This window comes from Schistocerca serialis, chromosome 1 (assembly GCF_023864345.2).
Source record: "Schistocerca serialis cubense isolate TAMUIC-IGC-003099 chromosome 1, iqSchSeri2.2, whole genome shotgun sequence".
Taxonomy (NCBI): Eukaryota; Metazoa; Arthropoda; class Insecta; order Orthoptera; family Acrididae; genus Schistocerca; species Schistocerca serialis.
In genome coordinates, this window is record NC_064638.1 from 1,107,164,159 (window position 1) to 1,107,307,386 (window position 143,228).

The following is a 143,228-nucleotide window of genomic DNA, read 5'->3' on the forward strand; positions in this document are numbered from 1 at the left end:
ATTACCTTAAAACGCACAATTTTTAATATTTGAAATTACATTACATTGTGTACATTACTGGAACAAGTGTGAACTATGAGTCGTGCGTCAGCAAATTCTGCCTCCAGTTGTCCTTTTCGATCTTGCCGCGCCTTGCTGCCTCTTCGGTCTTACCGATTGTGGTCTTCAGTTTTCCCTCCAGAGGACAGCGAAATGATTTAAATGGCTCTGAGCACTATGGGACTTAACATCTGAGGTCATCAGTCCCCTAGAACTTGGAACTACTTAAACCTGACTAACCTAAGGACATCACACACATCCACGTCCGAGGCAGGATTCGAACCTGCGAAACAGCGAAAACAGAAAGGTGTGCTATTTACGTGCGTGCGACGTGACGCCCTAGATCAGCAGGGATGTATAGTCAGGTGATTAGTGCCGCGACTTTGTTGGTTCACTGATTTGGAGGAGACAAGGCGACGACAGGTTTCCAACAGTTACGACCTCAAGTTCTACAGGCGCCGGTACAGTCAGCCACCTTATGAGTGTGCGTGTGTGTTTGTGTGTGTGTGTGTGTGTGTGTGTGTGTGTGTGTGTGTCAAGTAAAGGGCTGCACCTGAGGATATCAGATGTTGTGGTAGCGCGGGCAGTCTTCACTCGGGCGAGTTTTGGGGGTAATTTGTTGGTGAACTGTCAGCGCAGTGAGGTGCAATTGTACAGAAAAGCCATCGTTCTGCAGTATACATCAGAGCTGAACTCTCGCCAGTGCTGTGGCACATTATCAGTATTGTAACAAACTAATTACACAAGTCGTTGTCGTACTTCCTAGCCCCAGTAGCCTGTCGCCATGATGTTGTTATAGTTACAGTCACAGGAAACTGTGATATTCATACAGTGTTCCGCAATATTCTGTTTCATCAAAAAGGGCCAGAAATTGTTCTATATTGATAGACGAGTTCTTAGCGCCCTAGTTAAGGAGTGTTTATTTATGTAAAAACTCAAAAATGTTCATTAAGCATTTAAGTTAACTTGCAGTGTTGTAAGTAGCGCTTAACCTGGCTACCGCTCACGTTATTTGTTGCTTTAATATAAACTGAACTGTTGTGAAAACAGAAGTACAGATAACTAAAAATACAGTTTTAAAATTGTTAAGGCTTTCGTGGCCACTTGTTGACAAACTGCCTATTGGCTTCTGTCTCGGCTTCTTCGGCCGACGTTCATCTAATGAACGTCGGCCGAAGAACCCGAGACAGAAGCCAATAGGCAGTTTGTCATACAGTTTTAAGCTTGTAAGAGTTATACCTTGTGTGTTTTTCTTTGCGCCTAGCTGCTTGCAGCAATCGTTTTATTTTACAGGAATTTGTTGCATAATTATTTCGCTCTGTTCAAAATTTTGCAAACTCAGGCTGACTCACACATTGGTGGGCATTTTGATAGAGGGTGACTCTCATACCATTAATGACTGAATACGAGCACCATCTGCGTAGGGGGATATCCTTTACTCTCTTGCGAGGTGCCTCATTTGTAATAACGTTCTGTTTCCTTCTGTTTCCTTCAAGCTTCACCCTTGACGTTATCTCTAAGCGGTAAGATTAGGTTTCGAGAAGCAGACATATACTACAGGCTGGGTATATTAATGTAGCTTCTCTCAGAATATGTTACCGAGCCTTAAGCCAAATGTGAAAATTTAAATTTGGTGTAGTTGAACAGTATGTTTTTGTGTTTTTACTAGTTGAAACTTTATCGAACACTGTAAAATCTAGAAATTTTACGTAACTGCAGTTACAGTTAAAACACTCTTTAAGGAAACAGATTTAATTTTTAAGTGAATTTAAGGTTCCACTCATGGTTCCTTAAATTTCCGTACTGTGGCCTTAAATTCCACTATTTGGTTGACCATACTATTTTTTTAAATTTGATTTCTTAAAACTAAACTCACTTCGGGAATGCAATGTCTAAAGCTATCACTTATCAGTACCCATATTTGCTTTATTGTGTACTGAAACAGAGTGTATTAAATCTTTGTCAAAATGAATAATTTAATTTCGGTCTAGCACGTTGCCACACATCGCCCGCTACCTACCAGTACAGGCGTGATAGGTGGATTGAATGAGAAGTTTAAGTCAAAAACATAACTTGAATTTCAGAGTATTTAAGAATGTATGAGTGTGAAATAACGTTGTGCTATAGTAGATTAAGCCACTTACACTGAGTGAAAAAAAGAATTTGAAAACTATTGGTGGAATGTAAGAGAAGTGTAAGCGAGATACATAGCTTGAATTTGAGAGCAATTAAGAATATCTAAGCGTGAAATGACGTTGTTCAATTCTGGATTAATTCGCGTACTCTGTGTGATAGAATAAATGAGAAAACGACGATAATTACATCGGAGAAGAAATATCTTAACGCTGACCCGTAGATGGGTAGATCAGACAAGTAATGAGGAGGTATTGAATAGAATTGGGGAGAAGAGGAGTTTGTGTCACAACTTGATTAGAAGAAGGGATCGGTTAGTAGGACATGTTCTGAGACATCGAGTGACCACCAATTTAGTATTGGAGGGCCGCGTGGAGGGTAAAAATCGAAGAGGGAGACCAAGAGATGAATACACTAAGCAGATTCAGAAGGATGTAGGTTGCAGTAGGTACTGGGAGATGAAGAAGCTTGCACAGGATAGAGTAGCATGCAGAGCTGCATCAAACCAGTCCCAGGACTGAAGACCACAACAACAACAACACTCTGAAGATCAATAGACATTTAGAAAACAATATTTTAATATATTCAATTAACATAAATAGTATTTAAGTGTCACGTTTGACAAATAGAGGATTTTATCAGTTATAAGAGAATAAGTAAAACTTATTAATAAAATATTCTCGGGTTTCAAGCCACATCAAGTGGTTTATTGCCCACGAGCTTTCAGCAGAGATCTCCTCTGCCACTGTCGAGTGACCGACTGTCGTGAGAATGCCGTTGCCAGTGACGTAACTGGTGCCCAGGCCCGCACCATACAAAGCACTTTTTTTTTTTTTTTTTGTCTCGACCGCCGTGCCCGTTTCAACTCCCCACTCCAGGCAGTACACAGCTGCAATGCACCCGATGTTTTGACATCTATTGCTTCATTTGTTACGCTATCCCAGCTGCTATTCGTCCGTTAAATAACACAAGTATCCCCTAATGCAATTCGCTGTTCCTTTTCCAGTGCATGCTCCGCTACACCTGATTTTTCGAGACAGGGTAGGCGGTAACAAATTTCATGTTCTATGCGTCTATGTTCAGTAGTGCTAACAATCTGTATACTCCAGATCTTCTGAGACCCACATCGTCTTTCATAAGCTTCGTAATTAGTCGGATTTTTTTGGAGGGGGGGGGGGCTGAAGACTGGGTCAATTTCATATTTCTTCAGGTGGTGACTAATCTTGACTTAACTCCAATAATCCTATACTTTCCTTCTCTTTCCAATCCTAGTATTCCATCGAACCTGCGCCTACACGATTTCCACATGTCTACAGGAAGTTCGGCCACCTCACCCACCCGCTTCTTAAACTCTGTCCCGATATTTACCCCTCCTACCAACGTTAAACCCTCCCCATCAGTTCCACCTAGCCAGTGTTTCCACTCCCTCCCTTCCTCATATTTTCTCCGTCCTTTCGTTCCCTAGCCCGTTTCCTCCATCAAACTGAAACCATTGGGGAAGTGATATCGAAACGACTATTCACGTTCGTGTGTAAATTGAAAGTAACTGGCAACATACCATCAGTTTTTCGAAAAAACATTATCACATAATCTCCAAGACAGCAACAGCCCACAAATGCGACAATTTACGCACAATCAGCTGTAGAAGTCATGCGTGCGAGTTTCTGACAAGAATAATACACGAATAGAAAAGAAAATTGAGAATATGTAAGAGGAAGATCAGTTTGAATGAAAGGCACCAGACACGCAGTTCTCAGATATTGTGGTTGATAATGTAAGTAACACTGAAGAAAAATCAAGACATGTTCATGGAATTTGTCCAGCTGAAAAAACGTTCTGCAATGCAAAGTGCTGCAAGATGTTCGAAATCCGAAGAAAAATAGGGATAAGCTGTAGGAAAAGAGGGGTAATACACACTGAAGAGGCAAAGAAACTAGTACTGGCATGTGTATTCAAACACAGAGATATGTAAACAGGTAGAATACGCCGCTGCGGTAGGCAACGATTACTGCTGGTACAATGGCAGGTTATCAAGATTTCAGTGAGTTTGAACGTGGTGTTACAGTCGGCGCACAAGCGATGGGGCGCAGCATCTCCGAGGCAGCGATGAAGTGGTGATGGCCGGCCGCGGTGGCCGCGCGGTTCTAGGCGCTTCAGTCCGGAATCGCGCGACTGCTACGGTCGCAGGTTCGAATCCTGCCTCGGGCATGGATGTGTGTGATGTCCTTAGGTTAGTTAGGTTAATGTAGTTATAAATTCTAGGGAACTGATGACCTCAGCTGTTAAGTCCCAAAGTGCTCAGAGCCATTTGAGCCATTTTTTGAAGTGGTGATTTTCCCGTACGACTATTTCACGAGTGTACCGTGAATATCAGGAATCCGGTAAAACATCAAATCCCCGACATCCCAGAGGCCGAAAAAAAATCCTGCAATAACGGGACCAACGAGAAATGAAGAGAATCGTTCAGCGTGACAGAAGTACGACCCTTTCTCAAGTTGCTGCAGATTTCAGTGCTGGACCGTCAAAAAGTGTCAGCGTGCGAACCATTCAACGAATCATCATCGACATGGGCTTTCGGAGGCGAAGGCCCAGTCGTGTACCCTTGATGACTGCATGACACAATGCTTTACACGTCGCTTTGGCCCGTCAACACCGACATTGGACTGTTGATGACTGGAAACATGTTGCATGGTCGGACAAGTCTCGTTTCAAATTGTATCGAGCGCAGGACGTGTACGGGTATGGAGACGACCTTATGAATCTATGGACCCTGCATGTCAGAAGGGGACTATTCAGACTGATGGGAATAGTGTGGGGCGTGTGCAGTTGGAGTGATATGGGACCTCTGACACGTCTAGATACGATCCTGACAGGTGACACGTACGTAAGCATCCTGTCTGATCACGTGCATGCACTCACGTCCGTTGTGCATTCCGACGGACTTGGCCGATTCCAGCAGGACAATGCGACACCCACAGGTCCCGTATTCCTACAGAGTGGCTCCAGGAACACTCTTCTGAGTTTAATCACTTCTGCTGCTACCATACTCCCCAGACGTGAACATTATTGAGCATATCTAGGAAGCCTTGCAACGTGCTATTCAGAAGATATGTTCACCCCTTCGTACTCTTACGGGTTTATGGACAGGCCTGCAGGATTCATGGTGTCAGTTCCCTCCAGCACTACTTCAAACATTAGTCGAGTCCATGCTACGTCGTGTTAAGGCACTTCTACGTGCTCGCGGGGGCCCTACACGATATTAGGCAGGTGTACCAGTTTCTCTGGCTCTTCAGTGTACTATATTTACAAGAACCAACAGGTAACAATAAGACTGGAAGACCAAGAACGAAGTGCCCGCCTTAAGAAGGGTGTGAGACAGGGATGTAGTCTTTTAGTCATACTGTTGACTCTATAAATCGAAGAAATAATGACGGAAATAAAAGAATGGTTCAAGAGTGGGATTAAAATCAGGTTGAAAGGATATCAGTGATAAGATTCGCTGATGACATTACTATCCTGAGTAAAAATGGAGAAGAATTGCAGGCTCTATTATACTGAATGAACAGTCTAATGAATATGGATTGAGAGTAAATCGAAGAAAGACTAATGTAATGAGAAGTAGCAGTGATGAGAACAGCGAGAATCTTATTATCAGGAGCGATGGTCACGGAGCAGATGAAGTTAAGTAATTCTGCTACGTAGACAGCAAAATAAACAAGGGAGACATAAAAAGCAGAATTACACTGTCAAGAACGGAATTTCTGACCAAGAGAAGCCTACTAGTATCAGACATAGGGTTTAGTTTGTGAAAGGAATTTCTGAGAATGTACATTTTGAGCACAACAATGAATGCAAGTGAAACATAGACTATGGGAAACCCAGAACAGAATAGAATCGAAGCATTTGAGATGTGGTGCTACAGAAGAATGTTGAAAATTAGGTGGCCTGATAAAGAAAGGTTCTCCGCAACAACCGGAGAGGAAAAGTATACTTGGAGAACACTGACAAAAAGTGGGCATGCGATGATAGGACGTCGGTCAAGACACCAAAGAATAATTCCGTGGTACCAGGGGGAGTTCTAGAGGGAAAGAACTGTAGAGCACAGGCGGTCAACCAACGGCCCACTGGCCGGATCAGGTCCGCAGCCGCTTTCAATCCGATCCATAGAGGAAATTCGTGAGAGAGCGGTGCGCTTGCTTTGTACTCCGCCCGTGACGCACTTTCAGGTATTCGACATTCTGTTATTCGTAGTTTTCCAGTTTGGCTTCACTGTAATACAGCCAATATATGCTATGTTCCAGATATTTACCTTTAAACTTTTTAATTTGTACAAAGAAATGATGGCTTAAATTGTTTAGTGTTACAGAAACAATCCAAGCGTATTCTTGCTAATTATATTTGTAGAAATAAAAACACTAAATTTCAAACACCTTAATGACTTCCCTGTGGCTAAAAACAACAGAGTTAGACCTAATCGCTTATTGACTCTTTCTTTCTCGTATGAACATCAGTAAATAATTCTTGTCCATTGTGGAAGTGTTATACACTGCAACAGTTGAAACTGGAGTTGCTTTTATAGGCGTTTGGTTTTCCATTATGAAATGTCAATACGCTTGGCACACCATTTTCAAATGTTTGCATTTATTTGCGTACCGATATAGTGAACATTGTTTCTTTACCAATTGCAACTGCAGTATTTTGACTGTAAGTTTTTAAAATAGCTACTGTAATATGTCGTAAGTAAAGAAAAATATTCGCGACAGATAAAGAAATGTACGAAACATCTGAATACGGGGTGAACATGCAATGAATGTATCCTCAAAAACGCCGGTTTTGTGGCATACTTTGTTGGCGTGGCATGTCGGGGAAGGGGTGCCATTCATATAGCCTCATTGCTCCACAAACATTAACGCCACGGACGCTGTAGTTTCGTCTTTATGTGCTAGGTGCGCTGCAGTCGCGTCCTGTGACGAGACGGCCCGCGATTTTAAGTATGGAAATCAGGCACGCGGGTCACCAAAGGTTTCCCATGCCTGCTGTACACAAAGACAGACGTCGGAATATGCAGCAAATAATTGAGGACGCAGACTGCAATTGGCCACCGGCCTCGCCGCAGAGGTACCACCGGTTCCCGTCAGATCAGCGAAACTAAGCGACGTCGGGATTGGTCAGCATTTGGATCGGTAACCGCCAGTTCTGGGCTGGAAAAACAATGTACTGACCACATGCCATTAGATATCTTCATCCAGTGACGCCTATCAGCTGAGTGTGACACCAACTACACAACTAAGCGTTGTCAGGGTGGGTTAGCGCTTGGATAGGTAACCGCCCAGTTCTGGGCTGGGAAAAAAATGTGCTGACCACATGCCCCTCGACGTCCGCATCCAGCGACAACTATCGGCTGGGTATGACACTAACTACACAACTGAGTGTTGTTGGGGTGGGTTAGCGCTTGGATAGGTAACCGCTCAGTTCTGGGCTGGGAAAACAATGTGCTGACCACATGCCCGTCGATATCCTCATCCATGGACGCCTATCGGCTGGGTATGACACGCCGGTCGGTCGATACTGCTGGGCCTTCCCAGGCGATTACTACTCTGAGGTGAAGATGTTGACACAGGATAAGAATTCCCGGCGGGACGCATCAAACCAGTCATGAGACTAATGACTCCAAACAGATGAAATACGCTTCACCAATCAAGTTCAGGGAAAACAAAGATGGTAGGCTTCATAAATAATCGATCTCCACGCAGTAACTAATTAAGGAAAATAGTAACAAAATAGTAATACGTTTGTTTTTCCTGCACTTGATTTCTGATGCCCATTTTGCGTTATGATATGCTGTAATTGTGGACAGTTAGTATACAAAAAAAAAACAGAGGTACTTTTTCCTTTATTCATATTTTATCCCACTCGCCCCATGTGTCAGTGGAAACAATTCGCCGCTTTTCAGCTACATGAGAGTAAAAATTCTAAAATATAGTTAAATATTAGACATTAGCAGTTGATTAGAATCAGTATTTCAGACAATAGAAAGACAGAACGTAAGTTGGGTGAGTTAAAACGTAAAAGGCTCATTCGTTGAAACATAAATGCAGAGAAACGGAAAACGAATGTTTCACACAAATATAAGAGATAGATGGACAGTCTTCATGAATGAAAACGCAAAAGGCCGATGGTTTGACTGATTAAAATAGATGCATAGCTGAGTGGAATGATGAGTGTATGTCAGGGATAAGTGTGTCATTCGGGGTAGGACACAGGAGGGTGCTTGTATGGTCGGATATTTGGACGAGGGATTTGGGTAAAGTGAAGAGGGATGCAGTTCCGAACCTAGTTATTTTTCTTTCTTTTCCTTCACTGTTATTTCAACACCTTCGTTCCGCATGTGCGGGGGGGGGGGGGGGGTGGACTGTCAGCGGCGTAATATTCCGCTCTTCAGCAGCCAAGGGAATTAAAGAATACACGAAGAATGTGAAAAATCGTTTGAACTGTTTTGCTGTTTAAAACTAAAAATCAAATGGACAACTAAAAAATGAAAATATATATATATTTTAGAAATACGTTGCGTAATGGTGAAATTCTTCAGAGAACTAACACTGAAGCACTGCACTTTCACGCAAAATCTGAAGGACCTGCATTGGGTGAGAAGTATTTTGGGAGGAGAGATTATGTTCCACAGGGTTGAGGGATGTGGGTAGGAAAGATAGGTCTGAGTTATGAAAATTATGGAGATGAAAGTAGGGGTTGAGGTGGATACTGGGAATACAGAAGGTGGGAAGGACAGAGGGTGAGTCTGGTGTGTACGCAGAGTAATGGTAACGGGAGGAAACGGATGGGGATGCATGGGGAGAGGAAAGTAGAGAGGACACCTGATGTGGAGTGGGTTGGTTAGGAAGAGTTATCGTTGGCAGCAGGGATAAATATAGGGGCGGATCTCATGGTCTGGAACAGGGGGTCGGTTGAAGTTTCATTGTAATAGAGGTGCATGTGTGTGTAGGGACGGTGGAATGTTTTTTGTAAACGCACAGCACATGATCAGATTGGAGACAGTGACGTTATTGTACCTTAGTTTGCGGACAGTATAGCAGATGCAGAGGTGTTCGATGTGGATGAGGTGGGTGGGAGTTTGATAAGATGGTGAGGGATCGATGTGGGAAACGTAAACAGACATGAAAATCGAAGACTGCATTGCGTTCCAGGATTTGGAGGGACTATAGAACTTTGGTGGGACGGATATCCATGCCACATTCGTATAGCGAGGATGGGTTGGACTAGGATTTGCACATTGTGTATAAAATCTTCCTCACTTTCTGTTAAAATAGTTGTATCAAAAGGTCATGACCGGTTTCTCATAAGTGGAGATGTATCTTCAAGTGAAAAGTTTCTTTATTTCTTTAAAAGTTGTGATACGGCAAAATAAATGCTAAGTACCAAACACCAGCGTAAATCGTCAGGGGTTTGTAGGTGTGGATAATAGAGGAGGGATGTAATCACAAAGTTCGGCCTGTTAATAGTTGTAGTCTGTTGCGGGCTTTCTGTAGGGTGTTAGCAGCTGCGATTTCCACGTTAGTTGCCGGTCGAGGTTTATTCCAAGATATTTTAGTGTGTTAGTGAACTGTATAGGCCAGTCGTAAATGGTAAGGTGGAAGTCATGGTGACGGAAGGTGCGGGTAATTCGTCATTTAATTATTGCCTGGGTAATGTTAAGGAGCCATAGGTTACACCAGGGGTAAACTGATGCGGTGGATTTCTACGTTCGTTTAGGTTTCTGGAATGTAGAGGAGAGGACGATGAAAGCAGTGTCATCATCATACTGAAAGAGATGCATGGTGGAGGTGCTTTGGGCATACCATCAATATTGATCAGATAAAGGAGAGAAGAGAGGACGGAGCTTTGGGGAACTCCTGCAGTGGGATGGAAGGTACGGGGATTGGCATTGGTAATAGTGACAAAGGAAGGGCGATTAGAGGGGAAGGATGCAATAACGTGGACGTAGTTAATTGGAAGTGTGTATGTTCGGGGTTTAAAGAGGGGAGCGGAATGTCAGACATGATCGTATGCTTTCTCGAAGTAGAGGGAGACAAAAATAGCTGATTTACGCCACTTTAGCTGGTGGAATAGAAGGTGGGTGGGTTGCAGGAGCTAGTCACCAGAGGAGAAATTGGAGTGGAAGCTACACTCGTTATCGGAAAGAAGATGTTGCGTCAGGTGTTGATGGATGTGACGGGATTGTTGTTGTGGAAGAGCGGGTAGTGAAGTATGGTGTTGTTTCCTATGATTCAGGAAAGGTACTACGAAGGTAAATAGGTGTAACTCCACACTTGCTTCAATCTTTTGCCCTACGATATTAAGTTAGAAACAGGACACTATACGTGTTGTTTACCAATAGTGTACCGAACATATATGACATAAATATTTGTGTTCTGTCGATGAAATATATATTGACGATTATACTAAAAGCCTCTGTACCATTTCTTATGTGTTACGCCGATTTGTATTCTTGTCTCTCACATATTTGTTAGTAGAAGACAGAGATATACTTTGAAATCGCATCGATAATACAGTAAAATCTTGAATTTTTATTCTCTGACAGACAGTAAATATTTTCCCAAGAAATCATGCACATGTGACAGGTATACATAGCGTGATTTGTAGTAGGTATTACATGGTTGGTTTGCCTTGTTCTTCTGGATAGATGTGACATTTTAATAAGGCAGCAGTGTTATTGTCATCGAAAGCACTTGGAATGTCATGTACCTTGTATTTTGGAAGGTGACCATTGATAACCGTGCTGTGCGCAGAAATGCATGGCACTCGATTTTTTAACAAACTGACAACGATGTGTTCATATACTATAAGTACATTTTGAGCTTGTTTTTACGCTCTATCTAACGTAATTATATAACTTTGTTCTCTTTTTTCTTCTTATATGGTGTGTTTTACATTTTTTTATGTATTTGAAAATGGACAGTGTTTGAAACCAGTAGATGAAACAAAGTAATTTAATACACAGCCTAGTGGGATCATGTCATTTTTCAAATTTGTTCAAGTTATTGATCCCAACCAGGAGTAAGTAAGGAAAGGGCCCGTGTAACGTCATCAGGGAGGGTGGGAGGGAGAGATGGAGGGCAAAAACTGTAGGGGAAGACGGAGATTGGAATACATGCAGCAAATAAGTGAGGACGTACGGTGTATGTTCTACTCTGAGATTAAGAGGTTGGCGCAGGAGAGAAATTCGTGGCGGGCCGCATCACACCAGTCAAAAGACCTATTAACTAAATAATGGCCAGGTGCCAGTAGGATTCGCGCACTGAGGGTTCCGTTCAGACTTAAATATGTCCAAACTAAAATATCTACATAGACAGTTCATCGATTCCAGGAATCGACAGTCTCGACCATTTTCCGCTGTTATCACCATTGATACTGGCGAGATATCGGTCCGAGGGATTCCAAGATTTTCGAAAAGGTTTCAGTTTCAATAATATAAATGTGTCATAAAGTGATGCAGGAGGCAGACTACCATTATTATAATAATCAATAGTTCTCCTTTCGGGCTGACTGGGCTGCAATGGTAAAAGTCTAACATCAGGCAAGAAATGACTGTTTTGCTCATATGATGCATTTCAGACTGTATCCATCATCAGATACCTAGGAGCCATTACTACACATAAATATGGTGTTTCAAGTTGTACGTGAAACGCCATACCTCCGTGCAGTTATCACTCCTGGATATCTTATGATGGATAAATTCTGAAATACGTCATATAAACAATAAAGTAATTACTTGTCTGATGTTTGACGTTTACCATTGCAACTCAGTCAGCCCGAATGGAGAACTACTGTTTCAATTTTGATGTCGCATAGCAAATGTCCAAAGAAATAGTTTTTGGTGTGGTATAACTACAGATTTACAGTTTTCAGATTTTTTTCGTTACTTCTACTGTGGTATCTTATGTTTATCAAATTTCATCCATTCAGATCAACGGGAAGTACTCTATGGGTTTTGATGAATGAGTTTGTGAGTATCAAAATATGTGGCATAAATAGCTGTACCTTTTGATAGCATTGACTAAGAAGCTAACGTTCATTATACCACCAAGGGACCGTAGACTTCATTATTTCAAATATTCTGTCCAGACCCTTATTTCTTATTTCATAAGAAATAAGGGTCTGGACAGACGGACGGACAGAGAATCTGATAATAAATGACAAGAAAATTATTTTCGTGTCTTTTAGTTAAAAATTTACAGTTTTCGGATTTTTTCTTTTGTTTGTGTGAACCTTGCTGCTTGCCAAATTTCATGAATCTAGGCCAACGGATAGCACCGAATGGGTTTTGGTGAGTGAGTTCGAGAGTATCAAATTTTGTGAGATATATGGCCGTATCTTTTGACTGCACTAACTTAGAAGCCTCAAATTTGTACACCACCAAGAGACCGTAGGTCTCAGTACGCGACATTAATGTTAACTTGATACGTCTACCCTTTCCTGAGAAAAATCGTTTTCAACAGTCCGTAGACAGACAGACGACCTGACAACAAAACGATCCTATAACAGTTCCGTTTTTACCGATCGTGGCACGGAGCCCTGAAAAGGATTTTAATGAGATGACATCTCGTAAAAAAGGAACTGACTCATTAATAGCGACAAGATAGGTGTTAGACTGACAAAAACAGTGTTACTGTTCGAGTGATTCATAAACTTCAGTTCCTAAAAACAGTTCTACATCCTTTATCCATTTCATTATCCCATAAAGTCACGTATCGCTCATATTATTTATTACATTTTTGATGTAATCATGCGAAATGATTTGCGTAACGACTGAAGTATAAAATGTAGGAATGACGTTGATCGTTGTATATGGAAATATTTATTTTCCTATTTATTTACACTATTGGCGATTAAAATTGCACGAAATTTAACCGATAGGAAGAAGATGCTGTGATGTGCAAATGATTAGCTTTTCACAGCATTCACATAAGGTTGGCGCCGGCGGCGACACCTACAACGTGCTGGTATGAGTAAAGTTTCCAACCGATTTCTCATGCACAAACAGCAGTTGACCGGCGTTGCCTTGTGAAACATTGTTGTGATGCCTCGTGTAAGGAGGACAAAAGCGTACCATCACGTTTCCGACTTTGATAAAGGTCGTATTGTAGCCTATCGCGATTGCGGTTTATCGTATCGCAACATTGCTGCTCGCGTTGGTCGGGATCCAATGACTGTTAGCAGAATATGGAATGGGTGGGTTCAGGAGGGTAATACGGAACGCCGTGCTGGATCTCAACGGTCTCATATCACTGGCAGTCGAGATGACAGGCATCTTGTCCGCACGGCTGTAACGGATTGTCCAGTTACGTCTCGATCCCACAGTTAACAGATGGGAGCGTTTGCAAGACAACAACCATCTGCACGAACAGTTCGACGACGTTTGCAGCAGCATGGACTATCAGCTCGGAGACCATGGCTGCGGTTACCCTTGACGCTGCATCACAGTCAAGAGCGCCTGCGATGGTGTACTCAACGACAAAGCGGGCGCACGAATGGCAAAACGTCATTTTTTCGGATGAATCCAGGTTCTGTTTACAGCATCATAATAGTCGCATCCCTGTTTGGCGACATCACGGTGAACGCAAATTGGAAGCACGTATTCGTCATTGTCATACTGGCGTATCACCCGGCTTGATGGCATGGGGTGCTGTTGGTTACACGTCTCGGTCACCTCTTGTTCGCATTGACGGTACTTTGAACAGTGGACGTTACATTTCACATGTGTTACGACCCGTGGCTCTACCCTCCATTCGATCGCTGCGAAATCCTACATTTCAGCAGGATAATGCACGACCGCATGTTGCAGGTCCTGTACGGGCCTTTCTGGATACAGAAAATGTTCGACTGCTGCCCTGGCCAGCACATTCTCCAGATCCCTCACCAACTGAAAACGTCTGGTCAACGGTGGCCGAGCAACTGGCTTGTCACAATACGCCAGTCACTACTCTTGATGAACTGTGGTATCGTGTTGAAGCTGCATGGGCAGCTGTACCTGTACACGCCATCCAAGCTCTGTTTAACTCAATGCCCAGGCGTTTCAAGCCTGTTATTACGGACAGAGGTGGTTGTTCTGGGTACTGATTTCTCAGGATCTATGCACCCAAATTGTGTGAAAATGTAATCACATGTCAGTTCTAGTATAATATATTTGTCCAATGAATACCCGTTTATTGTCTGCCTCTCTTCTTGGTGTAGCAATTTTAATGGCCAGCAGTGTAATTGTTGGCAAGTCTGGTCTTTTTTATAGATCCTAAGGAAATAGCGCACTTCCTACCCATGATTATAATGTAACCACTATATGTACTAAAAAAGTGTGGTAACTTATCTCTTACGTATCTGAAAAGAAAATGCTAAACCCGAAGCTAGTTCAGTGAACCAAGGCTGAAAAAGCATCGGAAATTTAGCCTCATAACATCAGTTGACAAATTATCTACAGAAGTGTAGTTGCCCAACAAAGCCAAGAAAACAACACGTGATAAAAAATTCACAAGAAATATCTGAAGGAATTCGTCTTGGTATCATATTCCGAAACCAGCTAGTTTTTAAAAAATGTCCGTAACACGCATAATCTACTCGGCAAACAATAAAGTTGTGTAACAAATAATACACAATACAGAACCACACGAAGACAGACACATGATAAGTGTTATTCGTAAGTCATCATTAGAATATTATTGTATATAAGAGGCCACATACAACATAAAGGGAAGAGATTCAAAACCGTCAGGAAACACATACGTAGACAAAGCATTAGTGGCTATACATAGGAACCAAAATACACCAAAACGAAATGGGACCTAACTGCTCATCACACTGCAGTTATAGGTGAAAGACTGGATTTATTTGGAGGATTCGGGAAAATATACATATGTCGTGTCGCTCACTGTCTAATGCGCGCAATTCATAAAGTACACACACACACATGCTTACGTTTATATAATCAACAATTTTTTTTTTTCGTGTTTGCACCACTTTGTGCATTAGTGTCTTACATGTCTGTGGAGAGTAAATTATCTGTTATTACCTAATGTGCAAGCTACAACTTCATGAAGTGTTGTTGAGTTCTTAATGTGTAAATCAGGTTTTTATAAACAATTTGCAAATTTTACTGAAGAAATATTTATAAAGCCAAAGAAATAAAACGAATATATTATATAGAATGAAGGGGCAAGTTTTCATTTAGTTGGGTAATAAATTTAAAAAATGAAACTACAAGTTTTTATACAAAACAAATGTATTTCGTTTAAAACAGAAATATTTATACACAACTATTGTCAAAACCTACGCGGAATTCGTAGGTAAGCGTGGTCTCCCACTTAGCTCGTGGAGCGTAGTTGATGCTGGACGTCCATAGCGTTATCGTCGACCACTGTAACACAAAGAAGAGGAATAAAAGTTATAGGTAGAAACTGAGTAAAATTTTGCGTAATTAATTGTAATTTCACTGAACAGATCACACCACTAAACCAGTTGCTACACATTCCCCGTCAGAACATGCAGTAAGCAAGTGGATACAGCCTAAATGTCAGTATCAATGACCAAAAAAGGGAAAATGAATGTCCGACTGTCGATTATTAGTGAAGTGATGAAAGATAGTTTCAATGCACTATGTAAGCAGTAGTTGTGAAGGGAGTCAGACAGGGTTGTAGCCCCTCCCCAATGTTATTCAATATGTATATTGAGTAAGCAGTAAAGGAAACAAAAGGAAAATTCGGAGTATGTTTTAAAATCCATGGAGAAGAAATAAAAACTTTGAGGTTCGCCGATGACATTGTAATTCTGTCAGAGACAGCAAAGGACTTGGAAGAGCAGTTGAACGGAATGGATAGTGTCTTGAAGGGAGGATATAAGATGAACATCAACAAAAGTAAAACGAGGATATGGAATGTAGTCGAATTATGTCGGGTGATGCTGAGGGAATTAGATTAGGAGTAAAGAAGTAGTAAAGGAGTTTTGCTATTTGGGGAGCAAAATAACTGATGATGGTCGAAGTAGAGAAGATATAAAATGTAGACTGGCAATGGCAAGGAATGCGTTTCTGAAGAAGAGAAATTTGTTAACATCGAGTGTAGATATAAGTGTCAGGAAGTCGTTTCTGAAAGTATTCGTATGGAGTGTAGCCATGTATGGAAGTGAAACATGGACGATAAATGGTTTGGACAAGAAGAGAATAGAAGCTTTCGAAATGTGGTGCTACAGAAGAATGCTGAAGATTAGATGGGTAGATCACATAACTAATGAGGAGGTATTGAATAGAATTGGGGAGAAGAGGAGTTTGTGGCACAACTTGACAAGAAGAAGGGACCGGTTGGTAGGACATGTTCTGAGGCATCACGGGATCACAAATTTAGCATTTGAGGGCAGTGTGGAGGATAAAAATTGTAGAGGGAGACCAAGAGATGAATACACTAAGCAGATTCAGAAGGATGTAGGTTGCACTAAGTACTGGGAGATGAAGAAGCTTGCACACAACAACATGTAGCGTATTACATACTCATCCTACTGAGTGTTCAAGTGGCTTTCCCGGTCTCGATGTTTTAAAAAAATCGTTTTTTTTCTTTTGTTGCGTATTTTGATTCCTTGTAGTATTAAGAATATCTGATCAAAAAGATTTTACCTGCAAATTATTGTTTACACCTGAAAATCACGTTACAATGGAAACTCGTTTACGTCTACTCTAGCCGCTCTCGACGCTTGGGGAGTTGCGACACCAATCAATATCTCTGTAAAATACTTGGTCGAAGAAAATATCAACTATTTTTCCACCATATTTCGCAATTATATGCTTTCGACAGCAGTGAGATGAAAAAGCCAGTTATGGCGATACTTTACCACAGAAGTTCAACGAATGACGATCCGCAGACCGATAACTATTGTAAAAGTTGGTGTAAATGGAAGCAAGCTGAAATTAATGGAACACTGGACACTTTTGATCATAATCCATCACTGAGTGAAGTTATTGAAGCTATTGTTTATGAGAATTTGATGGAGAAATGCATTGGAGCCAATACGCAGATCAATAATGAAGCAGAGAATTCATTAATTTGGAGTTAGGCTCCAAAACACGTTTTCGGGGGCAAATTTCGTCTAAAATGCTAAAAATCGGGCGTGTGTTGTTTTTTCCAACGGATTTAACGGAGTCTCACTTAAAATGAAATTAATGAGGGTCGTTATCGGTACCACGGCTTGCTCACCCCCCATGGTAAGAGAACAGCGTCGAGGCTACAACTGCGGCTAGAGAGACTCACTCTTTAAGAAATGAGATCTTCGAAGAATATTAAGGTTTACCGTATGGTCCAGAAATAGCAGATTAAAGGTAAGTCGAAAAACTTCAAAGTTTTGTACACAACAACCCAACTCCAAACTTTAAATGCGTATTTATCGAGATGTTTGTTAAACTGGTTCGCAAGGTAAAAAACAAACTAGTCAGTAAAATTGCATACCGTTTTGGACTTAATGAAACTGACACTTATAGCCGGCCAGTGTGGCCGAGCGGTTCTAGGCGCTTCAGTCTGTGACCGCGCGACCGCTACGGTCGCAGGTTCGAATCCTGCCTCGGGCATGGATGTTTGTGATGTCCTTAGGTTAGTTAGGTTTAAGTAGCTCTATGTTCTAGGGGACTAATGACCCCAGATGTTGAGTCATATAGTGCTCAGAGCTATTTGACACTTATAAACTGGGCGTGAATCTCAGCAAACATTTATCATAATGTATGTTATTTATTTACGCGCTGTTGTACTTTGCCATCTTATGACATTCACCTACCACTACACTTATAGAAATTTATGCCTAAAAACGCTTTGACTGCAATGAAAAGGTTGAGGTAGTCACAGGTGGCCACTTAGCAGGCCCTTAAAACTGGTATTTTCGTTGCAGTGCTTTGACTTTAAAGAGTGATACAATGACCAATTTCATTTTTTCCCCTCATAAACGCTGTTTGTGCTCACGATAAACGAATATTGGTACTCAATGTTGGTGGTATATAGAAATATTCCGCAATCCCTGCACAATGGAATGTCTCTGTAAGCCGTCATACTGGACGGTGACAGAACCGTACTGTCTTATATGTTTGAATCACACACCATTTCATCATAGGTGGTCCTGAATATTTCGAAACTGCTTGTGCCTGGATGCGCATAAAAATAAATCCCGGAGAGAGACAGGAAATAATACTATCTTCTGGCATCCAAGAAAATTGGAAAAACACAACATAAATCCAGGAGACATCAACATTAATAATTTGTTTCAGCGCCTCTGGCCTCGGTAATGGAGTCAGATCGATGAGGGGGATAGTCCAAAAGTTTCTTCAAGCCTTAAAACTCATTGGTGCTTAGGTCCCGTAGAGCGAGGATACTGATTGATATGTTCCACCAGCTGCACCAAGTACTCCCAGACATAGACCAATGGGTTAAGAACAGGCCATTTAGCGGACAGTCGATGTGCTGTAGGGTGACTGAGAGTGCAGCCCTGTGAAGACGGCTATCGTCGTCTTGGAAGACAGAAATAGCCAAAGACAGAAATAGCCACAGCGTGCTCATCAAGTAAATGTAGAAGAAAGACGAACACTATGCCACCGAAAATGTCAATCCAAACTTCCTAGCTCATGTTCACTGTCAGCTGAGTGAGTGAATCGAAGTGACGACACCAGAAACGCCCGCAAAACAACACAGAACCACCCCTGGCCTGAACTACATCCTCCTCGCACTGTGAACTTAACGCCACATTACTTCTCTACAAACAGCACTACATGCCACCAGCCAGGTACTGTCCAGTTTATATGATGTCTGGCCAACGGCCACTGTGAGCAATGGCCTAACGCAAGGTACCCGCCTCCAAATGTTCACTTCACGCAGTTCCGTTCGCAGTGTCTCCTCGTAAACTGATTGACATGGATCTAATTTCAACACCAGCAGAAATTTCTGCCGTGCTTGAAACCGATTGTGATTGGCACGAAGTGACACTCGTCTTCGGTCCCTACGGGTTAGGGTCTCTCTACAGTCATTGTCCTTACGCCGCATTACATATCTGCGGGTGGTATACACCGTTTGTCACAGTTCTGTTAAGAGCGTGGCTATGGAAAATAAAAATCATGTATCATGTTCACAAAATAAACAGCTAAAATGGGTTTAAAGGCATTCTGAAACAGTCACTGTAGTCCTTTTTTGGAACTGCATTTACAGTAAGATGACAAAAGTCGCGAGATACTTTCTAATAAGGTGTCGCGCCTTCTTTTGCTCGACGTAGTGCTGCAGCTGGACGTGGCATGGACTTAAGTCGCTGTAAGTCCCCTGCAGAACTACTGAGCCACGGTGCCTCCATAGCCGTCTATAAATGCGAAAGAGTGCAGGATTTTGTGCTTGAACTGACCTCTCGATTATGTCCCGCAAATGTCCAATGGGATTTATGTCAGGCGATCTGGGTGGCCAGATCATTCTCTCGAGCCGGACGGTGTGACCGAGCGGTTCTAGGTGCCTCAGTCTGGAACCGCTTGACCGCTACTGTTGTAGGTTCGAATCCTGCCTCGGGCATGGATGTGTATGATGTCCTTAGGTTAGTTAGGTTTAAGTAGTTCTAAGTTTTAGGGGACTGATGACCTCAGATGTTAAGTCCCATAGTGCTGAGAGCTATCATTCTCTCGAATTATCCAGAATGTTCTTCCAGCCAATCGCAAACAATTGTGGCCGGGTGGCATGATGGCTCTGTGACATGATCATCCGGTGACGTGGCGCATTGTCATCCATATAAATTCCGTCTCTGTTTGGGAACATGAAGTCCATGAATGGCTGAAAATGGTCTCCAAGTAACCGAACTTAGCCATTTTGAGTCAATTATCATTCATTTTGACAAGAGGACCCAGTCTATTCCATGTAAACAAAAATAACACTGTCCGAACTGGCCTTGAAGGCCCAGCGGTATCGACCAGCAGCCATATCATTCTCAGCCCTTAGGTTTCACCGGATACGGATACGGATGTGGTCAGCACACCGCTCTCCTGGCCGTTGTCAATTTTCATGACCGATGTCGCTACTTCTCAATTGGCCTCAAAAGGGTTGAGTGCACCCCACTTGCCAAGAGCACTTGACAGACTCTCATTGCGACCTGTCCAAGTGCTAACTTCGGTGATCTCACGAGAGCCGGTGTTGCCACTGCGGCAAGACCGTTGGTTCCACACCATTATGCGCCCACAACCAGCTTGCACAGTGCGTTGTTGACAACTTAGGTCCATGGTTTCGTGGAGTCTGCGCTCGAACCCAACTGCGCCACACTCGAACCCTACCCTCCATCAGCTCTCACGACGATACTGTCACAAGCCCACGAGAGGAATTTCAGGCAATGTCGTGCTGTAAGCAAAGGCACGCGCATCGGTCGTCTGCTGCCATAGCCCATTAACCACAGATTATGCCGCAACGTCCTAACGCATACATTTATCGCACGTCCCACATCGATTTCTGTGATTATTTCACGCAGTGTTACTTGTCTTTTAGTACTGACAACTCTGCTCTCTGTCGTTAAGTGATGGCAGTAGGCCACTGCTTTGTCCGTGGTGAGAGGCAACGTCTGAAATTGGTTTTCTCGGTACACTTCTAACAGTGTGAATCTCAGAATATTGAATACGCTAACGATTTCAGAAATGAAACGTCCCATGAGTCTAGCTCCAACTATCATTCCTCGTTCAAAGTCTGTTAATTCCAGTCTTGCGGCCATAATCACCCGAGTACAAATGACACTGCTCTATTATGCGTTGTGTACCCGATACTACCGCCACATGTATATGTGCATCTCGCTATCCCATGACTTTTCGCCACCACGGTGCAGTATGGTGTCCTTAAATTGCCAGTTTCAATTCGATAATACCACAAGACGACTGGGGATAAACCCGGCGAATCGATGATTGTTTTTGCTGGCCGAAAACTCGCTCTCGATCGTTGCTTTGTGGGACGGGGCGTTTCGTGGATTAGCGACCAGGGATCTACCTTTCGGTATTTGGGTCAAATTCGACGAACTGTAGCCCATAAACACAAAACTTAAAATAAGACTTGATGTTTCCTTGTTGCTCCATCGCATTTTCCTGACAAGTGTCAGACATGTACTGTTACATTTGCGGCCAGGACCTCTGCTGCAGCGATGCTGGCGCTTTGATTTCTACACACCTGTTGTAACTTCAAGCATCGTAACTCAACAACTCAGAAATGGCTCTGAGCACTATGGGACTTAACTTCTGAGGTCATCAGTCCCCTAGAACTTAGAACTACTTAAACCTAACTAACCTAAGGACATCACACACAAACATGCCCGAGGCAGGATTCGAATCTCGACCGTAGCGGTCGCGCGATTCCAGACTGCAGCGCCTAGAACCGCTCGGCCACCCTGGCCGGCCTCTACAACTCGCCACGAGATAGTATTGCAATATGGAATTTTACGCAAGCAGTGTGGGACACAATGTGTGTTATTATTTGCAGGTACGTTCGATAGGCCGCGTTTAGACACCAACGGATCTGCCAATTTCATCCACGGTGTGGTTACCGGAACGTTCATTTACGATAGCTTCTCTCTTCCGTTCTACCGCGTCACACTTCGGCCCATCTCGCTTGTCAGTTTCCGTTCGACGGGCAGGCATATACGCTCCTCTTTATTGCCATGAATTAAGTTCAGCGGAGGAGAATTACACGACCGCCCGGTGTCAGTTAAGCATTATCTTCAGAACTCCAAAGCGACCTGGGTGCTTATTTAATCGGGAAACTAATATTTTTGCCTTGTTAGATTATGTCAGTAAGTGAAGGGGACAACGTTTTATTTGGAGGATAGTGTACGTAGGCACATATGAAGTTCCACAGTGTTTCAATCTACTGGCCTATTTGAGAAGCACATGAACGAATTCACTCTAGAGACCACCATAATCAGTTTTCGGGACGTTCTACTGTGCCTTCTGTTGTGAGATATTAAGTAGTGTTTTGTGCAGCGTTTGTAAATATTACGACTTCTGCATATTTAATTGCTGTACATCATATCAATGCTATTGTGAGAAATTTGTAATTCTTCAGTTACAAACCCACATTTCGTCAGTCGTGCGCTAACTTGTACCTTAAAACGGAAGATGTCTTTACCATAGAAAAAGTGATACGTACACATGAAGTGAGCTTCTTTAATGTCTCAACAATTTTCTCTGTCTCTAAAATGTAAATCTGAGTATGTTTCCAACAGCTTCTAATTCAAAGTGTTTTGAATTTATTACTGGTTTTTGGTAATACTTCTTCTTAATTTGATTTCAGTTACTGATTATTGCTATGTAGTATAGCAATAATGTAACACGCAGACTATTAAATATTATATTTACAAGAGTTTCTCGACTGCAACATTTTTAATTTGAATAGAATATTTATTCCTAGGTATTTGACCACGTTGAAACTAAAACAGTTTTCACCTTTGGAAAAAAACTTATTTTTCAGGAGTGGTTATTGTAATAGCAAAAAAAGACTACACCACACGTAAATCGAATGCTATTATTTCGGAACGGAATAAAAAAAAGTAGTAAGCGTCTAGATGCGAAAGCCTCAAAAGTGTTCCAAGGAACGACTCCCACCCCTCTACTAAGAGCAAATCTCGAAATATACACAAGACTGTCCCACAGCTGGTAGTCAGTAAACTTAAGAATACTTAACCTAATCACATTTTGTAAGATTTCGTGCAATTCCCAAGGACTAGCAACGGTGGCCAATAGTTCACTCACTAGCCGTAAGAGCGCGAGTAGCTGTAAGAGCCCGATGAACTGTAGGAGTGGCCGCCCCCGCCGCCTCCACAGCCTCCACACACGCTGCAGCCTCCGCAGCAGCCTCCACCACATGAGCCGGAAGAGAAGGGGCGCTTCTTAAAAAGTGTCCTCTTGCCTCGGCTCACGTCGCCTGCATCACCTGGAAATAATGATAAATTAAATTAAATATCACACAGCAGTGTCGCTAGAGGCCACCTCAGACGGGAAAGAAGTGATCCAGTCATCCGAAATGGTTTGGCAAAAGTACCATCCTAGAACTGCCTGTCGTGTCATTTTGAGAAACAATGGAAAACTTAAATCACTATAATTAGATGAATACTTCGATTAATCTCTTTTCAAAGTTTGTATCAATGCAAGATTTGTTTAGGAACTGAAGCTAGGATTTATGTTTTAGAGTGCACTCTGTCAGATGGTGATCTATAATCAAAGCTGTAAGACACATTTAGCATTTCCAGCTCTCAGATGGGTTGGTGTTCAGGTTCAGACCTAAAATTAGAGGTAATTTTTCACTAACTGTCCTGTTCATGCATTCAAGTTACCGAAAAGATATCTTGCTTCTTCTACATATAGTCAGAGGTTTGAGCGATGGTCGATATACACCAGCCTTCCTCCCTTTCCTGGGAAATAATATCGAGTGAAACGTACCCGCCAGGTTAGCCGAGAGCGCTAATACGCTGTTACCTGGACTTGGGTAGGCACGCTGGCCCCGGATCGAATCCGTCCGGCGGATTACCGACGAGGGCCGGTGCGCCAGCCAGCCTGGATGTGGTTTTTAGGCGGTTTTCCACACCCCACTAGGTGAATACCGGGCTGTTCCCCACGTCCCGCCTCAGTTACAGGACTCACAGACATCTGACCACGTTCTCGCTATTCCATGAGTTACAGTAGATGCAGACAGCTGGGGTACACAAATTCTGTCGCAGGGGTTTTGGGGTGTCACCAGGAAAGGCATCCGGCCACCCCTTAACATTAACCTTGCCAAAATCCATTCCTAACCATGCCGACCCTGCGACCGCGGGATAAAGGCATCAGTAAAAGAAGAAGAATATCGAGTGAAACGTGATAATATGGTCTGTGGATGTGAGACATGCCTTCCTGTACTCCTGTAGATGTGGAGAAGGTGTAATAGCGTACATTTAGTTTTGAGGGTTCATGGTAGCAAACATAGTGTCGAATCTTGAACATTTTCTCTTTACGTAATGAAATGTAACAACTGCAGCGGGACAGATAAGTAAATATTTTACTTGTTACGAATGAAAACTCACGTCTGGAAACGTTTCACAGTATTTCACTCTGCACTTAACGCCCGACGTAGCCATAAGTTTTATTGCAACTGACAGTGAACTTCGTTTTACGAATAGCGAATTGTGATTTGATGGCAGTAGCAAAAAAGCTTAAGAAATCAAAAGCCGTTAAGCGGAACTAAGCGGTATTGTTAATAACGATCGCAGACGCATAGAAGGAATTTATTGCCGTTTATTAAAAAGGCTGTTAGTAAGCTTAATTGGAAGTATAAGAAATGAACCAACTATTGTTTTCCCGTTTCTTTTGCTAGCGTTTTCAGGTTTCTGAAAATAATTCTGTAAAACTGACCGGCAGTTAGCAAGCATGCTCAGTAATTCCACGAAGATCTACCGTGTTACATGTGTTCTATATTGAACATCACATAATGGAATACTATTCTAGTGTGTGAGATCACTGTCAGGCTCGACCAAACAAAGAACGTACATGATCACAGGATTCTTTTCTGGCTATAGCAGATGTGTTGAAAAATCTCACCTAGCTGGAACTAAGGACACGTCACGGGAAAACATACATAGAAGATTCCCGTCATTGACTGTAAGGAAGCAGTTTAGACGTACCTGTATTTGAATGTGTGTATGTTTACTAGTTTTTCATGCTTTACATGTTTTATATGTTTTATTTGTGATCCTTGTCCGTGGTAGTTTGACTACACAATCTCGGACGTAATTGACAGGGAACCCTATAACAAGCCAAGAAGTTCTTTCCAATATAGAAAAAGAGTATTTTAGTTTAGTTTTATTCAGTTCGACCGGTGTGTCAATTATTCGAAGTCAGTGACTCACATCACAACATACACGAAACTTCCTAAAACGAAACAAAAGATTAATAATGAAATGCTAAACTATGTAATCATAGAATTCTATCACTATGGTAGTCAATGTACAGTCTAATAATGTACTAAACAGCCAAATAATAGCTAGTTATCGAAAGGGGAAGTGTCGTTCATGGTCTATAAGCAGCATCTATCCGGGGATACCACTGACTAGGAAACACTACAGAAAACCAAAATTAAAATTCTTGTCTAGGATAAAAAAGGCTGACTTTTTTTCGTGAAAAGTTTTCCTACTCTTTAATTCATGTTAGTGATTTATAATTAGCATAGCATCATGCAGTCGTAATTAAAATTCTTGTCTAGAATAAAAACGGCTGACTTTTATTCGTGGAAAGTTTTCCTACTCTTTAATTCATGTTAATGATTTATAACTAGCATAGCATCATGCAGTCGTAAAACACTCATACACGAAGAATATTACCCACTTTTCCCCATCATTTCAGTGATTTAGATCCATACAAAACAATAAGAAGGACCTTAAATATTTTTGTAGAAAATGGAAGTCGTTCTCCTTGACAAAAGCGTTCGACTAGAGTTTAAAAATCCGTGGTACCATTACTAACAGCCTTCAACTCTTGTGAAAGCCTGTTGAAAATGCATGTTGCAGGGTGCACTGCTGACAATGCGTATTGAGTGTGTACTGAAGTTCCACTTAAATGAGTCCATGTTCTCATAAGGGAGTAGAAATATTACAGTGGCAGCATAAGAATCTATAGCTTTTTAAACGGAGAGCCAAATGACCGGAAATTAATAACCACCAATGGCCCTGATTGTTTAATATGAAAAATCTGAATTTACTGGTAGTTGCCCCATGTATCCTCTCATATTTTATGAAGAAACTAAGGTATGTAAGTTTCAGTTTAGTACAGATACAGGCTGCTGACAAAATTCCGATGGTAAAGTTAGCGGCATTCAACTTCTGCACAAGATCGTGAATTTATTCCACAAGAGCTTCCCACTTTCCCATAGTCTCATAAATCTGACGCCGCTTTCGTCGATAATCATGCTGCCATCGTAAAATTCGTATGACAGCGCAAACAAATGGTGTATAAAAATTTTAATTTAGTGTTTTTTTATAAATTAAGAGTGTCTCCGTTAGGTGTGAAGTAGGAGTTGTGTCTATCGAAAATTATGCTTGTACTGTCCTCAAAAAAAACAGCTTTAGAGTAAATCACACAGGTGAAGGCAAGACATTAAAGTATCTCAGAAATACAAGCTGCCATTGTAACAAGCCGCAAGGAACAATCCACGTTACACACTGTGGCAAATCCTGTTGAATGAAAGCGTAGAGAACTCTCCTCCTTCCCACTATTCAGGAAGACTGACAAGAACTGAAGTTTAACTCCAATATTTCATAACTTATTTCGCAATAAACCACAATTTACACGCCGTTGTAGTTCATTTCACACATGGATACCTTAAATCTAATATGAAGTTTTCATTACAGTAAAAAAAAATGCAAACATGAACACCGCTCACGGAATAGGCCTTAGGCAGTTCGAGGAGCGATCTATGATCGTGGGACATGTCATTAGCACAAAGGCAATCCCACCAGCCGTTATTGGCAGTAGATGAATCCTGATGATGTCGCTGCTTCCTTGTTCAAGTAGCTTCTCGTCTGCCCTCACAACGACAGAGTAACCCCGTGTCTTTTCCGTGCTTCATTGTCATTGCACCACTCCAAACGCAATCGTTTGTATTGAGGTGTTGACGGCAGCCTACGCATGGGATGATAATACATAGTCCGGCTCTTGTTAGTCTCCGACCAATGCTGTGGGACGACATAGAATGTTGCACGAAATGTTTTACTCGTTCCTGGATGGTATGTGCACGTGTTAAGGGGTTACGATGTGCTTGGTGCACAGTATGGTAACCCACCCTTGTGGTGATCAGACGTGGTCAATTAGAACACTGACAAAGAGTACGCTTGCCCTGACGTTCCCATGCAGTCCAACGGTGGGCCACTCTCACCTACGAATGCACCACAAAACTGGATATTGCACGATCTGAGAAGATGGCCAAATCGATATCCACGATGAGGCCCATTTCAAACACTTTCAGGCCCTGATAACTCTGCCTAACACAACAAAGATTATCGTGTACTTTACAATGATCACTCAACATATGACAGTGTTCACGCCTCTGAAATACCCAACTGGGGCTTATAACAACGCTAAATATGTAGAGTACCATTGCTCTCTGGTGGCCGTTCTACCTCACACAGGTAATTGCATCATACCTGCCGCTGGTGTATGTGTGTACCAAGTTACATCGACACCCGCTCACGTCTCACGTGTGCTTTAATTTTTTTGTCAGGCATTGTATATGCATGCTTCAAGTGCTCACCTTTGGGGTAAAGATATCGGATCCGGGTTCGACGTGAGCTAAAGCTTAAATTTTGAATCAAATTCGAGACGGCCGAAGACTTCTGACACAAGCATTCTCGTTCTGGCAGTCGCCTTGCCAAAAAGCGGACAGATTTTCGGGCGTGGCTGCCTCTAAGAGGCCGAAGAAACAGTGATGACCAGCAGCATCAAGATGCAGAAGGCAATAGAAACCACTTCACTAAGGCAGGGCAAGTGGCCTGTAATTGAGAAAGTGGCGTGATGATCTCTTAATCGGCTAAATATTCTGGAACAATTCTCGTTTCGGATCTCCGAGAAAGGACTTCCAAAGAGAAGATGACCTTGAGAGAAAGACTGAAAACCAACAAAGTGTTAATATTCTACTACTCGAAACGGGAAATGTCAGAAGTCTAAATGTGGTACTGCAGACAGGCTCAGTCAAGATGAAGTGGAGGTAAGTCAAGTGAAACAGAAAGAAGATGCGGATTTCAAATCACATGAGTAACAACAGCAGCAGAAAATGGTTTTACGAGAGTGTCATTCATCATGAACAGGAAAGCACGGCAAAAAGTGTGTGAATGTGGATTACTCGTATTCGAATCAACACCAGACCAACTCCAAAAACAATACTTCTTCTATACAAGCGGACGTCACAAGAAGAGCTACAGAAAATATATGCTGGTATTAAACGAGTAAGTCAGTATGTAAAGGGAAATGAAAGTCTGACAGTCGTGGGCGACTGGAATAATGTGTTAGCGGAAAACGTAGAATAGAGGGTTACATCGATAATGTGGGCTTCGTAGTAGCATGGTGTCAGGAGAAAGACACAGTTCTCCGATACGTATCAATTAGCTATAGCGAATACACTGTTCAAAAATCGCGATAGGAGGATACACACTCGGAAAAGGCCAAGAGGCACAAGGAGATTGCAGCTGGATGTCATCATGATCAGACATTGATTCCGAAAAGAGACACTGGATTGCAAGATGTAAACAGGAGCACAAGTAGATTCAGATCACAATTCAGTAATGATGAAGAATAGACTGAATTCCAAGAAAATCATCCCCAACAGTTAACGTAGAAAGCAGGGCGACATTAGATCAATTTGAAGTTCTCTAAGGCAGACACTGCGATTTTGAGCACCACGATAGACATTTCAGCTGAAAAATGCTGGACATCTCTAAAGAGGGCAATCACAGAAGCTGGACAAATATTGGCACCAGAAAAGTAACTGTGAAAAAACTTTACGTGACAAAAGAAATTCTTCAGCTGGTACGCAAAAGAAGGAAGTACATAAATGGTCAGGGAAAGACAGGAACACAGCAACATACGTCTCTTAGGAGTGAAATTAACAGAAAATTCTGTGATGTCATGCCGAAATTGCTGCAAGAAAAATGCGAAGAAACTGAAAAACATGTGGTCGTTTTAAGGACTGAGACGAAAGTAATGAGGAGTAAATAAATGAAGTAAATGGTACAATTAACGTCAAAACTGGTGAGCACGGGCTAGACGAAATGAAGGACATCTGCTATCTAGGAAGAAAGATAAAACATGGCGAACGAAGCGAGGAGGACATAAAAAGTAGGCTAGTACAGACAATGAGGCCATTCCTCGTCAAACGAGGTATTCGTGTCAAAAACATCGACCTTAACGTGAGGAATCAATTTCCACGAATGTGCGTTTTGGAGCACAGCATTACATGGAAGTGTAGCGAGAACTTTGGAAAATCGAAAAAGAAATTCACTGGTGCGTTTGCGATGTCGTGCTATAGAAGGATATTGAAATTTCTCCACAGAATCTGCGAGGAGAGGAAAATGTATTAGACATTGAGAATATGAAGGGACAAGACTATAAGACGTGGTAAGAGACAAAGGAATGTCTTCCATGATACTTGAAAGTTGTAGAAGACAGAGATTGGAGTATACCCAACAAATAATTAAGGACGCCGGGTATAAGTGCTATACTGAGATAAAGAGGTTACACAGGGGAGGAATCCGTGCTGGTCCGCAGTAAATCAGTCAGGAGACCAATGATCCACAAAACCAAATATATGTGCCATTGTAACACTCTTTTGGGGTGTACTTGTTGGTCTCTTCCCTGTAAGAATAACTTGGTGAGCTGTTTTTGCTAGGAAGTCTTGAATCCGGTCACATCTTGTATCAGGAATTCACGGCGTAGAGATCCTTGAGTATGTAACCGAGGAAATTACATATTACTATTGGGTTGCTAAACCTTCAGTTGTCATTTATTATGCTGGAATAGACTTACATCTGAATCTCTGCTCTGATGAAAATTTGTGTAACCCATGCGTCACGCCTAGTAGCAACTAATGTTGATTCTTATTCTTGTACCGTTCTTTTACATCTATTAGAGCTTTTTCTTGTTAGCTGACAGTTGGCTATTGTAATTATGGCTACTTTCTTGATATTAGTGGCAAATTGCAGACATTATTCCGAATTACCTGGTGTATCTGGGAGAGGAGGCGCCATTGCAGCCATCAATGGTGACGTTTGTCGTGGGACGGAGGGCAAAGCCCGCAGATCTCCCAACTCAGAGGCTTCTTCAGGTACGGGCACTGCATCTGCAAAGTAAGTAAAGTGTTATTCATCCATATCTTCATCTAAAGTTTACTAATCCAACATCTTGAATCGGAACTAGGATCAAAACCATGATTTCCCTTTACTCTGGGGTACCGCTAAGATTGTCACAATATCAGGTTTCACCGATACCAGTACTAACTGCACGATTTTCTACCAAAAATTACGAGCATTTCTTAAGTTTTAACGCTGCAGCACCTTGCTACGTAATATAAGCTTAGTTTCTGAACAACGGATAGTACACTTTCCTTTGTCCAATAACGCTTACAGTATAAATCCAATTTGAAATGAGCCATTGGAGGCCACTGACGACTCAAGAAACATTCTGAATAATGTTAATATTATCCATATTAATAATTTAATGGTTTTCTATGTAATTCCCACGTCCTCAATATTCTGTGCGCTATTGGAAGCAGGGCCGTATTTAGACCTCTAGGCTGAATCTGTGATGCGGGATTCGCCAGCGGAATTTACCCCGTAAAAATATCATCTTAGGTTTATCATTTACTTATATAAAATTCTACTATGCAGTTCACAATTTAATAAATTGATGAACTTTTTTAAAAAATGAAAAGAACTGAAATCGTTGAAGTACTCAATACTATTTGTTAACAACGGCTGTGAACAACTACACTATCCGTTCAAAAGTGTCAGGAAATTGTAACTGGGGGTGTGTCCACACATTACCCTCACAAACTGCGAGTCATGTTTACACCAAATTTGATTGAAATTGCTTCAGGCGTTCCTGAGCAGTACTTCTATTATCACTCCCCTTTCACCTTCATCCTTACACCTGTTAGAGTTTGGTGTTTCTTAGGCCGACAGTGCTTCCTTCCAGACTGGTGCTGATATGTGTACCAAGTTTAGCTGAAATCGGTCGGCTTGCTCAAGAGGAGATGTGGATCGTTGTCCGGGCGTTCACTAAATCATAAAACCTTCCATTGGATTGCCGCAGGGTATATCATGATTCTTTACTCCTGTTCACTCGATTCCAGTCATCCACTATACAGTGGTGTCGTTCTTTACATCACCTCGAGAATGGACTTGGACAGCTTTAGAAAGGTTGATTTGTCCCTTGTGGATTTGTTGTTCAGATGACGTCGAATGTACCGACTCAATGAACTCTCCTAACCGACGCAATTTGCTTGATAATACTCCCCACTCCCTTTTGTACTGGCGGGTCACCTCCCGTGATATCTGGGGGTCAATTCCGCATTATAAATGGATTACCAGATACTTTAGAGCACTTAGTGTATATTTATTAAAAAAAGAATACAAAACTAGGATTCATCACCACGCAAAAATCATTTTTCTGTTTGAGAGATAGCACATTAGAACTATGAGAAAATATGATTGTAAAGTATATGCTAGATAAGAAAAGGAATGTAACAAAATGTAAATTTTATATATATTTCATTCATATACAAACGTAATATCTCGTCATAGAGGACGGACCTGGTTGAATGTATCGAAAATGGGCATATCGACACGTGAAACTGCATAAAGATCAACTTTTTTCGATGACGGTTAGTACTCGTAACTATTGAGACAAATACTTCGCCTCTGTTAAGATCATTTCATAATTCTCAAAAGGAAGATCTCGCTAATAAGTCCTCGTCAATTTTCCAAGAACACAGTTAAAAAAAAACCTAATGTATGTGTCACTCCTACAAGCACGAAGATGTTTGGCTTCGCATCGAATAAAATGTTATAATTACGGTGTTCTGGCTTTTGTTGGCCTTAGGTTTTGTACATTTCTCGGCAATTTCAACGAAACTCCTTACTAGCGTTATATAACGTTACGTCTCCTTTCAAGTGCATTACAAAGATTTTTTGAGAGTCTCATCCGCTGAAAATATAAACTGTAAATGCCAGTTTATCTAGTAGATATATTAATTACAATATATATTAATCGTCATACTATTTTTTCGATCTCTTGAACCGTTTCAGAAATTTCAGAGGCTCCTTGTATAGTGAATGTCCCAAGGCCTTTATATGAAACTGAACACTTTAAGGTAAGGCCGGAAATGAATAGTTCAGGAGGTATAAGGTCTTGAGTGACCAATGCGTGTGAGGCATGTTTTGTGAACCGCTGATGTTTCATAACAAACGATTTTTTGCGACGTCGTCATCGGCTGTGACGTAACCACGGTGGGATTTATCACTGTTTATAGTTTATTTATTATATAGTTGTTAGGTTCCGTTGGAACGTAGGATCAAAAGCTACTTGCTTAATCATCGAACGTATCACTATATAATTTACAGAATGCAGATTAGAAAATTTAGAAAAAAAGCTTAGAAGAATTAATAAAACACGAGAAAAACAGAGAGTGTAAGAATAAATAACTCACTGCAGAGAAAAGTTAGAAAAGTTTTCATCTACTGTGAGGAACTCCTGTACAGAAGAGAAGGAGTGAGTCGCTTTCAGCTTGGAGATGAATTCTTGTGGTTCTGCACTCAGTTTTCTAAGTTCTTCTGCAAGCCTACTAAAAATCAAACCCGCTGAAAAATTGAATACTTTTCGGAACAGCACTTATGTAAATGTACATCGTTCTTCCGTCTAGTATTCACTAAATCAATGTTGCAGTTTCTTAACTTGCAGACTTGCATCTAAGCCATGGTGTATCAGTGTCCATAAAGCCAAAAAGTGAACGGACAACAGTTTCATAATAGACATCAAGTCGTGGATAGGAACTTCCAAGAAACTAACATTCATGTCAAAGGACAGTTCGCCACTAGAGTTTGAGGAGAATGTGATGGGTGATGTGGCAGAAGATTCAACAATGAGCACCCGGACAATGTGCAGTTGCCCTCTGTTACCAACTTAAGTCGTTGCTGATAACGTGTAAACTGTTTATACTCGTATCAGTGAAAACTTAGCATTCATTTCTTATCATTAGTTCAGTGTCTCAGTGAATTGCACCATCCATACAATTTTAACTGTAAATGTTTGGCAAACTCTGTACATAAATGATTTAATGCTGCCAGCAGCTGTCTCTTTAGGTGAAAAAAAGCACCATTATAGGATCACTTTGTTGTCCGCCTGTTTGAATAAGACCATTTTTCCCAGGAGCGAGTAGAGGTACGGAGTTGAAAGTTATATCAAATGCGAAGGTCTACAGTCCCTTTGCACTGTAAAAAATTTAAGCTTGTAAATCAGTTCAATAAAAAGTTACGGCCATTTATATAACATATTTTGATACTCGCCAACTATATCTATAGACGAACTAGACGTATACACATAACTGAGTTTATACGAAACCCTCAATGAGCAGCCGTTAAATATTTTTACAAAAATTCATTTATGGCACATCATGCCAAGTATGTCTCTGTAGCTGTGTATATTTGAGTGACGTCCACTGTCGTTGGGCACTCGAATGAAGAAAACAACAGGCAGCTGAAGTCGGCATTGAATCAATTAAACAGTTCGCCCCAGCTGAAGATCCATTTTCAGTTAAGTGAAGAAACTCACCAGAAGTGGCGATGAGCAGCATAACTAATGCCACCGCAAAGAGGCACCGTCCCTCTGGCCGCATCTTCAAAACGCCTCAGAACTTCGCTGCTCGTCAACCACCTAAGGTCCCCAGTGTCACATACACCGCTACACTGCCAGAGAGCTCTCCTTTTATACACACTGGGTACAGGCGGAGATGTGAGCACCCTGAAAAAAACAGAAACCGGAATGGATGCTTGACAGGGCAAGTTGATCTGGGTGTTTTCCAGGCCTGCGGTGCGCTGCGTGACCGTGAACACCAGAGCTCGTCCAGGTGCTCGCTTTGTGGCCAGGAGCAGCGACCAAGTCTGGAAACACGCGGTGCAATTTGTTGACACACTGTTACGCACTCAGCTGATCCCACACGAAGGCGCAACGGTGACAACCTGAGGCCCAGACCGGGAATTACCTATGTATTTTGCTCTACTTTTTCCACTCTGACAGGTCGAGTAATCAGGGTACCAAGAAATTATGACTATTTTACATAACCCGTAACTGGTTCTCACTCTTAGAAATGTCGTAAGGGAACAAATATGCCTGTGTGTCCATAAAGACTCTGAATCGAATACCAATGAGCGTCCTTCAGCAGGGATATCATTACTGTATTTAATTGCTATTCTCTCACAGTCTCTCCCCAACCTTTAACTCGCCCCCACCCCACCGTCCACGCACCATCTTTTCTTCTTAAAATATTACAGCATTTCTTTCCTTTATTATTCTTACATAAAACTGTCGAAGTAAACTAACGAATAAGTGACTCGGTCGGAGTTAATAGTGCTTGAAATTATGTAGTTTCTTTAACTGTTAGACATCTTTAGCCGATAGACAAACTATGGAAATACCGAAAACACAACGCTACACAAGGCCATGCCGGTATAGGAAAGCCGCTGGCATTCAAAACAGCTTCCAGTCCTCTCGGAACGGATAAATGCAGGTCCTGTATAGTTTTCAAGGGAATCTTATAATATTCTTCCTGCAAAATATTTGCAACGTGAGGTAACGATTATGAAAGCGGATAGCGACCATACACCCTTCTTTCCAAAGTACACCACTAAGGCTCAATTATTTATTTATTTATGCATTTATTTTACCTGGCAAGATTAGGGCCTTCAGGACCTCTCTTACACCTAACCTGGCATACTAGACTGAACGAATTTCAGTTTGTACAGAACATTATGGACATACTACGTGTTATACAGTATAAATGTTAAAGAAAAAATAGAGATTATAATAGTAGTACAAGGATAACTATAACAATAAAAAAATATAAAAAATAATTATAACAATCAAGAATAATAATAATAGTAATGACTATGAATATGAAAGTAAACATATTTTTCTTTTATGAATGTCAGTCCTATTGCTAGTTGGGAATTTTCTCGTTATGTTCTTGCAGCTTGTGAGTTATTCACATCAAGCAGAGACATAAGACGATAGAATGGGGTGAAAGAGATATAGAAGAGGTAGCTAGGTTAGAGGAAGAGAAATAGAATGGTAAAATTCGAAGCTATGTTGGAGAGGAGAAAGAAAGAGATGAGAGGGGCACAACAATGGTGGCTATACCGTCCCTAGTATATAAGTTTTGAGTTCCCTCTTGAATGTTGAGTGGTTCTGGATAAGACGCAGATCACAGGGCAACCCGTTCCATAGTCGTATGGTTGAGATGGAGAATGACACGGAGAAAGGTTCAGATGGCTCTGAGCACTATGGGACTCAACTGCTGAGGTCATTAGTCCCCTAGTACTTAGAACTAGTTAAACCTAACTAACCTAAGGACATCACAAACATCCATGCCCGAGGCAGGATTCGAACCTGCGACCGTAGCGGTCTTGCGGTTCCAGACTGCAGCGCCTTTAACCGCACGGCCACTTCGGCCGGCCACGGAGAAAGCTTTTGTGTTATGTATAAATGTACAGCCAAGATGCTAGACGTATCCGATCTGGTATTGTGGTTGTGGAATGATGATAAGTGTTTAATATGAGAAGATAAGTATTGGGGGCACCAGTGACTAAGAAATCGGTGAAGTAAGCACATCGTGTGGAGATCGCGTACCTTATTTGGGCGTATCCGACCTAGCTGGGAGTATGAAGGACTGGTATGATCATACAACCGTATATTGCACACGTATCTAACGCAAGCACTCATCAGTAGCTCGAGGCATCTCGAATTTTCACTATTTGTGCTGTGTTGAACGACATCACAGTAGTAAAGATTAGCGAAGACAAGTGTTTGGACTAATTTTTGTTTAACAAGGGTTGGAAACATTTTTCTAAATTTTTGGCTTGCATGTAGGGAGGAGAGCGATTTCCGGCAAGCTGTGACTGTTTGTTCTTCCCAGTTTAGGTGTTCATCCAAGATTATTCCAAGGTCTTTTACCGTTTTTTGGTATGGTAGTTGGGTACAATTGAGGAGTATTTGAGGGACTGTTTCGCGAAAGTACCGGCTGATTAACTTTGGATGAGATATAAGAATGACCTGGGATTTCTTGGGGTTTAGTTTCAGACCTAGGTTTTGTGCCCATCGAGAAACAGAACAAAGAACTTCGTTCATACTCGCTACTGCGTCAGCAATGTTCTTGGGGCTTGCACTTATGTACAGTTGGATGTCGTCGGCATATAGATGGTAGTTGCAGGAGTGAATCACTGAAGAAATATCATTAATGTACAGTGAGAAGAGTAATGGACCAAGGACGGAGCCTTTGGGAACTCCAGAGCGCACATTTTTCCATGACGACTTCTCCGACCAACAATTGACTTGTTGACTTCTGTTTTTGAGGTAGCTGTCGAACCAGTGTATTGCGCTGTTTGAGAAATTCAGCTGTTTCATTTTAATTAGTAATACATCAACGTCAACTGTATCAAAAGCCTTGCTAAAGTCAAGCAGTGTTAGTCTGTCCATAGCATGTTTAATGTCATCAGTTACTTTGATTAATGCAGTTGCTGTACTATGGTGCTTTCGGAAGCCTGACTGATATTTATCATGGGTGTTATGAGTTTTGAGGTAATCCGTCAGCTGTTCATGGACGATGTATTCTAGGGCTTTAGATATTGCAGGTAGTATGCTGATCGGCCTGCAGACTTCGGTTCGTGAACCAGAATGTGACCTATTTAGTGTCGTTAAAACAATTTTTTGGCTAATTAAAGGGGAAGAAACGGCTGGGCTGGAAGAGTGTTTTGCCGACTTAATGCCTTTGCAATACCGCTGTTTATTCAACACTTAGGCGGAGGATACACTAACAATCAGCTGCCAGTACATATCATATACAGCAGAATGTAGTTAAATAATCTCTGTCTGATAACAACGGAATACTAACCTCTCACTTGTTCAGCTAATTTGTAAAAGCTAACGTGCAGACAGCTTAGTGTTCCAGGCACTGGAGGTTTCTCAGTGTCCATAATGTCTTATTATGCACCACACAGTCACACACTCGTACGGGCAATACCAACGAAGAGGCTAACAGGTAATTTTACCACTCGAAACGATTAGCCATTATTGGTCGAACTGGTAGGCGCCTCCTTGAACTTCAGGGGAGTTACAATGGCAAATTTTTTTTAACATTTTCTGATTTTTATCTCATTATAAAATTTGCAATTTTCCGAGTAAAATGATATATGTATCACTTATAAACTCACATGGGACTTATGTTCTTTTATTTTTTAGATATAATCTACATCGGTTGAAAATGTTAAAATGTTTACGTGCATTACTTCAAGACATAATAAAATCTTTTATATAGAAGACTGTGGATTACTGTACTACGAGGGCAGTTCAATAAGTAACGCAACACTTTTTTTTTCTCGGCCAATTTTGGTTGAAAAACCCGGAAATTTCTTGTGGAATATTTTCAAACATTCCCGCTTCGTCTCGTATAGTTTCATTGACTTCCGACAGGTGGCAGCGCTGTACGGAGCTGTTAAAATGGCGTCTGTAACGGATGTGCGTTGCAAACAACAGGCAGTGATCGAGTTTCTTTTGGCGGAAAACCAGGGCATCTCAGATATTCATAGGCGCTTGCAGAATGTCTACGGTGATCTGGCAGTGGACAAAAGCACGGTGAGTCGTTGGGCAAAGCGTGTGTCATCATCGCCGCAAGGTCAAGCAAGAGTGTCTGATCTCCCGCGTGCGGGCCGGCCGTGCACAGCTGTGATTCCTCCAATGGCGGAGCGTGCGAACACACTCGTTCGAGATTATCGACGGATCACCATCAAACAACTCAGTGCTCAACTTGACATCTCTGTTGGTAGTGCTGTCACAATTGTTCACCAGTTGGGATATTCAAAGGTTTGTTCCCGCTGGGTCCCTCGTTGTCTAACCGAACACCATAAAGAGCAAAGGAGAACCATCTGTGCGGAATTGCTTGCTAGTCATGTGGCTGAGGGTGACAATTTCTTGTCAAAGATTGTTACAGGCGATGGAACATGGGTTCATCACTTCGAACCTGAAACAAAACGGCAATCAATGGAGTGGCGCCACACCCACTCCCCTACCAAGAAAAAGTTTAAAGCCATACCCTCAGCCGGTAAAGTCATGGTTACAGTCTTCTGGGACGCTGAAGGGGTTATTCTGTTCGATGTCCTTCCCCATGGTCAAACGATCAACTCTGAAGTGTATTGCGCTACTCTTCAGAAATTAGAAACGACTTCAGCGTGTTCGTAGGCACAAAAATCTCAACGAACTTCTCCTTCTTCATGACAACGCAAGACCTCACACAAGGTTTAGCACCCGAGAGGAGCTCACAAAACTTCATTGGACTCTTCTTCCTCATGCACCCTACAGCCCCGATCTCGCACCGTCGGACTTCCATATGTTTGGCCCAATGAAGGACGCAATCCGTGGGAGGCTCTACGCGGATGATGAAGAAGTTATTGATGCAGTACGACGTTGGCTCCGACATCGACCTGTGGAATGGTACCTTGCAGGCATACAGGCCCTCATTTCAAGGTGGCGTAAGGCCGTAGCATTGAATGGAGATTACGTTGAAAAATAGTGTCGTGTTGCTAAAAGATTGGGGAATAACCTGGTGTATTTCAATGCTGAATAAAACAACCCCTGTTTCAGAAAAAAAAATGTGTTGCATTACTTATTGAACTGCCCTCGTATAAAGGTTAAATTACATATTTGTATTGGTAGCACTGTCAAAAACAGTATCGCATCGTCTCATAGTATAAACACGCGTTTTATGTCGTAGTGCTATTGTTTTTCCAAGGAAAAGTGACGAATAGATTGGTAAATCTCTCAAAAAGTAAACTACGATGCCAAAACGAAGTGTTTTTAAGAAACGGGGGTTTCACGGTAAGAGATTTTCCAATTAAAGTGTAACATTGTGTTCAACATGTGGCGTGTGAAGTTACAGACAATGAAATACAGGCAAATTCGTCAATATCAAGAGAAACACCCATTAGTGCATCGAAGATTAAAATAAAACGTTGTGATACACAGTTTTCTCAAAACGACAGTGATGTAAATGGTAGGTTAGGTTATATTCTGATAGATTTACACATCCTAACAAGGGTATTAGGTGAATGTGTGTGTTGTAAAATATGTGGAGGGGCAGTTAATTTACATGAAGACAGTGAGGTATCAAATGGACTAGGCAGGAAACTTGTTATTAACTGTGCCAATTGTAAATATACTCATTCATTTTGTGATTCTGGTAAGTGTCAAGATAATTATTTTGAAGTAAATGTTAAGTGGTTTTATGGATTGAGAGCTACTGGCAAAAGAGACACTGCCACAGAAACAATGTGTGCCGTGATGAATATGCCACGCCCTCCTTGTAAAGTCGACAAGTATATAGGATTTATTGGAACTGCTGTGAAATCTGTTGCATGTGAGTCAATGAAGGGTGCTGCAAACGAAGCTCTTGAAATAAAAGATGGCATGAGTGCCATACCAGTAGCTTTTGATGGCACTTGGCAGAAGCGTGGATACAGTTCTAAGAATTCTGTTGCTACAGTGACCAGTGTGGATACTGGAAAGGTAATAGATTTCCAGATTTTAATCAAACATTGTTATAAATGTAGATCGGGGAATGAACAAGGGCATATCTGTGACAGAAATTATGAGGAACAAGGGGTGGTATGGAGGCCTCTGCAGTTACTGAAATTTTTAGTCGATCAGTAACGAAAGGGGAGTGTGTTACACTAAGTTCTTAGGTGATGGTCAAAAGCATAAACAGTGTAGTATCCGCTCAGCCTTACAGTGAGAAGATTATCCCGAAATTGGAAGTGTTGGTCATATCCAGAAAAGGATGGGAACCGGGTTTGAGGAAGTTGAAACTAAATCTGAGAGACAAGAAACTTTCTGATGGCAAAACCATAAGAAACAGGCTGACAGACAAAATGATTAACTACAGCAGTATTATGGGATGACAGTTAGAAATAATATTGCGGATTGTTGAAAATGAAGCAGGCAGTATGGGCTACCGTCTTCCATAGACTGTCAACCGACGAAAAACCAGTGCACCACCTTTGCCCTTCTGGACCTGATTCATGGTGCAATTACCGCAATGCCCAGTACTCAAACAGTTCATACAGTCATGAACATTCCACATTACATCACAGCAGCAGTCATGGATGTCATAAAATCTGTTTACAGAGACCTGGCAAATCCTGAATTATTGAAGAAGTGTCTGCATGGTCAGACTCAAAATCCCAATGAGTCGTTGAATAATCTTACACAGACTCACTTACCAGAAAATGTTTTTGTTGGAAAGAAGACACTAAAGTGGGGAATCAGTGATGCTGCTATTGCTTTTAATGATGGCAACACTGGCAGGGTGAAAGTGCTACAGCATATGGGAATTAATCGTGGAGCAAACTGCATCAGACACCTTGGACGGATGGACAAGGTTCGCATTGATAAAGCTGAGTATGCGGCACAGTTGGCCACTAAGGAGTCCAGAAAGAAGAACATACTTGGAAAACGATCAAGAGGACGATATACAGTATGGTGCAGGGTGCTTCTGAGTTACTAAAAATAAAAAATTAAGCATATATTGAGTCACAGTCTTCTGAAGCTTTAGAAGCCGTACCTGAAAATTTACATTTTCTGTTGCATTTTTCCCTAAATCTCAGAAACCACTTCGAGTAGAGTATTCAAATTATTTAGGATAACGTACAAAAAAGTACACAAAAGATTAACCATTTAATTAAAAAATTGTATTTCCGAAAGCAGTGCCTGAAATGCAATTAATGTAGTTCTGTAGACATAACATACAGTTTAATGTCCTGTAAAAGTTTCATGTCAATGGCCACAGTGGTTCCTGAAATACAGGGAAGCCAAGTCACTAAATTTAACATTGTCGGGATAGGGCGTTCCAACTCCCCTTAAAAAGCCACAAACATGGTCACGACAGTAAGATTCTCCGAGACGAATTCGTAGTAAGTTGTAGACTTTTTTCAGTTTCGTTACTATGTCATTAGACGTTTGATTTTCTTTCTGTGTTAGTCTTTTGCTATATTCTCATTTGTTGTTGATTAAGACTGTTAATAATAGTAGTTACTTCCCTTGTAGAGTAAATTTGTGATTACTGTAGTCAGTTTTTAACATCATTTTATTGTAGTAGCGGAACTTAGGTAAAGCAGTTTTCTTGTTTCAATAACTGTTAAATTTTACCATGAGTGAGAAGTGTGGGCTTTGCCGTAGGTTCGTGAGTTGTGGACTGCGGTGTGAGACTTGTTCGAAGTATTTTCACTGGGGGGAGTGCAGTGGGGAAGCCAGTGGGCATTCTGGTGAGATCCTCTCTTGGAACTGCAGGTTATGTAGCAAGAGTAAGTTGATAGAGGAGCAGGAGCGTAAGATCTGTGCCCTTTAGGTGCAGCTGGAAAACGCACAGGAGGAGCTAGACAAGATGAGGAGGGAGATGGGGTTTGGGGAATGGGAGCTGGCTGTTGGCAAGAGATCTGCTAGGAGAAGGAGATTTTCAGATAGTTTTACTATTGGTGTTTGCAATAGATATGACCAACTGTCAGAGTCTAGTGGAGAGGAATCTCTAGTAGCTGTAGATGTAGGAAGTATGCAGCAGACCTCAGCAGTTACGGTGGCTAGGACAGTTGCAAAGTCGAAGAGAAAGAAGAAGGTTCTGCTGTTAGGTAGTTCTCATGGCAGAGGTGTGGGCCAGCAGTTACAGGAACTGTTGGGGAGTTAGTACCAGGTCACCAGCATTGTTAAGCCTAATGCAGGGTTGGCTCAGGTAACTGTTAACATAGGGGGGTTATGTAGGGATTTTACTAAAGAGGATCAGGTAGTGATTGTGGATGGGGCTGGTAATAGTATTGATAGGGATGGGGAGTATGACATAGATGGTGACCTGGAAAAGATAGCCACTCAGACTGGCAACACGAATGTGCATTTTGTGCGCTGTTTCAGCGTCACGATCGGCCTCATCTTAACACAGCCGTCAGGCGTAATAACATGAGACTTGGGAGTGCGCTGATGACAGAGGGCATAGGTCACATTTCAGTGGCGTCGGTGGAGTCTATCAGCAGGACGGGTTTCACTAGACATGGCCTGCACCTCAACAGGTATGGGAAGGGGAGGTTGGCAAAGCTTACAGGTGACAGCATAGGTGGAGGTAGTGGGATCACTCATTGGAAAATTCCGGTAGTAGTTAGAGCTGCACCTTTTTTAGATTGAAGTCAGCTGATAGGTATTCCTGCTTAAGGAAAGTCTCTCTAACAAAGGAACCACTTTCGACAAAGCTTAGGTATCCGAGTAATGAGGGAATTAGTATATTTCATCAAAATATACAAGATATTAGAGATAAAGTTAGTGAACTGCTTATACATGTTGACTCTGAAATTATTGGAATATCTGAACATTTCTTAAATAAGGAGATAATTCAGAGGCTTCCTTTACCAGGATACAGGTTGGCTGGCAGCTTTTCTAGGAGCTCTTTGCGGTGTGGGGGAGTAGCCATTTATGTGAAAAACGGTATCCCATTTTAGTCAATTGATGTTTCAAAGTACTTCACTGAGCAGGTGTTTCAATGTTGTGCAGGTGTGGTTAAATTTAGTGGAGCTAAATTTCTAACTGTTGTTATTTATAGATCCCCAGACTCCGATTTCACAACATTTTTGCTAAAGCTAGAGAAGGTTCTTGGTTCACTTTATAGGAAATACAAAAAGTTACTTATATGTGGTGACTTCAATATTAATTGTATAAGTGATTGTCCAAGGAAAAGGATGCTGGTAGACCTCCTTAATTCATATAATCTTATGCAAACCATATTCTTTCCAACGAGAGTGCAAGGGAACAGTAGAACAACCACAGACAATATTTTTGTTCGTTCCTCAATACTAGAAGGGCATTCTGTTAGCAAAAAGGTGAATGGCCTTTCAGATCATGATGCAAAAATTTTAACTCTAAAAGATTTTTGTGCTGCAACACATGTTAAATATAGTTATCAACTGAAATAGAAACCTAGTCCCAACAGGGAATTGTATAGCGCTCTTAGAAAAAAGTGTTCCGAGACTGTTACCTGAAATGCTCCTCCATGATACTGACAACAGGGAGATTGAGTTGATAATTAAATCACTAAAGACCAAGAACTCTCATAGATATGACGGGGTATCTAGCAGAATACTGAAGTATTGTTCTGTGTATGTTAGCCCAGTACTTAGCCATATCTGTAACTTTTTCTTTGGGAGTGGTCGGTTTCCTGACCAATTAAAGTACTCGGTAATGAAGCCACTTTATAAAAAGGGAGACAGGGATAATGTTGACAATTTTAGACCTATTTCTATGCCATCGGTGTTTGCTAAAGTTATCGAGAAGGTTGTATATACAAGGTTACTGGAGCATTTAAATTCACATAATTTGCTGTCAAATGTACAGTTTAGTTTTAGAAATGGTTTAACAACTGAAAATGCTATATTCTCTTTCCTCTGTGAGGTTTTGGATGGATTAAATAAAAGATTGCGGACGCTAGGTGTTTTCTTTGATTTAACGAAGGCTTTTGACTGTGTTAACCACAAAATATTACTGCAGAAGTTGGACCATTATGGAGTAAGGGGAGCAGCCTACAATTGGTTCGCCTCTTACTTTAAGAACAGAAAGCAGAAGGTAATTCTCCGCAATATTGAGAGTGATTGTGATGTTCAGTCTCAATGGGGCACTGTTAAGTAGGGCGTTCCCCAAGGTTCGGTGCTGGGGCCACTGCTGTTTCTTATTTATAGAAATGATATGCCTTCTAGTAGTGCAGGTGATTCAAAAATATTTCTGTTTGCTGATGACACCTTTTTGGTAGTGAAGGATCTTGTGTGTAATATTGAAACAGTATCAAATTATGTAGTTCATGAAATAAGTTCGTGGCCTGTGGAAAATAATTTGATGCTAAATCACAGTAAGACTCAGTTTTTACAGTTTCTAACTCACAATTCAACAACAACCGATAGAATGGGCATATTATAAGCGAGACGGAACAGTTCAAGTTGCTAGGCGTTCGGATAGATAGTAAGCTGTTGTGGAAAGCCCATTTTCAGGATCTTGTTCAGAAACTAAATGCTGCTTTATTTACCATTAGAACAGTATCTGACATAAGTGACAGTTCAACACGAAAAGTAGTCTACTTCGCATATTTTCATACGCTTATGTCGCATGGTATTATTTTTTGGAATAATTCTTCTGATTCAAAAAGGGTATTTTTGGCTCAAAAACAGGCTGTTTGAGCTATATGTGGTGTAAGCTCGAGAACCTCTTGTCGACCCCTATTCAATAGTCTGGGAATTCTGACATTTCCCTCACAGTATATATTTTCTTTAATGTCGTTTGTTGTTAGCAATATTAGCTTATTCCCAAGAGTTAGCAGCTTTCACTCAGTTAATACTAGGCAGAAATCAAATCTGCATGTGGAATGCACTTCCTTGACTCTGGTGCAGGAAGGAGTGCAGTATTCTGCTGCCACCATTTTCACTAAGCTACCACAAGAACTCAAAAATCGTAGCAGTAGCCCAAACACTTTTGAGTCCAAACTGAAGAGTTTCCTCATGGCTCACTCCTTCTATTCTGTCGAGGAGCTCCTGGAAGAGCTAAAAAATTAAGCAAATTCCAGTGTTACATTGTTGATTTTCTTTATTTAAACTTACGACTTGTCGCCTGAATATGTTTGTTATATTTCATTTTATCTGTTTCTACTATCATGTTATAATTTCAGGTATTGACTCGTTCCATGACCATGGAGACTTCACCTTAATTTGGTCCCACGGAACAATAAATAAATAAATAACAATAGTTCGAACATGGCTTGACATAGAATCGAACTGAGCTTGGATGACAATTGTTTGTCATTCCATGTTGCTTTCAGCTCCATGTCAGAGTCCATTAGTCGTAGTGGCTGGCAAATTGTGGCTCATCAGCCTCGCGGCATCCCATCACATACGGTCTTGCGATGAATTGGTGAAATACACATCACGAAGTCCTTGAGAATAAGGCATGTCACCGGTCTTACCACGGCCGAAATAGTACAGCTGCTTTCCAAATTACTGGCTCTGCGAATCAGAGGTGATCGTGTTGTGTACCCAATGATATCCCTTGTCATAATGCGAGATTCTGGGTCCGTTTGGCTATGACATTCGTTCTCCTCGGTGATTCCACACGGAAATAAGTCATTCTTTATGCTGAATCGAAACTCGTCTGAAAAGACGACACGGTGCCACTCCTGTGTCCAGTGCTGTCGCCGGTCGCACCACCATCGGCGCACCAGTCTTGGCAGCCGCGTTAATGGAAGCCACGTTAATGGCCGTCGTGCTGATAGTCCGATGTCGTTCTGTGGATATTTGCTTCTGCTGTAAATAAGTCCATTTCCTAACTCACGGTAGATCACCTTATAAAACTACTGTCCGCTACTGCTATACTATAACCTTAAAGCTGGAGGCAGTTCGTATAGTGAAATTATTTTTATTCAATCAATTATAGTATAAAGAAGCAGAGCAGTGTTACCCTCTGAGAGGAATTTTGTTATGTTGACCGTGTTGTACCTAACGGAGGTGGCTTATCGGAAGTGAAAGTCAAAATTACGTAAATATTTAAACAGTAACAAACAATATTTAACCTAGCCACACTGTTAAAAGAAAAAAGAAAACGGTCGCCAGCCTAATTAGGCAAGAGAATGATTGACAGTCTTGTTCAAGAAAATAGGTATGAGTAACTTTAACGGACGAACACAACCTATACTTTGCCACACGAGAGTGCAGTGAACTCTGGCACCTGAATACAGTATGTTCACGTTAAGGTTGGAGCTACCAGATCAGAACAAACTATTTGCATAAATATAGCAATGACGAAACACACTGTTATCTTGAGGACTTAGTCAAACTGAATGGTCTCAATAATATTACTGTTACAGTGCATTTTAGAATCATAAACTGGACATAGGTTTAATATTACCTTTTCAAACATATTCCTGTCTGGTATGAAATATGGATATGGGTCACAGCAAAATTAATTATTATGCATAGGTTAAGTCTCTCACTACTAAACACCTTTCCACTTAGAATGAAAATTAAATGGATTTCACTAACAAATTACTTCTCACTGTCTTTTGACTAAAGAAACTATTGTTTTCATAGATAGTGGTCTTTCTATTAATCGTTACCTAGCATGAGCACAATAGACAAACTGTTGATCCTGTTACACCATTAATATGCACTTTTAATACACAAGAGGAACCCAATATTGTATAGAATTTCACTTGAATAGCAAAAGTAATTGAAACTTGCTATAGTTAAGTAACTTGGTGCATTTGAACTACTTTCAATGAAGGGAGGCCCTTAATCTTGACCACTGTAGCAGAGCAAACTAAACACGCTCTCAATACACTAGAGAAACAAGTACTTAGCAAGCATGAACATATAACTCTCAACAGTTGCGGTTCCTAACTTTTACTACAGTGAAACACAAATTTGAGATATTTGTAAGATCCTTTCAACAAACAATATTAATTTTAGCACACTCTATTAATTTTAATATACCTTCAATAGAGGACACTCGGTAAACACTTTAGCGTGGTAGGAATCCTAAGTGGATATGTGACTGAGGATAAATCACGGTAGGTACAAGAGTTCAGTCAAATTTTACCTTATATTTGGGTACACTATAGTATCCTATGAGCTGGTCCTTCACTGTACATTGCTATAGTGTTCCATTACAGTGGTTGCGCAATGTGGTGGCGATTGCATGTTGGTAGGTGGATTTGCAGGCAGAATTGCTGAACTCTGTCATTTCTTGGTGGCGATTATAGATACCAATTCCAGAATAGTTCCAGCTCTTCATCCATCCGAGGCATTGGAAAGCGGTACGGAAAGCCTCTCTCGGCACCAGCACAATACACAACTTTTACATGAGCAGTTGACAGTCTGGTAGCTCGTCCCGGACTGACTCTTAATCGACCTCTTCTTCCTATGCCAACCACAATTTGCGGGCGCTACTCAGTTCCGTTCCCGAGGGAAAGCAAAACACCTTTTACATATGAAATAACTAAAAATCCTAAGTGAAGGTCAGCAGTTTACATAATGGCACCCAAACATATTAAATAAAATGGAACATTTGCACATATTGGTAGTTCTACACAAAATCATTTAAATAAAATTATTTAATTTTAAAGATAACCAAAGAGATTATATGACAAAGACAAAATATATAATTTGCTCATATTGTAAATATTACAGAGATTACACTTCCTTCACTCTAAAAGACATCAAAGCTTTTACAAAGAAAGGAGTATACAATTTTGTGTTATCGATTCAATCAAACACATTTACAGAAGCTCAACGATGTAACATTAAATAAAACAAAAGGCAAAATAAATCAGTAGAGCATTAGAGCTATGGTGATACAACCTGACTGTAAAGTCTTGCACAGCTGAACGAATAATACGTCTATCCTCGTGGCTGCTAATCTCCTTCTGCCGCTGAGATCTTGCATGACGTTTAGTACGATTCTTCTTAAGCTATCGATTCATTATCCACAGCCGTGAGATCCTAACCAACGCTTCTAGCAATATCACCGAACGATACTTCCCAATTGCGAGAGGTCACAATCTTGCCAAATTCCTACATTATCTGGTACGAGATGTTTCTCCTTCATGTATGAGGCTTATCAGCCGAATCAGCGAAAAAATGCTCCCGTCGGAGCTAAAGAAAGGCGAACACGTTATCGTTTAAACGACACTGACTGAAAAATGAGCTACCAACTGCTTCTTTCTACCTTCCTATCTTTAAAAATTTTCCCAACAATTTTGGCATGTGAAGATATACGGCTATTTCTAACATGCAACTCATCTATCACTCCCACAAGCTCCCGTAACTGCAAATCGCTCATACTTACTAATCCGTGCCTGTAAAACAATCGTACCCGTCCAACCCCACTTCCCATTCTCACTCGCTCATTCAGCCCAAGTGATTGTCATTATCCCTTTCTGTCTCTCTGTCTCTGTCTCCTGTTTCACAGCCACCATCTCCTTCGTTACGTCCCACTATTCTTTTCTCTTCTTTACTGGGTGTTGTGTGGTGTCCTTAGGTTAGTTAGGTTTAAGTAGTTCTAAGTTCTAGGGGACTGATGACCATAGATGTTAAGTCCCATAGTGCTCAGAGCCATTTGAACCATTTCTTCTTTCACTGTCTCCCTCTTGCTCCCTCTTATCGCTGCTATCTCATTCATTCCTCCCCACTGCTACTCTCTCTTCTCACTGTCAGTATCTCTTCCTCGTTGTCATGGTCACAGACTCTGTCTTTCAGTATAATTACAAAAAGACTACCCTCGGTATAGAGGTGGTCTCTTGGTCAAGAACTATCCAAAACACTTGACCTTACCTTTCTATCACCAATAGGACCCGAGGTATGAGCCCCGAAAAGGTCCTCTTTTTCGACGCGGCGTTTTGGAACATACTGGTAGTGCATGCTTTCGCATGCGTACCGACTCAAACGTAGAATGTGAATGAGAGCCCAACTAGTAATATTTCCTCGTATACTGATTGTAGATGGCGTCACTCTTACATACATTGTGTAGACAGACTCAAAATCTAAATACATGTATATCAGAGCACGTCAGTTTAAACTTCGTTGCATGCAGTCTTCATGGTGCTACAGTTTCAATGGCCGGCAGTGAACACACACACTAAGTTATCATATTTTTGTTGAAATGTCGAAACATCAAAATGGAAATATCTCGAGTCCCTTGGTTCAGAACAACGTTTTTGGGAAGGTTCTCTTGGTTGCAAGGAACTTACCAGAATTGATAGACCCTTTCGAACATTCCCAAGTTGAAACTATTCGGTCCTACTCCCAGCTGTATGGGGTCTGATTGGAATGAACCGACTACTGTAATGAACCAGGTTTCAAGCAGCCTGCTCTACCTTTCAGGGTAAATAATTGTAAAAAAGAAAAAGCCACAGGTGAAGCGGTACAATGAAGTATGTGTCAAGCGAGTCATAGATTCACGCGCTTAAACAATACACATACATACAGTGGTCTTCTTACTTTTACCTGGCTCACATTAAAAATAGCTCCATGTAAGGGATTGTCATGGGTTCCCTTATTTGCAAGTCAAATTCTGGATCTGGAAATCCTCTACCATATTTTCCCAATTGGAAACACCTAATCCCTTCTCTCAGCTCACCCGTGATTTGACTTAAAGGGACTTTACAAAGGACCGGATCACAAACAGCTTGTCCTGATTTAAGTTCATCATCATTTATTTTGAACTCCTGGATACGGCTTCTTCTAGAATTCTCTACATGCTTTTCACATCTAAGTTTCTCTTATTTTCTTCTTCCTGTCACGTGGAATTCAATACAAAATCTCTCAGTAATTCGTCTCATCATAGGCTCAGTCTGTCTGTTTTCAGATTTGTAAGTCAGTCACGCCCTCTCAACTGCTGTCTTTTCTGTTATCCATTTATCTGTTTTTCTATCCCTTCTTGTTACATCTAAAATGTATCCTTTGTGGCTCGTTGGGAAACCCTTAGCTTTTGTGCTGTTTGCGTATTTAACGCACATGTTCCATTTTCATAACTTTGTGCTAGCAGTTATTGGTTGCAGGCTTTAAGTTTAAGCTATAGTGGTAATTTACTTCAGAATATAGCATTTAGTTTCTCAAAAGAACTCAGGCTATTTTTACCCCTGTGTTTATTTCTTTAAGTGTCCATTCGCTAGCTCTTTTCATTAGTCCTATGTATACGAATTCGTCAGTTGGCTCTGTAATTTCATCATCAATGGCTACGATTTTCGTATCGGCGCTCTGTTAGTACATTTTATTAATCCTCAGGCCTGCTGTCATGACTGCTCTATTAGATTCTTTGATCCTTTGTGGGAGATTGTGATAGGAATAGAGCTAAACAATGCCATCTGCAAATCGAATGTGGAAGGAAAAGATCTGTTTACGCACATTTCTTTTTCTTCCTATCTTAATAATATAAAGACCTCTTTCAGACGGCCGCAGGTTCGAATCCTGCCTCGGGCATGCATGTGTGTGTTGTCCTTAGGTTAGCTAGGTTTAAGTAGTTCTAAGTTCTCGGGGACTTATGACCTCAGCAGTTGAGTCCCATAGTGCTCAGAGGCATTTGAACCATTTGAACCTCTTTCAGAGCTGCAGAAAATAGTTTAGGTAAAATGGAGTCACCTTGCCGAAGTTCATTCTCAATTCTGTTCACTCTTTGATGTAACTGAATGTAAACTGTAACCATGTGGGATACCTTCTTCAACAAACTGACGATGGGAAATTCTATTCCTTGTTTCTCAAGTGATGGCAGCACAATTTTCGTTATGTCGAAGTCAAACGGGTTCTCATCGTCTATAAAACCCATACAACGTGATGGATGATATTCGTTGTTTCATTCGATATCGTTATTAAGAAGCTGAGGTGGATGGTCCAGTGTGCTGTGCCTACTTCTAAAACCTGACTGTTCTTTTCCTTGAAGTCTAAATTTTTTCTCGACTATTAGTAAGGACTTCTGTAAAAAAAATCGAAAGCTTAATAGGCCTGTAGCTCTTACTATCCTCCCTGTTCCATTTCTAGCAGATTTTAAAAATTATGGCATTATCCAACTATCTGGTATATTTCTACTACTCAATCTGTGAATAGCTGTGCAATGTTCGATTCGAACGCCTATCTCTCTACTTTTATCATTTCTACTGTTATACCATCATTCGCAAGGGGTTTTCCTCTTTCCATCCACATAATCGCTGCTCCTGCTTCTTCTGGCAATTCTTACGGAATGCACTTATTTTTGCATTTTATGTTTGTTCTCTCAGGCGCAACAGGCAGAGATCTTGAAGTCCTAAACTTCGCTCGTTGCGATAGGGCCTCCGACAGTCCTAACAGTAGTACACAAGCCTATCAAGCCTGAAGAGTTCTGTGAGATACATGTCCTGTGCTGAACCTCGACAGAGTAAGCTCAAAACAGTTTCAGCCCGTCTCCGATTGCGTCTACACACCGAGGACGAACGTCTGCAAGACCAGTTCGCATGCTGAATACGTGCCAGCGGATGACCATCCTGCCATTGTTAGTCAACGTCAGTTAGCTGGTATGTGTTCTAGTGCAAAAACTTATGTTTACCTGGTACGCTCAAGAAGGCTACGCACCCACTGCCTGCTATGCAGTGTGTATCGGTGTGTTTCCGTGTCTTCTCTTCAAAGTGAAGTCTACTTGGATCACTGTCACATTGCTATTCACATTTCCCAGGCATTTGGCGAATTTTAGGTATTCTCCCGAAAGTTAGGCAGAAACGTAATTTTCTTCCTTTACTTTGATGTCTCCCTAACACCCAAGATGAGCCATGAGAGCAACGGATAGTAGTGGAATACACTTCGCTTGGTTCATCTACTGAGGCTTCTATGGCTTCTTAGACCTTACCAGTGACTATGGCATTGATGGTGTAGTTCTCAGATCCGTGCGACCAAGTAAACCTCTTCGCTCACATACTCAGTATTATCTGTTGTGAAGCCATAGATCTACAACCAGCACTGTATAACCAGTCGTCCGAATGAGTGATTTATTTAATTTGAAAACACAACCTTTCAGAAAGACATGATTCCATTATGAAGTTCTTCAAAATATTATGCTATTAGGCATTACCAATTATTATGGCATAATACTTTGAAAACTTGATAATCGGATGATATCTTCCCAAAACAAGTCTTGTTTTTAAAATAAGTACACTTCTGAAAAAATGGAACGCCCTCAAGGACTGTGTTCAGCGGTACGAGGGTATAATATGTGCATACTGACGGGCTGTAGTGTTAGTGATACACTTGTCACGGTCATCAGACATCAGATGGCACTTAGGAGGCTCGTCCGTATACCCTCTGTTTGACTCTGCCTGCTAAGTTTACAAGTGCACAGTGTCTGGAATATTCATTCTGCGGTACAACCATGTCCCACCAGCTAGTACGTACTCCTGTTGAAGAGCTTCAGCAATTTGAATGTGATCGTATTGTGGGTCAGTAGATGGACGCACCCCCAGATTGCTTCACATATTGTTCACATGTGTGGCGTTGTTTCAACAATGGTCTGTGGAACATTCCAACAACTGTAGCCCAGTTTCTGGACGTCTCCCCAGTACAGATTCACGTCAAGATCGACGCATTGAGAAAGTAGTGGTGTCCGACATCCAGGGACGAAACCAGGGCAGATGTTGCACCTGCTGTGTGACCGGGGGCCATGATATTTTGTCTTCTTGCAGCAGGATTAAGATCACGTATGTCTCTGGCAAGGGTATCACTGACACCATGACGCCAACAAGCATGGCTACTTTGGTGTCGTGAGAGAGATGACTGGAGAGTGGAATGGCACTCTGTTGTCTTCAGTGATGAGAGTAGGTTCTGTCTCTAGTCAAATGATGGACATAATCGGGTATGGCGGATATTTGGTTAGCTGCCTATTCCACAGTGCATTCGCCCACAACAAATAGGTCCAATCCCAGACTGCATAGTGTGGGCGATTCATCGGTTACAACTGTTCCTCACATTTAGTGCCTCTGAGGATTAAAGTAACCAGTACCCGCGTCATTTTACAGACTGTTATCCCCATGCAGGAAGGTGCCGTGCTTTTTCAGCGGGACAAAGAACGCCTACATACGGCTACTGCGCTGCAACATGCTTTCGCGGTGTAGAAAAACATCCCCGCCACCAAGACCATCAGATCTCTTACGAACCGAGCATGTGGGGGCCACAATGAAATGGGAACTTACTAGTTCTCCAGGGCCTGCAAGATCCATTGCCGAACCGCAGCAAAAGCCACAAAATGTTCGCGACAGTCTATCGCAGGACGCCGTTCGGTCCTTTACGATCCATAAAATGTATTCGCAATCTGCGAATACGGTTATACATCAGCTATACCATTTACTATAGACACATGAAAATTTGTTTCAGACCGGCACTGGAACCTGAATTTTCCGCTTATCGAGAGCGGTCGCCTTACCCATCCCAGATATTGGAGGAGTCCTCCAGTGCCGATCCAAACTTTTAAATGCCCTAGTGTCTTGTTCCATACTGCTCACACATTATGTGATTCCCGCACAGGGAGGGAGAATGCATGTCTGAAGGACTCTTACATCGAACTACACAGACACTGCAAAATGCAGACACTGCCTTAACTGTGTTTCATGCCAAAGAAAAAGGAAAACTGACGAGCTAAAGAATGTCTCTCCCCATCCGGGAATCATATAAAGTGCGAGCAGTATCGGACGAGACACTAGAACATCTGGAAGTCTGGTTCGTTCCTGGAGGCGTGCTCGGATAGCTAAAGTGGTTAAGGCGACCTCTCGCGATAAGCGACAACTCTCGTTTTGATTCCCGGTCCGCGGAAATTTCCATGTGTTTCTAGTACAGGATACTGCCGATATAAAATCCTATTCGTAAACTGTGAATACATTTCATGTACTTAATACATCTTTAGTTCGTCAGCAGTATCCGTTCCTTCAGACATGCGTGCATGCGAGAATACACGTCAATCGGAGGTACACTACGTACTGGGGGATGAAAATAAAACCGGAAAAAGAACAAAAACTACAGTTAGTTCACTTGTCTGTCCGAAGCTTCTAACAACGTCCATCAGCACTAATGATAACGTCCCTGCTATTTATTGCACGTGGACTCGCTTTGGATTCTATCGGACTATTAATCGCTAGTGTACATAGACCCCACCCTTTCGTTCTGGTCTGCAAGAGGTGCTGTTACTTCGTTTCCCCACGATAACCCGGCACGCACTGGACTTGGCACTAGCCGCATCTTAGCTGCAATCAGTCAACACACAGTTAGATATATCTCACGGACTCGCTGGTCCTGAAATGTTCAAATGTGAATGAATTCCTAAGGGACGAAACTGCTGAGGTCATCGTTCCCTAGACTTACCCACTACTTACACTAACTTATGCTAAGAACAACACACACACCCATGCCCGAGGGAGGATTCGAACCTCCGGCGGGAGAGGCCGCGCAATCCGTGACCTGACGCCTCGAACCCCCCAACACTGCGCGCAGCTCGCTGGTCCTGACAGCAGTCCGTTGTCCTCTATGAGGCTGCACTCAACAACTGCTGCTTAGGTTGTGACTTCAGGAGTCTTCACGACATTATGCCATTTTTTTTGTCCACAGTCTGACACACATAATACAGCGTGTACCAAAAAGAGTCAATCGATTTTTAAAAAAATCATGACTATTATTTTATTGAGATATGTGGGTGAACAATGTACTGTTGGAGAGAGCAAACTCCCGAGTTTTACGTGGTTCCCACTAGGTAGCAGCAATGTGCGCCCACTTCAGTTCCAGTAAAAATGATGTCGCGACAACAGAACGCGTTTTGTGTTCTACATTTTCGTATGGTGTGGATCCTCGTATAGCACAGAACATTACACGATGGCATGAACAATTCCGAGAAACAGGTTGTTTCTGTAAAGGCAAATCACCGGGCCGTCCACGAGTGTTTGACACAGACGTCGAAGGCATCCACCATAGTTTCACAAGGAGTCCGCAGAAATCCGTTCTCCGTGCAGCTCGACAACTCAACATGCCCCCTATGTCCGTCTGGTGTTTGTTACGTCGACGTTTACACATGAAATCATACAAAATTCAGCTACTGCAAGCTCTTCACGAAGGTGACAGACAACAACGTGTGGAATTATGCAATTTCGTTCTTGGAAAGATGGAGGATGACAGTTTGCTCCCACGCTTAGTATCTAGTGACGAGGCAAGATTCTATTTACATGGAAAAGTGAGCCGTCATAATGTGAGAATATGGGGTACGGAACAATCACATGACGTTGTACATGAGAGGGACCCTCCAAAATTTAATGTGTTTTGTGCAGTTTCGCGGGAAAAGGTGTATGGTCTGTTTTTCTTTGCTGTGAACACTATTACAGGAAGCACATATCTCGATATGTTTGAGACCTTTCTTTTTCCACAGTTGCAAGCTGATTCGAAACACTTCATTTAACAACAGGATGGGGCACGGCCACACTGACATCCGCAAGGGCGGCAATTTTTATATTAAACGATTACTGAACGATGGATCGGTCGCACTGGACCAAATGATTCAGCCTTACGTTACTGGCCTCCAATGTCAACGCACCTGACTGCATGTGATTATTTCTTGTGAGGGCATATAAAAGACTCTGTTCATATGAATGAACTGACACATTAAATGACAGCAGCTGTGGAAGCTGTAACTCAAGACATGCTCGCTGCAGTGTGGGAGCAATTGGAATAACGCATTGACATATACCATGCATCTCAACGGGGGCATATTCAACATCTTTCAAAAAGGTTTACCAAAAAATAAAATTCATTGTATATGCTTATTAGTTTCAGAAATACAGACGTGCCAAATCGGACGATTCTTTTTGATACACCCTGTAGACTACACACAAACACACACACACACACACACACACACAAACACACAACATGGAAGGAAGACATCCCTGATAACGCCCTAACGACAGGTGTCCTTAATCTGAAGGTTGTGTCGAACAGCACTAAGCTTTGATAGTCACGGTCGTGTTGAACGTGGTACGCCCTTCTCTTTTTTCAACTCTACAGACGAGTCACACAGCCAGTTAAGGGGGAAATTGAACCTGAACAATAGTACAGCTTGGCGTTTTTCGCATATACACATCATATCCAGAGATGAAAGAGGACAGAAAATTCCTAGGATGAATTAAGCTCTGAAGCTGGAACATTTTGATTTATGGTACAGGTTCCATAGCAAGGCATATATGTAGCAGCCGAGCTGTAATAATTGTTTTTTCAGTTCGCTGGCCTAGCAGCTGTGTTGAGGAAAAATACGTGATTTGGCGGTCGTTTTGTTGGTTGATAGTTGTCGCCGTACTGTAACGGTTTTGGATATCGCAATGCTTGCGAGTTCTGTTATTGGTGGCTTGTAGAAGGCGCCTAAAAAAGGGACTTAAAACCTTGAAATCGACTGAATGTAAGCTGGTATTTCTGTGAAATTTAAGTTGGTTGGTAATATGACTTTCTATAACAGTATATAATGTAATAATTTGATAAATGAAGCTATACAGTTATTTGGCAAAAACCGAGATCCGTTTTTTTTATCGTGTAGCCTTTCTGAGAAACCAGCTTTGAAACTGCGCCAACATGCCTGACAACGAAGGGAACTTAAACCGTAGAACAAAGACATATAACGAGTCAGCAACGCCGAAATCATGCATGTACGCTTTGTTGCATTAATTGACGCAAATACGGACGCACTGTAAAAGTAGCCACGCAGTGTCGGTAGGAATGGCAAAGTTTCGCGCTATTTTTCAAGCCTACGCACTCTGTTATTTTAGTGTTTCATTCCCTACCGTACGAAAGCATTGGCACGGATTTTTGCACTTAGGCGGAAATTATGTACTGGTACAAGTGGGTTAGGTCCCATGTTGGGAAACAGTTAAATTAATGATAATTACATTTGTCATGCATAATATATTTGCACTAGAGTACAGCATTTGCAATCAGTTAAGTGAACAGAAGGATTACGAGTACCAGCAAAAAATATTACATTACAATAGTTTTATTTGCATAAATTTCATTTATGAGGTCTAATCAAAAAATTCCGGAACTTTGCCTCCAGATTTTCCTACTCTTACCTTTACCTTATGAAACGTCCCCTTAGAAAAATTTATGAATGATTGTGCTGGTAAACCCCTTACGTTATTTGATTTTCAAACAGCTGAGCAAAACTGAACGTACTCAGACATTTCTCTCTTTACTTATTCTGATCATCACTAAACTGACACACAGTGTTTTTAGCGCAACGCAATCCGATTTTCAAAAATTCCTACAAAAGAATGGCCCTGACTAACAATAACCTATACCTTTCATGAATCACTTACCTCACAAAAATCTTCGTTACTCGAATTACTGCAATGCAGCGAGCGCCAATACTGTCAGCTAAATAAAAGATTCTAACTACTGAAGGCACTAACTACTGATAGGCATAGTTGGCAAATGAAAGGTTTTTGTAGAGAACGAACAATGTATTTACCTTAATAGTGTTCAAAAGTCACAGTCACAGTCTCTGATGAACACACGTCCAGACATCCGCTCTCAAAACTCCGCGATCTCTCTCCCCACATCCACCACTGTTGCCGGCTCACCTCCAACTGCGCAACGCTACGCGCTGTTAACAGCCAACTGCCCAACACTACAATAGCAGATTCCACCAATGCAAACCAGCCACAGACTGCACACAGCACAGTGAGTGATTTTCATACAGAGCGCTACGTCGCGTTACCAATATAAAAACCTAAACAGCCTACTTACACTTATTGTGCATGACCTCAGAAATACTCTCCCCCACAGTCGATACAGCGCTCCCAACGCCGTTTCCACTTCCGGTGCCCCTTTTGATGGATCGCGCGAAGCGCCGTGTACCAATTTTCTTTTTATCTCGTCTATCGTTGCAAATCTTCGTCCTTTCCAAGGGGATTTCAACATTGTAAATTAAAAAAAAAAAAAAAGACCACAGGGACCAGGTCTGGAGAGTACGGAGGATATGGCAGCACACTGGTTTCGCGTTCTGTGCAATAGTCACGCACTAACAGGCATGAATCTGCGGGTGCGTTTCGTGATGCAGGAGCCATTAATTGTCTCACCACATTTCATGCCGTTTCCTTATCACATGTTCTCGCAGGCGTCGCGGTACGTCCCGATAGTACCATCAAATGGTTCAAATGGCTCTGAGCAATATGGGACTTAACATCTGAGGTCATCAGTCCCCTAGAACTTAGAATGCCGGACGCTGTGGCCGAGCGGTTCTAGGTACTTCAGTCCGGAACCGCGCTGCTGCTACGGTTGCAGGTTCGAATCCTGCCTCGGGCATGGATGTGTGTGACGTCCTTAGGTTAGTTAGGTTTAAGTAGTTGTAAGTCTAGGTGACTGATGATCTCAGATGTTAAGTTCCATAGTCCTTAGAGTCATTTGCACGATTTGAACTTGAACCGCTCGGCCACAGCGGCCGGCGATAGTAACATCGATTAACAGTTTGTCCTTGTCGAACGAATTCATGATGAACCAGTCCCTCAAAGTTATAGAAAACTATCAGTATGGGTTTGACGTTTGACCGGACCTGACAAGCTTTTTTTGGTCTTGGACAACCTTGCCTGACCCATTGTGAGATCTGAACCTTGTCCTCAACATCATAACCGTACACTCACGTCTCATCACCAGTTACGATTCTCTTAAGGAACAGCTTGTTCTCATTTGCGCGATCCAAAGGCTCTTCACAGACTGCCAGCCGAAGGTCTTTCTAATCTTCTCTAATGAGCCGCGGGACGAATTTGGTGGCAACACGATGCATTCCAAGATACTGTCAGCACTTCGCGACATCATCCAACTGAGATGTTGCATTCTTCTGCAACCTCTCGGACAGTCAGTCTTCGATTGGCACGCACAATTCCGTTGACGTTCCTGACCTAACCGTCGCAGGTAGACGCCGAAGGGTGTCCCGAACGCCGGCCGCGGTGGTCTAGCGGTTCTGGCGCTGCAGTCCGGAACCGCGGGACTGCTACGGTCGCAGGTTCGAATCCTGCCTCGGGCATGGGTGTGTGTGATGTCCTTAGGTTAGTTAGGTTTAAGTAGTTCTAAGTTCTAGGGGACTTATGACCTAAGATGTTGAGTCCCATAGTGCTCAGAGCCATTTGAACCATTTGTCCCGAACGTGGGTTACCTTTAACTTCCGTCCGGCCATTTTTAAACAGTGTGAACCATTCCTAACGACGAGTACGGCTTAAGCACTCATCACCGTAGGCTTTCTCCATCATTTGGTATGCCTCTGTAAATGTTTCCTTGAGTTTCACTCAAAATGTAATGCAGACGCGGTGCTCCTCTAACTCTGCCCTCTAGAAATTCGCAGACTGTACAACACAACGTTCTTCTCAATGCACCACTGTACAATAGCTAACAGACATACAACTATGGAATTTCCGAAAGTTGGTCATTAAACACAGTCGTGTACAGGGATGCCAATGGAATTCCGCTCCAACACACCATTCGCGCGAAATTACGAATATTCCGAAATTTTTGGAACGGTACAATTTTCATCGCCATAAAAAGAACATACTAATAAGCCTACTCCCCCCATGAACCATGGACCTTGCCGTTGGTGGGGAGGCTTGCGTGCCTCAGCGATACAGATAGCCGTACCGTAGGTGCAACCACAACGGAGGGGTATCTGTTGAGAGGCCAGACAAACATGTGGTTCCTGAAGAGGGGCAGCAGCCTTTTCAGTAGTTGCAGGGGCAACAGTCTGGATGATTGACTGATCTGGCCTTGTAACAATAACCAAAACGGCCTTGCTGTGCTGGTACTGCGAACGGCTGAAAGCAAGGGGAAACTACAGCCGTAATTTTTCCCGAGGACATGCAGCTTTACTGTATGATTAAATGATGATGGCATCCTCTTGGGTAAAATATTCCGGAGGTAAAATAGTCCCCCATTCGGATCTCCGGGCGGGGACTACTCAAGAGGACGTCGTTATCAGGAGAAAGAAAACTGGCATTCTACGGATCGGAGCGTGGAATGTCAGATCCCTTAATCGGGCAGGTAGGTTAGAAAATTTAAAAAGGGAAATGGATAGGTTAAAGTTAGATATAGTGGGAATTACTGAAGTTCGGTGGCAGGAGGAACAAGACTTTTGGTCAGGTGATTACAGGGTTATAAATACAAAATCAAATAGGGGTAATGCAGGAGTAGGTTTAATAATGAATAAAAAAATAGGAGTGCGGGTTAGCTACTACGAACAGGATAGTGAACGCATTATTGTGGCCAAGACAGACACAAAGCCCATGCCTACTACAGTACTACAAGATTATATGCCAACTAGCTCTGCAGATGATGAAGAAATTGATGAAATGTATGACGAGATAAAAGAAATTATTCAGGTAGTGAGGGGAGACGAAAATTTAATAGTCATGGGTGACTGGAATTCGTCAGTAGGAAAAGGGAGAGAAGGAAACATAGTAGGTGAATATGGATTGGGGGGAAGAAATGAAAAAGGAAGCCGCCTTGTAGAATTTTGCACAGAGCATAACTTAATCATAGCTAACACTTGGTTCAAGAATCATGAAAGAAGGTTGTATACCTGGAAGAATCCTGGAGATTCTAAAAGGTATCCGATAGATTAGATAATGGTAAGACAGAGATTTAGGAACCAGGTTTTAAATTGTAAGACATTTCCAGGGGCAGATGTGGATTCTGACCACAATGTATTGGTTATGAACTGCAGATTGAAACTGAAGAAACTGCAAAAAGGCGGGAATTTAAGGAGATGGGACCTGGATAAACTGAAAGAACCAGAGGTTGTAGAGAGTTTCAGGGAGAGCATAAGGGAACAATTGACAGGAATGGGGGAAAGAAATACAGTAGAAGAAGAATGGGTAGCTCTGAGGGATGAAGTAGTGAAGGCAGCAGAGGATGAAATAGGTAAAAAGACGAGGGCTAATAGAAATCCTTGGGTAACAGAAGAAATATTGAATTTAATTGATGAAAGGAGAAAATATAAAAATGCAGTAAATGAAGCAGGCAAAAAGGAATAAAAACGTCTCAAAAATGAGATCGACATGAAGTGCAAAATGGCTAAGCAGGGATGGCTAGAGGACAAATCTAAGGATGTAGAGGCCTATCTCACTAGGGGTAAGATAGATACCGCCTACAGGAAAATTAAAGAGACCTTTGGAGAAAAGAGAGAAACTTGTATGAATATCAAGAGCTCAGATGGAAACCCAGTTCTAAGCAAAGAAGGGAAAGCAGAAAGATGGAAGGAGTATATAGAGGGTTTATACAAGGGCGATGTACTTGAGGACAATATTATGGAAATGGAAGAGGATGTAGATCAAGATGAAATGGAAGATAAGATACTGCGTGAAGAGTTTGACAGAGCACTGAAAGACCTGAGTCGAAACAAGGCCCCGGGAGTAGACAACATTCCATTAGAACTACTGATGGCCTTGGGAGAGCCAGTCATGACAAAACTCTACCATCTGGTGAGCAAGATGTATGAGACAGGCGAAATACCCACAGACTTCAAGAAGAATATAATAATTCCAATCCGAAAGAAAGCAGGTGTTGACAGATGTGAAAATTACCGAACAATCAGTTTAATAAGTCACAGCTGCAAAATACTAACGCGAATTCTTTACAAACGAATGGAAAAACTGGTAGAAGCGGACCTCGGGGAAGATCAGTTTGGATTCCGTAGAAATGTTGGAACACGTGAGGCAATACTAACCTTACGACTTATCTTAGAAGAAAGATTAAGAAAAGGCAAAACTACGTTTCTAGCATTTGTAGACATAGAAAAAGCTTTTGACAACGTTAACTGGAATACTCTCTTTCAAATTCTGAAGGTGGCAGGGGTAAAATACAGGGAGCGAAAGGCTATTTACAATTTGTACAGAAACCAGATGGCAGTTATAAGAGTCGAGGGGCTTGAAAGGGAAGCAGTGGTTGGGAAAGAAGTGAGACAGGGTTGTAGCCTCTCCTCGATGTTATTCAATCTGTATATTGAGCAAGCAGTAAAGGAAACAAAAGAAAAATTCGGAGTAGGTATTAAAATTCATGGAGAAGAAGTAAAAACTTTGAGTTTCGCCGATGACATTGTAATTCTGTCAGAGACAGCAAAGGACCTGGAAGAGCAGTTGAAGGGAATGGACAGTGTCTTGAAAGGAGGATATAAGATGAACATCAACAAAAGCAAAACGAGGATAATGGAATGTAGTCAAATTAAATCGGGTGATGCTGAGGGGATTAGATTAGGAAATGAGACACTTAAAGTAGTAAAGGAGTTTTGCTATTTAGGGAGTAAAATTACTGATGATGGTCGTAGTAGAGAGGATATAAAATGTAGACTGGCAATGGCAAGGAAATCGTTTCTGAAGAAGAGAAAATTGTTAACATCGAGTATAGATTTAAGTGTCAGGAAGTCGTTTCTGAAAGTATTTGTATGGAGTGCAGCCATGTATGGAAGTGAAACATGGACGATAACCAGTTTAGACAAGAAGAGAATAGAAGCTTTTGAAATGTGGTGCTACAGAAGAATGCTGAAGATATGGTGGGTAGATCACGTAACTAATGAGGAGGTATTGAATAGGATTGGGGAGAAGAGAAGTTTGTGGCACAACTTGACTAGAAGAAGGGATCGGTTGGTAGGACATGTTTTGAGGCATCAAGGGATCACAAATTTAGCATTGGAGGGCACCGTGGAGGGTAAAAATCGTAGAGGGAGACGTAGAGATCAATACACTAAGCAGTTTCAGAAGGATGTAGGTTGCAGTAGGTACTGGGAGATGAAGAAGCTTGCACAGGATAGAGTAGCATGGAGAGCTGCATCAATCCAGTCTCAGGACTGAAGACCACAACAACAACAACAATGAGCCTACTAGGCTGGTTGTATTAAAGCGACTGTCTCAGGATTGCTCTTCGAGGTTACTACACTACTGGGCATTAAAATTGCTACACCAAGAAGAAATGCAGATGATAAACGGGTCTTCATTGGACAAATATATTATACTAGAACTGACATGTGATTACATTTTCACGCAATTTGGGTGCATAGATCCTGAGAAATCAGTACCCAGAACGACCACCTCTGGCCGTAATAACGGCGTTGACATGTCTGGGCATTGAGTAAAAACAGAGTTTGGATGGCGTGTGCAGGTACAGCTGCCCATGCAGCTTCAACACGATAACGCAGTTCATCAAGAGTAGTGACTGGCGTATTGTGACGAGCCAGTTGCTCGGCCACCATTGACAAGACGTTTTCAATTGGTGAGAGATCTAGAGAATGTGCTGGCCAGGGCTGCGGTCGAACATTTTCTGTATCCAGAAAGGCCCATACAGGACCTGCAACATTCAGTTGTGCATTATCCTGCTGAAATGTAGGGTTTCGCAGTGATCGAATGAAGGGTAGAGCCACGGGTCGTAACACATCTGAAATGTAACGTCCATTGTTCAAAGTGCCGTCAATGCGAACAAGAGGTCACCGAGACGTGTAACCAATGGCACCCCATACCATCACTCCGGGTGATACGTCAGTATGGCGATGACGCATATACGTTTCCAATGTGCGTTCACCGCGATGTCGCCAAACACGGATGCGACCATCATGACGCTGTAAACAGAACCGGGATTCATCCGAAAAAATTATGTTTTGCCGTTCGTGCACCCAGGTTCGTCGTTGAGTACACCATCGTAGGCGCTCCTGTCTGTGATGCAGCGTCAGGGGTAACCGCAGCCATGGTCTCCGAGCTGATAGTCCATGCTGCTGCAAACGTCGTCGAACTGTTCGTGCAGATGGTTGTTGTCTTGCGAACATCCCCATCTGTTGACTCAGGGATCGAGACGTGGCTGCACGATCCGTTACAGCCATGCACATAAGATTCCTGTCATCTCGACTGCTAGTGATACGTGGCCGTTGGGATCCAGCACGACATTCCGTATTACCTTCCTGAACCCACCGATTCCATATTCTGCTAACAGTCATTGGATGTCGACCACCGCGAGCAGCAATGTCGCGATACGATAAACCGCAATAGCGATAGGCTTCAATCCGACCTTTATCAAAGTCGGAAACGTGATGGTACGCATTTCTCCTCCTTACACGAAGCATCACAACAACGTTTCACCAGGCAACGCAGGTCAACTGCTATTTGTGTATGAGAAATCGGTTGGAAACTTTCCTTATGTCAGCACGTTGTAGGTGTCGCCACCGGCGCCAACCTTGTGTGACTGCTCTGAAAAGCTAATCATTTGCACATCACGGCAGCTTCTTCATGTCGGTTAAATTTAGCGTCTGTAGCACGTGATCTTCGTGATGTAGCAATTTTAATGGCCAGTAGTGTAGATACTTTCACTGTGAGAGGAACGGAACATTGACAGGCAGAGTCAACGGAAGGGCGTTACTGCCTGTCATTATTAGCAGGTGCGTAGGGCCTGCTGGCGACGAGGAATCGTCCAGCTGCGCCTTCAGAACGAGAGCGCGCTTTCGGGCAAGATTGCGGGCTGTGGCGGTGGCCGCGGCGGAAGACTTCTGACCAGCAGCGTACTGCTCCTCATAAATAAAGATGGTAATACTTGCGCCGTGTCGAAATATCGACTAATAGATAAACCATCTGGATAGTATCTATACTGACGATACATCAATGTTTTCGAAGTCCCGAGTTCTTCGTATGTCAAAAATTATAGTTATTATTTTAAAACAAAGTTAGGCTTGACGTAAAAACTTAATCTAATGTGTGATACCTCTTTTATTTGCAGTGTCAGAAAGCTATTTGCTACATTCATTTCCCTAGAGCCGAAAGAAATGTATGTCCGTCACATTTTATTCAAGTTTCATTATATTCTGAATTGTGTGTGTTGTGTTTTTTCCATGTAACGGCTCATGGACGGGAGATTGCGTGACGCTTCTGAAGAAACAGCCGTGGCGAATGCCTTGTCGCCAGCTGCAGCAGCGTGTGGAAGGCCGTCGCTCCCCAGAGAAGCGCTCGCATATTGTCCCAGTAATCTCCGATCAATACGTTATTACGAAAAATTAAATTGTACAATTTCTCGTTTCTGGTTGATGAATTTTATCAATTATCGACGCGATGTTGCTGTGTCACGGTATGAATAAAAAGAAAACATTGGCCTCAAATTGGTGAAGTTAAACTATGTTTCAGAATAGCAGACCGATTTATCAATATCGCGAAGCCTATTTTCAATAAACAACTTATTTAATTTTTTCATGGTGCAAAGTTAAAGTAGTATTTGTACAGCATTCTAACAGGAAGTGGTGGTTGATTTTGTGAAGTGTTACAACGCATTTCAATTGAGGAAAGGCTTTTTATTAATGGTAATCCTTGGAAATTTTTTACATATATATACTTTTTGTTGATCTGAGACGGATATTTAACTCAAACATAGAAGTAAAACCTTCAAACAGCACCTCACTAAATACAACTTTATTTCGATGACCGGTTTCGGCAGTCTAAGTTGTCATCATCGGATGTGTAAAGCATATAGTTCTAAATTACGAGCATAATAAGAAATAACATGGTGTGGTACATATTTACATGATATAGATATATACAACATATTTTATTGAAATACATTAATATGCATCTGCGTCATTTGTACAGTATACTGTGTCACATCATAAAAAGTCATTCTAGGAAAGTTAAGAACGTCATATATCGACACGACATTCATAAAACTGTACTGCTGGCTATTAAAATTGCTACACCAAGAAGAAATGCGATGATAAACTGGTATTCATTGGACAAATATATTACACTAGAACTGACTTGTGATTACATTTTCACGCAGTCTGGGCTTATAGATCCTGAGAAATCAGTACCCAGAACAACCACCACCGGCCGTAATAACGTACTTGATACGCCTGGGCATTGAGTCAAACAGAGCTTGGATGGCGTGTACAGGTACAGCTGCCCATGCAGCTTCAACACGATACCACTGTTCATCCATAGTAGTGACTGGCTTATTTTGACGAGCCAGTTGCTCGGCCACCATTGACCAGACGTTTTCAGTTGGTGAGAGATCTGGAGAATATGCTGGCCAGGGCAGCAGTCGAACATTTTGTGTATCGAGAAAGGATACTATCCTCATGTCAGCACGTTGTAGGTGTCGCCACCGGCGCCAACCTTGTGTGAATGCTTTGAAAAGCTAATCATTTGCATATCACGCACCTTCTTCCTGTCGGGTAAATTTCGCGTCTGTAGTACGTCATCTTCATGGTGTGGCAATTTTAATGGCAAGTAGTGTATATATACTCTTTGGTGATCTGAGATGGATATTTAACTCAAACGTAGAAGTAAAACCTTCAAACAGCAAATATCACTAAATGCAACTTTATTTTGACGACCGGTCTCGGCAATCTAAGTTTTCATCATCGAATGTGTAAAGCATATAGTTCTAAATTAGAAGTATAATAAGGCATAACATAGTGTGGTATATATTTACATAACATAGGTATATACAACATATTTTATTGAAATACACTACAATGCATCTGCATCATATGTACAGTGTACTGTGCCACATCATAAAAAGTCATTTCAGGAAAGTTAAGAACGTCGTATATCGGCATGACATTCATAAAACTAGGTTTATGTAGAACGTCTTACATGTTGCACCGACTACACACGCTCGTATTCGTACAACAGATGAATGAAGACTGAGATCACAAGTCAACAGCAATGAAGTTATGAACCACCATCAGTGGCACCGTAGTAGTGAATAAACAGAACTACATCGTTACATGTAAAGCATAAGGGTGATGATGCATACCTACACATATTATGATATACACTTTCGGCATTGTCTCCATATTCATATCAGCTGAACCTCGAGTAAACTTCTGTAAGCTTCTTCGATTGCAATATATTTTCTACATTATGCTTACAAATAACTACTCTGACTGTAACACCGTGACTCGCATCTGGTAATTTAAGAGTGCAACAGTGGATTGTTCCCTTTTGGTACACACACCTTGTGTTACGCTAGACCTAGAGGACGAGCACCATTTTTAGGTTAGAGAGTCTCGGAGAAACACAGAAAGGGCTTCAGTCTCAAAGGGTGCAGGTCGAACACAGGAAGATCACAGATATAGGAACCATCGGTATAACAGTTGTAAATTCTCGTAGCTCTATAGGAAGAGTACCATAGCTCCAGTCGCTAATAGAAAGCACTGTAGCTCAAACAGCTACAGCGGAGATAAGTTCAGGCGAATTTGTTTGCGAAGGACTTAACGGAGTTCAGAAAGCATAGGTGTGGTGGTGATGGTGTGTTTGCTGCCGTTAAAAGCAGTTGCAATGAAAGTGAAGTGTACAGTCCGTACAAGCTAGTACGGGCAGAGGTCATTCTTGGCACCCGTAATAAAATAATAACTGGATCGTTTTACCGAGCACCCAACTCGGGTGATACAATTGCTGAAAGGTTCAAAGAAAACTTGAGTCTCATTTCAAACAGCTGCCCCAGCCATACAGCCATAGTTCATAGTAGCTTCAATCTGTACTCGATACGGTGTCGAAAATACTTGTTTAAAATGAGAAGCAGTCATAAAATGTCGCCCGAAATCGTTCTGAATGCATTCTCAGAAAATTATGTTGATTTAATAGTTCAGGAGCCAGTCCTGAGGCGTTCATCCAGTGTGGTTTCTTGCCCATCTGTAACAGAGTCCGTGGTGTTGTGGTGTACGATGTGGTGCTCGCAATGGTCGTCGGGAATGGAGATCCGCGTCATGCAAAGAAAACTTGAGTCCAATTTCAAACATGTGCCTGACTCATTGAAGTATAGTTCGTGGTCACTTCAGTTTACCCTCAATATGTTGGATGAGAGACATATTTGAACCCGGAGGTACGCATAAAACATCATCTGACATTGTACTAAACGCATTCTCTGAAAATAATTTCGAGCAATTAGCTCATGAGTGCACGCCAATAGTAAACTATTGTGGAAACACAAGTAACCTCTTAGCAGCAAATAGTCCTGAGCTGGTAATGTGCATCAAAAAGGATATAGGGATTAGTGAACATATCGTTGCCGTAGCGAGACTGAATACCTTATCTCCCGAACCCACCAAATATAAAAGAAAAATATATTTATTAAAAAAAAAACAGATAAAAATTCGCTTGACGCCTTCCTGAGAGACAGTCTCCACTTCCTCCAAATTAAAAATGTAAGTGCGGGCCAGATGTGGCTTAAATTCAGAGAAATAATATCGACAGCTATTGAGAGATTTATACCAAATAAATTAACGATCGACGGAGCTGATACTCCTTGGTACACAAAACAGATAAGAATACTGTTGCAGAAACAACGAGAAAAGCATGCCAATTTAAACACAAAATCCCCAAGTTTGGCGATCTTTAACAGAAGGTCGAAATTTAGCGCGGACTTCAAGGTTAGAAGCTTGTAGTAGTCTCCACAGTAAAACCTGATAGAAAATCTAAAGAGATTCTGGTCGAATGTAAAGTATGCTATCGGTCAGACACAATCCATTCCTTCTCTGTGAGATATCAATGGAAAGACTATCGATAACAGTGCTGCCGAAGCAGGGTTACTAAATACAGCCTACCGAAATACCTTCATCAAAGAAGACTAAATAATTATTCCAGAATTGGAATCAAGAGCAGCTGTCAACAGGAGTAACTTAGAAATAGGAGCGCCTTAAATCAATTAACAAAAGCAAGTCTTCCGGTCCACATTGTATACCAATTAGGTTCCTTTCAGATAATGCTGCTGCAATAGCTTCACACCTAACAATCATATACAGTGGCTCCGACGGCGAAAGATTGGAAAGTTGCACAGGTCACACACGCCTATATTCAAGATAGGCAATAGCAGTAATCCATTAAATTACAGGCTCATATGTAGCAGGATGTTGGAACATACATTATGTTCGAACATTATGAACTACCTCTAAGAGAACGGTCTATTCAGACACAGTCAACACGGATTTAAGAAACATCGTTCTTGTGAAACACAACTAGCTCTTTACTGGCACGAAGTGTTGCGTGTTATCGACAACGGATTTCAAACTGTTTCCGTGTTTCTAGATTTACAGAACGCTTTTAACACCATACCTGACAAGCAACATTTAATTAAATTGCGTGTTAGTGGAATATCGCCTCAATTATGCAACTAGATTCGTTATTTCCTGTCGGAGCGATCACAGTTCGTAGTAACTGACAAAGTCACTGAGTAAAACAGAAGTAGTTCCTGACATTCCCCAAGATAGTGTTATAGACCCTCTGCTGTTCCTTATCTATATAACTGATTTACAAGACAATCTGAGCAGTCATCTTCGGGTGTTTGCAGATGATGCTGTCATTTATCGTCTAGTAAAGTGACCAGAAGATCAAAACAAATTGCAAAATGATTTACGTATGATATCTGTATCTTGAGAAAAGTGGCAATTGACACTAAATAATGAAAAGTGTGACGTCATCCACGTGAGTGCTAAAAGGAATCCGTTAAACTTCGGTTACACGATAAACCAATCAAATCTAAAGGCTGTAAATTCAACTAAATATGTAGAAATTACAATTAAGAACAACTGAAATTTAAAAAAAGAAACAGATAGAAAATGTTGTGAGGTGGGCGAACCAAAGACAGCGTTTAATTGGCAGAACACTTAGAAGATGCAACAGATCCAGTAAAGAGACTGTCAACACTATGCTTGTCCTTCCTCTTTTGGAGTACTGCTTCGTAGTCTGGGATCCTTACCACGTAGGATTAACGGAGTACATCGAGAAAGTTCAAGGGAGGGCAACACGTTTTGTATTATCGAGAAATATGGGAGAGAGTGTCACTGAAATGATACAGAATTTGGGGTGGACATCATTAAAACAAAGGCGTTTCTCATTCCACAGAATTTCAATCACCAACTTTCTCCTCCAAATGCGAAAATATTTTGTTGACACCAACCTATATAGGGAGAAATGACCATTGTAACAAAATAAGGGAAATCAGAGCTCGCACGGAAAGATACAAAAATGGTTCAAATGGCTCTGAGCACTATGGGACTTAACTTCTGAGGTCATCAGTCCCCTAGAAATTAGAAGTACTTAAACCTAACTAACCTAAGGACATCACACACACTCATGCCCGAGGCAGGATTCGAACCTGCAACAGTAGCGGTCGCGTGGTTCCAGACGGTAGCGCCTGGAACCACTCGGCCACACCGGCCGGCAGAAAGATACAGGTGTTCGTTTCTTCAGCGCACTGTTCGAGAATGAAGTAATAGAGAATTAGAGTGGAAGTGGTTCGATGCACCCTCTGCAAGGAACTTAAGTGAGATCTGCAGAGTATTCCTGTAGATGTGAGCTTAAATAACACCTAGACCTCGTATTGTACAGTTAGTGGTCTACAACACTATGGTTTCTATATCGTAGTTTAAGAGTGTAACAGTTAACTGTGCTCTTTTGCTGCCTACGTACTTTATGCCATGTATTTTCTTCACTATCTTCGTATTCTTATTACCTAAACCTCCAGTGACCTTCAGTAAGTGTATTTTACCGAAATATTTTCTGTATGTAACTGCCCTGTAACTGGCTTGATTCAATATGCAGTAGATTAGTACAACTGACATACACCTTTTTCATATTTCTTAAGATTTTCAAGTATAAAAAAATTAAAAAATTTAAATACATTTTATCGGGTTTTAAGAAAAGCAATTTTATTATTACATTATACTCTAATTTGGATTATTTGCTTATCTATTTTCACACGAAAGTGTATATTCTGCATTGGTTTGTGTATTCCCAGCATGCATCTTCTCTTTTACGTTTTATATGTTGTGATGTATTTTTGTTTGTTCACGACTGCAGTGCCACCTGGTGATAGTTTGTAACATCTTCGCTGTTGACTTACGAATCTCAGTCTTTATTCATCTGTTGTACGAACATGAGCGTGTATATTCGGTGCAACACGCAAGACATTTTAAGTAAGCAGTGTTTTATACTTAACATGCCGATACGAGGGTGGGAACTTTAATAGTGGCAGCTTTTTACTCACAGCTCGTACAAAATAGATACGTGTTTCAAAGTATTACTGACCTTCAAAGTAGATACCAGCATTGTGTATAATCCGTTGCCAGCGACGTGGAAGTCGTAGGTTACTCTTAGCAGTGCCAGCTGTGTTGACAGTTCGAGCGGAGCAGTCTATTACCCGACGAATTTGTAGCAGTTCTGAAGCAAATGCCGTGAAGTGTTTCCTTCAGTTTGGAAATCGAGTTGAACTAAGTCAGGGGAATGCAGTAGGTGGTATAGCACTTAGCAGCCCCATCAGTCAAACAAATCAGTAACAGCTTGCACTACATGTGCTTGAGCATTGTTCTGGAGAATGATGGTCAGGTCCTGTAGAAAGTGTCATCACGTCTGTCTCTGTGCTGTTCATTTTTGGAACACAACCTGCGATGAACTTAGAGACAGAAGTGATGACTGTTTCTGCAGGACCTGACCATCATTTTGCAGAACAATGCTCAAGCACGTGTAGTGCAAGCTGTTACCGATTTATTTGACTGATAGGGCTGCTAAGTGCTATACCACCTAATGCACTCCCCTGACTTAAGCCCTCGTAAGTTCAACTTGATTTCCAAACTGAAGGAAACACTTCACGGTATTCACTTCAGAACTGCTACAAATTCGTCGGGCAATAGACCGCGCCGCTCGAACTGTCAACACAACTGACACTGCAAAAAGTATCCTAGGACTTCCATGTTGCTGGCAACTGATTATACACAATGCTGGTGACTACTTTGAAGGTCAGAAAAACTTTGAAACACGTATCTATTTTGTACGAGCTGTAAATAAATAGTTGCCACTACTAAAGTTCCAACCGTCGTATATGACGTACTTAATGTTCCCGGAATGACTTTTGAACATATGATGGAGATTCATTGAGGTGTATTTGCATAACATATGTTATATATATCCATGTAATGTAAATATGTATCACATCCTATTATATCTGTCTTATTTTGCTTATAATTTCGATCTACACTTTATAGAACCGATGACAGCACGAACCGGTAATCAAAATAGTTTTATTTAGCTATCTTGGCTGTTTGAAGTTTTTACTTCTATATTTTATATTATTCCAGATCGCCCCTGCACTTGAATAATGTCAAGCATATAGAATATTTAACTAATGGAAGAGCAAGTTAAAAAATTTAATCACTGTCGCCATCGCCATCAATCTTGTCCCACTGGCGTATGCAATGACGAAAAGCAAACTAGGTCAGGAACAGAGATCACAAACAGAAGATTGACGGAACTTCTTTGATGATGGAAATAATTTTGATCTGATCAAATTGCTAGGTCATTACAAGATTCCGAATAAACATTCGCCAAATAAAAATAAATATTTAAAGTAACACAACGTATTGTTGATTTACACATAAGTTTTGTCACGAAATGTCGATTGGTTGAATAAAAGACCACTTACATTACCTTTAAATTTTTTTAAAAAATTTATAAAACTGATTAGGCTTTTGTATTAGTAGATATCATTGGGATAAAGGTTCCTCTAAAGTGAAATAGTATCTGTAAATCAGCAGCATTAGCATATTTTGAAGTTCTGTTGCATTCTTCGTTGGATGTTGGGTTAAAGATGTGATATTCAAAACTACTGTCAGTTTAAACAGTAACAAAACATTGGCAATTCAGAGTAGGCATACTCTTAAATAACTTGAAGATATTTATGTTTCTCCAGAAGGTTCATTTTTCTCAGAAATAAAAGTTTTGGTTACAACAGTTTTGGCTTAATTTGAATAACACTTAGTGATCGATCAATTTGTGTAATGTGCTGCAGAAGAACAAATATTTAAAATTCTCACAGATTCAGTATTTGAACTTCTTGACACTGGTGGCAGGGTATGTTCAGGGGTGCAAAATCATTGTCTCGTATTTGGGTGTCTTGTGAGGGTATACACTTGGTCCTTAGTTGGCAGATACCATTCAATTTTGTTGTCATTTATTTTGATTTATGCTTTACATTAGACACTTTGTCTCTACATTTGTCAAGCTACCAGTGTGAATTTATGATTAAATCACTCCCACAAGTTTTCGAATTTTTTGGCAAATGTAACAGCAGTTCTTCTTTTTTTTTTTTTTTTTTTTTGGAGCTATATCACAGTACGATAGTTTCATACCTTAAATTTCACTCTGCATTAAAAAAATGCAGTGTCACTTCCTCATCTGCAAATTACAAGAATCACATCACAAGGTATTTATTGAACAGCTGCACTGAATAGTTAGAAACACCTGACTGACTTTCGAAAAGTAGGAGAGTTATCATATCGACGCGTTCGATAGTTTGAAATACATAATAAATTAACTGGATAGTTTTACATTTACATATATATATATATATATATATATATACGGAATTATTCGACGCTCATATAGAAAAATACACGTGACTATGTATAAGTGATATATCTGAAACGCCATAAGCCGTAAATCTCTTTAAAAATGAGTACTTACCATATGGATCAGTTGAGATGTTATATAGCAATATGTTACAGGTAACAATTAACGAATATTCAGTTTTTTAAATTTATTTGATAGAATAAGCGGATAGCTACCTATTCCTAAAACCCAGTAAAATTATGCAGAAAACGAAAGTACAATATGTCGAGGGAATGTATAAATATACACTCCTGGAAATTGAAATAAGAACACCGTGAATTCATTGTCCCAGGAAGGGGAAACTTTATTGACACATTCCTGGGGTCAGATACATCACATGATCACACTGACAGAACCACAGGCACATAGACACAGGCAACAGAGCATGCACAATGTCGGCACTAGTACAGTGTATATCCACCTTTCGCAGCAATGCAGGCTGCTATTCTCCCATGCTTGCCATGCCATTTCCACCTGGCGCCTCAGTTGGATCAGCGTTCGTGCTGGACGTGCAGACCGCGTGAGACGACGCTTCATCCAGTCCCAAACATGCTCAATGGGGGACAGATCCGGAGGTCTTGCTGGCCAGGGTAGTTGACTTACACCTTCTAGAGCACGTTGGGTGGCACGGGATACATGCGGACGTGCATTGTCCTGTTGGAACAGCAAGTTCCCTTGCCGGTCTAGGAATGGTAGAACGATGGGTTCGATGACGGTTTGGATGTACCGTGCTCTATTCAGTGTGTACGGCCAGTGTAGGAGATCGCTCCCCACACCATGATGCCGGGTGTTGGCCCTGTGTGCCTCGGTCGTATGCAGTCCTGATTGTGGCGCTCACCTGCACGGCGCCAAACACGCATACGACCATCATTGGCACCAAGTCAGAAGCGACTCTCATCGCTGAAGACGACACGTCTCCATTCGTCCCTCCATTCACGCCTGTCGCGACACCACTGGAGGGGGGCTGCACGATGTTGGGGCGTGAGCGGAAGACGGCCTAACGGTGTGCGGGACCGTAGCCCAGCTTCATGGAGACGGTTGCGAATGGTCCTCGCCGATACCCCAGGAGCAACAGTGTCCCTAATTTGCTGGGAAGTGGCGGTGCGGTCCCCTACGGCACTGCGTAGGATCCTACGGTCTTGGCGTGCATCCGTGCGTCGCTGCGGTCCGGTCCCGGGTCGACGGGCACGTGCACCTTCCGCCGACCACTGGCGACAACATCGATGTACTGTGGAGACCTCACGCCCCACGTGTTGAGCAATTCGGCGGTACGTCCACCCGGCCTCCCGCATGCCCACTATACGCCCTCGCTCAAAGTCCGTCAACTGCACATACGGTTCACGTCCACGCTGTCGCGGCATGCTACCAGTGTTAAAGACTGTGATGGAGCTCCGTATGCCACGGCAAACTGGCTGACACTGACGGCGGCAGTGCACAAATGCTGCGCAGCTAGCGCCATTCGACGGCCAACACCGCGGTTCCTGGTGTGTCCGCTGTGCCGTGCGTGTGATCATTGCTTGTACAGCCCTCTCGCAGTGTCCGGAGCAAGTATGGTGGGTCTGACACACCGGTGTCAATGTGTTCTTTTTTCCATTTCCAGGAGTGTATTTAATATGTCGAGTGTATAATTTTGGTAAGTGAATATATGAATAGCGCTATTATTTCCACAAAATATCAATACGTCTGATATACTGATTTATTGTTATCATTTCTACTCCTGAAAGTTCACGTTGAAGTCTCTCATCAGGAGGATATCTTCCTCAATGTACTGCAAAACATTCCGTGGGCATATCCATGCGTACGACTGTTAGCCTCTTTTTGGCCCGTTAGGTTATTTAAAAACAGCTTTCGAAGCTGTTATGTAATGCTCTCTTTTTCCCATGCTAAAAGACACTTACCTGAAAGCGTTCTTTCATTATGGTGAGTTACAGTTTCTGCAGTACCTGCAGGTCTGGTCGAAGTGTGCATTTGTTGCGTGTATCTTTGCAAAACATCTTTATTATGCAGAAACGCTGCATCCTTGTAGCTAGCCGAAACAAGGGCTACGTGCGCTGCTGTACCATCGTACCATCTGATCAGACAATGACTCTTCCAGGCTCTCCTGTGCGGCTTTTACTGTTCAGATCCAAGCTCTAGATGGCTCCTGGCAGCCAGATCCTTGTGTTAAGATTCACTTGGTGTCATATTTGTTTCATTCCTTGTAGTATGGCATGCTGTTTGAGAATTTTGCAAACTGAATTTCTTAAGCACTATTGCCCTTTTAACTCTCTGCCTCTAAACTGCGTGGTTTCATAATTGTTGTCGGTTCTCACTGACATCGTCCTTGGATATTTCTGATGCACCTGTAACATATTTGTTTTGTTGTCGAAGTGCAAGCCTATCTCTTCTAATGAATGTGAGAGACATGAAAAGAGTTAAACTGTCCAGTCACGTTAATGTGACCACCTGTCAAGAGCCCAAATAACCGCCTTTTGCAGCGTCGACCGATGCGAGGCGCGCAGGAACAGTGTCACTGAGATTTTGGTAGATACCGACAGGGTTATGGAGTCATACCTGCTCCACGAGACTTAGAGGGCCATAGACACGGGTTCCCAGGTAGATGCCCTGTTTCTAGACTTCCGCAAGACGTTTGATACAGCCGGCCGAAGTGGCCGTGCGGTTAAAGGCGCTGCAGTCTGGAACCGCAAGACCGCCACGGTCGCAGGTTCGAATCCTGCCTCGGGCATGGATGTTTGTGATGTCCTTAGGTTAGTTAGGTTTAACTAGTTCTAAGTTCTAGGGGACTAATGACCACAGCAGTTGAGTCCTATAGTGCTCAGAGCCATTTGAACCATTTGAACCATTTGAACCAACGTTTGATACGGTTCCCCACAGTCGTTTAATGAACCAAGTAAGAGCATATGGACTATCAGACCAATTGTGTAATTGGATTGAAGAGCTCCTAGATAACAGAACGCAGCATGTCATTCTCAATGGAGAGAAGTCTTCTGAAGTAAGAGTGATTTCAGGTGTGCTGCAGGGGAGTGTCTTAGGTCCGTTGCTGTTCACAATATACATAAATGACCTTGTGGATAACATCGGAAGTTCACTGGGGCTTTTTTCCGATGATGTTGTAGTATATCGAGAGGTTGTAACAATGGAAAATTGTACTGAAATGCAAGACAAGGTGCAACGTATTGACGCAATCTCAATGTAGACAAGTGTAAGGTGCTGCGAATACATAGAAAGAAAATCCTTTATCATGTAGCTACAATATAGCAGGTTAGCAACTGGGAGCAGTTAATTCCATAAATTATCTGGGAGTAGGCATTAGTAGTGATTTAAAATGGAATGACCATATAAAATTAATCGTCGGTAAAGCAGATGCCAGACTTAGATTCAGTGGAAGAATCCTAAGGAAATGCAGTCCGCATACAAAGGGAGTAGGTTACAGTACACTTATTCGCCCACTGTTTGAATACTGCTCACCGGTGTGGGATCCGTACCAGACAGGGTTGATAGAAGAGAGAGAGAAAGATCCAACGGAGAGCTGCGAACTTCGTTAAAGGATCATTCAATAACCGCGAGAGCATTACGGAGATGATAGATGAACTCCAGTGGAAGACTCTGCAAGATAGACGCTCAGTAGCTCGGTACGGGCTTTTGTTGAAGTTTCGAGAACATTCCTTCACCGTATTGCTCCCTCCTAAGTATACCTCGTGAAGAGACCATGAGGATAAAATCAGAGAGATTAGAGCCCACACAGAGGCATACTGACAATCTTTCTTTCCACGAACAATACGAGACTGTAATAGAAGGGAGAACCGATGGAGGTACTCAAGATACCCTCCGACACACACCGTCACGTGGCTTGCGGAGTATGGATGTAGACGTAGATTTACGTTTATCGGCTGAGGATCCATGGCACGAAAGGTCCGATCAAAGTAGTCCCACAGACTCGCAATTGGGTTTAAATCCGGGGAGTTTGGTGACCACAGCAGATCTCTAAAGTCATCGTGGTGCTCTTTGAACCACACACAAACACTTTCAGCTGTGTGACAAATTGCATTGTCCTGCTAGCAGATATTGTGCCGACGAAAAACAAACTTCTTGTAGTGGTGGATATCATCCCCAAGGATAGATTCACACTTGCGTTGAATTGCTGTGCCTTTCAGAATGATGAGATCTCCCAGGGAATACCACGAAAAGATTTTCCAGATCATAACGATCCGCCGGCCTCTGTGGCCGACCTGTTCTAGGCGCTTCAGTCTGGAACCGCGCTGCTGCTACGGTCGCAGGTTCGAATCCTGCCTCGGGCATGGATGTGTGTGTGACGTCCTTAGGTTAGTTAGGTTTAAGTAGTTCTAAGTCTAAGTGACTGATGACCTCAGATGTTAAGTCCCGTAGTACTTAGAGACATTTTGAGCCATAACGCTCCCTCCTGGTTGGATGGTGTTTGCTTTCAGATGCTTCACGCCGTACACGCCATCTTTGCGATGGAGCATAAAACCCGATCCATCTTGAAAAGGCCACCAGTCACTAGTCAGTGGACGGCCAGTTGCTGCACTGGAGTGCAAATTCCAGCCTTAGCCGCCCACGAATAGCAGTCAGTATGGGTCACAGACAGGCGCCTTTTGCTGAGGCCGATACGCAGCAACGTTCGCTGAACGGTCGTTGAGGACCGTTAGTCTCCCCTTGGTTCATGTGGAGTTGCTCGTTTATTCGGCCTTGCCTCCTCCGCAATCATCGTTCATGCAAGTCATCTATGGCCCGTAGTGCGCCACAGTTGCCTCAGCGTCACTATGCTTTGCCCCGTATACTTAACCACAGCGGCACGCGCAGAGTTTACAAACTTAGCTGTTTCGGAAATGCTTCCACCCTTGGCCCGGCAGGCAATGATGACGTTCTTTTGACGTCAGATAAATTGCTCCGTTTCCGCATTAAGACAACGGCTGCAGTGGTGTCGCTTTATATCCCTTTCCACTCTGGCTCGCACAATCGTGCGGATTCGATTATAAATTTTTCGTGTTTCAGCTACATCACGTTTCTGCGTCACTCCAGACTGCAGCGATGGCGCGAGCTCCCAGCTTCCGTTTGGCAGCTGTTTTATTTCATGCTGTGACCACCAGAGTGCAACAGATCATTTAAAACTTCCACGACAAGACAAAGCCATGCGTTACCGAGATAAATGCATTCTGTTTTCCTACATTTCATTAGTTTAAGGAAATTCCTGCATCATTTTAGACTGAGAATCTTTCACTTAAGGTGTGTAAGAAGTCTAGACACTTTCATGAAATGCTACTTGCGTTGTCTGAATTTTGAGTATCACGATAATGCTGGTGACTTCTCGAATAAGCTATCACTATGCGAATTTTTTCAGTATTTTTACCTGATTCTGCGCGTAATAACGTATGGTAATTGGTACATATCTGATAACGTCCTCTGCTAGTGCTGCCGTCTGCCGCCTGTGAATGGTTATTATACGTTGATGTCGAACATAGGCAGTGACTGGACCGTGTGTTATATGAAGGCTAACTCGGCTGGAAGCCAGCGGGCAGTCAGAATCGGTAGACGGTCCCACCCCAGGAGAGATAGATGGTAATGAAAGCGTGGGAACAGTGATGTAAGTAAATACTGTGTCGTGCTGGAGCTTTCAGAGAGAACAGTGAATCACCTACTCGGCATGGCGCCAAGCACATAACTTTCACGATATATATTTACTGTTTAAATGCTTGTACAGCGTTCTAACACTGCTGAAGACCTTGTCCACAGTGAAAGCTTTATAACTATAATTTCAATCAGTCTAATAAATTTCAGTGAATGTTGTAAATCATTGGCGTGCTGAATAGACCGATCGCCTTGAGCGGGCAGGCGCGAGACAGCATGGCTCCCTAGTCAGTTTAGAACGAACTTCTAGGCAGACACCATGATGTTACTACGATCGACTATTTCATTTCAATAAAAGTGAGCTAAAGTTTCAAACCAGCCTCGGGGAACATTGGTGGACGATCTCGTACTGCCATCAAATTCGTATGGAGCCCGGGAAAATTGTTAGGTCTCTTCATTACGTATTGGTCAATGTAGCCCTCCACATGAAACAATTCACAAAGAACAACTTGTGCTGTTAGCATGTCTGACATAGTAATGTGTCACGGCAGAAACATTCCATATCTCGTCCTAATTATTTAATTAATCAGTAACTTAGGAAGGGACAGGAAGAGCTACAAAGTGTGCATGTGTTGTGGCTACACGTGAATTGCATTTCATTTCTTCATGACAGTTTTTACCATTGTGGAATAAAGATACTGATAAAATCATCTCTAAACTGCCGCTACTGTTCACGTGTGGCATGCATATATTGCCCTCGCCGTTCTAAAACTGTAGGTTAAAAAGAAGTGCTGAACGTGCATTACGTGTGCTGGAGCGAACGAAAAAATTTTTGAGTCCATGTGACCTATTGTCAACTGTCTTTTAGAATAAATTCTGATTACTAACTTTTCTTCATATATGTACTCTTCAATATGTTTTGTAGCATTATTAATCATTCCATCTCCTTTTCCATTCACGAATGGAAGGAGGAAAAGTGGAGTTGGTGTGAGTCTCCATATGCGTCGTATTATTGTCTTATGTCATTCTGTCATACGTACGTCAAGTGGAAACAGTCTAACGCGCTATCTCAAATATCGGTTCTCTCAAGTGAGCCAACCTGTTTTAACAACGCCATCTTCCTTCCGAAAACTTTAGAGTCTTCGCTGAATACCTCTATCAGACTTTCGACTGGGCTGTAAAACATGTCAACAAGCTAGAGCCGTGTCTTTCGTGCCTCTCATTCTGTGGCTCATAAGGATCTCTAGAAAAGACCACAGTAGAATTTTGTATGTAGTTTCCCTAACAGATGCACAAAGTACACTTTTTCAGAGTTCTTTAACGTCTCCCCATTCGCCATGCTCCTTACTAATTTAATGTGTTCCTTGCATTTCAGTTCGTAGTGTTAAACCCAAATTTTTAAACACCATGTTTGACCCGTGATTTTTACCATTCTGATACTTATACTGCCACGATCTTTCGTAAACCTAAGATAAAGGGAAACCGTGTTTACTAATCTAGTAATATATTCACTAAAGTGTGCATAAGATTTAGTTTCTTTTACTCAAGGGCACAAAGGGTTTATATCGATGTGATACGAGACACATGGAAATACTAGAATGAAATAAATTCCCATTCCTTGTTTCTTCTGATTATGCTATCAGTTTCTGGGAGTTTTATAAAAATCTGTCATGATTTCTTCCAGTATTTTCACGTATGCTATTTTCACATATGCCTGTTTTTTCCCTGTTGAAGAGAGTATTCCGTTGGGATGAGAAATATAAATGTTTGTAATGATCGTTTTGTGTGATCTCCAGAGTAGTAGCTGTAAGTAAGTAACGATGATTTAAGTGTTTCTCAAAATATATATATACGAAATTCACACCATGACGCCACACTTAATACACAATGTCAGACACTGCAATAAATGCTGTACACATACATCCTTTTCTAATATGGATGTGCTACCGTACGGAAGGACGTCCAGGAAGAGTGATAGATTGTTTTTCCACTGTGTTAATGAATAAAATGTCTCGTAATGGATTTCAATATTTACCTGGATAAGATGACTCTGGAGACTTCTAACGCTTGTTATGAACGTCAAAGGGATGAACAGGAGAGAAGTGAGATTTAATGACGCTGACGAATCAAGTGCATCCATCCAGGCTAGAGGGAGCGATGGTTTGCTACAAAACAATAGTTGTAAAATCTTACAGTCCTATAAGTCTGTGTCCCGATCAGAGTGTGCGAAATGCGTTATGACACTGACGAACAAAATATGTTAAATAAATCCTTTCTGACAAACATTTTCCATCTGTTGCTAATGGAGGTCTCCGGACGAAATAATACCGTGTAATAAATAATTGAACAGACAGCGTGAGAGAAACAGCCTGGCCAACCGGAATGAGACACGCCCAAATTTGATATTCACTGAACACTGGTGAAAACAGAGGTAAGTGGCGTCTGGATAACTGTACGTACATTCTGTTATAGAGTCTGTTGCGGTGATCCTTATGTAATACTTCTGTTACTGTCTTGGAGTATTTTTGTTACGCAGGGTCGAGTGACAGAGCGTTAAAGATTGAACTGTGGTTGCCGACACAGAAAATTCAGTGAAAATTGTTGTTGTTCGTGAGTATCCATCATCCACAGCTACAGCTCTCAAGATGATGCAAGGCAGCTTGCCACCTTGGTTACTCTGCCAACCTGCGACTAGTTGCTGCAACAGCCACCAGCGATGAACGCACTGTACCAGGCGTAAAGAAGCTGGCAAACCACGATCCACATTTAACGGTCAAAACTGAAAAGAGTTAATGTACGTATATGAATTGTTCTTCAGAAATTTAATTGACATGAGTATTATATTCAACCTAACGCTTACAATACTGGTTTCCTTAGCAATTAGTAAATGTTCTGTACTGGTATATTGGCCTCAGAAAGAGATGTTATCTAAAATAAAAATTTAAAACATGTGAAATAATAATAGAGTAAATAAAATCAATGTGCTCTTAGAGGTTAATGTGGTGTATATGTATCTCCATACATGGCAGATAACTTTCGCAGTCCCTTGTTTGTAATAAGAATTGCTGTTTCTGTCATCGTTTGCTCGCTGTTAACAAAGTAAGAATCATTGTTAGACCTGACATATATAATTCATTCTAAGAACCTTCAACATCGCAGCGCGTCAGGAATCGTTGGTTAATATATTAAAAAACTAAAAACCCGCCTCGATTGCGAAAAAAGCACCTAGTGTTAAGTGTTAACCAGGTTTCGGCGTAGATAACTACACCTTCTTCTGAACAACAATAAAACCCACAAGTGCCTAAGGAGACCTTTGTTAATGATTAAAAGAACACCATAACTATACATTTACAAACGAAAAAGAAAAGGAAAACACAAACAGTACATATGTACAAACTCAAAACCACTACTTAACTTAATGGTGTACGCTCCACCTCACACCGGCCTATGTTCGATGGGCCATGACCCGCCAGAAACTCCAGTTTCTTAGGCACTTGTGGGTTTTATTGTTGTTCTGAAGAAGGTGTAGTTATCTACGGCGAAATCTGGGTTAACACTTAACACTAGGTGCTTTTTTCGCAATCGAGGTGGGTTTTTAGTTTTTTAATAATTCATTCTATCATAATAAATTAATTGAAAAGGATATTATTGTTATATTTATAATGTCACAGTGTGAAAGGGATATTAAAAAATTATTTCAGGAATTAAGTTAAATATCAACGACTATAACATGCAAATGAAACTTGCGGCGTATGTTTGACATTCTAAGTCTTCGCTAAATCTAAAGGAAAAAAGGAAAAGAAGAAAAGAAGAAAAAATACGACGCACCATGAAAGAATTATCCAAATGAGATGCAAATCGGCAGAAGTGATGTACACGTACAAAGAAACAAATGATAACAATTTCAGAAAATACATGATTTATTCAAGTGAAAGAGGTTCACAAACTGAACAAGTCAGTAACGCGATGGTCTACATCTGACCCTTATGCAAGCAGTTATTCGGTTCAGCATTGATTGGTAGAATCCTCCAGAGGGACATATTCAGTCCAGATGGCGCGTTAGATCGTCAGAATCCCGAGCAGGTTACAGCGCCCTGTCCATAATATTCCAACGTTCTAAGCGACCTTGCAGGCCAAAGTAGTGTCTGGCAAGCAAGAAGACAAGCAGTACAAATTGTCGTCGTGTGAGGGCGGGTATTGCGGAATTAGCTTGCTAAAATGTAATGCGTCTTTTTATTTTTTTATTTTTAGTGTCCTTCAATAAGCAGTTATTCGAACACATAAACTGAGACACAATAAGAATTTATAAAAATATGTAAATTTTGTAAATACCGTTAGGAATACATTCAATTGTAGAGATAAAATGAGTGCATGTCAGTTTTAGGGCAAGATGATGATGTTCCCTGGATGTGAAATATAATTATACACCTTTTCCAATATTTGCAACACGACTAAAAGGTTTTAATAAAATACGTAACGCTGATATTATAAAGGTAGAAAGAAAGCGGTTGCAAGCTGTAAAATTTTCTACTTTTGCGTCCACATACTTACTCCAGGCGAGGCCACTGTATGGCATCAGTGATATTACATCATCTTTCTGTTGCGTTCGAGAATGTTTTGAGTGTAAAACATCTGCCATTACACCACAGTACAACTAATGTAGCACAGTTTCAACCAGACTCTTTTTAGTATGACAAATAAATTATTTTAAAACTCAAACTAACTGAACTGAATTTATGGAAAGCAGTTTCTGCTGATATAACCTCTGGACAATGTTCGTTAAAATGGTACCACAATTTTCGATCAATTTCTATTCGCGGCTGTACAAACAGATTGGCACGGTCTGCCTATAATTGTTTGAAATTCTATGCTCTGTACACAGCTGTGGCACGTAGAGACCTTCAGTATCATAAGTCTAGGAGATTAAGCACGAAATGAGAACACGTGGAGGATATCGTTTAGCTGTAAGTACTGTCAAAATTCTTTTAGGAGCTAAAACTGTTCTCTACATCCACTAGGAACGTTTGAAACGAAATATGGCTCTATTGGTCAGTTATGTAGCACCCGGAAAGCACCATCTGTAACAGAGCGGGATTGTGGTACGTCTGCATCGCATGGTCACATATTGTAAGGGCACGCATCTAGATATTTTAGTAGAGCTGCAGAACGCAAGTCAGGGCAAAAACAAAGAAAATCTAAGGCGACGAAGTATCGTTGTACATGTCCGTCTGCGTTACCACAGTCGTTGTTTTTTAACCACAACCATAGAGATACGCAAACAGACCGCAAAGGCGTGTTAACACTTGTAGACTCAGGCATTGAGACGGCCTACAGACAACAGTCAGTTTACATAATTTCTTCATTGCCTGTAGTGTATCGTCTTTATATGATCATACCGTTGACAAAAATGTTATTATGGAATGCCAGGGTAGATATTTTTATTAACACTGTGGAATGTTTCTTGTATAACTCGTGGTTTTCGTTATGATAAAATTTCATGAGACTCGCAAAATGTAAGTAAGAGTAATATGTTCACATTTAGGGGCCTGGAGCGGCCGGTCGTCTCCTTCAATGATCCACATGGCAGCATTTGTGACTCCTAAAGCAAAGAGCATGCGATTACTACAAGCGAAAACAAATACAAACGACGAAATGCTCTTGAAAAAGGAAACACATACGTACCATTTTATATAGCTGTAAAAGCAACAGCATATTACTGATAGGGAAAGATAAACCAAATAAACAGGTAATATCTCTTATAATAAGGAAACATCATATTTTTTTCCTTATCTGAAACAATGTATTAATAATTTATTATTTGTAGCTTCTTATTTTGATGAAACTTAACAACATACATATCGTACGTTTCGCAGGTTGTCATTCCAATGGAACATTTGTCCTCTCGACATGGTAGAGCCAGGTACAAATAAGAACTGTATGAACCACCATATTGTATGAATTTGTATGCCTCTTTACCGTCGTTATGTGAAAAGACAGCCAGGGCGTGTAGCACTTGAGTACTGTCAGGCATTGAGAAGGCCTATATATAGCAGACTCAGGTGCACAATTTCTTCACTGTGTGTAGTGTATTGTGCTTACATAACTATTTTATGGCTGGGGCGCATTAAGGAGGATACAAATGAGAGAGGGTAGGAGGGGTCTCGAGTGCCCCCGACCAACATCACAACACGTCTTTCATGTCGCTTTAACACTGTAATAAACCCACTGCAAGATATCTAGGTTTAGTTATCATTTACCATAACATCGTACTACAAAATTTGATTATGTTTTTTTATCTTCAGTTTAATCTTCCGAATCACTAGAGGTATTAGGCACGACATTTTAAGTAATTCGAAATGTAGTCTGAAGTGTAGGTCAAATTGCACTCTTAGAAAACTTCAGGTTTTACCGAATCGATGACTTCATACACAACTGTCCGCCCCCGGTAGCTGAGAGGTCAGCGCAACAGAGTGTCAATCCGAAGGGCCCGGGTTCGATTCCCGGCTGGGTCGGAGATTTTCTCCGCCCAGGGACTGGATGTTGTGTTATCCTAATCATCATCATCATCATTTCATCCCCATCGAAGCGCAAGTCGCTGAAGTGGCGTCAAATCGGAAGACTTACACCCGGCGAACGGTCTACCCGACGGGAGGCCCTAGTCACACGACATATATTCATACACAGCTGATTCGGGTTGTACATAACAATGAGAATGTAAAATGTTGTGCTGAATAATTCAGTGCTGGAAGGGGAGAAAACCTTAATGACGTGGCAGAGACAACAAAGGTAGTCCCACAGGGGTCAACTATAGGATCACTCCTATTCCTTATATAACTGACTCAGCTTCAACTTAAAATGCAACAAGCAAAACTGGTACGTTATTCAGACGATGCTACTCTTATAATAAATCTCACTAGAGAGAAAGTCACAGAAGAGGTTTTTAATGATGTTTCTCAAAGAATTATTGAGTCGTTCTCCGGAAATAAACTGAAAACGCTGTATTGAGTTCTGTACAACAAATGTAGTCATACCAACAATTGAAGTAGCTCATGAAGAGGAGTCAGTAAATAGGATATATACGTGAATCACCTTCCTCTTAACATTCAACAGGCAAAATCGGTACTTTCTCCAGACGGTGCTACTGTTATAATAAATCCCGTTAGACAGAAAGCCCCAGAAGACATTGTTAATCATGATTTTCAAAGAATTATTAAGGCGTTCTTTGAAAACGGACTGAAAACACACTGTATTCAGTTCTGTACAACTAGAAGAGTGTTTCTAACATAGGATGTAGCACGTGAAAAACATCAGTAAATAGAATATACAGAGTGGGCCATTGTTCGTGACTGGGCCAAATATCTCACGATATAAGCGTCAAACGAAAAACTTACAAAGAACGAAACTTGTCTAGCTTGAAGTGGGAAACCAGATGATGCTATGGTTGGCCCGCTAGATTTCGCAGCTATATTTCAAACGGATATCAATTGCGTTTTTTAAATCGGAACCCACATTTTTATTACATATTCGCGTAGTACGAAAAAGAAATATGAATGTTTTAGTTGGACCACTTTTTTCTCTTTGTGACAGATGGCGCTGTAATAGTCACAAACATATGGCTCACAATTTTAGACGAACAGTTGATAACAGGTAGGTTTTTTAAATTAAAACACAGAACGTAGGTACGTTTGAACATTTTATTTCGGTTGTTCCAATGTGATACATGTACCTTTGTGAACTTATCATTTCTGAGAACGCATGCTGTTACAGCGTGATTACCTGTAAATACATTAATGCGATAAATGCTCAAAATGATGTCCGTCAACCTCAATGCATTTGGCAATACGTGTAACGACATTCCTCGCAACAGCGAGTAGTTCGCCTTCCGTAATGTTCGCACATGCATTGACAACGCGCTGACGCATGACGTCAGGCGGTTTTGGTGGATCACGATAGCAAAATCCTTCAACTTTCCCCACAGAAAGAAATCCGGGGACGTCAGATCCGGTGAACATGCGGGCCATGGTATGGTGCTTCGACGACCAATCCACCTGTCATGAAATATGCTATTCTACACCGCTTCAACGCACGCGGGCTATGTGCCGGACATCCATATGTTGGAAGTACATCGCCATTCTGTCATGCAGTGAAACATCTTGTAGTAACATCGGTAGAACATTAAGTAGGAAATCAGCATACATTGCACCATTTAGATTGCCATCGATAAAATGGGAGCCAATTATCCTTTCCCATAATGTCGCACCATACATTAACCCGCCAAGGTCGCTGATGTTCCACTTGTCGCAGCCATCGTGGGTTTTCCGCTGCCCAGTAGCGCATTTTATGCCGGTTTACGTTACCGCTGTTGGTGAATGACGCTTCGTTGCTAAATAGAACGCGTGCAAAAAATTTGTCATCGTCCCGTAATTTCTCTTGTGCACAATGGCAGAACTGTACACGACGTTCAAAGTCGTCGCCATGCAATTCCTGGTGCATAGAAATATGGCACGGCTGGAATCGATGTTGATGTAGCATTCTCAACACCGACCTTTTTGAGATTACCGATTCTCGCGCAATTTACCTGCTACTGATGTGCGGATTAGCCACGACCTACATGGGCATCATCATTTGTTGCAGGTCGTGGCTGACGTTTCACATGTGGCTGAACACTTCCTGTTTCCTTAAATAACGTAACTATACGGCGAACGGTTCGGACACTTGGATGATGTCGTCCAGGATACCGAGCAGCGTACATACCACACGCCCGTTGGGTATTTTGATCATAATAGCCATACATCAACACGATATCGACCTTTTCCGCAATTGGTAAACGGTCCATTTTCATACGGGTAATGTATCACGAAGCAAATACCGTCCGCACTGGCGGAATGTTACGTGATATCACGTACTTATACGTTTGTGACTATTACAGCGCCATCTATCAGAAAGCGAAAAAAGTGGTCCAACTAAAACATTCTTATTTCTTTACGTACTACACGAATATGTAATAAAAATGGGGGTTCCTATTTTAAAAACGCAGTTGATATCCGTTTGACCTATGGCAGCGCCATCTGGCGGGCCAACCATAGTGCCAGCTGATTTGCCCCTTCAAGCTAGACGAGTTTCGTTCCTTTGTAGCTTTTTCGTTTGATGCTTATTTCGTGAGGTATTTGGCCCGGTCTATATCAATGGACCACCCTGAACACACACCAAAACCAAAACGCGACGCACCGCGAAGAAATTATCCGATTGTGATGGAAATCGGTAGATATTCTGTACATGTACACACAAACAAATAATTACAATTTCAGCAAAATTGAAGGATTTATTCAAGAGAAACAGCTTCACAAAATAAGCGAGTCAATAAGACGTTGGTCCGCCTTTGGGCTTTCACAACCCTTTATTCGGCTTGACATTGATTGATACAGAATTGTTGAATGTCCTCCTGACGAATATTGTGCCAAATTATGTCCGATTGGCACGTTAGATGGACAAAACCCCGAGATTGTTGGCTGTTCCGTCTATATTGCTTCAAACTTTATCAATTGGGGAGAGGGCCAGCGACTTCGCTGGCCAATGTAGAGTTTGCCAAACATAAAAATAAGTAGAAGGAATTCTCACCGTGTGCGGGAGGGCATTGTCTTGCTGAAATGTAAACCCAGGATGACTTACCATGAAGGAAACAAACCGGGCGTAGAATATCGCCGACACAGCGCTGTGCTGTAAGAAAGTCACAGATGATAACCAAAGGGGTCCTGCTATAAAATGAAATGCCACCACAGACCAGCACTCTTAGCTGTCGGGCTGTACAGCAAGCGACTGTCAGGTTGGTACCGCACTGCTGCCGTTGTGTTGCAGGACACGCCTTCGCTGGTCATCGAAGCTGGAGTCATCACTGAAGACAATTCTACTCCAGTCAAAGAGATTCCAGGCCGAAGACTTGTCTGGAGGCGTACCGGACAGCTGTGGGATGGCAACCCGATTGTTGCCCGCCATTCGGTCGGACAACCATGGCCTGGGATGCCTTCCTTTTTATAGCACGATCTCTAACAGCACAGCGGGACGTCAAAGATAACTGTGCCTAGTTTTGTTGCCCTTCCAGGCAAGTCGTCTTGGGCTTACATTTCAGCAACATAATCCAGTAGATAGGCAAAATACTGCCCACAAGTGTTCGTTAACGTTCAAGTCAGGGGGCTGTGCTAACCAGAGAAGACGCTGCAGTTCAGTTGCATTCTCCTCATACCACGATTGTACTGCCCTCGCTGTATGAATGGGTGCGTTATCGTCCTGAAATATGGCATCATTTGGCAACATTTGAATCGTGGGGTGCACCTGATCGCCTAAAATGTTCACATAATCGTTGACTGTAACACGGCCTTTGAGAGTATTGGTGGGACCAGGGGAATACCATGATATGGCTGCTTAAACCTTCACTCTTCCACTTCCATACTTAAGCGTTGGAATGAAGCTTCTTTAGGGGTTCCCCTGCCGTAAACCCAGCCCAACATTGGAAATAACAAAACGTTGATTCGTCGGACCATATGAAGTGTTTCGACTGATCGGCCGTCCAGTATTTATGCTCCTGACACCATGTTTTAGCTTCTTTGCGTTGGTTGTCATCACTAATGGTTTCGGCATAGCAGCTCGTTTCGAATATTCGTTTTATGGGGTTCTCGGCGGACTGTGTCGACAGATAAGGGGTTTCGAAGATGGCTATTGAGCTCTTCAGTCACTTTAGCACCCTTAGTTTTGTGTTCTTTTGACACCATTCGTGTTAGCGTACGACGATCCCTGTCATTTAGTTTTGATTTGCGCCCACTATTACGTTTAGTGACGAGGGACGCGGAAATCTGCTCCGCAGTTTGCGCTCCAATACCGCCCACAAGGGTTCAATAATATTCAAGTCCGGGGACTGTGCTGGCCAGGGGAGACGCTGCAGTTTAGTTGCATGCTCCTCATACCGCGATTGTACTGTACTGCCTGTGTGAATTGATGCATTGTCGTTCTGAAATATGGCATCATTGTTGGGGATTTGAATTAAAGGGTGCACCTGATCACATAAAATGTTCACGTAATCGTTGGCTATAACACGGCCTTTGAGAGTAATTATGGGACCAGCAGAATTCCATGATATGGCTGCCGACAGTATCACACTTCCACCTCCATGCTTAACTGTTGGAATAATAAATCAAGATTGTAGGCTTCTTTTGGCGTTCTTCAGACATAAACCCGGCCAGATGTTGACAATAACCAAAACGTTGACTCGTCGGACCATATGACATATTTCCATTGGTCAGCCGACCAGGATTTATGCTCCTGACACCATGTTTTACGCTTCTTTCCATTCGTTGTCGCCACTAATGGTTTTGGTATAGCAGCTCGTCCATGAATATTCGCTTTATTGAGTTCTCGGAGGGTAATGTTGGTAGATACGGGGCCTCGAAGATGGCTATTGAGCTCTGCAGTCACTATAGCCGCTGTAATTCTGTGTTGCTTTGACATAATTCGCGTTACCGTACGACGATCACTGTCGTTTAGTTTTGATTTGCGCCCACTATTACGTGTACACTATGATGTCTTTTGTGTAGGCTGTCATAACTATTTAAACAGTTGCTCTTGAAACATTCAATACGTTGGCTGTCTTGGTTACTGATGCTACAGCTTTTTGGGCCCGCACAATCTGCCTCTGAATGCAAATACGAAGTGTGCACGACTCGTAAGCAACCTGCACTGATGCCTAGTCCGTACTGAACATGCACAGTCCAACGCGACACGTGTCTTACCTGCGTTGTTGACCGTCAAACACAATCCTCCATTACTGCCATTGTTCACATTATTGTGCATATCCCCTGTACCTGGACGCAGACGATGGGAGTTTCTACGTCTTGTAGCCTTCCTTTTCAAACCATACCTTGGCCAGCTATGTTGCCGAATCTCTCCTAACTGAGAACGTTTCGATCATTATGGGCGGGGCCTTCGAACTCTTTCGGGATTTTGACTGTTCAAAGCGCCAATTGGTCAGAATTTGGCGCGATATCCCTGATGAGGATATCCAACAACTCTATCAATCAATTAAAAGCCGAATAACTGCTCCATAAGGGCCAGAAGTGGACTAACGCGTTAATGGCTTGCTCAGTTTGTGCAAGTCTCTCTCTTGAATAGATCATCCATTTTTCTCAAATTGTATTCATTTGTTTATACATATATTTACATCACATCTCACGATTTCCATTCCATTAGAATAGTTCCTTCGATTTTTTTTTTAAATTTTGTCTTAGATTGTATATGAATGAATTTCCTCTTAACATTCAACAAGCAGAATTGGTATTTTTTCCAGATCATGCTACTTGCATTACAGATAAAGCCGCAACAGTGGTTGTTAATGATGTTTATCTAAGAATTATTACCTGGTTCTCTGAAAATGAACTGAAAACACTCTATATTCAGCCCTGTATAACAAACATAGTCATACGAACAACTGATGTAGCACATGAATAGGAGCTAGTAAATAGGGTAGAATGTTCTAAATTTTTGAGTCTATACATTGATGGAAAACTGTAGCGGAAGAAGCGGATTTCTGAGCTCTCAAACAATTAATTCAGCTACATGTGTTCTTCGTATGACTGCTAGTCTTGGAAAGAAACGAGTCAACCTCCTGATATATTTTGCGTATTTCCACTCAGTAGTGTCATAGGGAATAATTTCGTGGTAATTCACCACTTAGAAAGAGAGCACCGATTGCAAAAAAAGCTAGTTGTAAGAGCAATATGATGTTCACCCGCGGTCATCATGTAGATACATTTTCAAGGAGACAGGCAATTTTATTGCACCGTCACACTGCATACATTCGCTAATAAAATTCCTCATAAATAATCATCACAATTTGAGAATAACAATAACCTCCATACATACAACACTAGGGGAAAGAAGACCTTCATTATTCATTATTAAAGCTGTCAGTGGCTCAGAGAGGAGTTCAATATGCATCAACAAAAATTTTTGATCATTTATGTAATAATATAAAATATCTGACACTTAGCAGAGAAAGTTTTCGATGTAACCCAAATTCATTTCTCCTGGACTACTACTCCCGTGTCGCGGACGAATTTCTATTTAAACTTGTATCCTGAAAAAAAGCGTAATTTTTAAGTATAGTTGAATAAGCAGGACTAAAAATAATTTGTTCATTAATGTTAACACTAAGCTTGTATACATGTTCTATAAACTGACTAGTTATATATCATTTCGACAAAAGAATAAATAGTCCAGATGATCAACGGAACATGTAACTGACTAACCAACTAGCTATAGTGTCTAGTGTTCAATAGGAAATTTGTTTCTAATATGTTATCCGAATAAATATGTCGAGTAACACTAACAATTGAGTAGCTCATGTTACTTATCAATGAAAACATTTTACCAGTTACTTAATTACTAATTATCAAGTAGCATCCACTACTTTTTACATTTTCACATTTCACATTATAGTTTTAAATGAGTTAATTTTCTTATCTGTTCGCCTTATTCAGATTGATTCTCTCTCTCTCTATCTCTCTCTCTCTCTGTATGTGTGTGTGTGCGTGTGTGTGTGTGTGTGTGTGTGTGTGTGTGTGTGTGTGTGTGTGTGGGCGCGCGGGTGCGTGTTCTGTGTGCTTGGCTTGTGCGTCACACGTCATGAACGTCCTTGTTTGCGTAAGACTGAGTGTTTATGTCCGTATATTTCAAAGTTCAATTGAAACATTATTTGTTTGACGAGCTCCCGCACGTCATCACCTGCAGAATTGTCGTTGCAGAGAGCTCACTACTGCTGCCAGTAAGCTTGCTCGAAGGAGAGGCGTATGATTTACAGTGTTATGAGCGACAGACCGTTTCATTCGACAAATATTAGTTATGAAACAAGACTGTTCCTAGATCAGTTCGATATTAACTATATAAGTTCACATTATAGACAGTGGCTCACCTTCAGCATGGACCTTTACTGCAGTCGGCAAGTGTTATAATCTCTGGTTCATGCGTTGTGTATCTGGAATCACTGCACGGACTGAAAGAACATGTAAATATTATAAAAGTACACAGTCTAGCGCCAAAAATATTTTAAATTATTTAAATGAGTGTAGTAGAATTAATTAACTAGAAAATAAACAACCATTGATTCCTGTGTAAATACACTCCTGGAAATGGAAAAAAGAACACATTGACACCGGTGTGTCAGACCCACCATACTTGCTCCGGACACTGCGAGAGGGCTGTACAAGCAATGATCACACGCACGGCACAGCGGACACACCAGGAACCGCGGTGTTGGCCGTCGAATGGCGCTAGCTGCGCAGCATTTGTGCACCGCCGCCGTCAGTGTCAGCCAGTTTGCCGTGGCATACGGAGCTCCATCGCAGTCTTTAACACTGGTAGCATGCCGCGACAGCGTGGACGTGAACCGTATGTGCAGTTGATGGACTTTGAGCGAGGGCGTATAGTGGGCATGCGGGAGGCCGGGTGGACGTACCGCCGAATTGCTCAACACGTGGGGCGTGAGGTCTCCACATTACATCGATGTTGTCGCCAGTGGTCGGCGGAAGGTGCACGTGCCCGTCGACCTGGGACCGGACCGCAGCGACGCACGGATGCACGCCAAGACCGTAGGATCCTACGCAGTGCCGTAGGGGACCGCACCGCCACTTCCCAACAAATTAGGGACACTGTTGCTCCTGGGGTATCGGCGAGGACCATTCGCAACCGTCTCCATGAAGCTGTGCTACGGTCCCGCACACCGTTAGGCCGTCTTCCGCTCACGCCCCAACATCGTGCAGCCCGCCTCCAGTGGTGTCGCGACAGGCGTGAATGGAGGGACGAATGGAGACGTGTCGTCTTCAGCGATGAGAGTCGCTTCTGCCTTGGTGCCAACGATGGTCGTATGCGTGTTTGGCGCCGTGCAGGTGAGCGCCACAATCAGGACTGCATACGACCGAGGCACACAGGGCCAACACCCGGCATCATGGTCTGGGGAGCGATCTCCTACACTGGCCGTACACCACTGGTGGTCGTCGAGGGGACACTGAATAGTGCACGGTACATCCAAACCGTCATCGAACCCATCGTTCTACCATTCCTAGACCGGCAAGGGAACTTGCTGTTCCAACAGGACAATGCACGTCCGCATGTATCCCGTGCCACCCAACGTGCTCTAGAAGGTGTAAGTCAACTACCCTGGCCAGCAAGATCTCCGGATCTGTCCCCCATTGAGCATGTTTGGGACTGGATGAAGCGTCGTCTCACGCGGTCTGCACGTCCAGCACGAACGCTGGTCCAACTGAGGCGCCAGGTGGAAATGGCATGGCAAGCCGTTCCACAGGACTACATCCAGCATCTCTACGATCGTCTCCATGGGAGAATAGCAGCCTGCATTGCTGCGAAAGGTGGATATACACTGTACTAGTGCCGACATTGTGCATGCTCTGTTGCCTGTGTCTATGTGCCTGTGGTTCTGTCAGTGTGATCATGTGATGTATCTGACCCCAGGAATGTGTCAATAAAGTTTCCCCTTCCTGGGACAATGAATTCACGGTGTTCTTATTTCAATTTCCAGGAGTGTATGATGCTTTAGCAATATTTTGGTAATATTGTCCTCGTGTTACACAATAGTTTAGCACTCGCTACTTCGCTAGCTTTTGCGTTGTAATTACTACAAAAATATTTTTATAAATATACATAAGGCGAACTAAAAAACTATGCAATTCTGACAAAGCCGACTCGTCGTGGCGACTGTTAAACAGCTTTCTTTGATTTGGTTCACGAACTGCAACACCTTCTAAACCTTTTACACTAATTAAGGCCATGGAAGCATGGTCTTTTCAGAATGTAGTTCTGACGAAAAAGTGATTATGGTAGCTGGAGTTGGAGGTTTTGAATAATACTGCCTTTTGAGTTCTTGTGAAGATATTTCCATAGAAACTTTCATTTCAAACACACATTTCTTTATTTCTAAACGAGAAGTAAAGTACCAATAGATTTTGCTTTAAATATTTTTAGTATAACGAGATACGAGGGAAGTTCAAAATAAGTAATGCAAGAAATTTTTTTCTCGGCCATTTTCGGTTGAAAAATGCAGAATTTGTCGTGAGACATCGTGGAATATTCCGGCTTCAGCCTCGATAGTTTCATGAAGTTCCGACAAGATGCGGTGCTATACTTGACCTTCAAAATGGCATCTGTAACGGAGATGCTTTCCAAGGAGAGAGCTGTCATTAAGTTTTTTTTTTTTGGAAACCAGAGCATCTCAGACATTCATAGCCGTTTTCAGAATTTCTTCGCAGATCTGTCCATGAACAAACGCACGGAGAGTCGCTGGGCGAGACATCTGTCTTCACCGTGACAAGGTCACGCAAACCTGTCCGGTCTCCCGCGTGCCGACTGGCCGCACACAGCCGTGACTCCTGCAGTGCTGGAACGTGCGGACACTCTCATTCGAGGTGGTAAGCGGATCGCAATCAGACACCTCGCTGCGCAACTGGACGCATCTCTGGGTAGTGGTGACACACTCGTCGGCCAGTTGGGGTACTCAAAAGATGTGTGCTGTTGGGTTCGTTGCCGCCTAACAGAATATAAACAGCAATGCAGGACAATCTGTCGTTTATTACTTGCACATTGCAAGATTCATCGTAACAAATTTTTATCGAACGTGGTCACAGACGATGAAACATGGTTTCGTCACTTCGAAGCGGAAACAAAACGGCAACCCATGGAGTGGCACCACACCACCTCTCCTCCGAAGAAAAAGTTCAAAGCCGCACCCTCTGCTGGAAAAATCATGACGACGTTCTTCTGGGAGATTGAAGGGGTTATTCTGTTTGATGTCCTCCCTCATAGTGCAATGTTCAACTCAGGAAATCGAAAAAAGAGTTCAGCGTGTTCGTCGCCGCAGAAATACAAATGAACGTCTATCTCTCCATGACAGCGCAAGGCCTCACACAAGTCTGCGCTCCCGAGAGGAACTCACAAGACTCCACTGGACTGGCCTTCCTGATCCACACTACAGTCTGGAACTCACATCTTTCCACTTCCATCTGTTTGGCCCAATGAAAGACGTACTCTGCGGGAAGCAGTACGTGGATAATGCGGGGAGGTTACTAATGCAGCAAGTCGTTGGCTCCGACGTCGACCTGTAGACTACTACCATGCGGACATACTGCCCCTCCCAGTGAGGTTGCGTAATGCGTCGCATTGAACGGAGATTATGTTGAAAATTGTGATTTTTGTCGTCAAAAGAGTGAGGAATAATATGGTCTATTGCAATCCTGAATAAAAGTAACCTGGTTTCATGAAAAAAAAGTGACCTTCGTATTTTCATAAACATATTCATAATCTCACTTTCTTAATATTTGAATTTCCAAAATGACTAAAACACGTATTTTTTTATTTCCAACCGAGAGGGCAAATAAAAATTTTCATAGATTTCGCTCTATGAATGCTTTCATAATGAAAAATTCCCTTAAAAACTTTCATCCCTCATTTCACCTCCTTATGAGGTGAAATTCCATGAGCGCTGAAACTCATTTTTTTTTATTTAGGGCTGAGAAGCCAAATACAAATTTTAACAGATTTAGCTTTAAAAGTACTTTCATAATGAAATATTTCCATAGAAATTTACATTCCTTAATTCACCGCCGTAGAAGTTGAATTTCCAAAACCACCGAAACATGTATTTTTTATTTAGAACTGAGAAGCCAAATACAAGTTTTCTTCGATTTATCTCTAAAAATACTTTCATATTGAAATATTTTCATAAAAATTTTAATCCCCTATTTCACTCCGCCTAAAGGTTGAATTTCCAAAAATACCGTAACAAATATTTTTTGTTATTTCTAAACGAGAAGTCAAATACTAATTTTCATAGACGTATCTTTAAAAAGGCTTCAGTAGTTCCTTCATAATTATTAAGTAAAAAAGGACTTTCACCCACTATTTCACCTCCTTAAAGTTCAGATTTCCAGAAACACTGAAACACACAATTTTTTAATTTCTTACCAAGAAATAAAATAGCAGTTTTCGTAGTTCTAGTTTCAAAATTGGATTAATACGGGTGTTCAGAACGTGTCTCCGCAGTGCCGTATGATTGTTAGCCGCGCGTGCCGTATGCCGCAGTGAATATACCGAAATGAAATACAAATTATTAATTAATTGATATTCATTTTTACTTACAAACTTTCACATTGAATGTTGAAAGTGTCCCCCCTGTTGCTGAATATACAATTCAATCCGTCCAATCATGTTTCCAAACACAAGCTGTAACATTTCATCTGTAACAGACGCAATGAAAGTGGATATTGCAGTTTTCAAGTCATCGATCGGTTTTTATACACAGTTGCTTTCGCTGCACCACAGAAGAAAAAGTCAGGTGGTGTTAGGTCAGGCGATCGTGGAGGCCAAAGTCCCTGTGAAATTATGCGATCACCTGAAACATCAGCAAGCAGTGACATTGAAACGCGAGCTGTATGCGCGGTTGCACCATCTCGTTGAAAATAACCGTTCAGTATTTCACTTAACACAAATTCTCTCATGATTGGGTTGGTTCAAATGGCCCTGAGCACTATGGGACTCAACTTCTGAGGTCATTAGTCGCCTAGAACTTAGAACTAGTTAAACCTAACTAACCTAAGGACATCACACACATCCATGCCCGAGGCAGGATTCGAACCTGCGACCGTAGCGGTCTTGCGGTTCCAGACTGCAGCGCCTAGAACCGCACGGCCACTTCGGCAGGCCTCGCATGATTGGGTATAGAATATCACTGCAGTATCGTTGTGTGTTTATTGTTTCGCTGAAAAATATGGGACCCACAATCCGACGTCTAGAAATTGCAATCCAAACTCCTATTTTCACAGAATGAAGTAGTTCCTCATGAATACACAATGGATTTGCAGTACTCGACATAGAATTTTGCGAGTTCATGTACCCGGATAAAAGAAACCACGTCTCATCAGTGAAAAACGTTTCATTAAGGATATCCCTTCCATTTTGTTGAAAGAAATTTTTGACCCATTGACAATAATGCAGTTTCTTGCCATGATCAGTATTTTTCAGTTCTTGCACGACTGTCACTTTGTGTGGAAAAAGTTCTAATTTTTTCCTTACAGCTGTTTTCCGACGCTATCATCGATTTCCTGGGCGAGTTTTCTTACTGACTTGTTCGGACTCATGGACATTTTATTGGAAATATCAAGTTATCTATCCTCAGACAAAACGCTAGGACGACCACTTCTCGGTGCATCTGTCACTGAACCCGTACTTCGAAATTTGTTAATTAAATCTCGCACAGTATCGCGATATGGGAGTGTTGTCTCCGGGAAAACTGAATTAAATGTTTGACGAACTGAAACTGTGTATTTACCGCCAGCTTTGAACACTTGTTCGACTAAAAACATACGTTCTTCAATGGTTAGCATTTTAACAGTGACAAAAACGAAACAAACGAACAAAGGAACCAAGCTGAAACGTTCACCTCAACACGTAACGACACACGCCAACGATACTACTGACGCTGGCTGAGATAAACGAAACAGAGGAATGTTGGGAGAGTCCACTTGCAGGGAAGTAACCCAGGCAGGCGAACAATCATACGGCACAGGCGGCTAACAATCAAACGGCACTGCGGAGAGACATTTTGAACAAACCGTAGTTATGTATCTTCAAAAAGCTTTTTTACCCCTATTTCACCCCCTTAGGAGTGGAATTTTGAAAAAAAAAAAACCTTCTTAATCGATCCCTACAGTACAAAATCAGCATCCTCTCAAAGTTTCAAGTTGGTATCGCTAGCATTTTGAGCTAGGCGATGATGAGTCAGTGAATCAATCAGGACATGTACTTTCATATATGGAGAAGATTACATTCACATTACCCGTCTGAAATCATATAGCTTACCTAATACAGCAGAAGTCTTGGGTAAGCTTCATTCTAATGTAGAACGAATATTACATGACATTTCATTAGTGTTTGTTTTTTAAAGCTTTCAGTGGTGAAACGACGAATGATTGCGCGTCTGCCCAACGGCATCCACATTGTGGATTTGGCTCTCGATACTCTTACTGTTTCATCTCAATGAAGGTGCTGACAAAATACTCCCTCACTAAGTAAGGCCTACATACCTCAGCATCAGAGCAACACTATTTCTAAAATCTATGGCTGTATATCAGAACCAAATTCAAATTATTTCGATACTCGTTTGGTAAGATATATGAATAGATTCAAATACTCGGATGTTTTAACAGGCAATAGAAATATTCACAGTTGTAGGTGTAGCTCTATGAATGATACTCACAGTCCTATGTTGCAGGGGGTTCTTCGTCCTTCACTGCTGTCGCTGATAACTCCGGGAGCGGCACCTGTGGACAGATTTACACGTAACACTGAACGGTCGGAAGGACTTCAACTCTATTTCACCGATGTGCACACTGAAGCAGCCACCAAAAACAAAACATAGTTTACAATTCGCGAACAAAGGCGATGTCATATGTAGTAATCTTATGGGTTGCGCAGCGATTTTGGAAAGGAAGGTGAAGGGGTAACAGTGGAGCATAGAAGAAGAGAACGATAGAATAATGGCCAAATCAATCACAATCACACCCACAGAAAACCTCATAAATGCATGTTCAGATATTAGTTTAACTAAGTAGTCAACTTGAAATTTGATTTCTACACCAGGCAATGGTCTTACTGTGGGAGATATGCCTCTTTTTTGTGCGTTTAACCTGGTCTAGAGGGAGCTGCAAAGAGTAAAAACTGTAGAGGAAGATTGGGATACACCCAGTAAATAATTGAGCATGTAGGTTGTAAGAGCTTCTCTGAGATTTGGAAATCTGTGCTAAGTTCCTATGGTACCAAACTGCTGAGGTCATCGGTCCCTAGCTTTACACACTACTTAATCTAACTTTAACTTACGCTAAGAACAACACACACACATAGACACACACATGCCGGAGTGAGGACTCGAATCTCCGACGGGGTGAGCCACGCAACCGTGGCAAGGCGCCTCAAACCGCACGGCTACTACTCTGAGATGAAAGGGATGGCATAATAGCGGAATCTGTGGCGGGCCACATCAAACCAGTCAAAATAAAAATGTTAGGATAATTATCGTGGCTGGCACCTACAATTTCCCTGACATACTTCGGTTTACTCTGTGTTTAAAATTTTTACTAGTAGCTGGCTGGATCTGTTTCCTACCCTCACTTGTCTCACCGATACACTATTTACTTGAAATTGCTTCCTAAGATTGTTACTTTTATTCATTTACGTTCATTATCCTGCTTTTTACGTGTCCTGTACCGCTTTGACTATTATGTATTTTGCCGTTGAAAATGTTGCCAACCTAGCAGACAAATTTCTTTTTCGTCCCTCGTCTACTGGATACCAGAAAACATAAATTCGAGGAAGAAGAACTAGTTCAAGAAAGGCTTCGCAGGTCACGTTACATTTATTAAATTTTTAGTGTCAATTCATATGTAAATATCGAAAACACAGAAAAGGAGAGGGGATAAGAGAAGTAACAGGTTTACCAGGTAGGGAAGAATCCAACTTTAAGTATAAATAGCAGCTCGTTGTCAATAATTTTCACATCTAAAACTTTTTTTAGCCACATGAACACTGCTAGGTGCTATACACAAAAACAAATCGTCAAACTTGCTGGACAGAAAATAAATTTTACGTTAATGATTTTTAGGTAAGGACCCTCTGTACGCAACTGAATAAAGACAATTTTTGTTTTTTCAAATGCCTTTCGCCTCAGTTTTTAAGACGTCATCAGTGGCCTGAAATACATATACAGTTTCATTTGGATGCAGCACCTTTCAACTCACATATTCTGGAATTGTGAATTAAGTTACAAACAGATCTCACCTAGACACCTTTCGCTCAGTACCAGCGTATATGTCATATGTAAATACGTATTGATATTGTTCTACAGGTCCAGAGTTCGAGTCTCGGTCCGGCACACAGTTTTAATCTGCCAGGAAGTTTCATGTGCTCTTTTTGTACTGTTGGTGAATCTGTTATACAGTCTGAAGCATTAAAAACAATTTTCAAAGAACATAAACTGCACACATACACACCCACCCCCCACCCAGACACACACACACACACACACACACACACACACACACACACGAGCGCGCGCGCGCGCACACACACGCACACACACACACACACACACACACACACACACACACACACACACACGCACACAATGCTAACCTGTTTTGCTGCGTAATGTTGCCATTTGTGGAATGTCTATGTTCCTGTTTTGTTACATATTGTTATTATGGTGGAAGATTATATTTGTGTGTGCGTGTGTATGTATTTGTCTGTCTGTGAAAGTGTGTGTGTGTGTGTGTGTGTGTGTGTGTGTTTGGTCGTTATGCGGTTGCATACAGACGGTCGTAATTATAATTACCATTTAATTATATCATTAATATAATATTGACAGCAACTGGTGACTGACAGTTCAACAACATGAAAGAAGTTATCAATGATGTCAGGAAAACCTCATAAATCATTCCCTTGACAATTTATTTGTGCTACTTTACAGGTGCTATACAAAGACGTTTCTGTTGCGAAATTCCCATGTCAAGAAGTTTATTTATCACTATACTTCGCCTGTTTCTCCGTTCCTACGTGCTTCTGTGTAAATTTCATGTTATGTAACGATACGAAGTGCTTGTCCTCATATCTGTGTTCCCCTTATAAGAATTAATCATGAAATCAAAATTAAAAGACAATTTGTGCAAATGAAATGAATTTTCTCTTTCCCTCAGTATTACGACAGATTTGATCACCAAACAATAAATAAGAATCACAACTGTTCTTCACCACTAAATCTATGAATATCATAGCCTGAAGAAAGCAACAAATAGAATTTACGTGGAGCAACAGCAATGACGCAGCACAAGGAAAACATCCTCGAATTTTGGCTTCAGGTGAACTAACTAACAAAGTTTACACATGAAATTCCAAGTAATAATTCAGTTTAAAATATGAACATTTGCACTAACAGACTTGGGATGAAGGGCAGGACCAATCCCTAATTCACTGGAGACGTACACTCATCCTGTAAAATATTTCAGATCTCCAAAAGTTCTCCGAATTTATTTACAGATGTAAACTTTAGCTAGAAGGTAAATGGACTGGTGATCACAGACATTGGAAAGTATTTCTTTTGTGAAATGCAAAATGAAAAATCCATTCAAGCTCCGATAACGAAAGTAGAATCATTAACAAAACTGCCTCTCAATATTACTTCACATATGGGGACTACCTAAGGAAGAATTAATTACGAAATGGGACGAGATGTTTTCGCTCTGTTGCAAGGACGCTGACTTCTTACTTTCAAAATTGCGTGGAAGAACACAATGTTAACATGTATACACAAAAAGCTGGGAAGTTCGTGTGTCTTAATGTGAATTTCTTAATGATGTACAATGTTAAGACATAATCATGATTGTTACGCGGAAGATACAAAATTTCATAAACTTAAGTCACTCCATGAATTTCACATAAATCAGATACACTTGGTTTTCTTATATCTCTCTGTAGGAAACTCTTAATATTAGACGCACAAGGCAAAAAAGAGACTACGGAATAAACACTTTACAGCCCATGATTTCGATCTGTGTTTCTCTTGCTACAATGTTTCAAATTGTATCGGAAAAGTTTGGTTTAAATGAAGGACATATTGTTTTATTCTTAAAAACAGATACTTTTGTCTTATCGCTAATCTGTAGCAGGATCCGTAAGCGAAACGGGGACACTGAGCGTGGGTCACATAAAATTTCAGCAGTAATCGCTACAGACATACGTACATAAAACTAGAATACTAAGGCGCTTACCAGCAAGAGTGAAGAGCAGGCTACACAGAACCACAAACAGCGTCCTCAGAAGAAACTTCATGTCGATGGCGATGGGTGTAAACGGCTTCTGAGCCTAACGATGGACGGCCGAGCTTTTATCGATAATGGATGACATCCGGGAAGGATCCCCGATGACGCCACAGACTCTAACGCAGTATGACCGTCTGGGATTCACAGCGCCGACCTTGTCTCGAGTTACGTCTGGCGGCAAAACAAAACAAAGAGGTCTTTAACACCGTAAACAAAGCACAAAAAAATTACTTCTGTCCGATACAGCTGCAAATGACAAATGAAGAAAGGAAATCAATATTCTACTGCTGACATGGGCTGTTGCATAATCGACATCCTCTTACCAGGTTTGTTTCCATGTGGAAGCAGATATGCCCAGCGGGTGTATTCATTTCAAGTGGCAAAGGGTGCAGCAACCAGCAGCAACGACTGATTGTTTTCTCTTTTATAACTTCCGATGTCCTCTTTCCACTGTGTCGAAACACGTTGAGGCAGCTGAAATCTTCAGAATTCTGTAAGATAATGTAGACCAAGAACTTCACTTGACCGACTAGAACTAGAACTAGGCGGACTCTTTGACGTAAATGTATTGTTCACTAACGTGTCGGGAGATAGAATTGGTGATTGTTATGCTTCTCGATTACACCAGCATTCTGCTCTATACTTCTATGACAATTAACTACACTATCTGACAAAAAAAGTGAAATACCCAGAAGGGGATGAGGAAACGCAATGAAACTTCACGGCTTGAAAAGGAATGTGGTGCTATTCCAGTGATTATAAATTCAAGTCAAATTTACAAAGAACTAGGCGGTATGAGCTAATTGAGCAATTTGACGTTGCAATGATTCGGTTGGAAAAGGTGTCATAAAAGTGTTGAATCTTCTCCTGAGTTGCCCCGCAACTTTTGTAACTCGTCCCTGATATTCTGTGTACTACCATTGGGACAGGGTTGACACCCGAGCTGGTCCTATACATGTTCTATCGACGACAGATCTGGGAATCTTGCTAGTCGCAGGGGTACCTCAAAATCGGGCAGACAGGTCATGGAAACGATCTTCATGTGTTCTGCTGGAAAAGCACTTTGAATAAAATACAAACACGACAAGGAGCTATGCGACATAAATATAAACATAGTAGGAGTAGTTCTACACCTGAAAGATGCTGTCTATTCACATTTCGTGACAGTCGCGTAAGAGAGGGGCTAGTAGTGCCACTGTGAGGATGCAAATCAGATTTGCTTTCAATACACGCTGTAACGGTCGTGAGCGTTCACAACCTTTGAGACTGGACGTGGTGAGTTGATACTAGTCAAGAATGCCTTTAAGGCGACAAAGAGTTTGAACAAGGTCGTGCAATAGAGCTACGAGAAGCCTGATGTTCCTTCTGTGATACTGCAGAGAGATCTGGCAAGAATGTAGGCACTGTACATGACTGCTGGCAGCGGTGGGCACGAGTACGTACGGTCGTAAGAAGACCGGGTTCCAGACGGCCACGAGGCACTACCATTACGTTCAACATATGACTCTGGCGCATCGTACTGAATCTGCAGTAGCAATCTGATCAGCAGTTGGCACCACAGTGACACAGCGAACTGTTACAAATCAATGCTTCAAGGACAGCTCCGTGCCAGACGCCGTATATCTTCTATTCCACTGACCCCAAACCACCGCCATTTGCGACTTCAGTAGTGTCAGGCGAGAGCTTATTGGGGGATGGGGGGAGGGCAGGATGGAGGTCTGCGTTGGTGCCAGTAATGGCCACATGTTGGCTAGAAGGAGGCCAGTTGAGGACCTACAGCCCACCTGTCATCATACTAGACACACTGGACCTGGAGCTGTAGTCTGGGGTGAGGTTTTGTATCACAGTAGGAACACTCTCGTGGTTATCCCATACACCCTGACTGCAAAATTGCTTAAGCCAGAGACAAATTCTGCCAAAATTTTTACAAAGGTACAGACGGTGTTTAGAAAGGATAGACTGCAAGCAACCGGTGGTGGAGTGTTCGTCGCTGTTAGTAGTAGTTTATCCTGTAGTGAAGTAGAAGTGGATAGTTCCTGTGAATTATTATGGGTGGAGGTTACACTAAACAACCGAACTAGGTTAATAATTGGCTCCTTTTACCGACCTCCCGACTCAGCAGCGTTAGTGGCAGAACAACTGAGAGAAAATTTGGAATACATTTCACACAAATTTTCTCAGCATGTTATAGTCTTAGGTGGAGATTTCAATTTACCAGATATAGACTGGGACACTCAGATGTTTAGGACGGGTGGTAGGGACAGAGCATCGAGTGACATTATACTGAGTGCACTATCCGAAAATTACCTCGAGCAATTAAACAGAGAACCGACTCGTGGAGATAACATCTTGGACCTACTGATAACAAACAGACCCGAACTTTTCGACTCTGTATGTACAGAACAGGGAATCAGTGATCATAAGGCCGCTGCAGCATCCCTGAATATGGAAGTTAATAGGAATATAAAAAAAAAGGGAGGAAGGTTTATCTGTTTAGCAAGAGTAATAGAAGGCAGATTTCAGACTACCTAACAGATCAAAACGAAAATTTCTGTTCCGACACTGACAATGTTGAGTGTTCATGGAAAAAGTTCAAGGCAATCGTAAAATGCGTTTTAGACAGGTACGTGCCTAGTAAAACTGTGAGGGACGGGAAAAACCCACCGTGGTACAACAACAAAGTTAGGAAACTACTGCGAAAGCAAAGAGAGCTCCACTCCAAGTTTAAACGCAGCCAAAACCTCTCAGACAAACAGAAGCTAAACGATGTCAAAGTTAGCGTAAGGAGGGCTATGCGTGAAGCGTTCATTGAATTCGAAAGTAAAATTCTATGTACCGACTTGACAGAAAATCCTAGGAAGTTCTGGTCTTACGTTAAATCAGTAAGTGGCTCGAAACAGCATATCCAGACACTACGGGATAATAATGGCATTGAAACAGAGGATGACACGCGTAAAGCTGAAATACTAAACACCTTTTTCCAAAGCTGTTTCACAGAGGAAGACCGCACTGCAGTTCCTTCTCTAAATCCTCGCACAAACGAAAAAATGGCTGACATCGAAATAAGTGCCCAAGGAATAGAAAAGCAACTGGAATCACTCAATAGAGGAAAGTCCACTGGACCTGACGGGATACCAATTCGATTCTACACAGAGTACGCGAAAGAACTTGCCCCCCTTCTAACAGCCGTGTACCACAAGTCTCTAGAGGAACGGGAGGTTCCAAATGATTGGAAAAGAGCACAGATAGTCCCAGTCTTCAAGAAGGGTCGTCGAACAGATGCGCAGAACTATAGACCTATATCTCTTACGTCGATCTCTTGTAGAATTTTAGAACATGTTTTTTGCTCACGTATCATGTCATTTCTGGAAACCCAGAATCTACTATGTAGGAATCAACATGGATTCCGGAAACAGCGATCGTGTGAGACCCAACTCGCTTTATTTGTTCATGAGACCCAGAAAATATTAGATACAGGCTCCCAGGTAGATGCTATTTTTCTTGACTTCCGGAAGGCGTTCGATACAGTTCCGCACTGTCGCCTGATAAACAAAGTAAGAGCCTACGGAATATCAGACCAGCTGTGTGGCTGGATTGAAGAGTTTTTAGCAAACAGAACACAGCATGTTGTTATCAATGGAGAGACGTCTACAGACGTTAAAGTAACCTCTGGCGTGCCACTGGGTAGTGTTATGGGACCATTGCTTTTCACAATATATATAAATGACCTAGTAGATAGTGTCGGAAGTTCCATGCGGCTTTTCGCGGATGATGCTGTAGTATACAGAGAAGTTGCAGCATTAGAAAATTGTAGCGAAATGCCGGAAGATCTGCAGTGGATAGGCACTTGGTGCAGGGAGTGGCAACTGACCCTTAACATAGACAAATGTAATGTATTGCGAATACATAGAAAGAAGGATCCTTTATTGTATGATTATATGATAGCGGAACAAACACTGGTAGCAGTTACTTCTGTAAAATATCTGGGAGTATGCGTGCGGAACGATTTGAAGTGGAATGATCATATAAAATTAATTGTTGGTAAGGCGGGTACCAGGTTGAGATTCATTGGGAGAATGCTTAGAAAATGTAGTCCATCAACAAAGGAGATGGCTTACAAAAAACTCGTTCGACCTATACTTGAGTATTGCTCATCAGTGTGGGATCCGTACCAGATCGGTCTGACGGAGGAGATAGAGAAGATCCAAAGAAGAGCGGCGCGTTTCGTCGCAGGGTTATTTGGTAACCGTGATAGCGTTACGGAGATGTTTAATAAACTCAAGTGGCAGACTCTGCAAGAGAGGCGCTCTGCATCGCGGTGTAGCTTGCTCGCCAGGTTTCGAGAGGGTGCATTTCTGGATGAGGTATCGAATATATTGCTTCCCCCTACTTATACCTCCCGAGGAGATCACGAATGTAAAATCAGAGAGATTAGAGCGCGCACGGAGGCTTTCAGACAGTCGTTCTTCCCGCGAACCATACGCGACTGGAACAGGAAAGGGAGGTAATGACAGTGGCACGTAAAGTGCCCTCCGCCACACACCGTTGGGTGGCTTGCGGAGTATCAATGTAGATGTAGATGTAGATTGGAATGTAACACAGTTCTACGTTCCTTATTGTTTACGATATCCTCAGCCACGGACTGCAAGTGCGAACAATCCTTGACGAATTATGGTAATATAATACACTCCCAGATACCTGTCAGAAGTCTGTGACATCGATTGAAACGAACCACGAGGATTTCTCTGCAGCACTCTGCAGCAGGCAGTGTATGTGCCGATATGTCAATTTTTGGCATCACTGACAGATAACAATCATGGTTTCAAGCTCCCGAATGGTTCCACTTCACTGATATTTTAAACAGAGTAGCGCGGTGATAGAGGCAGTGGTTTCTATTCGGAATGACTGAATTTCAGTCCCAACTCGTCTGTCCTAACTTCAGAATTCCATAGTTTTCTTATAGTACCCTGCGTGGCAGCACGGTGTTTTGGAAAAAGCAAAGAACAATTTTCTCACTATCCAACATGAACTCCAACCATCCATCTTAGCCTTCCGTGTCTGTTGGCCACAATGTCTAAAGCTTGTAACGTTCTTTTTAAAAACAAAACCTTTAAGATTACGTTGAATGAATGTGTGAACTGTGGAATGGATTCAAAACTCGAATTATCGTATAGGGTGTTTCAACTGCAAGTGGTGTACTTACACTGTGTTATTGTTAGCAAAACTTTACACGAATTGATTCGGCAACTCCCAATACCAACAAATAAATACAGTCACTGCAAAGTACATTCAGCCCCTTAAGGATTGAATCATCTGGTCCTGTTTAAAACTGATAACCTTCGTCCCTGTACACATAACAAATAAATTAAATTGTCTTACCTCTAAAGCAGCAACGGAGTAACGCGTTTTCTCTCGAAAAACAAAAAACAAAAATATGCTAGCTATGGGCTCGGCAGTGTGCAATGCTGGCCATAATACTTAAAACGCACATGAAATTCTTTTGGCTGATAAACGGGAACGTTTGCGAAAATCAAATTTATATAAAACATGTATGACCTGGACAGGGAGGTGATACTGATTATGGTGAATTACTAACACTGAGTTTTTTGGCAAAATTATACTGTAAGTTTGGCTTTTCAAAAACATCTGGCAACTGAAGTTACATTACGCACAATTGATTCACAAACAATGAGATTTAAACAGCAAGTATTATCTAACCTCATTAACCAGTATAAATGCAAAGCATCAAATTACGTATAACTCTGTTAACAAATCTTTAAAAAATTACAAAAGTGAAATATCTATCTAGTCTTTTTATCAAATCAGTTTACGTACATTCTGAGGTTACTCAACAATTACAAATTATCAGCCTACTCATCTGTACTAACGCGTTGGCGGAAACAGAGATGATAATTATTTCACATCTTTACCTTGGTTGCACTAAGACTTCTGCTTCCAAGTTCAATAATATTAATATACTTAAATCAATCTAACAGTAGGTGGCTTCACACAACACACCACAAAACCTGCCTACTCCATCGTCTTTACCTCGCAGACTACTGGGCGCCAAGCGCTCTCTTACTCCAACACTGTAATATTCTCAGGCCAGAAGCAGTATCTCTGGGTCTGCTGTCTTATATAAATGTGCCCCAGTATACTCCTTTCAAGCTAAATATGTCTCTTCTCCATCTTCCCGGAAATTTCACGTACTGAATGCACGAACTAGAACATATACCATTTTATTCAACTGTTAACTTTTCACTGCATGACCATTCCCCATCTATGTAACTGGAAATGGCCCTCACGAAATTAGGCACCTGAAGGTCACGTCCGCTGCCTGCAGTTTACAGGCGCTAAGCGCCAAGATTCGGCAGCCTAATAGCTTTGTTGCCACCTACACATCGTCAACAGTGCATTAAGTCAGCACCAGCAGTGTTTCGGTGAGATATTGTGTGTTCACGTGTGGTTTCAGTCTTCCGTGGAACAAGGCACTGACGTGTCTTTGGTAATGGGTGAAATGCAGGAGTGACGGCCTACATATAGTGTTGTCCAGTCGGTGCGCAAAAGGGCGAGAAGACGTTCGAAATCAATTTAAAATTATCGCATCGAATACAATGAAGTGTCTTTGCTGAAGTGGCCAACAGGAATATATAAATTTTGTGCAAGTTCACTAAATGAAAACAAGTTCTTGTGGTATTTCGTAATGGATTGTATTCCATATTAACTATGTAGTAACGTGGAAAGAATTTCCAGACGTAAGCATGTGTTTCGATTCTCCAAGACAGGGATATAAACAAACGGCAATCTACGGAATTGTACGATCGTGACAAAACGATGGTGCATAGAACTGTGCTTCGACATAACGGCAGAAGAGAGTATCCAAAATGGTTCAGATGGCTCTCAGCACTGTGGCACTTAACATCTGAGGTCATCAGTCCCCTAGACTTAGAACTACTTAAACCTGACTAACCTAAGGACATCACACACACCCATACCCGAGACAGGATTCGAACCTGCGACCGTAGCAGCCGCGTGGTTCCGGACTAAAGCGCCTAGAAGCGCTCGACCATAAGAGAGAGTATCCAGCGTCTATAAAAACACAGTGTCAAAAAATTAAGTATTCTCGCTCAGATATCTCCGTTCTTTGTCTACTTCACTCACTTCGTTTTTCATTCAGAAAGCTTAACGATGGACGAAAATTTTTAATGGAATGCAGGGACATTGCTGCAGCAAGAACGAAGTTTTGCGTGCTGATGACAACAGTCTTGTAGTATGCTTCGACAAAACTGGGTTACGCACAAATGTATTTTGCTCGACTTCCACGGAAATATTGGGATAAAAGTACCTACAGTACTTTTGTATTATGTACATTGGCGATTTAGTTGGTTCAAATGGCTCTGAGCACTATGGACTTAACATCTGTGGTCATCAGTCCCCTAGAACTTAGAACTACTTAAACCTAAATATCCTAAGGACATCACACACATTCATGCCCGAGGTAGGATTCGAACCTGCGACCGTAGCGGTCGCGTGGTTCCAGACTGAAGCTCCTAGAAACGCTCGGCCACACCGGCCAGCGTGCGATTTAGTTGATGAGTGAAGTCACGAAGGGTCAGTAAGAGCTGCAAATAAAAATTTTCTGGTGGTAGGGATTATCCTCGGTCGTATTAAGGAACTACAATCTTGGCGGCGGCATGCAGGTATGCATGACTTGTTGCGCACGTAGACTCTCGCAAATGAAATGCTTTCGTAAGTGACACTATGCACTGAAATTAATTTTACTGTCATCTTAAGAACTTTCTCGTTAGAAGTTTCTGCAAGGTCCATCTGAACTCATATTCATCAGCGACGACGTTGTCAATTACACGGGCGGAACAGTTTCCCGCCACTTTCGGTATTTTATTTTTTGTCCCCGAATATTTCTGTTGTCACGATAAATTATGAATAACATGCACCTATAAGCTTTCAGAATATTATTTTTTTTCATTTCAAATAAGTCAGTGCTTCTGAATTTTCAACAGGCTGAAGTGAAAACTTACTATTGTTCAAAATTTCTTGTAAAGTTAATTTATAACTTTGTTTCATAGCAGCTGTCAAGAACTTTCTCTTAGAAATTACTCTGTCATATTCTAAACTAAAATTAGATTTGTTTGATATTTTATCGGAATTTTTACTAACATTTGAAATTATTACTAATTAGCAATGCTGTAAGGCGGCGAGGCGACGTTGAGGTGCTTATCTTCGTGACGGCCGCTATAGTCAGTATTTCGAAGGAAGAGGTGGTAGGTCAGGTCCAATCAACGAAGAGGGCTTTAAAAACATAGCACAATCTTGGATTTGGGAAGGATGGGAGAGGATACCCGCTGTGTCCTTTCAAAGGAACCATCCCAGCATTCCCCTTAAACACTATAGGAAACTCGGGATAGCTATACAGGAATGGAAAACGTTGTTTCCTTCAAACGAGTACAATGTCTTTCCACTGGGCTATCTCGCTCGGTGAAGACTTCGAAGGAGCTAGCACGAGGGGATCATTTGGACTGAATTTATTTACCTCCAATATTTATGTGATGTACCTCAGAGTTTCAATATTCATCAGGATGATTTCTTTGCAGCATACAATTTATTCTACACAAGCATTACGTATGAGTGGCCAAGTAAGTGGTCCTGACAGTCGGGATACCGGTTACTTTGGAATAAGGCTGGGCATCTCGGACATATTCTGAGTCGTGGTCACCTTTGTGCTCAGACGGCAAAGACTACCAAATCCACCGGTTAGTCCCTCAACCGTTAGGGGTAAAACTCAATGGGACCCGGGGCAAGTAAGGCTAGCAACCTGCTTCCCTGGTACTTTAAATATGATGCTGGCGGCAACAATCAGAGCAAAATGCCTCGGACCTTTGAAGGTGACGGAGTCCCACCTCTAATTGACAAACCAGGGACTCCTAAGATACAACTCGGCAAACGAATGGTAACGAGATGGGGAGTTATTAATATCAATGGGTGCTACTCTGGGAAGAAGGTAGAGCCGGCAGAGGCTGCAAGTAAGATGGGGTTGGACGTTTTAGCTGTTAGTGACATTCGGGTAAGGGGTGAAAAAGAAGAGGAAGTTGGAGAATACAAGGCCTACCTGTCAGGAGTCAAAGCAGGAATAGCACAATGGGGTGTAGGGCTTTACATCAGGAAAGAAATGGAACCCAGCGTAGTTGCAATAAGCTATGTAAACGAACGACTGATGTGGATAGATTTGACAGTGTCTAGCAAGAAAATTAGGATTGTGTCAGTATATTCGCATTGTGAAGGGACAGATCAAGATAAGATAGATAGTTTTCATGACGCATTCAGTGATGTAGTTGTTAAAGGACAAGGACAGTGTTCTGCTCATGGGTGATTTTAATGCCAGGATTGGAAATCGAACAGAAGGGTGTGAAAAGGTTATGGGTAAATTTGGAGAGGATCTGGAGGCCAACAGGAACGGGAAACAACTCTTGGATTTCTGTGCCAGTATGGGCTTAGTAATCACAAACTCCTTTTTTAAACATAAGAACATTCACCGGTATACTTGGGAAGGCAGGGGAAACAGATCTGTCATTGACTATATCATAACAGATCAAGAATTCATGAAGGCTGTGAGGGACACACGTGTATTCAGGGGATTCTTTGATGACACTGATCACTATTTAATCTGCAGTGAAATTGGTATTGTGAGGCCGAAAGTGCAGGAGGTGAGGTCCATATGTAGGAGGATAAGAGTGGAGAAACTTCAGGATAAGGAAATCAGGCACAAGTACATAACAGTGATCTCAAAAAGATACCAGTTAGTTGAATGTAGTCAATTACAATCATTGGAAAAGGAATGGACAAGGTACAGGGACACAGTACTAGAAGTGGCTAAAGAATGTCTTGGAACAGTAGTGTGTAAAGGTAGGATGAAGCAAACAGCTTGGTGGAATGACAGTCAAGGCAGCCTGTAAAAGGAAAAAGAAGGCGTATCAAAAATGGCTACACAATAGAACTCAGGTAGACAGAGAAAGTTATGTTGAATAAAGAAACAAAGCCAAACAGATAATTGCAGGTCCAAAAAGAAATCTTGGGAAGACTTTGGAAACAGGTTGGAGACTATGTGTCAAGCTGCTGGAAAACCATTCTGGAGTGTAATTAGCAGTCTTCGAAAGGGAGGTAAGAAGGAAATGACAAGTATTTTGGACAGGTCAGGAAAACTGCTGGTGAATCCTGTTTATGCCTTGGGCAGATGGAGGAAATATTTTGAAGAGTTGCTCAATGTAGGTGAAAATGCGATCAGTAATGTTTCAGATTTCGAGGCAGAATGGGATAGGAAGGATGATGGAAATAGGATCACATTTGAGGAAGTGGATAAAATGGTCAATAGACTGCAGTGCAATAAAGCGGCTGGGGTGTATGAAATGAAGTCGGAACTCATCAAATACAATGGAACGTCAGGTCTCAAATGGCCACACAGGATAACTGAAATGGCTGGGAGTAGGGACAGGTTCCATCAGACTGGACAAAAGCAGTAATCACACCAATCTTTAAACATGGAAACAGAAAAGATTGTAACAACTACAGATGTATCTCTTTCATCAGCGTTGTGGGTAAAATCTTCTCAGGTATTGTTAAAAGGAAAGTGCGAGTATTAGTTGAGGACAAAATGGATGAAAATCAGTCTGGGTTTAGGCCTCTTAGAGGTTGTCAGGACCAGATCTTTAGCTTACGGCAAATAATGGAGAAGTGTTACGAGTGGAACAGGGAATTGTATCTATGCTTTATAGATCTAGAAAACGCATATGACCGGGTACCTAGGAGGAAGTTACTGTCTGTTCTACGAGATTATGGAATAGGAGGCAAACTTTTGCAAGAAATTAAAGGTCTTTACATAGTCAGGCAGCAGTTAGAGTCGACGGTAAATTGAGTTCATGGTTCAGAGTAGTTTCAGGGGTAAGACTAGGCTACAACCTGTCTCCACTGTTGTTCATATTTTTTATGAATCATATGTGGAAAACAATAGACTGGCTGGGTGATATGTGAAGACAAAATAAGCAGTCTCGCATATGTGGATGACTTAGTTGTGATGGCAGATTCGATTGAAAGTTTGCAAAGTAATATTTCAGAGCTAGATCAGAAATGTAAGGACTATGGTATGAAGATTAGCATCTCCAAAACGAAAGTAATGTCAGTGGGAAAGAGATATAAACGGATTGAGTGCCAAATAGGAGGAACAAAGTTAGAACAGGTGGACGGTTTCAAGTACTTAGGATGCATATTCTCACAGGATGGCAACACAGTGAAAGAACTGGAAGCGTGGTGTTGCAAAGCTAATGGAGTGAGGGCTCTGCTACGATCTACTCTCTTCTGCAAGAAGGAAGTCAGTACCAAGACTAAGTTATCTGTGCACCGTTCAATCTTTCGACCAACTTTGTTGTATGGGAGCGAAAGCTGGGTGGATTCAGGTTACCTTACGAACAAGGTTGAGGTTACAGATATGAAAGTAGCTAGGATGATTGCAGGTACTAGTAGATGCGAACAATGGCAGGAGGGTGTCCACAATGAGGAAATCAAAGAAAAACTGGGAATGAACTCTATAGATCTAGCAGTCAGGGCGAACATGTTACACGCATGGGAGGAGCAAGGTTACTCAAGAGACTCATGGGTTCAGCAGTAGAGGGTAGGAGGAGTCGGGGTGGACCAAGCAGAAGATACCTGGATTCGGTTAAGAATGATTTTGAAGTAATAGGCCTAACATCAGAAGAGGCACCAATGTTAGCACTGAATAGGGGTTTATAAAGGAATTTTATAAGGGGGACTATGCTCCAGACTGAACGCTGAAAGGCATAATCAGTCTTAAATGATGATGATGACGATGATGATGATGAAGCATTACACACAGTAGTTTACAACATTTACTCGTTTTTTGTCACAGAAGTTTAAAAAGAGGTAAAGCTGTCATTAGCCGTTATTAAGTATGTTATTCAGCAAGATTTCCTCAGGTGTGAACCCAGTAGATTCATGAGGCAAGGTATTTATTACATTCTCGAATTCAGACACAAATCTGCCCCATGCTCGATGGTTATGGTGGTAATGATTCCTACATAACCATCCTATTTCCCTTCAGATTACTTGTATCAGGTGGTTTAATCGGTTTCTTGAGTTCAAAGTCTTTAATTACTTGGGCTCTTCGTTGAAATGATACTGTATCATCAGGTGGTTCTTTCTTTCTTTGTTCAGTAATGAGGTCTGGATTTTGTTTGGAAACACCACCATTGGTTGATACAACATTGTAGTCAGTTGCACCTTTATTGGTTTCAGTTATACCGGAATTTTCGTCATCCGAGCAGTTGTCCGAAACCGACCTTTCTATATCACTTTCGGAATCTATCATGAAAGTTCTTCTAAGACATACATTTTCTGATTTCTCGTCTGATCTTAACTGAGGCTCGCATTTTTCTTCTGATGAGCTATCATCATCAGCTCTAATAATGTCCATAGTTACTTCATACTTCGATATCATCTTTATGGGCTCCAAGAAGACGTAGACAATTTTCTATATTTTCATTATCTTCAAGTGCTCGCCTTTCGATAGCAGTTAGTACTGTTTGCGAATCGTTAATAGACGTTACTGCACCATTAATGCTGAGGATTTCGTCCTGCAACATCCTTCTATACATAACGAACTTTTTACTGGCTGCACGCGAACGTTGCGCAGCGCTTTTTATTTCCTCCTGCTTATTTTCGGTCCACATCACCTTATCGACGTCCCTGCAATCTCTACTACCTTCAATTAGCTTTTTGGTCGCATATTTTTTTCTTAAAATCCTCCCAATCGTATTGTGCGATGCCCCTGTACAGATCGTCCATCCGCATACGACATTTTGTCACCTCTGAAACCTGATTCTCGCCAGTATCAATACTGCTACTCGTGCCTTCTTTTACGTCTACGAATCCGCCTGTTTCTTCCTCGACTACAGAACTGTTATTTACAGTAGAGGTTTCTCTTCTGTCTACTGTGACGTTTACATTCCGCACCGCCGCCTCACATACGCCTCCTCTTGGAACAGTTGGAACATTTGCACCGGTCGTCGCTCTCTGATAACTTAGAAGACTGCTAACGCTGGGCACACTGCCTGCTATCGGTGAATCACTGTAGCTCTCACCTGTCGTTGTACGTGCTGCGTCGTCATTTGCCGCACAACCGCTTCCCTGTTTCATCATCCGGTGACTATTCCAGTAAAAGTTACTTCGTTTGGGCAGGTAAATTCTGTCCGCGTCAATTTGGCCCTAAAATCGACGGTATTAATTTTTCCGCCTCATTCTGGAGTGCGTTTTGTGCGGAAAAACCTCTACCGTGACCAGCAGAGTTTCCCCTTCCTCTGACCCTACCTCTACCTCTTTGAATTACATTGACACGATAACCATTGCTGTTATTTTCTTCGTCGTGATTACGGCTGCATCTGTTATCCTTGTTTTCTCGCCAGTGATCTCCGTCTTCCACCCTTTCTAAGAAAGCTAAGAAGCTTCAGTGGTTGCTTCCAGCATATCTTTTACAATCTTCTGTGAGCCTTTTGCATAGTTCCCAGATAATTTCGTAGATGTGCCAACTACCAGTTCCAGTACTTGAGGAAATCTTTTAAAGAATTCCCGCCCTTATTATCATGGCGTTTAGCCATGATAAAGTTCCGCCATAACCAGTCCTGCTTTTGTTCAGACCAATATTCTTCTGTGAAGTTTTGTTTAAATTCGTTAAAAGTCATTTGCTCAGTATTCAGATTAAGTACCCAGCGCTTGGCATCACCTGCCAAGGCGCTGATCACCAGAGTGATCTTTTCCAGACCAGAAAACTAATCAGCAAAAGTTCTTTCACAATTCTTTACGAAATCTAACAGATGCCATCCGTTATGTTTCTTGGCGGAATAGGATCTTTCCTCGCCTTCCAAAAGTTTGCTAAGTGCTCATCCATTACTAGTGACACCAGGCCTGTCTCGCATGTTACATTCTAGGTCAGAAATTTTTCCTTGAATTTGCAAAGTGTTTTGATCACAGTTCTGTTTGCCGTCAGCCGGCCGCGGTGGTCTAGCGATTCTAGGCGCTCAGTCCGGAACCGCGCGACTGCTACGGTCGCAGGTTCGAATCCTGCCTCGGGCGTGGATGTGTGTGATGTCCGTAGGTTAGTTAGGTTTAAGTAGTTCTAAGTTCTAGGGGACTGATGACCACAGATGTTAAGTCCCATAGTGCTCAGAGCCATTTGAACATTTGTTTGCAGTCAACAACTTGTTTACTTAAAACTTTTCCCGCATCTGAAACTGTTCTTCTCAAATGTGAGATTTCGTCCTTGCACTCGCCTACTATTTCAGTTTTCAGACCAAAAGCTTTTTCGTCAACTTTCATCACTTTGAAACATCATATTTCTTCCTGCATGTTAATTATTTCAACATCAAACCTTTCATTAATATCATTAATTTGTCCCTGCATATTAGCCATGTTTTCATTTATGGAATTAATTCCATTTTTCATTTAAGTGACAGAAGAACTTACAGTAGTACATTTTGCGCTACCTGTTCTATCCGCTGACTTAATTTCATGTTATGAAGCTTCATTTGAATTTTAAGTTCATTAACCTGTGTTTTAAACTGGCTTTCAAGATTGGTACCCTGGGCTTTAATCTGGCTTTCAAGATTGCTACCTTGTGTTTTCATTTGATCAGACAACATTTTTAAATAGTCAATCACGCTATGTTCTCCCAGCACAAATGCAAGTTGTAACATTACATAGTGAAACAGGTCGCCAGCCTAATTAGGCATTCTTGTGTCAAGCAAAATGATAAAGCAGAAGGCAGTGCTAAGGCTAACCTAACCTTCCTTGACACACACTCAACTCTACATCTACATCTACATCTATACTCCGCGAGCCACCTTACGGTGTGTGGCGGAGGGTACTTATTGTACCACTATCTGATCCCCCCTTCCCTGTTCCATTCACGAATTGTGCGTGGGAAGAACGACTGCTTGTAAGTCTCCGTATTTGCTCTAATTTCTCGGATCTTTTCGTTGTGATCATTACGCGAGATATATGTGGGCGGTAGTAATATGTTGCCCATCTCTTCCCGGAATGTGCTCTCTCGTAATTTCGATAATAAACCTCTCCGTATTGCGTAACGCCTTTCTTGAAGTGTCCGCCACTGGAGCTTGTTCAGCATCTCCGTAACGCTCTCGCGCTGACTAAATGTCCCCATGACGAATCGCGCTGCTTTTCGCTGGATCATGTCTATCTCTTCTATTAATCCAACCTGGTAAGGGTCCCATACTGATGAGCAATACTCAAGAATCGGACGAACAAGCGCTTTGTAAGCTACTTCTTTCGTCGATGAGTCACATTTTCTTAGAATTCTTCCTATGAATCTCAACCTGGCGCCTGCTTTTCCCACTATTTGTTTTATGTGATCATTCCACTTCAGATCGCTCCGGATAGTAACTCCTAAGTATTTTACGGTCGTTACCGCTTCCAATGATTTACCACCTATGGCATAGTCGTACTGGAATGGATTTCTGCCCCTATGTATGCGCATTATATTACATTGAAAGCTGCCAGCTGTCGCACCATGCATTAATCCTCTGCAGGTCCTCCTGGAGTACGTACGAGTCTTCTGATGTTGCTACTTTCTTGTAGACAACCGTGTCATCTGCAAAAAGCCTCACGGAGCTACCGATGTTGTCAACTAAGTCATTTATGTATATTGTAAACAATAAAGGTCCTATCACGCTTCCCTGCGGTACTCCCGAAATTACCTCTACATCTGCAGATTTTGAACCGTTGAGAATGACATGTTGTGTTCTTTCTTCTAGGAAATCCTGAATCCAATCACAAACCTGGTCCGATATTCCGTAAGCTCGTATTTTTTTCACTAAACGTAAGTGCGGAACCGTATCAAATGCCTTCCTGAAGTCCAGGAATACGGCATCAATCTGCTCGCCAGTGTCTACGGCACTGTGAATTTCTTGGGCAAATAGGGCGAGCTGAGTTTCACATGATCTCTGTTTGCGGAATCCATGTTGGTTATGATGAAGGAGATTTGTATTATCTAAGAACGTCATAATACGAGAACACAAAACATGTTCCATTATTCTACAACAGATTGACGTAAGCGAAATAGGCCTATAATTATTCGCATCTGATTTATGACCCTTCTTGAAAATGGGAACGACCTGCGCTTTCTTCCAGTCGCTAGGTACTTTACGTTCTTCCAGCGATCTACGATAAATTGCTGATAGAAAGGGGGCAAGTTCTTTAGCATAATCACTGTAGAATCTTAAGGGTATCTCGTCTGGTCCGGATGCTTTTCCGCTACTAAGTGATAGCAGTTGTTTTTCAATTCCGATATCGTTTATTTCAATATTTTCCATTTTGGCGTCCGTGCGACGGCTGAAGTCAGGGACCGTGTTACGATTTTCCGCAGTGAAACAGTTTCGGAACACTGAATTCAGTATTTCTGCCTTTCTTCGGTCGTCCTCTGTTTCGGTGCCATCGTGGTCAACGAGTGACTGAATAGGGGATTTAGACCCGCTTTCCGATTTTACATATGACCAAAACTTTTTAGGGTTCTTGTTTAGATTGTTTGCCAATGTTTTATCTTCGAATTCGTTGAATGCTTCTCTCATTGCTCTCTTTACGCTCTTTTTCGCTTCGTTCAGCTTTTCCTTATCAGCTATGATTCGACTACTCTTAAACCTATGATGAAGCTTTCTTTGTTTCCGTAGTACCTTTCGTACATGATTGTTATACCACGGTGGATCTTTCCCCTCGCTTTGGACCTTAGTCGGTACGAACTTATCTAAGGCGTACTGGACGATGTTTCTGAATTTTTTCCATTTTTGTTCCACATCCTCTTCCTCAGAAATGAACGTTTGATGGTGGTCACTCAGATATTCTGCGATTTGTGCCCTATCACTCTTGTTAAGTAAATATATTTTCCTTCCTTTCTTGGCATTTCTTATTACACTTGTAGTCATTGATGCAACCACTGACTTATGATCACTGATACCCTCTTCTACATTCACGGAGTCGAAAAGTTCCGGTCTATTTGTTGCTATGAGGTCTAAAACGTTAGCTTCACGAGTTGGTTCTCTAACTATCTGCTCGAAGTAATTCTCGGACAAGGCAGTCAGGATAATGTCACAAGAGTCTCTGTCCCTGGCTCCAGTTCTGATTGTGTGACTATCCCATTCTATACCTGGTAGATTGAAGTCTCCCCCTATTACAATAGTATGATCACGAAACTTCTTCACGACGTTCTGCAGGTTCTCTCTGAGGCGCTCAACTACTACGGTTGCTGATGCAGGTGGTCTATAGAAGCATCCGACTATCATATCTGACCCACCTTTGATACTTAACTTAACCCAGATTATTTCACATTCGCATTCGCTAATAACTTCACTGGATATTATTGAATTCTTTACTGCTATAAATACTCCTCCACCATTGGCGTTTATCCTATCCTTGCGGTATATATTCCATTCTGTGTCTAGGATTTCGTTACTGTTCACTTCCGGTTTTAACCAACTTTCCGTTCCTAATACTATATGCGCACTATTTCCTTCAATAAGAGATACTAATTCAGAAACCTTGCCCTGGATACTCCTGCAGTTTACCAATATTACGTTAACTTTTCCTGTTTTTGGTCTCTGAGGACGGACGTTCTTTATCAACGATGATAATGTCCTCTCTGGTAAGCCGTCAGGTATTTTATCGTTTCGCCCAAGGGGGGGTCCCCCTAACCTAAAACCCTAAAACCCCCGTGTGCACGCCACACGTACTCTGCTACCCTAGTAGCTGCTTCCGGTGTGTAGTGCACGCCTGACCTGTCTAGGGGGGCCCTACAGTTCTCCACCCAATAACGGAGGTCGATGAATTTGCAACCATTATAGTCGCAGAGTCGTCTGAGCCTCTGGTTTAGACCCTCCACACGGCTCCAAACCAGAGGACCGCGATCGACTCTGGGCACTATGCTGCAGATATTAAGCTCAGCTTGCACTCCGCGTGCGATGCTGGTTGTCTTCACCAAATCAGCCAGCCGCCGGAAGGAACCAAGGATGGCCTCAGAACCCAAGCGGCAGGCGTCATTCGTTCCGACATGTGCTACTATCTGCAGCCGGTCACACCCAGTGCGTTCAATAGCTGCCGGAAGGGCCTCCTCCACATTACGGACGAGACCCCCCGGCAAGCACACCGAGTGCACACTGGCATTCTTCCCCGACCTACCCGCTATTTTCCTAAGGGGCTTCATAACCCGCCTAACGTTGGAGCTCCCTATAACTAATAGGCCCGCCCTCTGTGACTGTCGGGACCTTGCCGGAGAATCGGCCACTGGCCCAACAGGCGAGGCATCCTGTGGTGGCTCGGAAACGATGTCATCACCACTAGGAAGCACCCCGTACCTGTTGGAAAGGGGTAAGGCAGCTGCCACGCGGCCAGATCCCACCTTCGCCTTTCGGCCAGGCACGCGCGAGCCCACCACTGTCCGCCATTCACCCTGGAGTGATGGCTGACCGGTAAGATGCTCACTGCCGGAAGACGCAGCGACATCAGGGGTTCCATGTGATTCCAAGGCCACCGAAGTAGGCATAGGTCTCACCACAGTTGCCCCAACGCCACTACGAGCCGACGCCTGCGCCTCGAGCTCGATGAGCCTAACAGACAAAGCCTCCACCTGCCCCCGAAGAGTGGCCAATTCTCCTTGCGTCCGCTCACAACAACCACAGTCCCTACACATGACTATGTTTACCCTACTCTATACGGTGACAAATTCCCAAGATAATCTTCTGATGAGCTACTCTGATAATCAAGAAACACTCACTGAAATACGAGACGCGAAAACTACGCTAGGTTTTCCCAGAAAAACTATTTAAAAGCTAAGCGCAGCAAATAAGTACAAAAACGCTTTATACAAACAGTACTCGCTGCTGCTGGTGCTCTCGCTCTGGCTGTCACAAGACAACTGCTGATTCAAGTGACTAGTGGCTAACGGCCGCGAAACAAACAAAAGACGGTTTTAGGGCGCTTTCTGTTCTAAACGATCAAGAAAACAGTAAGAAATCTAACACGAAAACTACGTAAAGTTTTATCAAGAACTGTTAGTTACTATGCAGAGCAGATAAACACAAATAGAATCCCTTCCTTAGTGGAAGGTCGTAAACAAAATGCAAAATAAACGCTTTATACAAACAGTACTCGCTGCTGCTGGTGCTCTCGCTCTGGCTGTCACAAGACAACTCTTCCCTTATATCTGTTCACAGTACAAAACACTAATCTAACCTTGCAGAAAAATGTGCTACCAGCTTGTAAGTCATACTAGCAAATGGCCAATGATATAGTAAACAGTAACACACGCCTCTCTAAAACACGTACCTTAAATGAACTAGGTGAACAGTTTATAAAACCAGATACCGACACACATGAAACTAGTACCAATTCTAAACAGGGAAAAGCTTGAAAAGATTCTGCATTTAAATTAGAGAGTCTACCAATAATCATAATCTATAAATTCATTGCCTAACACAGGGTCTCTATGCTTGTGCATTAACCAATTTGCATTAGAATAGATAGCCCAATAAACATTCTTTCTTAAACTCGGTTTGAAGCAACTAAACAGAATGCAAATCTAACTACATTGCTTCATTAAATAACTAGGCTCATGCATGAGCATCCTTAAACTTTCATGGTTTCAAGAACCATGCTCATTAACAAAACTACACCAATAGTATGAGAAAAGGTAAGTATTCTTATTATTAATTATTAGTTAAGTAAAGCAAAACAAACTCTTTAAATAACAAATGTGCTTTCATAAACAGGCTTTTGACCTATTCAGAATTATAACTGGCTGTGCAAATGACAACACAATGTTAGATTCAAGTTCAGCCAAGTTATTAACATCAAGCCATTTTCACAAATACCTGGTCCATTTACAGATCTCAAAATACAAAACAATATAGTGGAAGGCTGGTGGCACTGGTGGCACAATTTACAGTGGCTGTTAACATGGCGGCGGTGCAATAATGGCAGTATCGTTGGCCTCGCCGTATTACTGATCTTCTTGGCGTCTAAATAATATTTGTATAGGGCCAAAAACCCTGCCATGATAATGGTATCACCAAATTCAGCATCCGAGGCCCGTAAATACGGTCCTTAAGCTCTTCTGCCCTCAAAACTCCAGAAATATGAGCCACATTTATCCACTACTGCTAGCGAGGTGTTAACCACAGCACTGCTCAGCCCAGACTCCTTACCTGTCAGCAAGGACAGGTCGCTCACTTGTGTGCCAACCACACCTTTTCCACTCCGCCAGGCTACTTCCGTAGTTGCAAGGCTTCCCTACATCTTTTACATTCAACCCTACGTTCCCTAATTATGGCCCAAGTCACTTATAGTACATTACATAACAATCATTTCAGTAGATATTGAAATCCACAAGCATAACTTAAATAACTCGTTCAAAAATTCACATAACTGAAAAATTTATTCATATTCAAAGAATTTACATGACAGATACAAAATTATACATAAGCAATACTACAAATTGAAAGAAATATCGATTCAGATACAAAATAAGTCAAAAATAGGTGTTAGATGTAAAACGTGGTGACTAGCTATTTTCTGTTGTATGTAACAATTATCTTCAGATCGGTAAACAAGCTAAATACAGAAAATCGCCTCATAAAAACCTCTTTACAACATTATATTCGCTATAAAAATGTTAGAAGAAAACATAAACTACAATGATGAAGTTTACTACTCTAGTAAAGAAAATGGCCGTATATAACATCTCAGGTGAAACTATCATCATATATAAAAAGTCAACGTGCATCACAGTTGACTTTACAAGCGTTACACTGAGAAAAAAACTTATTTTTTAATATAACCTAGCATGCACATTGAACACAAACTGGATATACCAGTAATAAGCGTCATGCAGTGACATGCATATTTGTAGCAAGCAACATGAAAAAGGAATTTCATGTTAACAGCAATAACAAATCTGATGCAGTAAGTACACCTGTACGAATACACAATTTTCCATACGAAATAATCTTAGATAAATTTTTAAATGACTTCATCAGAGGTAAAAACCTTTCGTTCATCGTAAATATGTCAACATATTACGTAGATAACAAACATCCTATACAACTCTCAGTAGAAAATGAATACACAAGATTCCAATGTTACACCTATAATCTAAACATATTCCATACTCGTATGAGTATGAAAAATCTGGTTATGTCACTAATAAATCATGTTAATCATTAACTTGTAATTGTATGAAAGTTAAGCCAGAGAGGAAAACTTGTCGGTAACGTCACAAAAGTTGTGAATGGTTCTTCGGCTGTAGGAAATGAAGCGGGCAATACATAGTAAATAGTAGAAAATGTAATCTAAGTTAAAAGCAGTAACAAAAATACGGTGTAGAACATATCCTGGTTGACAAAATCGTAGTTAATCATAAAATTTAAAATGATCATCGTTAAGTCACGTAACTCGTCGACAACGTATGTCCAGCCAGACATTATCCCCATTCAGTGTCACAACATATCTGACCTTTGCATACACTCGCGCAGACCTGACAGAATTAAATCAGGAGAAACGACGTGTCGCGCAAGTACCTGCTTGTACATGGAATGACACACACAATAATAAAGGATAACGTAATTACAATTGCGTGTCAAGACGACATTGTGATGCTTAATAAAACTGAGTTGAATATTTAATTAAAGTGAGAAGGAAAGTTAATTATAAAAACATTAACCGCAAATCACATTAAGATTAGGTACAATAAATAATTCCAATAAACCAGCATCATGATTTTGATCTGGCAAACCTCATGATAAGGCTAATTAGGTAAAACCATAGCCGGAGGTTTTTCAAGTGTATTTCCTTAGTGTTAACAATAAGAAACTTGTGATCTCGTTACAAAGTAATAATATGATTATGATTTATACAGTTAATAATCCTAGTTATCTTTGTTTCTGTGAAAATAGCTTCACAAAAGTAAACTTCCTGCAATACGTAATCATGAAAATGTACGACGCAAAACACAAAGCATTGCAATAACGTTCAGATGCAAAAGCCATGTGGTGTGTCTGCCGTCGCTGTGTGAACAGCTTGAAACGCCGGAAATGCATATCCTCATATTTCCATCTATTGTACTATTATTTTTTTTTCCTTGTTTTGTTACCTCAAGATATGACATTTCTGTCTCTTTATATATTGTAATTGTTTTACTGTTTGTATATATATATTTATGCATTTATGTCGATGTATAATTGGTTTGTTGTGTAAAGATTATTTGTATTTTTACGCTGGGTCTTGCCTAGGGAAAACTGCTATCGAACGATTACATCGATAGGTCGTGTGAAGAATCAAAGTGTGTAGGATCTTTGGGAGTGTTAACTCTGCCGCGTGAAGCGCGGGCAGAGCAGGGAGAGTCTGGGGGTGTAGCGAGTGGAGCAGGTGCGTGGTGTGACGCTCCCGCGAGTTGCCGCGCTTTCGGGGTTTGGCACCAGGTAATTGCGCTCGACTTGCGATGATAGTTTCTGACATGGTGTCGCGGACGGGAAACATTAGCTGGCGCACATCAAGAGCCGTTTCGTCTGGTGACCGTGTCGAGAAGAAGGCGCGCCAACATCCAGCTTCTGCAACAGCGACGGCCGACAATGAGTGACTGTCGCCACCTCCTCGATCGACGGCTTCAAACCTTCAATCAACCAACAAGGAAGACTAAAAGCACGTAAAGTTTCAGAACTGTATGGCAGACCTCAGCTTTTCAAATTGTTCCATTTGCCTCGCAAAATTACAGCAACTTAGCATGAACCTTTGTTGCTCATTGTCCCAATTGCATTGCCAAGCAGGGTCCCTTCCTTTTCCGAAATGAACCCGAGTGTCGTTGAAATTCAAACGCCAGCATTAAAATAATATAATTAGATTTCACTGCTTTAATTTCAAAGTTCAGTAGCTGGCTACAATATTTAGGTTACACGAGCACAAATTAAGAGTGCGAGTTTTGTTACCGTATTTTAGTTACCTGTGACTGCAGCTCAGCTTGGTACGTACTAAATTTTACTATTGTTAATTGTTCAGAATCATTTAATTCAAGTTCAAAGTTAATTCTCTTATTTCTAAATTGCGTAGATTCAAGTAGCTTTTGAAATGATTGTTGAGGTAGTCCAAGACTAACCTTATTTTACTGAATGTCGATGTGCTTCAGAAAGAAAGCTCACTATTAACTTCAGTCACTAAATTAACTTTCGATTTTCCGGTTTCATTAATTCTTTTGCTAAATTAAGTGTAGCGAAATTTATTACTTCTGACAAACTTTCAGTTTTCACACTACACGTGTCAACCTTCAGTTGCCACGCTTCTAGTGCTAATTATATGTGTAATAACCTTTCTTTTTCAGTTATTACAGTAATTGTCCATAGGACTGGCGACCGTGATTTACCCAAAATCTCAAACATCTAATTACCGCTAGTTAATTGTTAACGTAACGGCCGCACATTTACTTTCTTCATTAACTTTACCCCTTTTCAAAATTAATTTCCACCAGTTTCATTTGCATTTTTCCTTTCATTTAGATGTAACCCTTTCCTCCCTCTTTACCGACAGGTTAACTTCGGTGACGATTGCTTTTCCCAAATTTCCATTAGGTACACGCGGTTTAATTTTTCACTGTCATTAAGGTCGATAAGTGAGGGGGGAGGTTACACGTGGCGACCGTGACAGGACAATCTTCAAATTTGAGGTTGTTCTGGACACGAATTTTGCATTGTGCAAATCTCGTAACAAAGTACTGGTTACGAAATGGTCGATACGTCGGCGAGAATATTAGTGTGAGGAATCCTAATTAGATTTGAGATTTGGCATTTATATTGAAAAATATTAAAATGAGTGAAGGCAACAATTGCCAAAATTTGGTAGACTTGGATACGGAACAATCGGTCGAACAGTGGGAAACGCGCACAGCGGTACCCATTGTTCCGGGGCAGGCGGCTAGCATGAAAGATGCGACCGCCGAAACGCAACAAAGAGCAGAAATGGAATTCCAGACTTTAGAAAATGTTTCGGAATCGGAAGTGAAAATCAAATCTGAATCCCTTGATGACGAATACGGGGGGACAATGAAAGAGGAAGCCGCTACGGAAGTAAAACCGGTGGTTTCCGGGAATTTAACTGATTTATTGAATGTTTTGATTAACGAAATCAAGAGTCAATCGGCAGAAATTAAAGATCAGGCTGCCAAGCAAGAAGCTCAGGCTGCCGAGCAAGCAGCTCAGGCTGCCAAGCAAGTAGCTCTGTCTGAAAAAATTGAACGAATGCTAGACAATCAGAACAAAGCTATTAATGTTGTTAACAACAATGTTGAAGTTGTTAACACAAAAGTTGATAATATCAAAGACGATATTGTCGTGATTAATACCGAAATCGGTAACCTTAAACAGGAAATGATAGGCGTTCAGGCGGAAATTGCGAGCATAAATACTCGTTTTGATTCCGAAATTAGCAGAATCGAGAAAAGTGTAGGAGACGCAGTTGCTCCGATCATCGAGAATAAGGTGACGGAACAAATTCAATTAGTGAGAAAAGAGGATCAACAGAAGGTGGAAACTTTAAAGGCTTTAGTATCCGAAGTAGATACCAAAGTGACGAAGCAGGCTAACACCTGCGAAGAGAAAAAGAGGGAAGTGGAAACGCTTGCGACAACCACTTGCCAAGTGATTACGAGGGTGTCGGAATTAGAAAGGAAACTTGACGAAAAACAGAGCTATGTGCCAATCTGTGCACATAGTTCGGAGCTGTTGACGAAAGAGGAGCGGTTCGACCCCTTGAAAAAAGGCGGTATACACCCGACGGATTTCATTAAAAATTGTGAAAGAGTTTTACCCAGATCATGGACTAATGAGAGAAAAATTAATGCGGTTATTGATGTGTTGGCTGGTGATGCCAAGCGTTGGGGCCTAAACCTCAACATTACGAACCTGACTTTTGACGAGTTTAAAAATTTGTTTCTGGCTGAATACTGGTCAGAGCAAAAACAGCAAAATGTCTGGCGCGAATTTGTCGTATCGAGGCCTTTCGATGCGAATTCGCGCGGCTCGATGAAGGAGTTTTGTGAGGGCTGGATCCGCAAGTTGGAATATTTGCGTGATCGCCGCACGGAATCCGAAATAGTCTGGGAACTCTACAAGAAGCTTCCAGATGATACAAAACGCTACGTAGGAAGCAGTTACAAGACAATCAATGATTTCCTAGAAAGAGTTGAGGACGAGGACAATTGGCGCAATAATCGCGACAGTGGTAGAGGCCGTGGTAACAACAATGGGTACCACAGCAACCACACCAACGATAACCATGGGAATAATGCATACCGCAACCATGGCAGCAATAACAATAATGGTTCGGACCGTAATAACAATCGGTACAATGCAAATAATAGCAGGAATGACGGAAACCAGTATCATACTAACGTGATACGGGCTTCACAGAATAGTAATGACGCCAGAGGGTGTGATCAGCCGCCTCAGCAGCATCCGGGGAGCGTATCTGCTGGGACGAGACAGGGAAACCATTAGCCGCGCCGGTGAGGGGCCGACCGGGCGTGGAGAAATTTTGGCGGCCCAATAGCAGGAGAAAACCCAGGTGTCGTCGGTATGAAAATTCCGTGTGGAATAATCAACGGCGGGAGAGTGTGCCAGTGTTAAGAGAAAGGAGTGCGCCCACAAGTAGTAGATCAGCTGTATACACGGCAGTAGAAGGTACATTCACTGTCAGTGAGAACAATTTAAGTAGTGTTCCGGAAATCGATTATAAGGTGCCAGCTGTAATACCCACAGCGGAACTGGAGATTGAGTTTAAGAATGATTCGCAATTGTTGAGAGAAGATCAGATGTCGGATAAAACGTCCGTCATCGAGCGAGGGGATGCAGAGAGGGATGAGGTCTGGTTAAGGCAGTTCGGTCGCTTATACGACGAACTAAGAGATTATAGGGGTCTGTATGGGAGAAGTGTTTATGGGGAGCGCGTGCAGTATTTGCCGCGTCTCGTCCCACAGGAAGATAGTATTTGTGAAGTGATTGAAAGTTCTGGCCCTAACCGGCAGACTTTACCAGAAATAGTTGATGTTAATGGGGAGCACGAGCAAGATTCGTCGTGTTTCGTCCCGCAGGAGTTAGATGTTGAAGGAGTAACGGAAAGTTCTGGCCCTAACCGGCAGACTTTACCGAAAGTTATAGTGGTAGAAGTAGCCGACCCATCCGACGCAAACCTCCAGTTTAAACATTGCGAGAGTATTAAGGGGAAAGATTACGAAAATTTTAGTGATAGCCGGACACAATTGGTAGAAAAGCACATAGATTTCAGCGTGTATGAGGTTAGAGCTGACGTTATGCGGTCAGACGGTAGCAGTGTGGGCTGCGCAGATCCAGAGGAAGTAATTTCAGATGCGACTGGGCACATTCCTCCAGGTAGCTTGGCAGATGAGATCAATCTGATTAAAGAGGAATCAACGAAGGTGACAATTAGTGAATTGATAGCAAAGCAACACTCACTAGTTGACGAGTTACAGGAAAAGGTTTCGGTATTGGAGACGAAGCTACAGACTAAGCCTCAGGACAAACGTGTTGAAATTAAAACTGTATGCGAACAGAGGCTAAAAAAGCCGCCAGATAAGCCGGATTTAGGATCAAAGCCGGATGGTTTTTTCTGGGATGACCTGGATATAGACGAGGATTTACTGTGGGAAAATAAAGAAACAGTCGAGGACAAGTGTAGACAGATAGTAGTGTCTGTTAATATGCACGACCTACAACTAAACGTGTTGATTGACACCGGTGCAGAATTGAGTGCTGTATCTGGGAAAATATTTGAGTTACTGAAAGACAGACCTGGCATCGTAGTTATGCCAGTAACAGGAGTGAAAATTATCGGTGCTACTGGGAAGGCCAGTAAACCGGTCACAAAACAGATTTTTGTCCACTTCGAGATATGTGGGGCACGATTTGAACAAGAGTTTGTCGTCGTGCCAGACTTGACTACGGGAGTAATTATCGGGTTAGATTGGCTATTAAAGTACCGTGCAGTGATTAATTGCGAAAGCAAAACTTTGACATGTATGTCACAAGATAAAACAATAGTAGTTAGTTTTGACGAGGCAGGAGACTGTGTGCATAGGCAATACCAGCCTATACACATTGTTAACTGGCCGGATGACATTGATGTAGGAATGAATTTGAACTGCCGTGACGTGAGGAATTTCGGCATTGACAGAAGTAAAAGTTTAGTGGAAGTGATAATCAAATTCCCTCCACGGATTGACATTAGTATTGGTGTGAAAAAAAGATCGTTTGCGAGAAGTAACGAAGCTAAAAGCTGATGCTCGCATACGTCGTCATGACGCTAAAGCGCGTTTTGCTAAGTTTGCAATCGGAGACATAGTACTTGTAAAAGCTCATGAGAAATCGAGCGAGATAGACAATGAAATCTCTAAATTTAAGTTTGTTTATAATGGGCCATATAAATTCATTGGTATGCCTCACACAAATGCTTACGGAATATTGTAGACTTGAAATTGTACCAACCTAGGATCGATTAATACCACACAATGGGTAATTTGTACAATATGTAAATATAGAGTGTAAGATTTAAGGTTTGCTAGATTGCCATGCTTTTGACTGACCAAGGTCATTAAAGAAGTTGTAATTAATAAGTAATTAATTTTGACTAAATGATTTAAGAGAAAGTGGTTATTTATCAATTGAAAAATCCAAGCTGCTAATTTAAGTTTTCAGCTGAGTCACAGTAGATTAAGCAACGTAAATATGATTTTGTAACTAGCTGTAAGATTTCATGAATATGTGTTTTACTAGTCATTGCCGATGTACTTAGACGCTGTTTTAAGTTTCAGGCTAGTACATGCGTGTGATGATGGACAGTGTTGAGTTATCCACTGTGATAGTATTAAGGGACTCCTTGAGATTACTCGGGAGTGAGTTTTTCCGAAAGAATTCAGTGAAACGGACGTTCTGGAAATGCCGTTACAAGGGCGAGAGAGATCAAGCGTGCCGCACAGGCGGGCGCAACAATACTGGTGGGGCGGAACCGCTGTCGGCCTTTGTGCCGCTGTTGGCTCTTGGGCCGCTGTCGGCATTCTTTGTACTTGCGAGTACGGAAGGCGGAATTGTTTTTCTTCCTGGACAGCTGAAAGAATTCTACTGTCAATATTTATGTTTTTTTTTCGATCTGATGTGTGTTATTTTCTTGTTTAGCGTTTAATGGACTCCCATGACGAGAATATTAATTATGGAAGGGTTATGTAAAAATGTGTATTCTATGTAATTAATTATTAATTTGCGTATTTTGATCTACCTGTTTTTGTGACCATGTACTCTGATTAATTTTGTAAATAGTATTCCATTTCTCATAGTGTTACGAATTTTAATGATTTTGGAATAGCTAAACCATTTTCTATATTTTCTATTAGTTTTAATATGTTGTCAACCTGTTTTATTTTGTGCAAGGTGACAGAGTGGAATAAGATTAGGAGTGTCCCCACTCAATTATTATGGTCTAAAAAATTGATTTATGGTTAATTAGACGAATGCTAAATTTTGTTGATGTTTTGAGCATATGCATTTCCGCTGTTTCTTTTTTGGGACATTTTCTGAGTCTGTTTACGTTACACGAACATCCTCAGGCAATGTGGGGCACGTGTAACGCCGGAAATGCATATCCTCATATTTCCATCTATTGTACTATTATTTTTTTTCCTTGTTTTGTTACCTCAAGATATGACATTTCTGTCTCTTTATATATTGTAATTGTTTTACTGTTTGTATATATATATTTATGCATTTATGTCGATGTATAATTGGTTTGTTGTGTAAAGATTATTTGTATTTTTACGCTGGGTCTTGCCTAGGGAAAACTGCTATCGAACGATTACATCGATAGGTCGTGTGAAGAATCAAAGTGTGTAGGATCTTTGGGAGTGTTAACTCTGCCGCGTGAAGCGCGGGCAGAGCAGGGAGAGTCTGGGGGTGTAGCGAGTGGAGCAGGTGCGTGGTGTGACGCTCCCGCGAGTTGCCGCGCTTTCGGGGTTTGGCACCAGGTAATTGCGCTCGACTTGCGATGATAGTTTCTGACATGGTGTCGCGGACGGGAAACATTAGCTGGCGCACATCAAGAGCCGTTTCGTCTGGTGACCGTGTCGAGAAGAAGGCGCGCCAACATCCAGCTTCTGCAACAGCGACGGCCGACAATGAGTGACTGTCGCCACCTCCTCGATCGACGGCTTCAAACCTTCAATCAACCAACAAGGAAGACTAAAAGCACGTAAAGTTTCAGAACTGTATGGCAGACCTCAGCTTTTCAAATTGTTCCATTTGCCTCGCAAAATTACAGCAACTTAGCATGAACCTTTGTTGCTCATTGTCCCAATTGCATTGCCAAGCAGGGTCCCTTCCTTTTCCGAAATGAACCCGAGTGTCGTTGAAATTCAAACGCCAGCATTAAAATAATATAATTAGATTTCACTGCTTTAATTTCAAAGTTCAGTAGCTGGCTACAATATTTAGGTTACACGAGCACAAATTAAGAGTGCGAGTTTTGTTACCGTATTTTAGTTACCTGTGACTGCAGCTCAGCTTGGTACGTACTAAATTTTACTATTGTTAATTGTTCAGAATCATTTAATTCAAGTTCAAAGTTAATTCTCTTATTTCTAAATTGCGTAGATTCAAGTAGCTTTTGAAATGATTGTTGAGGTAGTCCAAGACTAACCTTATTTTACTGAATGTCGATGTGCTTCAGAAAGAAAGCTCACTATTAACTTCAGTCACTAAATTAACTTTCGATTTTCCGGTTTCATTAATTCTTTTGCTAAATTAAGTGTAGCGAAATTTATTACTTCTGACAAACTTTCAGTTTTCACACTACACGTGTCAACCTTCAGTTGCCACGCTTCTAGTGCTAATTATATGTGTAATAACCTTTCTTTTTCAGTTATTACAGTAATTGTCCATAGGACTGGCGACCGTGATTTACCCAAAATCTCAAACATCTAATTACCGCTAGTTAATTGTTAACGTAACGGCCGCACATTTACTTTCTTCATTAACTTTACCCCTTTTCAAAATTAATTTCCACCAGTTTCATTTGCATTTTTCCTTTCATTTAGATGTAACCCTTTCCTCCCTCTTTACCGACAGGTTAACTTCGGTGACGATTGCTTTTCCCAAATTTCCATTAGGTACACGCGGTTTAATTTTTCACTGTCATTAAGGTCGATAAGTGAGGGGGGAGGTTACAAGCTCATCGTAGAGTTGTTGTGCCACTTTTTCGTTGCATTCAGTGTACTCAAACAAGAGGCGCATATTGGTCTGCTCTTCGTTAGTAAACCTCTGCATACTGCTGTATATACGTGCTAACGTACAACCAACACTGCAAAAACAAACCCGACACAGAATCGAGTTACACTGAGTAGAAGCTTGAGAACTAGGAGTTGCAGTAGGTTGGTAATACTGTTGTCAACAGCAGGTTCCGTGAGTGAATGGAACAGGTTTGTGTCCAAACGAGGCACACCGCGCTTGTTGTCGACACTCTCACTGTTGAGCAGGTACACTCAGTGTAATCAAGAGCAAAAAGATAATTGATGGTAATACATCAAACGTGATGCTGTTTCTCTGTCACGATCATCCCTAGACCACGGGTCCCTTTGTAACGGTGCCACCGACTACCTTCAAACGGCAATCGATGCTGACGTTAACCTCTGCGAAGGATTTTTTGAAAGTTGACCGTGAGGTAACCTAATGGAAACAGAACAATCAAACTGGGATTCGTTTCAAAAACACTCCAGCAGAGTATGAAAAATAGTAATCGGTGCGTCTGTAGCAGACGTTCGCCCAGCACAAAAGCAAGTTGTAACATTACGTATTAAAACAGGTCGCCAGCCTAATTACGCATTCTTGTGTAAAGCAAAATGATGAAGCAAAAGGCAGTGCTAAGGCTAACCTAACCTTCCTTGACACACGCAATAAACTCTTTCCTTATATCTGTTCACACTACAGCACAGTAACCTAACATTGTGGATAAATGTGCTACCAACAAACAAATGGCCACTGAGACAGTACATCTACATCTACATGGCTACTGTGCAAATCACATTTAAGTGCCTGGCTGAGGGTTCATCGAACAACCTTAAGAATTCTCTATTATTCCAATCCCGTATAACGCGCGGAAAGAACGAACACCTATATCTTTCCGTACGAAGTCTGATTTCCCTTATTTTATCGCGGTGATCGTTCCTCCTTATGTAGGTCGGTGTCAACAAAATATTTTCGCATTCGGAGGAGAAAGTTGATGACTGGAATTTCGTGAGAAGATTCCGTCGCAACGAAAAACGCCTTTCTTTTAATGAAGTCCAGCCCATATCCTGTATCACTTCGGTGACATTCTCTCCCCAATTTCGCGATAATACAGAACATGCTGCCTTTCTTTGAACTTTTTCGATGTACTCCGTCATTCCTATCTGGTAAGGATCCCACGCCGCGCAGCAGTATTCTGAAAGAGAACGGACAAGCGTAGTGTAGGCAGTCTCCTTAGTAGATTTGCTACGTTTTCCAAGTGTCCTGCCAATAAAACACGGTCTTTGGTTAGCGTTCCCCAAAACATTTTCTATGTGTGTTCCTTCCAATTTAAGTTGTTCGTAATTGTAATACCTAGGTATTTAGTTGAATTTACGGCTTTTACATTAGACCGAAGTTTAATAAGTTCCTTTTAGCACTCATGTGGGTGACCTAACACTTTTCGTTACTTGGGGTCAACTGTCACTTTTCACACCATTCAGATACCTTTTCTAAAACGTTTTGCAGTTTGTTTTGATCTTCTGATGACTTTATTAGTCGATAAACGACAGCGTCATCTGCAAACAACAGAAGACGGTTGCTCAGATTGTCTCCCAAATCGTCTATATAGGTAAGGGACAGCAAAGGGCTTATAACACTACCTTGGGGAACGCCAGAAATCACTTCTGTTTTACTCGATGACTTTCCGTCAGTTACTACGAACTGTGAAACCTCTGACAGGAAATCACAAATCCAGTCACATAACTGAGACGGTATTCCAAAAGCACGCAATTTCACACTTGTGTGCTACCGTGTCAAAAGCCTTCCGGAAATCCAGAAATAGAGAATCGATCTGAAATGCATTGTCAATACCACTCAACACTGTGAATAAAGAGCTAGTTGTGTTTCACAGGAACGATGTTTTCTAAACCCATGTTGACTGTGTGTCAATAGACCGTTTTCTTTGAGGTAATTCATAATGTTTGAACACCCTATATGTTCCAAAATCCTGCTGCATATCGACGTTAACGACATGGACCAAACAGTAAAATATGCCTCCCAACAACACCTACCTAAATGAACTAGGTGTAACAGTTTATAAAGTAGTTTCCGACACATGAAACTAGCAGCAATACTGAACAGGGAAAAGCTTGAAATGATTCTGAATTTAAATCAAGGGGTCTGCTAATGATCATAATCTATAACTTCACTGCCTAACACCGGGTCTCTATGCCTGTGCAGTAACCAATTTGCATTAGAATAGATAACACAATAAAAATTTCTTTCTGAAACTCGGTTTGAAGCAACTAAACAGAATACAAATCTAACTACGCTGGCTCTGAAGGAGCCTTTGCATTGCTTCATTAAATAACTAGGTTGGTGCATGAGGACCTTTAAACTTTCATGGATTGAATAACCATGCTCATTAACAAAACTACACCAGTATGTATGAGAAAAGGTAAGTATTCTTACCATTAATTATTAACTAAGCAAAGCACAACAAACTATATCTCTTTAAATAACAAATGTGCTTTCATAAGCAGTCTTTTGACCTACTCAAAATTATAATTGGCTGTGCAAATGACAATACAACATTAAATTCCAGTTAAACCATTTTCTCATAATAAATTAGGACACTCGGAATTAAATTCACTAGGGTAGGATTCCTGTCCAGATTCGTCACTTGGGATAATCACGAGTGTGAGATAGAGTTTTTAGCAACACCACTATTATTATTATGAAATCAACATGTTGCTTTTCTCTGTTTTTGTCGAATAATTCGAAAAACCCGACTTCTGAAGAAATTGTTTCCGCGTACAAAATTTAGCTACTTTGAATTTCCTACAGCAAAAATCCTATTCATTTATGCTATTCATTTAGTTTCCGCTTTGCAGAGGATGGAAAAATCACAGATTGTTAAAAATGGTGTTTTAACGGTATAAAATTTCCGTTTACTGTTAAATGAATTTTATTAACAGCTAATATGAAATGTGTGTATCGTACTGGGGATAGGCAAAACAATGTGAACGGGGGTAGTAATGAGATGCTTGTGATTGACAGTCAACAACGCAGGTGAGGCACATGTCCCGCTGGTCTGTGCGTGTTCAATTCGGACTAGGCATCAGTGCAGGTTGTTTACAAGTATTGCACACTTCGTATTTGCATTCAGAGGCCGAGATAGACGTGCAATGAAAGACCTAACAGAGTTCCAAAGAGGGCAGATTGTGGGGGACCGATTAGGTGGAGCATCAGTAACGCAGACAGCCAACTTATTGAATGTTTCAAGAGCAACTTTTTCAACAGTCGTGATAGCCTACACAAAACATGGAAAGACATCATCACGTAAACGTAATAGACTTAATAGCGGGCGCAAATCAAACCTAAATGACAGAGATCGTCTTACGCTAACACGAATTGTGTCAAAACAACACAAAACTAAGGCTGCTAAAGTGACTGAAGAGCTCAATGGCCATCTTCGAGACCCCGTATCTATCGACACTGTCCGCCGAGAACTCCATAAAGCGAATATTCGGAACGAGCTCCCATACCGAAACCATTAGTGACGGCAATCAACGCAAAGAAGCCAGAACATGGTGTCAGGAGCATAAATCCTGGGCGGCCGATCAGTCAAAACACTTCAAATGGTCCGACGAATCAACGTTTTCGTTATTTCCATCGTCTGGCCGGGTTTACGGCTGGAGAATGCCAAAGGAAGCCTACAATTATGATTGCTTGATTCCAACGGTTAAGCATGGAAGTGTGATGGTGTGGGCAGCCATATCATGGTATTCCCCTGGTCCCATCAATACTCTCAAAGGCCGTGTTACAACCAATGATTATGTGAACATTTTAGGTGATCAGGTGCACCCCATGATTCAAATGTTGTCAAATGATGCCATATTTCAGGACGATAATGCACCCATTCACACAGCCAGGACAGTACAATCGTGATATGAGCAGCATGCAACTGAACTGCAGCGTCTTCCTTGGCCAGCACAGTCTCCGGACCTTTATCGAGCCTTTGTGGGCGGTTTTGGAGCGCAAACTCGGGAGGAGATTTCCGCCTCCCTCGTCATTACAGGAGTTAGAAGAGCTTCTGATCGTAGAGTGGCATAACATTACACTGGAGACTATACATTCACTGTATGCCAGTATTCCAAGAAGAATCGCTGCTGGCAAATGGGGGTCCAATCCCTTATTGATAAACCATTCCCAAGTAGGTACAGGTGTTCACATTATTTTGCCTATCCCCTGTATTTGACTGCAGTAAAGCCGTATTAAGGAACAATATAGTGTTCCTTGGGTGCAACATGGTGGAGGGCGGTGGGGAGGGGACGTGTGAGGTAATGCTCGAGGGAAGGTAGGTGGCCACATTGTGTAAGTGCACTTTCCTAGTAGTAGCGCGTAGTTATGATCCATTGTGGAATGAGACATCCATATCACGGTAGATTAGATATTTCTTTAGAGATTGAGTAATTTTCAATGTAAGGTATTTGTGGTGTCACCGCCAGACATCACACTTGCTAGGTGGTAGCCTTTAAATCGGCCGCGGTCCATTAGTATACGCCGGACCCGCGTGTCACCACTATCAGTGATTGCAGACCGAGCGCCACCGCACGGCAGGTCTAGAGAGACGTACTGGCACTCGCCCCAGTTGTACAGCCGACTTTGCTAGGAAAGGTTCACTGAGAATTACGCTCTCATTTGCCGAGACGATAGTTAGCTTAGCCTTCAGCTAAGTCAATTGCTACGACCTAGCAAGGCGCCATTTATCCTTTGCTATGTATCTAATGAAGCATGTACAGTAACAAGACCAATGTTCACCAATTGTGGATTAAAGTTAAGTATTCCAGAAGCTACGTACTTTTCTGTATAGAAATCATTACGTATCCTGTTTCAGACCTCACGCCAGCCTGCGTGAGTTTTAGCGCGTGCCTTTCGGCTTCCTCTCATTGTGTCTAGGCTGTCTTGCCTAGACACAACAGTATTTTCATGTTCATTAATGACTTGTCCAACATTAGTGAGAGAAAGAATTTATTATTAATGTTGCCTTTTGTCAGTGTTAATGAGTGTTGTAACATTAATTTCTCACAAATAATATTATATGAGATAATTTAAAAACAGTTTGTTGACAAAATATTTCACCTAAAAGCATTGTCAACATTCTCGATCCAAATCACTTTTATTTAAAGGACTGCCTCACTCAATGATGTGTAAAAAATAGTTTACTTGTTCTCTGGAGCATTGCACTAAGCTCTCAGCAACTAGTTAGCAATTTGCAGATGATGCACAGAGAGCAGCATGCACCGCGTTTCCAAGTAATTACGAGTGCATTACGAGGTAAGATATTTTCATTTTACGATCACTTTGCAACGAAAATTATCACCAAACAGAGAATATTTATGAATAGCATTATTAGGCAGATAATTATCGTACAGCCAGCATGTTGTGTAATTAAAGAGATTACAGTAAAGTTCAGGATTTAATCAGTTTGCGTATTTTGTTTCAAAGATTATAAAACAGGACCAAATTCATGTTGCATTCTCGTAGACGGACATACTAAATGTACAAAGTCATCGAAAGCGTAACAGCAGCGAAGTTACAACCAATCAGTAAAGCCAGGACAAGTTCAAAGTCAAATCAAACGAAAAGAATTTTTAAAGGAAATTTTCAACAGATAATTATCACATCTTCCATACCACCGAACATCTTGTACTGACAGCCCTGTATGGACAGAGTTTATATCAGAACATCCTATTTCACAGTCAAATAAAACCTTTGTCACATTTTCCAAGTTTCTTTCATAACTGTGGTGGTTGTAGTATGATTGCTGACTTGTCATAACTAATATGTGCGTTTATTTATACATTCCTTCTCTGTTTCCATGTATTCTGTTCCACCACTGTTTGATATAACGGCGTCGGTATCAGCGTTGTATAATTTTGAAAGGGCTGATTGTCTATGCATATATTGTGCCGGATAGTGTACATACATCAGGCATAGTTTGGCAAATTATTTTGTTTAAGTGCTGATATGTTAGACAGCCACATAAATGAGGTTAGTACCGGGGGCCGACAAGAGGAAATGTTTTAACGACATGGAGCGTCCCGCGAGGAGCTGATTAACTTTCCTCATGGAACAGTCTGTTAAAAGCGTAGACGATATGGAGAGAGGAGCACCAGGTTACAGGTACTTAGATGAATCAGATCACGTAAGTGAGGATGAAGATGCAGCCGATTTTCGACGCTTTGATACCGTTGTAAAAATATGGAACGTTCCAGCAGGGGACTCTAATAGTTTGACCATCATACTGAATTCCGGTCCCACAAAACTGACAAGCGCTTTGACACCAGAATCTATGACAGAAGAACTACGCAGATGGACACTGAGCTAGAATTCGTAAACAATCAGAAAAGAAGAGGCAGAAAGAAACTAAGAACTTGGAAAAGAGGAGATAGGAGGAAACTAAAGATTTAGAAAAGAGGTTGACAGGATACCTGAACAAAATCAAAGACAAGGTGACAGATATTAGGAAGATGACAGCTGATTCGAAACTAGTAGTGAAGAAACATGTAAATCAAGCAAAGAATGTATAGAGTCGGAATACTAAAGTTCTGACCACACTGCAAGCATGTCAAAGGATAGCAGAGAAAACTCAGGAACAAATGAGAGATCGAGTAGAGCACGTGGAAGATCAAGTAGAAAATATTCAAAGAGAATGACAACCGTCTAAAATCGGTGGAACAGGAAATAGGAAAAGAAGGATCAAATCCAGTGTAACAAAACCGATGTGTACGATAGTGCCCAGTAGGCAGTAGGTCAATCTGTACGTGCATGTCCTGCATCAGTCAACGCATCACAAGCCATGAGCAGCAACACAGAAAGCGATCTGTCACACAATAGTGCCCCGATCAGGAAATGTGGTGAAGGAGACAACGAGGTCATTAAAGAACAGAGCACAAGCTCATATTCGGGAAGGATGGAGAAGGAAGTCGGCCGCGTCCTTAGAAAGGAACCATCCGGGGATTTGCCTTAAACGATTTCGGGAAATCAGGAAAATCTAACTCAGGATGGCCGGACACAGGTTTGAACCCTCTTCCAGCGGAATGCGAGTCCACTGTGCTGACCATTTCTCTACTTCGCTCAGTTAGGAAATTTGAGACACACATTAGCTATGAAAATAATGGAGGACAAAGCAGCAGCCACTTGCATCGCGATGTTATCCATCATCTGGAGGAAATCAGAGAATAAGAATGAAGACAAGAGAGGTCATGGAATGTGACTACAAACATTTTATGTCAGTGCTGAACTTCCAAAATTATCGAAGTAGTGGAAATATACTACATTCAAAGGCTTGGGTCACTCAGTTCGATAGGTCAATACCATCATCGTGGCTACTGGAATATAAATTAGAGTTTATTTGTGGACGCGTGGAATGGATACCAGTATGTGAGGGTCTGTGGCCACTACCAGATCATAGGCGTTCAGAAAAACTTTCCTCACCAGCTATTGGTCACATGGGACGCAGGATCAGATTAAGTAAGCGACAATGATGTGTAAAGATTTGGAATCGTCAGGATTTAGAAGCTGAGTGAAACTTTACGGGTCATCAGTTAAGAAGAAACATTTCCTGAATGCGCCATGCAGTGCAAGGTAAACAGGGAAATCAGGTTCTGCTATCGGAAGCCACCCGTGAACTGTCAGCTACTTGCTGGCAGAGCAGGGATAATGTGGAAGCGTTCAAGAGCGGTCTCCATGAGCTGAAGTTCATGTAAGAGGCATGTAATGCGAGAAAAGAGAAGTAATTATGAAAGAAACTATCCTCTGAACTGTCAGGCAGACATAACGAGAGGAGGAATGATAGGAATGGGCCATCAGGAGACACAGTCACAGCTGACCACAACCAGAGCAAAGGGGCAATTGGAATACTTTAAATGGGGAAACAACAGTTGTCGGTTTGAGCACAACTGGTCTGAACCTGAGAGGAATCGCCAACCGACAAAAATCATGGAGATTTGAGCACCAAATCTGATTAACGAGAATTGTAACAGTGGCCCCTCTCGTGACTGAAAAAAAATGTAGATGCAGGGAACGTTCATGTTACTTGAATGACCTGAATCAATATGCTGGACTATGAAGATGTACCACAGTTGCTACTAGAACCGAAAGACAAAGCTGAGCAACAGGTCCTGCATCTTTCATACTAGTCACAGTAGAAAATGTTAGATTAAAGGTATATAAACATGGCAGCCACCTTACTGCCGTACTAGAAACAGCATACCACAGATTTACCGGAAACCTTCGTTAGCAGACTCTGTCTCATAAGAAGAGCAGAATGAAAGGGGCATTAGTAGGAAAATACATGGAGGTAACCCTCCAAGCTATATTAGAATTTGTGTGTCAGGGACATACATTAGAAGCAAACTTAACAGTTGTTCGAATCATTGGAATAGACTTTCTGAACATAAAGCAAGCAATGCTTGATCGCGGGAGAGGCAAAGTCATACTACACTCATGCTCATAAATTAAGGATAATGCTGATACTAGGTGAAACAACGCTCTGGTGGGCGGTTTGCGGGTTTAAATCACCTCGGCGTATGGCAATGCGGTGCATTTGACCGGCGGTCGTCGCATGGTGGCGCTGGCAGCAGTCCACATACGCAGAGGTGTTTTGCTGCATGTCAGAGTACCTAGGCGCTCAGTCCGGAACTGCGCGACTGCTGCGGTCGCAGGTTCGAATCCTGCCTCGGGCATGGATATGTGTGATGTCCTTAGGTTAGTTAGGTTTAATTAGTTCTAAGTTCTAGGGGACTGATGACCTAAGATGTTAAGTCCCATAGTGCTCAGAACCATTTGAACCATGTCAGAGTACAGGGCAACGAGTAAATGTGCAGACGTTTCAGATGTGCTAATGGTGACTGAGGGTTGAAAAAGGCTCAAAGAACACATATTGATGTTATGAGCGGGAGAATACTAGGGCCACTGGAGGCTGGTCAAACACAGCAGGTCGTAGCACTGGCCCTCTGTGTGCCACAAAGCGTGATCTCAAGATTATGACAACGATTCCTGCAGACAGGAAACGTGTCCAGATTCTACAGTACGGGACGTCCACAGTGTACAACACCACAAGAAGACCGATATCTCACCATCAGTGCCCGCAGACGGCCATGGAGTACAGCAGGTAGCCTTGCTCGGGACCTTACCGCAGCCACTGAACCAGTTGTCTCCAGGCACACAGTTCAAGCGCTTCAAATGGCTCTGAGCACTATGGGACTTAACTTCCGATGTCATCAGTCCCCTATAACTTAGAACTACTTAAACCTAAGTAGCCTAAGGACATCACACACATCCATGCCCGAGGCAGTATGCGAACCTGCGATCGTAGCGGTCACGCGGTTCCAGACTGAAGCGCTTAGAACCGCTTGGCCACACCGGCCGGCAGCCACACAGTCTCTACAGACACCTGAACAGATATGGTTTATTCACCCGGAGACCTGCATGGTGCATTCCACTGACCCCTGGTCGCAGGAGAGTCCGTAAAGCCTGGTGTCAAGAACACATTACATGGTCATTGGAACAGTGGTCCCAGGTTATGTTCACGGACGAATCCAGGTATAGTCTGAACAGTGATCCTCGCCAGGTTTCCATCTGGCGTGAACCAGGAACCACATACCAACCCCTTAATGTCCTTGAAAGGGACCTGTATGGAGGACGTGCTTTATTGGTGTGGGGGGGGGATTATAATTGGTGCACGTACACCCCTGCATGTCTTTGACAGAGGAACTGTAACAGGTCAGGTGTATCGGGACGTGTTTTACACCAGTATGTTCGCCTTTTCAGGGGTGCAGTGGGTCCCACCTTCATCCCGATGGATGATAAGACACGGCCCCACCGAGCTGCCATAGTGGAGGAGTACCTTGAAACAAAAGATATCAGGCGAATGGAGTGGCCTGCATGTTCTCCAGACCTAAACCCCATCGACCACGTATCGCTGCACGTCTTCAAACCCCTATGACACTTCAGGAGCTCCGACAGGCACTGGTGCAAGAATGGGAGGCTGTACCTGTAACGTCCCTTAGCAAAAGACATATTTTGTAGTAAAGAGAAAATATTGAGCATCGTATTCTGTTATTGTATGGAATTATGTATTTTTTTTATTATTATTTATTTTAGATAATATCTGTGTCGGCGAGTACTGAAACCGCACAGACGATAAATATCATACACAGATGAAAAACGTCACTAGTATAAATAATACAGCATGAACATTAATTTCTTTGTCTTCTTCTTGGAGTTACGGGAGTAAGATAGCCTGTGTCGCAGTTGTACATGCTAACGTAGTCTTCTTTTGTTATGGT

General features: G+C 41.9%; 1 protein-coding gene across 1 annotated transcript; it reads right to left on the minus strand.

The window, feature by feature from the left end:
• Positions 1-15,442: 15,442 nt before the first annotated feature.
• On the minus strand, positions 15,443-102,587 carry LOC126416614 (uncharacterized). Its single transcript, XM_050084373.1, has 7 exons — positions 102,431-102,587; positions 98,869-98,932; positions 92,518-92,598; positions 33,548-33,736; positions 29,940-30,059; positions 22,955-23,135; positions 15,443-15,595 (listed from the first exon to the last, which is right to left on the minus strand). Exons 4-7 carry the CDS (start codon positions 33,609-33,611, stop codon positions 15,583-15,585), a joined length of 378 nt encoding a protein of 125 aa, XP_049940330.1. The 5' UTR covers positions 33,612-33,736; positions 92,518-92,598; positions 98,869-98,932; positions 102,431-102,587; the 3' UTR covers positions 15,443-15,582.
• Between the last annotated feature and the right edge of the window lie 40,641 nt (positions 102,588-143,228).

What these genes read in the sequence shown, in the direction of transcription:
- LOC126416614 (XM_050084373.1), bottom strand. Translation starts at nt 33,611, where the DNA reads ATGCGGCCAGAGGGACGGTGCCTCTTTGCGGTGGCATTAGTTATGCTG. An exon ending in GCTGCTCATCGCCACTTCTG is followed by an intron (nt 30,060 to 33,547) that starts GTGAGTTTCTTC and finishes CTTACTTTGCAG; the next exon opens with ATGCAGTGCCCGTACCTGAA. An exon ending in TCCTCTCCCAGATACACCAG is followed by an intron (nt 23,136 to 29,939) that starts GTAATTCGGAAT and finishes CATTATTTCCAG; the next exon opens with GTGATGCAGGCGACGTGAGC.